Source organism: Notothenia rossii (assembly GCF_949606895.1).
Source record: "Notothenia rossii genome assembly, chromosome: 2".
NCBI lineage: Eukaryota > Metazoa > Chordata > Actinopteri > Perciformes > Nototheniidae > Notothenia > Notothenia rossii.
In genome coordinates, this window is record NC_136904.1 from 69,331,897 (window position 1) to 69,476,075 (window position 144,179).

Here is a 144,179-nt window from a genome sequence, read left to right on the forward strand (position 1 = left end):
TCGTACCAGAGTGCAGGAATACTTTGTTACAAGTCAAAGTGCTGGATTCAAAATGTTACTCAAGTAAAAGTACAAAAGTATTGGCATTCAAATTTACTTTAAGCACCAAAAGGTAAAGTTCTCATTATGTAGATTGGCCCATTTCAGAATAATATATATAAATATATTCCATTATAATTATAATTTCGTATGAAATGTACTTTAGGGTGGGCCTGTAAAAAATAGGATGGGCCAGATTTTTCTTCTGCGCATCAGAAGCTAACAACAATCCCGGCCGGTACCGGTGGCAGATTACCTTTAGAATACTTTTGGAATACTTTCGTTTTCCATAACAGATGGGTATGTTTTGGTGAACAGGAGACACGTATTTTACTGTTTTAATGGCTTATCAAGAGCACACACACAACATCTTGGTGTCATTCTGGACAGCTCTCTCATCTGCACCCCACATAAAAACATCACCCGGACTGCATTCTTTGTCACTGTCTTAAAACCTTTCCTTATAATATGTTATGAATTGTAAGGTGTCCTTGGGTGCTTTGAAAGGTGCCCCTAAATAGAATGAATTATCATTATTATTTATTATTATTATCTGAAACGATGTAATCACTTTAAAAACTTTTTTCAGTCACTTGTCCCATGCATTCAGCAACAGCAGGCCATTCACTTTGATTCAATATATTTAAAAAGAGATCTCTCTCTCTCATCTGCGTACGGGGGCGGGGCCTCACAGACACGCTGCATCTCTCTCTCGCTCAGACACTCTGCAGCGCCGTGCACACAGTTCTGCCGGTAATGAATATTACATTTTGTGAGGAAACTTTTCCACCAATAATTCCAATAAGTATTCCAAAATGTATTGTTAAATATGTTCTTTATTCTCGCGTCCAGGAGAGAAGCTTTAAAATGAGACTAAATGGAGTCTCTGAGAAGATTCAAATGGGATACTTTAATTAAAAAAGGCGCGGTAGTGTTACAGACAGAATATTGTTCCGGCAGAAAACAGCTGTGATCTGGCTCTCATGAGCAAGAGAAGAGAGCGAATCCCTCGTCCGGTGCTGCTATATATATCCTCTGCTGGCTCCTCCCCGCCAGCCGGCTCGCCTCGTCTCTATTGTCCGTTGTTGCATTTAAACAGAGGGTTGGTACTTTTCACATTCAATATATGCTTAACAAGCCTTTTCTCCTCATATTCTCTTTCATCACTTTTCATGTAACACATTCTAAACGCTGTAATCAATACTCCAAAATATACAGAAAATACTTCACGGCTGGCTTGGTTTCCGGATGTTGTCACATGCTACTTTCGTCTGTAAACAATATTGTATTCAAATAAACTGTACTTTCCTTTAATATTCAGCATGGTAGTATCTCGACATCTATAGTTGTAGTGTTAAATCAGTAGGTTTCGGTTTGCACCACTCCATGTCATTTCGCTACTCAATTCACCTCTTTAGGAAATCGTATATTAGCCACATGCTAAATGCTAACCGTAGATGAAGGATTTTCAGAATAAAAGCTTAACTGCTTGTGCACAAGAATTTCTGGTTTTTCAGCATAAAAGAGCATTTAACTTGACAGTATGTTTAAACTACATTATGCCATAAAACATTGATTTTAATTTCTAACAGTATTCACTTCAGGTTTACGAAAGTAACTGTAATCAGATTACTCGTTTTTCAAATGTAAAGTAACGCCAGCTGAATACACTTGATTTTTGTATTCTGATTACGTAACGCCGTTACATGTATTCCGTTACAACCCAACCCTGTGAATATCTCTCCGGACTGTCCATGTCATTTCGCTACTCAATTCACCTCTTTAGGAAATCGTATATTAGCCACATGCTAAATGCTAACCGTAGATGAAGGATTTTCAGAATAAAAGCTTAACTGCTTGTGCACAAGAATTTCTGTTTTTTCAGCATAAAAGAGCATTTCACTTGACAGTATGTTTAAACTACATTATGCCATAAAACATTGATTTTAATTTCTAACAGTATTCACTTCAGGTTTACGAAAGTAACTGTAATCAGATTACTCGTTTTTCAAATGTAAAGTAACGCCAGCTGAATACACTTGATTTTTGTATTCTGATTACGTAACGCCGTTACATGTATAACGTTACAACCCAACCCTGTGAATATCTCTCCGGACTGTCCATCAGCAGATGAAAAACACCCACCTCTCCGCCTCTTCCAAGGGACGAGGGAACCGTGCGGCAGAGTTTCCGTTAAATTTTTTTTTCTTCTGACAGCCCAGCAGCAGGAAAGGTGGGGAGAGGGAGGCGGGGTTATTTCATCGTTATCAGAAAATGATCGTATCCCTGCTGGATGAGGGCAGTGGGAGTCTGGATTTTAAAAAAAACCAAAGTTCATTAGTGAACTTTGAGCCATCATTTATTTTGCAGGCAGCTCTCTGCCTCTCTCACGTTAATATGGCGCGCGCCGGAACCAACAATCAGTTTTTTTTTTTTACCGTAAATGAGTTTGGTTCAGAAGATAGAACACATACAACATTAATTAAACTTGACATTTGTTCACTTGAATTTCACTTTGAATGCTTGGATATTCTCAATGGGTGAATACATATTTTTATAATAATAATTAAAAAAAAAAAAAATGACACCGAAGCTTTCTCAGGGTGGGCCAATGAGTAAACTGGGTGGGCCCTATGGTGGATACGCCACTGATTTAAAGGCCCGGTCACACCAATCCGATCTTGGCCGTCGATGGGCGTCTGGCCGACGATGAGCGTCGTCACGCCCTACTCAGATTGGTTTGTCCCGCACCATCGTGTCTTTTCAGCCGTGCCGACACCTTTTCGGCCGCAGTCGGCCAAAGGCTGTCGGCAAAATAAAACACTCTGATTGACTATTCAGCTAGCGAATCAGTGCATGAGAAGCGAAACAAAAGTGAGGGACCCAAACAAACTATTAAGAAGGCAAATCTGAGATTTCATTTAACTCCAGCTCTCGACACAGGTTCGGGAAAGCCCCATGAGCTTCTCGTTGTAGAGTGAAAATGGAACGCACACGCCATTTGTTGTTTGTTTATATCACGCAGTCTGTTCTTCTTCTCTCGGTTATCACGCAGTCTGTCTTCCGGTTGATGCCTCTTTTTAATGACGAATACACACTACCGCCGCCTGCTGGTAAGGAGAGTTATTGCCACTCACGCATGCGCAGTTCGTACGTGCTTCTTGGCCGTCGGCTGAAGTCTTTGCGGGGTGTTCCAGTGCGACACATGGCCAAGACGCAGAGACGCGAGGCGACACATCAGTCGGGGGTCCGTCTGGATGTTTCTCAATCTCGAGTAAAGCTGCTCCAGAGCCACTATTTCAAGCATACTACGTCATTGAGTGCCGCCGAAGTACTGTTCCAATGTCCAGCATACTTGGAATTCTACCGAGCCCGGCGTAATGCGTTTGGAGAAATTTGCGTTCCGGTGACAAGGGGTGCATTTCATGATGGGGGTGCATAATTTGACACAACACCGGCCGTCAGCTAACTGAGCCCAGTGGTCAACAGCCTGCTGGCGATCGGCTCGGTTCGTTGACGACCGGACGTACTGTGATTCTCCAGAACACATAGTTGGCCAGTCTGCCCCTGTGTAGCATATTATTTTCGATGACAGATGATCAGATCGCCACTGGGCTTTTAACTAAATCAATCAATCAATCAATGTTTATTTATATAGCCCAATATTACAAATGTTACATTTGTCTCAGTGGTCTTCACAGTTTGTACAGAATATCAGTATGACAATACGACACCCTCTGTCCTTTGACCCTCACATCGTACAAGGAAAAACTTCCAGAGAAAACCCCACAGTTTAAAGGGGAAATGGGAGAAACCTCAGGGAGAGCAACAGAGGAGGGATCCCTCTCCCAGGACGGACAGACGTGCAATAGATGCCGTGTGTAAATCGAAAAGATAATACATTACAACATAGGTAGACCAAATATTTGGAAATGCATGTGTCTATAATAAGAAGATGAATCCACGAGGATGTCAGCAATCTTGTGGGAGCCATCAGGGAAGTAGTATGGTGAGAGTCTGGCAGGACCGCAGAGACAGGTTCAGCCACGACTCGAAGTCCAGGACTCAGATCCAGTACTCAGGACACAGCCACGCAAAAACTGCGGCATGTACAGCTCCTTATACTGCAATGTGTGAAGTGCGCTACACCCCTGATCGTTTCACCATCATGGAGGAAAGTAGCAGAAAGTCGACTGGAGTTAAAGAGAGCGGGCCTAAAAGTTATCCTTCTGCGCTAGATTGCGTTCATGGCTTCCTTCTGCCGGGGGAGATGCGCTCTACCGGCAGTCTCGTTCAGGATCCGAAAATACAATTTAAATATTTTTGCACACTTATTCCTGGTGTGCCACTGGTTGCCGATCCCAGGTTTAATGCAATCTGCCTTTTTTTGTCCAAGAGACTCCCTTTTAAGTTACTACCGATAAATTGTTCTTGAAAGTCAGGCCATGCTAAAAACGCTGCAGTAGGCTACTTAAATGAGAGGGAACTAATTAAGAGCAAAGTTACAGACTGTGACAGTAATTACAGAAGCAATGACTTGACATCCTTCCTGCGCCTTGCCACATTTCACGACTACCGGCTCCTTTGGAAAATAGTCAAATTGAGCGTCATTAACCCCCTCTGAGGTTTTTAATTATCACACTTTTATAGGTTAAGATTATTCCAATGCTTCCAACCATATACTCATTAATTATATCAATAAAGCTGCAGGAATTCCTTGTGTGCGTTGCGCTAAAGACGGCCTTAAAAGAGGTAAAGGGCTTCTTCACGTGCAGTTGTGATCCACATGTGCTGTGAGAACTTCATCCACACCCAAGCTTTCCTGTTTAATTGATCTGACATGAGCTCAAATGGAATAGGCTGCTTTTCTTGGACGACAAACCCAACTGTCATCTCTGTGAGTCATGTTAAACTGCTTAATGTTTGGACAAATTCCCCTGTCCTTCCTGTGTGTTGAAGACAAAATTAAAAAGGAAATTGAAAAAACGGAGCTAGATAAATCCCAAAATTGCCTTGGTTTAGAGTACCTGTTTGCGTGCGTGTGGTGGCGGTAAACACGCAGTGATGTGGTCATTGGAGAAAACTAAGAGTTCCGGAACGCCTGAGGAATGAGATCATTCAAATTAAAGCATGTGGCAATACCAAATGTGGTAACAAGCTACTCTGCAGTGCAAGTTCAGGAGCACAGGCCGCCTGAGAATGAAGCAGACACAAAGTAATTGTGGTGGAACTACTTAACAACCTACAGGTGATTTTTGATGTAAACAAACATTACTTTCACTCTCTTCAACTCAAACAGGATCTATATATTTTTAAGCAAACACCACTTAAATATTGATATGCACGCACGCACACACACAAACCAGCTACATTTGAAAGCGATTTACCAGTGAAAACACCAGATGCATTGAAAGAACCTATAATCCACGTCTAAAGTTTCAATTTCGGCCGTCCGTAGATGTCTGGCCGTCGATGTCTGGCCGTCGATGAGCTTCCTGTCGCCCTTCTCAGATTGGTGTGTCCAGCACTGTTGTGTCTTTTCGGCCGTGCTAACACCTTCCGCTCATGTTGAATCGGGAGGGCTGTCGGCAAAAGGCTGTCGGCAAAATAAATCACTCTAACTGGTTGTTCAGCTTGGCGAATCAGTGCATGTGAAGCGAAACGGAAGTGAAGAAGTCACACACAGACAGCTATTATTTTTAATTTTCCACTAAACATGTTTTTGATTATAAGTCGTTATGTGAAACAGTCAAACAGTTACCTCTTTTGAATTAAGAATACACACTACCGCCGCTTGCTGGTAAGGAGAGTTATTGCCACTCACACATGCGCAGTGCGTACGTGCTACTTGGCGGTCGGCTGAAGTCTTTGCGGTGTGTTCAGGGCCGTCCCTGGCCAACATGAGGCCCCACGCAAAGTCATAGAGAGAAAAAGTCCCTCCCTTTCCGGTGGACTTCCATGGGACCTTATTTCGGAAAAATTATGTATTGAGGTCAATGGCGAGAGAAACGTTATCTTTCAATCCGGTTTCAATTGTGTCACGAGCTACACATATGATGTTTGTCAATTTAAAGTAAAAAAAAAAAATGGTTGCCGTAAAACTGTGACGCAAGACCTTTTTTGTGTGAAACGCTCAATGAACTACATTTCTGGTCTCGCAAAATGACAAGGCTAAGCCGGCTGTAATGCTAACTAACGTGCTTGCTACTAGCTAGGTAGCTAACTTGATCCAGCCAGCCACTCCATGTCCTTTCATCAGACGGGAAGCGAAAGAACGAGTAAGACATTGCTGGTATGATTACAGCCTGGTACAAAGCACACAGGCATATTGTTAAAGTTATCTTAGCTATCTCTTATATTTAGTGGAGGAAAACAATTATGACATCACTTACTCTAAAGCGACTCTGGGGTTTGTAGTCTTTCTAGTTGCGTATTTTCATAGTCTTATATTTCAACAGTTTAAGACAAATTCTGACTTTTTTGACATGGAAATAATTTTTTAAGATTGACAAACATCATATGTGTTTTCATGGCACAATTCAAATGGGATCGAAAGATACGTTTTCTCTCCCCATTGACTTCAATACATAATTGTTCCGAAATAAGGTCCCATGGGGCGGAAGTAGAAGGGCGGGACTTCGCCTCTCTATATGATGAGGCCCTCTGTTTCGCGAGCGCCGACGGGGACGGTTGCTATGGAGTCTCGCAGTGGCGAAACCTTGCCGCGCCACACTAATTGCGCCGCATAGGTGCACCGCATTTTCGGCTCACTTGAGGCCCCCTCCGCAAGGTGAGGCCCCACGCAGTCTGCATGATCGGCCTGTAGGGAGGGACGGCCCTGGGTGTGTTCCAGTGCGACTTTTTGGCAAAGACGCAGGAAATGTGAGGCGACCATAGACTGTGGGTGTTTCTCAATCTTGAGTAAAGCTGCTCCAGAGCCACTATTTTAAGCATACTACGTCATCGAGTGCCGCCGAAGTACTGTTCCAATGTCCATTATACTTGGAATTCTACAGAGCCCGGCGTACTTCATTTGAAGAAAATTCAAGGCTGCACATGTGTAGACTCCGCGGTCTTAAAATCCCCACAATGCTTTGCGCACGGACCAATTTCCCCAAATCTGTGGCGGAAAATGTAAGGTGGGGCCTCTCATATGACGCAAACCTGCACACTTGCTAGCCTGTTCTACTCTTTGTTTTCCGAATGCCAGGAAGTATTTTTTCCTCGCATCTGAAGCAAGTGACTCGAAAGACATGTGCTACCAAGAAAGCGTACTCGAGATTGAGAAACACCCAGTATATATAAAGCCGACACAACAATCGGGTCCGTCGGGATGTGTTCTTTGGTGTGTCAGGGCCTCCATGAAGCGCTCTCACTGAGTTTAACATCCCTTTGCATGCTGGTCCCCAGTTGAAGCGGAACACTGTGGTGATATTAGCAGAGGCTGTTGAAATTTTGATTGCAGTTTGCGGTGCATATAAAGTTTGGAATGAACAACACAAATCAGCTATTTCCGGACTCATAAAGTACTCTGAAGTAAAACACCTTTTACCAGATTAGTTTTTCTTTGATTGCAAATGTATAGCAAATAACTTAAGTTGTTCGATTATTTTCAAGGAAATTTGAAATATTTTCCATTTGTTCTTGAGGTATACAGACATGACCGAAAACAGATTATTCAGACTTGAAAATGTATCACTATTATTGTTTTTCTCACTTGCCTCTCAGGTCTTCTGCAGTTTTCTTACTATGGAATAAAACTCTCTTATTCTCTAATGAATATATCCATGGTGAACGTAGCAGGAGGCCTTCCTAAGTATATTAAAATAAGCTTTGACTTGAAAGAGGTATCTGGTAATGAAAGCTCCCCACAGGAAGACTGTGGTTTACCAAACTGTCCAATCTCTGCTTCACTCTGCACTGATGCAAAGGGGCTCATTCTCTCTGTGTTCCGTTAATGAAAGACTCGCTTCAATGAGTTCTGAAAGGATGAGGCTCTTGAGGACACATGCTGAGGTCCTTGGCTGTATCCTCTGAAGCAAACTCAAGATAGCTGACTGAGAACAGAAATAAAGAAACAAAGACGTAAACAAAATATAGAGAGGAAAAAGCAGAGATGGTTAAGAATTACAAATAAAAGGGATGAGAGGGTAATGAAAGGAGATACTGGGAGACAAATGTATGCCATACTTGATAGGAAGACAGTGCCATCTAGAGACCTCATGTGATAGCATGTTAGTGCTCAGGGAACAAACCCAAACTTTATTTACAAGCATTTGTAGTCATTCAATAGACATATATTTCTCTCGTTCATCTGGTTAAAAGAGAGCTCAGCTGTCCAAGGAGAGTCAAAATGTTGTTTAAAAATGTTCTATGCTGAAAAGAGAATCATACTTTGAACCCTGTTTGCAGGATATATTTAATCCCGCCCAAGACGTTCTCAGAAAGTAACCCTGTCCATCTTTTCTAGAACTTCTCTGGATTGATATCCCTCTTGTCCCTTGGCCCTTGTGCTCCCCGCCTCTTCCACTCGGGGGTTCCCAGGCTCAGCATTTTCCACGGGGCCAGTTGGGTTTACACCAAATGTGGTTTTCTCAAACTTTGCTAATTTATCAGCTTCACAACAATAACAAATGTCCTTATACAGAACTCCATCCCTCTGTATTACTGTCCCTGGAGGATGTTGCAAGTTACTACGAGAATTAGGCAATAAGTCTGCAGGCATACGAGAAGAGAGAGATGAAGATCAATGTAGTGCGAGCACATTAAAGCTGTTCAACAATTCCAATATCAGATGGGTCAAAAAAGTTGCCTTATTAGCACATGAGGCCATTGTTTACTGTAAGGTTTAGTCTTTCTAGAGAAAGTAACCATCTATTAGAAATGTTCTTGGAGTTTCTTGATCTTAACCTGTTAAACCCCATCCCTGTTTGTCAGGTCTCAGGCTCGAAAATGACATTTCCAGAACGAATGACCATAATTACACTTCTAAAAGGGGAACATTCATATCTTTTTTGTTCTCAAAGTAATGATAAACCTGTGAGTTGGATGTAGAAAAGTCAGAATCAATATAGACGTTTTTTATTTTAAAGAAAATTTAGATTTTGATGATTGACATCTCTTTTTAACCGTTAGAGCCAATATAATCGAAGGGGGATTTCCACATACACACCAACGTTACCAAAAAAAAGTGGGGGCTTCGCGCAGGCAGTTTGACGAAAGTGAAACCAATCTCAAGCTCTGAAATCTGAAAAGTAGGTTTATTTCTTATGGATTATCAGAAATCATTTCAAAGTGACACAGACACGTTGGATTAATCTATGGATTAACCTTCAGCAGCGTTTTTATCGTTTTAATGCCATTGAAGAAAACTTTTGATCAGACAACGAAGGTAAGACATTATGCCGTTTCTGCTACTTAGCGCCACGTGCTATGATGTCTGTTTTTGTTTATTATGTCGCGAGTTCTTATCATAGAGTGATGATATAGACACCTATCGATTCTGTGTGCTCTCACGATGCTAATCGGTGGGTTTGATTTGCATTTACGATAAGTAATAAGGGTGTTATACTGTTTTTTCTGTGCAACCGCCGTTAGCATTTTTTCGCTCGTGGCTAATTCAGAGGCTCAGCGTTAGCTTTGTGTTTTTTTTGCAAAAACAAAAATAATGATCAGTTAGCTGAGTTTCTTCCCGTTACATGGATACCAAACATTCATAGTTTATTAAACATTAAGAAGCCCTCAGACGCTGTTTCCTGCAGATGATGCGTTTTTCCGCCCGGGGGCGGGTCAATGGGGTTCAACAGGTTAAAGAGGACATATAAATAAACACTCATATATTAGGGAATATCTGAGTATCTCCAAACACTGCTTTCAGAGCAGCCAGGACTTTTCAGGAAGGGTCCTTTAAGAGACAGGAGCGAACACCTTTTGGAAACTGAATCCAATACTTTTAACGTTTAACTATTCTTGGGCATGAACATGTTGTTGTAACTTCTTTTATTTAAAGGTGACCTATCATGCAAAATGCACTTTTGTACGTCTTTTATACATGAATATCTGTCCCCGGTGTTCCAGGGAACTCACCAAGTGTCAGAAAACACAACCCTCTCTATTTTCCTCCATACCAAATCTCTTAAAAAGGGGCTGCAACGGATCTGATACAGACTGATCCAGATTTGAACACTTCTATGACGTCACAGAAGTGGCGCTAAGGCTATTGGGCCAACTCCACCAATCATGAGGAGACAGCCACGGACATTGCCGTTCGAAAGCGCTGGAGACGCTGTAGTACATATGCCAGGCCTGTAGATGGTGCTGTTCTCAAAGAATCAGCCCATGAAAAGACAGTGTTAAATTGAGCGAAATGAGGAATGGCTAAAATGCATGATCTGCTTGGTATTTTGAAAAATAAAAAGTATAAATATGCCTTACGTATGGTCCTACACTATATTATTCAAATATAGCATGATAGGTCCACTTTAAGGCAGTAAAAACATTTGTTTATTTGCTTCTTGACCGAAGTTAAGGGTAAAATGTTGAAGGTAAAACAGGAAATGCTTTTATTTTGAAGCGCAAGTATGCGTCCTGCTTTTGCTCCTTTCTGTTTTGATATAGAAATGAATATGAGTATGTCGAGTGCATTTTCTCCGTCTTCCACCGTTCTTGTTGGAACCCGCTCAGTTTGGACAAGATTTCGCTTGGTTCTTCATTCAAAGCTTCTATTACACAACACCTGTAAAAAAAGCTGATTTACTAATAGTGTGACGAAGCCTTGCTAGATCAAACAACCAACACCATCTGCGAGTTATGTTGCCCTCATGAATATGAGGGGGATTGTTTTTCCACTATATTTAAACAATCCTTTACTCAGGAGATTCGGTCCTGACACTTTCTCAGATATTTTGGACTACAACAGGTCTTGAATTGGGCTAAGAGGAAAGGAGAAGGAGTCATGGATAATACAACAGGAAGCAGGGAAAGTGAGCCGTCACACGTTTTAGATGATGAAAAACATAAAGTAGAGGATATGGTATTATTGCACGTGTATTGGATGCAAACAAAGTCAAGATATACAAAGTAAAATGCACAAAGAGACATTTGTGTGAGTAACACGCTGTGCAACAGAGGTGCACAGAAGGCATGAGGTGCAAAACTCATGGGGAAGGCAGCTTTCTGGGAAATACATACAAAGTTATTCTATCCATCATGAATACATTTAATCCACAGTGACTGTTTACGTGATGGTAACATGTACATGAGTGACTTAAAGCAAAGTGTAAACTTTTCACCTGCTAGCAGTGTTTTCAGTTAAGATGCCAGAACCTTATACTGCTCATTCTAAGTCCATGCTTTACATCAAATGACATTCTCACTATGGCTATTAGCTGAAAAGTGCTACTTGAAGCAGGAACGGAACACATACCGGAGATTTGGGGAGTTAAAACACAAACAGATGAGGACATAATAAGGCTTCTCTGATAAGTTAGGAAGTATGTCAATAACTTACAACAAAAATAGCAAGATAAGATATTATATAACTTCAAAATGCTTGAAAAATATTATAAAATGTTTGCTATTAGAAAATAAAATGCAATTAGCAAATTTGGTTCACAAAGTGCTCTATTTGGGGGTTGGATTCAAATAGGCTTTTTAAAGGTTGGGGTTGGTGGAGCTCTGTGAAAGAGGATGTCAGGTTTGGTGAAGCAGGAAGTTCTTGATGGGTTGTGGCAGCGGTAACAAGGGTATGTGTTTTAGGCGACTTTTACCCATCGTTCTGCGGATCCTGATGCGACACACGTGTGTCAGCCTGCGAGGGCATCCTGAGGAGAGACAAAGCAAAAGGTCCGTCTCCTTAGCAACTGCAGCAGAACCACAAGACAGGTTCATGTTAACCTAAGTGAAAGATTGAACACAAATGTATTAACACACCAAAGAGATCTTGTGTGCACTTGAATGCAGCGTTGGCCTTGGCGGAGGTCTGCTCTCCAAAATGCCATTCAAGTTTGATTTATTATCAATGGATTATCTGAATCTGAAACTTTATACATTTTTTGTTTCCAATTAGGGTTAGGGTCAATAACTGGTAAGACGCATGTCTTTTTTCCCAGCAGGCATTACAGGTGTTAATAAGAACATTAACAATGGCACCGCTCGTTTAAAGTGCTGCGACAGTATGCACAATAGCAGGACCTTGAAACTGAAGCAGTTTAATAGAATTTAGCGATTTATCATTTTTACACCTGTTTCTACTATAGCATATCAAACTAGAGAATGCAATTCCTGAAGAAATTGCTAGTGGGAATGCTTTATGCTGAAAATGTGACGCTAAACTGCTATGCTGAAATGTCATGTGTAAGAAGAAAGTGAAGAATATAGATTGAAATGATAAATGAACACTTGGGGCTTGAATGTGTGATGAGAGAAGAAAAGAAAGTAAAAAGGCTTGGAAAAGCAGCAGAATATTTGAACTGCAAACTTCTGAACTAACTTGATGGTGAATGATCTGTCGCCATGGCAACGGCATTTGACGACACCCCATAATACGCTTAGATGCGTTGATGGCTGCATTGATACCAAACCTGTGAAGTTTTGGGGCGTTTGGAGTGTTTTCACTGAAGTTTTTTGAAAACCGTGTTTCAAGGCGAGTATTGTGTTGCCATGGCAACGGCATTTGAAGAAATCTCAAAACTGTCCCGTAGATGTCTTCACGGCTGGACTTTTAGCACACATGTGAAGTTTGAGCACTTTTTGAACATTTTCATAGAAGTTATAGCAACATCATGTTTTATGGCGAGGGATGCGTTTCCATGGAAACGGCTTATGGTGAGATCTCAGATGTGGCATAGAGCTGTTGAGGCATGGACCAGTGATATACAAGTGAAGATTGGGGGACGATTGGACCGTGTCCATTGGACTTATAGCGACATCATGTTTTATGGCGGGGGATGCGTTTCCATGGAAACGGCATATGGTGAGATCTCAGATTTGGCGTAGAGCTGTTGAGGCATGGACCGGTGATATACAAGTGAAGATTGGGGGAAGATTGGACCGTGTCGATGGGACTTACAGCTACATCGTGTTTCATGGCGAGTGGTCCGTCGCCATGGCAACGGCATTTGATGACACCCCATACTACGCTTAGAGCAACAGTTGAAGTCGCATGAAGATTTGTTGAAGTCTGAAGATTTCCTCCATTGACTTCAATGTTAAAAATGTGATGTATTATGGGATGTATCTCTGGAATTATGAAATTTATGAATGGGAAAAGTAATAGCCATCGATTCCCGACAGAGCTGAACGTTTTGATGTTTGAACGGAGTTTCTGCGATGTTCAATGCGGGAGGAGAAGAGGGCCAAAATACCGGCGGAATAATAATAACAATTTCGTCCGTAGAATAACAGTTAGTTGGAATGCTGTTAACAGCATTCCCACTAAATAAAGTAACTTTAGTGCAAGCCAATTAACATACGAGCATCACAAGTCATTTAATGATAGGAGGGTTCGAGAAGGGAATTTTCCAGTCAAAAAGTCACATACCAATTAAAGTAAACTCCCTGCAGGATGCAATATGCTCAAATTTCTATTAAAATTGAAAAAGATTATCGGTATTGATATTATGCGATTATTGGGTGGTGTAGAGGCAACAGCTCATGACAAAAAAAGTATTTAACACCACTCAAAACCCATTAATTTCAAAAAATATCAAGTAAAAAACTAGTTTCATCTAAAATGATTCTTGTGATTAGCACCAATCATCCTGAAACAGCACTCGCCTCGATTTTCCCTTAAGAACCTACTGTATCATTTTGTATCAAACCCTTGCTTTTAAATATATTTGTTTGCAGTATTGGACCTCACTGATGCCTGCACAATAATGTACTCACTCTTGGCCTCCAGGAAGACCTTGAGCGCCTCCGGATCCACCTCCCTCCGATTGGGAGCCTCCAGTGCTGATCCATCCCAGGGCACGAGGTGCGGGTTGGCCCCGTGGTTCAGCAGCAGGTGGATGAAGTCCTCCCCACAGCCGTGTCGCAGCGCGGCGTCCAGCAGGCAGGAGGCCAGGCCACGGGTCAGAGCCTCTTGGCAGACGGGCCCTGTGTAGTTAAAATCAGGCTGAGCGCCGGCCTTCAGCAGCAGCCGGAAACAAGGGAGGTGATGGTAGGCTGAGCTGATGTAGAGAGGACACACCACCAGAGTGTTGAGGGTTCGAGCGCTTAAGAGGAGCCGGGGGCCCAGCTGGTGGTCCATGTCCACATCAGCATTGAACCTGGACAGAGGGAAATTATGATATTTCAGATGGCATACTTTACAACAAATGCTAAATTCAGCCATTATAATGTGCAGACAAGGTAAGTGTCTAGATAAAAAAATATCTGGGTACAATTGACAAATTATGTCTCTTCAGTCTGTTCAGAACCCAAGGTTTTGTGCATTCTGGGAAAAATGAAAGAAGTTAAGAACTAACTGCAAAATAAGTCAGTGAATCAAATTCAATGACAAACAACATAGTATATGAAAAGGTTCCCCCTGTAACAATCCACTGAATAAACAGTATATTCCTTGGTCAGGAAACACATATGATTAAGCTGATGTGTTGAGTAGTACGCTGGATTAGCTGTAAACAGACAGACAGATACACACAATACAAAAACTCCCCCAAATAAAAGATAAGAAAAGATTCAAAGATGGGGATTTTGGAATGAAGAAAATACCACAAGTCATCAGTTCTCAGCAATAGGAGAGAAAATCAAACAAATCCCATTCTCAGCATACTGGGTAAAAAAGTTAAATACAAATAGTTGTGCTTGCTTTCCCCAGCCCCAAATCACACTCATCACAGCCAGGTTTTAGACTTCTCCTCCTGTAGCCTCACCTGATGAGCTCCTGCAGCAGGTCCAGCCGGCCCACCCGGGCAGTGTGGTACAACGGCGTGCTGCGGTGATGCCGACTCCCGTTGGGATCGGCCTTGGCTTCCAGGAGGATCCGGACACAGTCAAGGTGACCATTCACCACGGCAACGTAGAGGGCTGTTTGACCTTTAACATCCACCAGGTCCACCTTGGCTCCCTGAGAGATCAGAAAGGCCACGCAAGCGGCGTGTCCCGCTGTAGCTGCGATCCGCAGGGGGGTGCAGGGCAGACAGCCACAACACCACACAGACTTCTCATTGATACGCCTGGCACCAAGGGAGGGAAGGGACAGGTTTTTTTATCGGTTTTTGTGCATGTAAATGGTCTGCAAAGGCTAAAATCCAAAAGTACCCTCAAGAGGGAGTTTCTATCCTACAACCGCGCCGCACCCCCCTGCCTGAAAAACATCCATTGGACTCCTTTGTTTACTTCTGTAACATAATGACGACATCACACTCACACTTCGCTTGGCTTGCACTGCAAGACATTGTACGTGATAAGGGTGAGGACATCTCTAAGATAGCCGGCCAGCTAACCAAATATGAAGACCTTGAGAAAATGAAAGCATGTAAATGTTTTACAGCAGAGGCACAAAATACAAATATGAACCTGAACATTTGAAAGAGGGCCCCTTTAAATTATGCTTTACGGTGACAATGGAGGTTAGAACAACACTTTGGCTGTACAGGGTAATTTGGATTAGATCCAGAAATTGAAAATCTGAAATGATAAGACTGTAGAATTGTTCTCAAAAGGTTAAAAGAATATCTTGTTAAAAGTAAAATTTACAAACATATATTCAAATCAAGCACAATAATGACAATGAAATGTTAAGTTTTGCAGATCTTTAAACAAAGAAAAGGAGGTTTTTCAAATTAGGCAAATTAAGAAATTGTGAAGGAATCACATTTTCATGTCCTTTCTGATGAGTTTTAAGAGGAAAATAAAAATACTTTTACATTAATTCTCTATATTTATTAAAATGTCTGCTCAAAATCAAGACATGTCCTCGTGAAATAACAATGACAGATAGGACATTTTTTTAAATATAAATGCCTGAACGTCATTTAGGTTTCTAGCCCTGTTTCCGGTCTCTTTTTCAAATTAATTTGGACTTGAAAGCCTGTTTTGACAGGGTATAATAATCATGCATCACACATAATAATAAAAAACATTGTGCTTGCACTGAAAATGTTTGATAAACGTTTGTAGAATAAAATCAGGCCAATGACTACACACACATTGAAAACACTCAACTTGCCAAAGTCTTTAAAATATCATTTCTGTGTGGTAATCTCAAATAAAACATTTACAGATACCTGCAAAAATATTGGGCTTTTAACACTACTTGCTGCCCCAGGCAAGTTGGAATAGGCTGGGCAGGGAGAACCTAATGAAATATAAAGAGTTTTATTGAAAAAACAGCATGTTGTAAACCATGTGGAGTGGAGATGAACTGCCCTAAGCCCATAATAATGGGTTGGCTTGGTGTGGAGTGCTGCACACAACCACTGTGGGATTGGGGTTGAGTGACCACTCCAAAATGGACTCTGGCTCTATGAACATTACAACGTTTCCCAACCTGTGTCCAAAGTATCCATAAACCAGTGATGTGTTAGGGTCATGGATGTGTAGGAGGCTGTGGCGCAGTGCGTTGGTGTTGGGATCAGGGGAGCACAGGTTCAAACCCCACTGCAGTCAGCATGTCGTTGTGTCCCTGAGACACTTCACCCCAAATTGCTCCTGTGGGGATTGCCCACAGTATTGAGTATGTAAGTCGCTTTGGATAAAAGCGTCTAACAAGTAACATTTGTTACGGCAATCAAAATCCCCTCACAGTGATGTTGCGCTGGAAACGGTGAATTTATTGTTATTTCTTATGTTGAATGTGTTATTTAAGTTCATGAAAGCGATGTATAATGTTCAGTGACACTTTAGTGCAAGTCATTGAAACTAATTTTCTATTTGTAGCATAGAAAATAGCACTTTTAGATTTATTACTGATAGAGTTTTGACGAAATGTAGACGCGGTGTCAACAACACCGGTGTCCTCCAGTTATTCTGGCAACACTTCAGTGGATTTTTCTGTCTTTTCTTTTAGTTTTTTTAGTAAAGTCGTGACAACGTGAACAACATGAAGTTAAAAAGGACATTGCGTTGTTTTTGACCTCAGGTATGTTTGTTTTCAAAATTACCCAAATCTTTCAGGGATCTTCTGGCAATCTTTTGCATCCTTTGTGCCAATGGAGCATGCACAATTATGTATTCCTGAAACCTCACCTCCATTTTCAGCATCACAGCCGGTCTCAGCTCAGTCAAATTAACGGATGAGGGAAAATAACTCTAGATATGGGTTTAGAACTTTAAGGACCTATTGGTTTAAACAAGGGCAATTCAAGTTTTCGTTCTGGATATTTGATTAACCTGCCAAAAATTATATATACGCTCATTTATAGAGGTGTCTTTCTCAATGTAAGTCAATGGTAAATGTATTTTTGAGCCCAATTGCATCCCGTGACTGACACAGAAGTTGTAGAACCACTGTTTGGCCACTACGCCTAGTGCCACTGTGGACATGATGCACGTACATTTAAAATAGGACACCCTTGGTTAAAGGCTGGGATAAAAGTATCCAGCATATGGTGTGTGTTATGCTGTACCGTTTGTGGTAGAGATGTGTAGGGCCAAATTATATGCAGCATTTGTTTCTCTAAGGCTATCACTCAGGAAGCCTACTGAAAAAAGACAACACACAGAAACCACAAACAACTTAATGGCAAATATTGACTTTGTGGACAAAAGCTGCCAGATTTGCAGTAAAAATATGCAGAGAGAAGAGCAATGTCAAATGCAGAATTTCCAAATTGGTATATTTTTGGTGTATTTTCATTATAAAGTCTGAAATATAAAAGCAATTGGAGATATGTGGGAAAAAAACGAAACAATAATGCAGACAGATGTAATCAAGTCTACACTGTGTTACTGTGTATACTAGATTTGACTTGTTTTGCACTTAGTTCATCATTCTAATATTATAGGGATTATTATCATACTTTTAAAGCTTATATTTTGGATCATAACGTATCATACTATCATATGTGTGCACTGCATACTGTAATCATATGTTATGTGTTCCACTCATCCTTGCCTTTTTGACGTTTCTCCTAAATCCACAAGATATTCTAAAAGTGTATGCATATGTTTCTTCGCTCATGACTATCCTTGTGTGATCTCTTATTTGTGTAAAGCCCTTTTTTTCCGAGTAATCATTTTGTTTTGTTTAACAAAACGATTACTCAAAAAAAGGGCTTTACAATGAAATCGTAATAAACTCATATCACAACTATTAGCCCCTCCCACCGTCTGAAGCTGTCCTCCTGCAGCAGGTTCCTCAGGGTGTCCAGGTCTCCCACGTAGGCTGCGTTGTGCAGCCGCAGGTCCTCCTGCTCCAGAGGTTTGTCGCTGAACTGCTCCTGGAGCCATTCCTTCAGGTTACGGCCTGGTGAGGACACACACATAACATTTGCAGAAAGTGTTCAATGGCTGGAAAAATACTGAAATTAGTATTCTACAATGTATTATCTTTTAAAAAAACCTAATAAGTTAAGGTGGTTTCGTTTTCATTGAAATCAAATTTAATACAGCACATAAGACAGTTTCTCCTTCTTCTTACTACTTCATAATTTTGAAATATCATGTCGTTATTTTTTAAAAACAAACCATTTTTAAACAGTAATTAGTTGTAAGACATTTTAATTACTTTACTTGTCTAAGTCATTTTTTTGTAAAATGTATTATTATAAAGACTTTCATCACAAGGCTAAGTGTCAAAACAATTTTTTTCTTTTACTGGTCTTCCATACATTGTTCAAATCCATCTATTACCTCTATCATTTGCAGCGCTATGACAACATCAAAGAGCTGGCAGACACACAGTTGGTGTTTACTGTCTCCATGGACCACACCTACCATGAGTCACCCCCAGCCACAGCCCATCTCTGTTATTGCTGCCATGCTCATGAGGCCCCTGCCCCCTGAGAGGACTGATGAATCATGAGCCATGTTACCTGCAGCAGTGGCACTGGGCAGGTCGGACACAGTGATGAGGGGGGGGGTGTTGTTGCTGGGCGGCTCTTCGGGCTCCGGAGCGTCGGCCATGCTGCTGAAGAGCCTCACCGTCGCCCTGGAACCAGTGCTTCAGGAGAAGAACGACCCCAGTTCCCACCAAACACGAGAAACCCAGCTGAGTCAGGCAGCAGACATCAACATACACAAGCGTGACCGTGTTGGTGACGTCAATGCTCAACTTCCTGACTGCGCTCAGCTGCGCGGATTTAAAGGGGAAGTGTCACTTTTATTAACAGGGAGGTTCTTATCTATAAATAAACTATTCTTAACTCCTTATAAAACGTATACAAATTATTTAGAAATGTTAAATTGAATAATTGTACATAAATAATTCAAAGTGCTCTAAACAATGATCGTTTTATTAAAGCAATATTTCCCATGATACATGTACAATTATCTTTCCAATTTTATTTTCCAAACATAAATATAAAATAAGCCGTAATTAAAGCCCAATGCCAAATATTAGGGAAAGAACATGTTATTCATGTATTTAGTTTACATTTATTATTTGTATTATAATGTTATGTGTTCATTTTACATTCTAAAAAAATAGACATATTGTGGTTGTTTTGTAGAAGGCTTATAACTTACTGAAGAGGATAAGCTGTTAATGCAACTTCAAAACTGACTGTGATGATACAATTGGAGTTTACAATAATTTAGGGGAGGGTTTTAGAGGACAATCCAAAATATGTATATTAAATCTGAGGCAGATTGCAATGAGTTTTTATATGTGGTAGATTCATGATTCAAGCCCATGTGCCAGAAGGACACTTTAAAAGGTCAAAGGGCAGTACCAAAAAGCGAAAGGACTTGCAATGAATTAACCTCTACAGCTTGTGTATAATGTAAATCCTGTTCACACAAAGTATTATTCTCTAATAAATCTGGCTACCTGCACAATGTAGGCCTAACATGTTGTTCAATCCATCTTTTTCGCTGTTCAATTGTGGGGAGTCAATTTTTTTAGGGTGGGTAACGCACACCAGGGAGGCATGCAGCCATGGATTTATGTTGCTTGGTGACAGATGAACCTTCAAATGGTGCTCTAAAAATACATAGAGGTCAGAAGTGCCACGTGTCTGCAAAAGTGGACAAGCTGCACAGACTTCCAGTGAAGTAAATAAATGGCTGTTTCATTGATGAACATTAAAGCATGGAACCATGTCAGAGTAGAGGCAAGACATGCAAATATGAAATCTGAAAATGAGCATAATAGAGCCCCAAATGTATCCCAATGTTTGCAACACCGAGAAAAATAAACATTTCATAGTAATTTAATTTTTGTAGAATTTCGAGAAGATCTTCTGACCCTGGCCATGTGTTGCAGAAGTGATTGAAACTAACATCAGAAAAACAACAAAAGTGGAAGGTGTTGTCAATCATTTGCAGCGTGATCAATTGTGAAATTCAAAAGGCAAGAATCAACTGAGCCTTTTTTTAATAAAGTCAGTCACTTCTTCTTTGTATTAGCCCACAGTTTAAGGGAAACGCAGATGGACATTGGATGGACGGTTCGGTGCGTCGTCTTATCTTAATCCACCTGTTGAGACTGAGGCCAACATCTTTTGTCCATGCCTTCTGCTAGAGGCCTTCAGCTAAATCTCCAACTGGCGTCACAAATGATCTGTCCAAATCTAGCTTAATAGTTGTTATAGGGGTTTGCTAATACGCTTTGTGTGTGTTGCAGCTGTTTCTCGGCTTTCCAGAGAAAAAGTTACTGCTAATGTTTCTGAAGGGTCTTAAAAAGAAAGGGAAATGTTTCAGATGTCATGTTGGACTGGGCTTCAAAAGAAATCAGTCCCTTTGAGTGTGACTCGGCCGTGCCAGACGCCACAAGGACTTCACATGAACTCGTCATAATCACAAACCAGTCATTTATCATTTATAATGTAGCTCCAGCAAAAAAGACCCCTCATTAAATTTGCATTATAAGAACAACTTGATTTTGAGCCTTTCTTTAAAACTCTTGTGCAGTCACTGTAGCCTACAATGACTCATATAAGCAAGAAGAGCAGACAAATATTTATTGCAATGTAACCATTTATTTCACTCCACTACAAAATTATATAATATTTTGAACTATGATACAATCTCCACATATACATAATGTACAGTTATTAAGAGAAACAGAGGATATGATACAAGTACTTACAGTCTACATTGCCTTTTAATACAAGACATATAGACACGCAGGTTTTGACTTTTCAACAACTTTGTGATATCTTTATATTTGACTTTTGATGTATGGAGGCCCTGAAAGGCAAGTGACAAACGAAAAATTCTGGTTGACAATATTTTGAGTACGATTTAAATAGCTCTATTCTCTAAGTCCCTAAAAAATAACCTCAGGTGGCTTTCTTCTTCTGTGGAAGAGGTGGGTGGAAAAATAGGTAGCTGATTACTTTTTTGTCAGGATTATTTTTCTAAAAGTTCAGATTTCTGTCGGCACTCTAGAAACAATTGTGTGTAAGCAAATGATCATATATTAGTCATGTTGTTTTCTTAGGTAGCAATTCTGTAAGGTAAATGTACCTTGTTATTACAAAAACAAACACTTGTTGATTCCAACTGTTTGCACAGATAAAAAAGTAAAGTTGACAGCTTTTTAAAACTACTTTTCAGTCCTAAAAAAGATTGAAAAATAGATTGGACTATTTTGTTCTCACTTGCCTCAAAGGGCATTCTGTTGGTACAGTATATTATTGACTAAATAAATACTGATATGAAAACAGAATACAATCAGACTAAATGAAGGTAGATTTTAACTTTGGAATTCTCCTAGTGAATAACTAATATAAGATTAGTTAAATTAATAGCAACACACAGAAACAATGTAGTTTAATTTTTTTCAGATTTGCCATCTATCCTATTGGTAATCCATTGTTATGCTGGAAGTCGAAACCAGAGTTTGGGAAGATGTTTGAGCTTTGTGCAGAAAAGAGAGTGCATTATAAAAAACATTATTAAAAATAAAAGATTACATTCATAATGTTTTTTTTGTGTGTAAACACTATATATGCAGTAAATCTTACAGAGCTGCACTTGTGCAAGTAATAACAGCAATGTACAATCATATTGGTGCTATTACTTTAATAAGGTTACTGCATTTGTATTGGAAGTGAGGTATGCCACTTTGGAAGAAATCATGACTAATCTGCTATCGATGTTGGAATTTTAATTAAAAAATAACTGGGACAGTGGTTTCTTACCATCTGACCTACTGCAATATTTAGCCTAGTATTGCTTGTTTTTTATTTAGCTACATATGTAAAGCATGTTTCTTAAAGTCACAAAAGCAGCTAGTAAAATATTATTATTATTGTTATAAAGAGTTGTACGTTCACACAAAAGGTTGTGATCTGACCAAACACTGTCTCCATCAAAAAAAAGAAACAGTTTGGCAAATCCTACAGTACAAATACGACTGAGGGACCTCCATGATGGCGGCTTTCCTATTTGAGAATGTATGTATTCTTACTGTCTCCTGGAAGTACATTAAATGAGTGTGTTGGTGTGTAATAATATAAGTAAAAGTGAAAGAAATAAGAACTCTAACACTAAGCGACTTGAAGGTGCACTTGAAGATACAATCTTTGTTTTAGCAAGGGTAGCTTCAGGGAGGACGCTTGAAGCAAAACGTTTAGAAGTAAAAGAAGGGTGACACGAGAATACTAGGGATCGTGGAAAATAATAAATGAAAGAGCTCATAACACGGAATTAATCTTTAAATTACACTGTCTCTCTTTTGTATAGCAGTGGCTAAGTCCCAATTGTATGCTTGGTTAATAAATAAAAACAAGAATATAGGGTTTATTTTTATTAGGTCCAGAGACTGCTAAGTGCCAAGCAAACTTTCATGTTATTTGTTCATTCATTTTTGGGGGGTATATAGGGCATTTGATGAACTCACCCAGCATTATTACATTTATTTGGTCTAATTTCCTTGTCATTCCAAGTCATCTGCAGTATTTTCTTGCCCTATTTCTTGTTTCTTTCTTCATATGTCTTAAGTATAATGTACCGTATGTTGCCCTGTTGGAGGAGCCTGGGAACTACACTGTAGCTGTTGTGAAGTAAAACCTTTGAATAACAACTGTGCACTAGTTCATTCCACAAAGGCACCATAACAAAAAAGGCGTAACTGATGTGGTTGTGTGAGTGCAAAGCAGGAAAATATTTTATTATTTGCTCTGTCACCGCACGTGTGAGGATAGTCAGATCACCATGCCATCAAATTTAGCTTTTATTATCTGACATATGGTGTCTGATTTTCTCTGGTCCATCTCTGACAAAACTTTAAAAGTGCAGTGTTTGGTCCCATCCCACATCGTCTCTGAGAAAAATGGTCTTACCATTATTCTGAATGAGACACTGCTGGTCCCTAATCTTCAGTGCGTTTTTAGGAGAGCTTATACTCAGTGGACCTTGTTTCTCACTTCAGGCTCTGGAGGAGAAGTTGATTCCAGTCACCATCTTCTGAATCTTATCTTCATTCTTCAGTATGTTGGATCTCACAGCACAGATCTTGTCCTGCTGCTCTCTGATCAGCTGATCCAGCTCTACTAGTTCTGACTTAAGGGGCTCCACAGCTCTGTCTGTCGCTCTGTAGCAGATATAAACACACACAAACATAGTAGGGATGATTCATTACATCAATGTTATAAGAAAAGGAAAAATTGGACGTGAAATATTCAAAAATTAAAACCTTGAATATTCTCTGAGGTTTTAAAATCAAGAAATTAACAATATCAGGAATGCTTTGAATTAAAGTTTCAAAATTTGAAGTGAAGCGATGAGGTTTACTGACAAAAACTTTATTAACTCCTAAATTTGTGAATTCAATCACAGAGGATTTCAGAATTTTCTCACAAATGTATGACTTTATAATCTTAGAGGATATGCAAGTTTAAACTTGACTGATTACTTAAATCACTTATATGAATATGAAGATAGCATGATAAAGTGAGTATAAAGCTTTGTTTGAGATCATATTCCCAGTGTTTTGTGCCCCCCCCCCCACCTCTGCTCCTGCAGCAGGGCCTGTGCGTGCTCTTTGTTCTCCCGCCTCCAGGTGTGCAGCTCGGCCTGCATGGCGTCCATGTCCTCCTGTATGTAGTCCATGATCTTCCCCAGAGGCAGAGTGCTGCGGCACACCGTCTGGATGGAGGTGCGCAGCCGCTCGATCTCACGCGACACGATGTCCCGCTCTTTCTTCCGCGCTGCTTCAGACACCACGTTCTAGAAGAGGAGATGATAGAAAAACAATAGGTGAGGATTAGTGGAAGAGATTTCTGGGGCGGTCAGCTAAGGAAATATATGGGCATTAAATAAATCCCAGGGAGCATTATAACTTTTTTGTTATAACTTTTATTAATAATTGCAATATCTTTTTTTTGTTGTCCTTTCATATTATTTCTAAACCATGTGGATACAGCTTGTGGAAAAGTGAAAAAAAAATTAAGGTAAAGTAAATATTTAATCAACAAGTTGATACAACTGAAATAAAAATTCAGTTTAGAAACTAAATAGTTGAGGCTTCAGGAAAACCAAATTGAGGAAGCTTTGAAAAAGTGAAAGCAATATATTTTCTGTCTCCGAAAACACCCAGTTTTTTTTTATTTATTCTATTATTACAATTTATTGTCTGTTTTGTGTTTTGGATCCCTGTATATATATTGAACTGTTAATTGTGCAAACTGCTATATAGATATTATGTGAATCCAAATAAGTAACGAAAAAAACTAAATAAATAAAAAGGAAAAATAAGCAAACATGGAACAGTTCATTCAATTTTACCAGCAGGCATAGAAACAAATGTTTTCATTAAATGGGCATGGTTTAAACTAGACGCTGAATCAAACAGCTGTATGAACATACACAAAAATCACTTGTGTGTCCCTAGACCAAAACATAATAAACCCTCTTTAGGAATTCTACCTTTGCCAGCAAAAGGTCTCAAATGCCCAGAACCAGAGCAAGGCGGCATTTAGTGGTTTAGGATTTCAATGCTAAAAATGCAGGAATTCTACCAACCTAGCTGTATATATAAAGATCAAACGTACGGCTGAATTGTCTTGGCCAAAGTTTGGGGTGAGGGGGGAGCTGGTTGATGAAGGCCTCCTGTGTATGGTGTGTGGTTGGAGGGGGTTCACCATATCCAAATTACACTCGATGGCGTAAAGGAGGGGAAGGTATCAGGGAAGGACCTCCCTTGGCTAGGGAGCAAATCCAAGGATGTTTGCTCAGCTGGGCTTCGCAAGGCCTCTGAGTGTGTGTGTGTGTGTGTGTGTGTGTGTGTGTGTGTGTGTGTGTGTGTGTGTGTATTTGCAAAAACACTCAGTATTGCAACCCCAAAGCCACACACACACACACGCTCACACACACACGCGAGGTATACAGTGGACACACACACAGCCTCTCCGCTCTTGTTTATTTTAGTAACAGGCTTTGGCAGCGGGGTTATTTTACGACAGTATTGAGTAACAACTACTACACTTATGGCCCCTTTCAAGTTCAACTCTCGGTCCAATTTATGCTACACAGATGGGAGCACCTGCCTTCATGGGGTAGCACGGAATCAAAATTGTGACAGTGTGCAAGCTATATGACAGCTTCCTCGTCAACACACACACATCTGTCACATGTGCCTAGCATAGCTAGCACGTTAGCAGTGGCCTTATCAAGCCATCTCATAAAACAAGTCAAGGTGAGTAATTCGAATTTTAGAAAACTTGACTAGAAAGGACCACACTGTAGGGATGACATCAAATGCCACTGCTTGCCATGATGTCTTTACACAAAACAACATTTCTGACAGCCGCGCGCTTTGTTACGTGTTTGCGGTGGTTTCGAGAGTGTGAGGGTTGAAACGCCTCGGCCCGGCGGTTCCCTAACAAGGTGGGTGGCTTTCCACTGGGGTGAACCCTGCAGCTAGACAAACACTCCACGGCTCATTCGGCCTGCCTAGCTGCGGTTTGGTCCAGACAGGACCCATGGCTTCTTTCTGTTTGTCGTCCCTTTGCTTCTCCGCCCCTCACCCCCTTCCTTTCTTCTGTTGGAAAATAAAAAATGTCGGCGTGAAAACATGACCCCTGCTCGTTGTGCACTCTGTCCAGGTGGATATAAATCACAGCTTTAAGGAGGTCCCTGTCGGGGGCTACGAGACCTGTGTGCTCCTAGTTTTGTTTCTTCTCACTCGGATCACAGAACAATATTTAGACGGGGTGACCGCAGAGGAGTCGGAGGGGAGAGAGGAGGAAGGTTTTCCCATTATCTCAGACAGTGATGAAGCCCCAGGCAACGGCCAAGACAGCCTCTGGTTGCACGTAGAAGGAGCAGGTGGAATAAGAAGGAGAGGTAGATTGTTTTTTATGTCTACATGATAGTGGTGCAGTAATCCAGTCCAGAAATCAGCATCGAAATGAGCTCCTCGACATAAGCTGATGGGATTTTTCCATTGGATTTTGGATTATCGCAGGAAAATAAACTCTGTGGCAAAGACGTTTATGATACTTTCACATTTTGTTCATCAGGTTAATCTCAAAATATGACAGTCTCATAACTTCACATGTGTGACACCTAACGGTCACCTCGTTTGGCGTTATGATTAGGAATGCTCCGATCGATCGGCCGCCGATCGATATCGGCCGATACTCACTGTCTGCCGATCGATCGGTGCTCTCTAAAAATACAGATCAAGAGAGCCGATCGCATGACGTAAAATACACTACACTTTTCTCTGTGCGCGGCCAAACAAGCTCGCCAAAATGGCTTCACCGGTCTGGCAGTATTTGAAGGTGTCCGAAAATGACAATAAAATAGCGGTATGCAACATGTGTGAAGCAGAAATCCTTCAGCAAAACACACACTAAGAGTTGGACCTAACACACTTAGCTATTTTATTTACCTCTGGAATTAGCTTAACTAGTTATAAATATATTTATTCTTCACTTTTGGGTCACTCATTACTGGATCAGTGAGCTACATGAGACGATACTGACAGGCTGTTAGGAGAGAGGGGGAGAGAGGAAAAGAGAGCGCTTCTGCTCATTTCTCCCGTGTTATTATCCAAAGTTAACGTAAACTTGAATAATGTACTTCATTTGAATGTAATAATTATGTTGGTTGTTGTTTGTGGAAGCAAAGATCCCCATAGGCCCCGCCCACTCGATCGGATCGGAATCGGCCGATACTGATTCCGGCGATCGGCCCCAAAATAGACGATCGGAGCATCCCTAGTTATGATGTTAAGCGGTTTTATTTAGTCACTTGTTAGCATCCGCCTTCTGAAGACACATAAAAGCTTTAAACATTCACGAGTCAGGTATTTACGGAAATATTTTATGACGTAGAACAAAGTGTAACAATCTTGTAAGTTCATGTTAACCATAGACCTTATTTTAGGCATCTTACCAAAAATAACCTTTGACTTTGAGACAAAGGAGTCCGGAAGTGCTTAAATGCGTACTCATTCCCAGGTTTAGGACTCAATACACATGATTAATTTAATCCTGTTTGCATTTATGTTGTTTGACGGCAAAGTGCTCGAGGTGTAATCTTTATTTAGCAACAAACTGTGCTTGACAGAACAAAATTCTCATAGACATATCACAATATTGCATGGTACAGTGCAGTGTGGAATTCACCCATTCATCACATGCCTAATCAACTTAATTAGGAAATGCGTGCGAATATTTGATTTATGGACTGCTTAGAGATTTTCTGAGTCAAGAGGAAGACATTCTTCAGTCTCCTTTGACAAGAAAAATGGGGTGCATGCGTAAAGCCTGTCAGCAGTGGGGAAACCTCTAGGGTATCATTAGCTGAGATAACAATCATTTAGACGCTAGTTGAGATTAGCTTCCATCATAAAGGAGAGAAGCTTCATTTCATGCGTTAATCAACTTCACCCTGGACAAAAGAGGGTGACGATAGACCAATGTGCAAACCTCTTGATCGAGCTGCTCTGCCCACGATCAGGTTGAGTCAATGTAAGTTCAACTTTTAGTTGTTACCAAATAAAGAAGAATTTCATCTCACTTAATTGGCATCCCCAGCTTCTTATAATCAAGACGGTCACAAAGATAACGGAAACAGGATTTATTCCCGTTCAAAATGAGATCTCACTTTTCTTTGGATGTTCAGTTTCTGAGCCATGACAAACACCAAGATGTGGCTTTTAACAGACAGGTACAGTTTTTTGCTTCACTGATCTACTTAAAGGAGACCTATCATGCTATATTTAAATGATGTAGTGTATGACCATACCTATATAAAGGTATATTTATACATTTTATTTTTCAAAATACCAAACAGATCATTTTTTAGCCATGCCTCGTTTCGCCGTGGCTCATTCCCCTGATAGGTGGAGAGTTAACCAATAAGCGGAGCACCTCTTTGTGATGTAGAAAAGTGTTGAAATCTGGATCTATTTTTTTCAGATCCGTTGCAGCCCCTTTTTTAGAGATTTGGCTAAGGAGGAAAATAGAGAGGGTTGTGTTTTCTGACACTTGGTGAGTTCCCTGGAACACCGGGGACACATATTCATGTATAAAAGACGTACAAAGGTGCATTTTGCATGAAAGGTCACCTTTAACGGGAGAGAAGAGTTGGTAGTGAATGACGATATAAAATAGGGAAGTCATGATACTAGAAATCCTGATGTCAGTAACAATTACAAATCTCAGATGTACTTAAGCATGCACCCTGTCGTTTGCATACTGTTATTTTGTATTATAAGGTTTAAATACCCTATAATAATATTGTAGTTTACCTTTGCCCAATCCATTTTCACTGAATAGAGCATGATTGCACCTTAAAGCAACTCTATGGATATACCAGCTGCAAACAGTTAATGCTAACAAGCTTTCCTTCTGCCGAATAAATAGGGTGCTTCCCCATGATGTGCTGATAAAATGTGAGTTAACTGTGTCCTAAATGCATCTTTTATGGACCCCGGAAGGACAGTATGCAATGTTTTGTGACCTGACAATTTTTTGGCATCAACTTGGTCTAAGTTCCTTTTACATCGCAAAGTCCTTGAGCATCATGTTATACACAAGCACAATTACTAAAGAGTCCAGTTGCATGCAAACTAGCAGCGGACTGATTGGACAGATACACCCAATCCAGAAGACCCGAAACATCACCACCTTTAACAATTATATTTTCAAGACCCATGGATAATAGAATACTACATGCAACAACTTTAAAGCTTCTGGGAACAATCCTTTTGGTTACTGCTGACAGTTTGAACAAACATCCCAATGGTTTTAACTTTGCGTTTCTGTAGAAGATCCGAGAGGTGAGCCAGGGAGCGAATCCTAGAGCGAGAAATGCCTCTGGGCATTGCTTATGGGCTTCCTCGCTATTTTTCATAGAAGCCCATTGAAAGGTCTGGCTAGATCATAAAAATAGCTAGGAGTCAGTGAGGTGAGGAGAAAAGCTCACGGCCACCGAGGTTACAGGATGTTGTTGCAAGGTCAACGTAGCCCCTTGGGGAGACAACTGAGATCACCACCATGGGCTACGGGGTGAAGTAAAGAAAACGTCCGTGGAAAAACTGAAATTAAAAATGGACATTGTGATTTAAAAACAAGGTGGCTCATCATTTAAACATTCTCATGGAGAGCCATTTTGAAGAGTTGGAAGATATGACTTCTGATCAGAAAGTCAAAGTCTGATAACACATGCGAGTGCTTCAGGTCCTCATACATTCCTCTAACAAATCAATATGACCTCTACAAAAGTAATATGACTAATGTAATGCCACAGGGCCATTTCCTTGTGTTTCCACAAAAAACGCTGGATGTTTATAAAGACACAGAGGTCTGCAGAGAGGAGTATTTATTTTCTTGACAATCCTGCAGAGAGTATTCTGGCCCTTCTCCTTCGTGATTCTCACTCAACAGCCACCCATTTGTATGCCACAGGGTTTATTTATACATTACAAACCTTCATCAAGGCTAATTTGACGGGGTAAAGAAAAGGAGGGGGAACAGAGTACACAAAAATTCTTATGAAAACGCAGCTGCTGCAAGGGGCAGATTCTGTCTAAATAAAAAAGAGAACTATCTTGGAATAATATACAATAGCTCTAGGGGTCATGAGGAAGGGCATCCCCATAAATATACAGCAGATTCTTCAGTCACACACACTGTGGTGGGACATGGCAAAATACAATCACTTGACTGTTTAAGAGTTCCTCTTTATTTACATGAGGACAGCAATGGGGCAGCTAGGCAGTGGCTGTAACAATAGCTAAATTAATCTAGATATGACAAAGAACATAAATTAAAATAGGGTTATAACATGGGCTTTTTAAAGTATAGACAAAGCGGTCTTAAGGCCATGATGTCGGATCTTAAATCAGGGGTGGTATGTGACTCAGTGTTTTGAACATTTGAGAAACCGAATAGCGGCGGCTGAAATTTCAAACCTGTCATACCACATAGAATGAGGAAGCTTAATATTTACATTTTTTAACCCTGCATGTTTTTACCGTGATTACAAGAAAAGAAAAAAACACGACTCCATTAGGCTGACCTTCTCCACCCTTTCATGTCAGGAAGGAAGTCATTATAGTTCTTTATACAGCTGACGAGGCAAGGCCAATAATGATAGAGGGGCGGCCTGAGCAGTTCTTATGTGCAGACATACCTGTTAGAAGAAGCAGACCATACAGGATACTGAGGACCCTCCATTAGGGAAATTAGGAAACAAGCTTGTGTTACACAAAGAGCTCAGTTTTCAGACAGATAAAAGTGTCGAAGAGGGTAGAGAAATGCTGGGCGTTCAAATTTCTGCCAAGCTTTTGCAGTTTTTCAGGTGTGAGTTCAGAAGGATGAGATGGATCTGGGCTTTTTTTTTTTTTTTTGCAAGAGTGGCAGGCAAAAACATCCATCAGAGTCAGGGTGGTCAGCGAGGAAAGGGATTGCTGGGAGAGTATGCTTCAGTGAAGAGGACCACCCAAAGCAGACAGCGTGGACTACAGACCAAACTGTAAGCTTCACACCGATTCACACTCCAAATAACGAAGAAAGACGCCCGTTTCTCTACGGGTGATTAACAAGCTGACGGAGGGGAATGCGAGAGAGACAGCATGAATTCGTTACCTCGGAGAAGATGGTGAATAGTGTCTAATATGGACACAAAATCAAAGAGATGGAGGGAAGAAAGACGGAACTTTACATGGAACTTAAACTTAATATTGGAGATTTGATAGAGGACTTTAAGGGACAAAATACAGAAGAAAAATGTTATGGATTAACCGCAGTTCACACACAAGGGAAGGAGTGTAATTAGTCAGAACACGATAGCTCTAAAAGCTTTTCCTCTCAATCTGTACGCACAACAGAGAAGTCTGTAATAAAAACACAACAACGATAAGATATTGTGCAACCCATAGAAAGCAAGCTAATTTAGCTCCAGACATCTTGATGTGTGTACAAATGGTGTGTGTGGTCTGTTGGAGGCCAGGCTCGCTTGTCTGGTTATTAGCCCTTCAGCCTCACTGACGGGGGACATTTTTGTGGTTGCAAGGGGGTGCAATTACACCTCTCCGCTCCATTTGTTTATATCTTTCCTTTGATAATAACCAGTGTTGCGCTGGGTCCTTCACTGCGGCGAAAACATTTGCCCGGGAGAGAAAAGCTTGAATAAAGAATGGCTGATAGAAGAGTTGAGGAGTTTGACATTTGAATCATGGATAAGGGGAAGTTTAAGAAAACTAAGCTGATACCGCCCTCTAGTGGGGAAGCAAAAAACAACTTCACCATTTGCACATACCTGTTCTTTAGCTTTGGGGGAGGATGGGGACACTTCATAGTCTTTTTTGGTCTCAAGGATCTTTTTCACAAGGCCACCTACAGTGAGAGAAGCAACATGAGGAACAAGGAAAGATGTGTTTCCTTAAAATCAGGAGAAAATGTGGCATTATTTAATCTTTTAACATAAGCTGAACAAAAAGGGAAAAAACAAACAAAGCCTCGTACCATGTTTGTCTTCACTGTCGAGTTCTTGTGCAGACCTCTAAAATAGAAAAGAAGAATTCAGTAAGTAACCATCCTTTATAAGTTCAGAAAATACAGACAAACATCTTTGACTACACGTGTGTCATTTCATAAAAGGGGCCCTATTATGCTCATTTTCAGGTTTCATATTTAAAGAAGTCCCGCCCCTTAACATATCAAGTACAATGTGTTGAAGAACTAGCCAATAGAAGTGTGAGTGTTACTTAGACTTTCTGTCCCTCTGGAGGGAACTTTGGGCCTTTGAGACCATGTTCATGCATACAGTAATAACTTATATAAAACAAACGACAGGTAAGAGAAAACACCAAAAAGCATAATTGGGCTCAGTTAACAACCAAAGAGACAACAGCTAGAAAACCTCAAAATTCGATGTTACCATAGAAACACACTGACACAAACCAACTGTGACTGTCTTTGTGCAAAGGTAACACATTGAAGAAAAATAAACATGAGAAAAAAGCTTGTGTTTAACGAGGGTCTACTGCAATCCAATGTGTTTTTATCCAATGTACTGTTTAAGTCACTAACCACGTCCATATCAGAAGCATCTGGAGGCGGGGGGATCGCCTCCTCCACAAGAAATTGCTCATCTTCATCCTCCTCATCCTCAGACTCCCTCTTCCCATCCAGGATGACGGGCGCTGAGGGCTTGGCACTGGACAGCCTGGAAGATAGACAAAGACATGTTGTTCTACCTGCTCCATCCATTACAGTTACACACATCATCTTCATTAAGTGTGTGATATGTATCTCCTGCTATTCTGGACAAGACTGTTTTTACCAGTTTACATTTCATTAAGGGAAACTTTGAATAAATATGTTCACTAAGATGAGACAATGACAAGTCCTTAAACCATAACTGTGAGATTATCAAATGTTTTTATTAGGGCTGTCAAACGATTACAATTTTTAAATCAGATTAATCACAGCTTAAAAATGTATTAATCATGATTAATCACCATTCGAACTATGTCCAAAATATGCCATTTCTTTATGTGTATTGTTTTGGGAATGGAAAGATAAATGAAAGAAGGCAGATATATCCATACAGTAGGCCTATGTATGTATGTTTAATATAACATTGTTCTGTGTGTTAAAATGAAAGAGAGCCCACACACCTATCAATCATCAAACTGTGGGGTCTTATTTCATTACGTATTGATTTCTATCAACACATAATGTTGTATCGATGTATATCGAGATGTACTACAGCAAAAGTATTCTCCGTCGGGACTTCCTGCAACAACACCACGCCCTTACCTTGATTCTGATTGGCCAGAAGACATTATCAAAGATGTTCTATTGAGAAGACGATCACTACGTGACAAAAGTTTTCAAAACCGTTTCTAGTCTTCGATATTTCCAGACAAGTGGCTACTGAAATCACTCTTACTAACTGCTGTCTGTGCAATTTACTCCGCGCGAGTTAGCGGACTTTATTTTGTTTACTTTAACATCATTTTTCATGGTGGGGCTAAGGTGGGGCTAAGCCATTTCTTGGTATGGCTGTAGCCTACCCCATACCCTGGTGCTGCCACTGGTGGGATGTATGGGGCGGGCCATTCTGCGCATGCTTTAAATGCGTTAAATATTTTAACGCAATTAATTCAAAAAATTAATTACTGCCGTTAACGCGATAATTTTGACAGCATTAGTTTTTATTGACTAAAACAATTTGTCTGACTAAGACAAGACTACATTTGCATTTGACACAGGACTAAAACTAAATGTATTAATAGCTGACACACAGCTGCTCACAGTAACTGTTGGGAAAATACTGAATGTACTCTTCTAATATCAGAGTAGCACATGATAACAAAGGCCCTACGTGGCTGTGTGCGTAACCGGATGCATGATTACCTAGTAGAGCATCAGGACACACTGTTTTAGGCATATGATAGCTGTGTGACAACGATTACCATGATGATTCAGCTTCTATGGAGATAGACACATGACTGTCATGTTTATTGCTTACGCAGGCCTTAGCTAATCTGAACTAAACATTGAATACTGCTTTGAACCGGTATTCTCCATCTCGTCACTGAAACTCCCTCTCTTGTCTATAAGCATGTGAAGGACACTGTTCGGGGAACTATTTGTCCCACGCAGCTCTGTGTGTGATGACTACTTCCATTCTTGCAAGGATAATAAATACATGTATCCTGATATTGAAGATCAAGACGGTGACGAATGATATTTTTCTAACAGTAAGCATACTGCCTTTATTGTGTGGCATTTTTTTTCAGAAAAAGCGGCAGCGACTGCACAGTTTTAAATTTGTGGAAAAGCTTGTTTTTGACTGTGTTTTGTAAGAGAGAGAGCACTAAAAGACAGACCAGAAAGTTCATTTGTTGGAGCAAGTAGACCGGTTGGACCCTTTATGTTGCTACCGGAGAGTGTTGTTACTTTTATCTTTGTATGTGGAATCCTCCTCGCTCTACAGCTGTCAGACTGAGTGCTGAGGCTTATTCAGACAAGTGTGAGAGCAAGACAGGGTTCATACACTTTTTCACCAATGATTTTCAATGACTTCTCTATGATCTTTACCTAATTTTCCATGACCGAAAAAGATTACTCTTTCTCAGCGGTACCAATGAAAAGGGTTTATTTTAACATGGAACAGGAAAATAAGGTCAGCAAGCATATGAAACATGTAGTGCCTATCTAAAACAAATCAAATAGCAGGCTTACTAGCTTCTACACGCTAAAGCAACTGTAGTCAGGGATGCAAACTCATCAGGTATGAAAAAGGTGACAAGGATCCGAGCCCCCGACCCGACCCCCCCACCCCACGGAATATCGGTTTTAAAATTAGGAATAATAGAGGATTTTAGCAATCGGAACAACTAAAGCAGCAGTGTTAATAATAACAGAAACGCTAAAGCGTCACATCTAATAGAAATACAGTGGGGCAAAAAAGTATTTAGTCAGCCACCAATTGTGCAAGTTTTCCCACTTAAAAAGATGAAAAGAGGCCTGTAATTTTCATTCTAGGTATACCTCAACTATGAGAGACAGAATGAGAAAAGAAAAAAAATCCAGAAACTCACATTGTCTAATTTTTAAAGAATTTATTTGCAAATTATGGTGGAAAATAACTATTTGGTCACCTACGAAAAAACAAGATTTCTGGCTCTCACAGACCTGTAACTTCTTCTTTAAGAGCCTCCTCTGTCCTCCACCTGTTAACTGTATTAATGGCACCTGTTTGAACTCGTTATCAGTATAAAAGACACCTGTCCACAACCTCAAACAGTCACACTCCAAACTCCACTATGGCCAAGACCAAAGAGCTGTCAAAGGAAACCAGAAACAAAATTGTAGACCTGCACCAGGCTGGGAAGACTGAATCTGCAATAGGTAAGCAGCTTGGTGTGAAGAAATCAACTGTGGGAGCAATTATTAGAAAATGGAAGACATACAAGACCACTGATAATCTCCCTCGATCTGGGGCTCCACGCAAGATCTCACCCCGTGGGGTCAAAATGATCACAAGAACGGTGAGCAAAAATCCCAGAACCACACGGGGGGACCTAGTCAATGACCTGCAGAGAGCTGGGACCAAAGTAACAAATGCTGCCATCAGTAACACACTACGCCGCCAGGGACTCAAATCCTGCAGTGCCAGACGTGTCCCCCTGCTTAAGCCAGTACATGTCCAGGCCCATCTGAAGTTTGCTAGAGAGCATTTAGATGATCCAGAAGAGGATTGGGAGAATATCATATGGTCAGATGAAACCAAAATAGAACATTTTGGTAAAAACTCAACTAGACGTGTTTGGAGCAGAAAGAATGCTGAGTTGCATCCAAAGAACACCATACCTACTGTGAGCCATGGGGGTGGAAACATCATGCTTTGGGGCTGTTTTTCTGCAAAGGGACCAGGACGACTGATCCGTGTAAAGGAAAGAATGAATGGGGCCATGTATCGTGAGATTTTGAGTGACAACCTCCTTCCATCAGCAAGGGCATTGAAGATGAAACGTGGCTGGGTCTTTCAGCATGACAATGATCCCAAACACACCGCCTGGGCAACGAAGGAGTGGCTTCGTAAGAAGCATTTCAAGGTCCTGGAGTGGCCTAGCCAGTCTCCAGATCTCAACCCCATAGAAAATCTTTGGAGGGAGTTGAAAGTCCTTGTTGCCCAGCGACAGCCCCAAAACATCACTGCTCTAGAGGAGATCTGCATGGAGGAATGGGCCAAAATACCAGCAACAGTGTGTGAAAACCTTGTGAAGACTTACAGAAAAACGTTTGACCTCTGTCATTGCCAACAAAGGGTATAAAACAAAGTATTGAGATGAACTTTTGTTTTTGACCAAACACTTATTTTCCACCATAATTTGAAAATAAATTATTTAAAAATCAGACAATGTGATTTTCTGGATTTTTTTTCTTCTCATTCTGTCTCTCATAGTTGAGGTATACCTAGGATGAAAATTACAGGCCTCTCATCTTTTTAAGTGGGAGAACTTGCACAATTGGTGGCTGACTAAATACTTTTTTGCCCCACTGTATATAAAAGCATTTATTTTAATTGTGTAGCAGTCAGTTTATAATTTTGGCAGCACTGTTGAGCATTTTGAAAAGGTATTTTCATGCCTCTGTGCAAGGCTTAGTCTTTCTATCTTTATAGCCAGCGGTGTAAAGTAACCAAGTTCATAAACTCAAGTACTATACTTAGGTAAAATGTTGACATACTTTTGACTTAACTTAAGTATTTCAATGTTTTGCTACTTTTTTATTTTACTCCTTTACAGTTCAGAGGTAAATGGTATTTAATACCTTTAGTTACTTTACAGATGTGGATGAATGATGTGAAATATAATCAAGTGTTAAATCAGACTTTAGTTTCACCTGGAGTAAATTCACAAGCTACCCTGCAGTATACAAAGTCATTCAGACTAGCTGCTCCTTTACCAGCTTTGAGAACACTTTCATGATCAATCATTATAAAACATATCATATATATCATTCTGAAATGGACCAATCTGCACAATCACTACTTTTACTGCCGCTACTCTAACTATATTTTGATAATAATACTTTTCTACTTTTACTTGAGGAACATTTTGAATGCAGGACTTTTACTGTAACAGAGTATTCCTACACTCTGAGTACTTCTACTTTTACTCAATTACAAGATCTGAGTACTTCTACTTTTACTCAAGTACAAGACCTGAGTACTTCTACTTGTACTCAAGTACAAGATCTGAATACTTCTATTTTTACTCAAGTACAATATATGTGTACTTCTACTTTTACTCCAGTACAAGATCTGAGTACTTCTACTTTTACTCAAGTACAATATCTGAGTACTTCTACTTTTACTAAAGTACAAGACCTGTGTACTTCTACTTTTACTCCAGTACAAGATCTGAGTACTTCTACTTTTAATCAAGTACAAGATCTGAGTACTTCTACTTTTACTCAAGTACAAGATCTGAGTACTTCTACTTTTTCTCTAGTACAATATACTTATACAACCTCTTTTTATAGCCTATGAAAAAAACTAGGGATGTCCCGATCACCTTTTTTTGCTCCCGATCCAATTCCAATCATTTGATTTTGACAATTTGCCGATACCGATTTTTCCCGATCCGATCTTTATGCAATGCATTAAGAGAAAAAAAAGCATTCAAGTTGTCCCTTAAGGTTATATTTTTATTTAAATTGGATATTCTATCCAACATGGATATAGCTTATTTTTTTCACAGCAGCATTGGATCAGTTCAGTTGTGCAGTATTGGATCAAAACAAAATAAAGCTTGTCAGTACTCGTTAGCTTACTGCTACAATTAGACACTGCGCCCTGCCCACTCTGTTGCCAGATTTGAGAGAAATAAGCAACCAGGTCTATGAAAACAAGCCCCAAAGAAGCAACACATACATGATGTTGTGTAATTTGAAACCAAAGTTAAGGCCTCAGGATGACTTTAAGACTTGAACATGGTCATTTTTGTTTTGTAACATTGAATAAAAAAAAATAAAAAGAGAAGAGAAAAAAGAAGAAGAAAAAATCAGATCCCCGATTTTTTTGTCCCGATTCGGATCTTTTGAAAATCACGTGATCGGCTCCGATCCCCGATCACGTGATCAGATTGGGACATCTCTAAAAAAAACTATTAGAAAACGAAGGCTAAAGCTAACATTAGCAGATAGGGACAATGTATGCTAGTTAGCTAGCTCAACGATTCCTTAAATTTTGCGACAGAAAAACCTTTCAGTTCACATCACGCTCTGTAGGGAGCTCTGCTCTGAACACCTGAACGGCCCGTTCCTGTCTGTGCCACAGTGACTCCGGACCGCACAGTTACTGTTAACGAACGCACCGTAGGTAATGTAGCTGCTGGAGTTAGACCCTCATTGCGGAGCAACAGAGTTCAGCCGACAGGCAGGAAGACTCAAGCATACAGCTCATGCTTCATATATTAAAAAATAACATCATGCGTGTCATGATGGCACATAAAGGCTCACGACCGCAGATTATTTAGGCGATTAGGTTAAATGTAAGTTATATTTGACGCAACTTTAGTTACATTTCCATGACTTTTCCAAAACTTTGGGAAAAAAATTGTTTTCCATAACTTTTCCAGGGCCTGGAATTTTCATTTTGAATTTCCATGACTTTTCGAGGTTTTCAATGACCGTACGAACCCTGGCAAGAATTTTAACAGATATATAGTAGCAAAACAGATGATAAAATCCAAGGGTGCAATGGTAGTCAGTCAGACGACAGCGGTGATACGGCTTTTCTACCAGAAAAGGCAACATGTGAACCCACATCGAACAGGAGGATTTTGAAATGAGACTTGTGACATAAGCGAGTATTTGTGATGCAGTCACCTCTCAGCTGGGTTCACTTCAGAGTAACTCTCCTGTTTCTTGACTCGGGGCGGGGCGGGGCGGGCGCTGCTGGGCCGAGGTATTCTCCTGTTGCCGTTGATGGAAAGGATTACACACATTACTGGAATGACAGGTTCAACTAACTGTTTTGGAGTTAAATATGTTTGCACTTAAACAAGTCAGTTTCATTTTGTTTAAACAATGTTTTTTTTTCTTGTTTTCTATTCCAGCCAAATCCTCTGTTAACATCTCCCTGTTATTTGCCAAACATAAATTCTGTGACGGCTAATCTGACCGATTCAGATTCCAGAATGATAATTGTTGCTTGGAACAATAAACGTTCACAGCATTACTAACTGTAAAACTACTGCCAGGCAATCATTCGTCACTGATTAGTCAGTTAGACAACAGAACATTTACAATCATCCAAAATATTCAAATGTGTGATCTACTGGAACTGATCCTGGATCGGGGCCAGCAACAAAAGTTTCAAAACTACCCTTGAACTTAAATCAACAAAGCAATAAAATGCAATGCAAAAACAACCTGAAGACACAACATCAGAAATGATCCAATAACTGAATTAACATGTCAGAATTCTCAAAAAAACACCATGTGCTTTATAAATGTATTATTTAAAAAAGGCTTCCTCATATTTGATCTAGCCTGGTTTATGTACATCTTTGACATAAATGAAAGAGCCTTTTAACGAGTGAGATATGAGACAAACAGTTAACGGGAGCTGTGTTTTTAGTAAGTGATGAGTTATGTCTGTGTAAGTAAGTAAGTTCAGCGTTGTCTGTACAGACCTGGAGGCCACGTCTGATGGAACTGTAGTGTCTCCATTTTCAAGGGGGGCAGTTCTCTGGACTAACAGAGCCTCTCCATCTGTGAAAAAGAAGACCAATAACTTGTGGTGAGATTTGCTTAATGTAGCAAAGAATTAGACTCGACTTGAGGTGCTCAGAGTTATAAAAACATGCAATTAAGAAACTCAACAGCAATGCGTCTTTCCAGAAATCAAGATTTCTCCAGATAATCAACAGACTTAGTGTGAGCACTTTCATGCAGGAACTATTTTCTTTCTACCAAAGTACAACTGTCAGCCGAAGCGTGCATCTACTCTGACCAGAGGCTAATGCTCTTGAGATGTAAAGATGAATTGTGTCCTTCTTGGCTGAGATTTCACATTAGCTAGCTAAGAAGATGCACATGTCCTTCTTTGCTGGGATACCTTTGGCAGGGGGAGTTCAGTAAAAAGAAAATTGCTGTTGAGTTTCTCATGTGTTTAAAAAAGCTGAGTGCCATCTGGTTCTATTATATTGTAGAGAAGTCTGTCATATCTACGTACAATATCTCCAACACTTGTGGCAACTCACAGCAAAACTACAGGTACTACAAGGAAGAGAAACGTGTGTATTTTGGAGTGACTGTCCCCTTTAACTTGAATGAAACAGGTGCTTTACCCGCCTACGACAACTATTCATTTGGGCAGCTGACTGTGAGGAGGGGAATTGTATCCAAAGATGTAGGGCTGCTCGATTATGGCAAAAATTATAATCTCGTTTATTTGGGTCAATAATTGTAATTGTGATTATTAAATGCAATTATTCATTGACTTTGAACAAAAACATCCATTCATTGGAGAAAAAAAATGTGAACAGTATGTTTTTAACAGTTCATTACCCTGAACTTTGAGTATAATTCAACTGAAAAAAAAATATATATATATATAATAATAAAAAAATAATCGGTTTATTGCGATTACATTGTTTTCATAATCGTTGCAAGCCATAATCGTAATCGCGATTAACATACGATTAATTGAGCAGACCTACAAAGATGTCTTCCCTTTTCCTTTCTGTGCTAAAGGTTTCTATGACAAGTTATACTTGTCTTTCTGGAGTGTTCGGGCTGGGTCTGGAACCGCAAGCCTGTAAACGCCCTGAGGAGTTGTTACGATATTGGGTTTACACATAAACTTGACTGACTTGCTCAAACAGTTGAACAAAAGAATGTTGCTAAATCACTGAGTGAGTCACTCAGTACTGAGTTAATAGATTGCTTAGTTCATAATCAAACAAATATGGATTATTTAGTTCATTTACGCCAGAGATCACTTTTAATATTCTCCTTCATTATTAAAACCTACCCCGCAGCAGTCATCAAAATGCATTTCAGATCAAGTGCACAAGCCCTCCGATCATAATAACAGCATTTCCACATACAAAATGATGTTTGAATTGTATAAACCTTTATATTCTTTTAGTGTATGCAACTGCACAAGGGAGATGATTAAAGAACAATTACCTCCTTCACTGTCAGATTCATCTGTCAGAGAGCAGGGAAACACAAGGCACGTTGTTAGTTTTCTTTCTAATACAACTATCATTATAGAGTAATGTGACATGCAGGTGTGATAAACACATCACAAACTGATAGTGTTTCTCTTGAAAAGTTGTTCTTAAAGTCCTTATCTTGCGTAATTTACTGTAGCTGAAAGATCATAGAACTGTTTCAAAATGCATTAACTTGTTGGGTCTTATTCCAGTAACACGTGATATAGATCGAATATCGTTTCCTATTTGCTGTAAATCACTTGTTAATATCGGGAAAATGGGTCAAATTCAGAGGTATCCAGAAAAGTCTGGATTCAAACTTGCCGCTGCTTGGTGCTGTGTCGTGACGTCACGTGTGGTTCCGCGAATCCTGGTGAGTTCAGCCCGTCCCAGCATCACACAGTGTAGCATTGCTGGTATAGCCGCATGTCAACTTTGTGTATCAGTGTTTATCTCCGAGTTTGTCTTGTTTTTTCCGGATCATGGTGAAGAGGTGTGTCGTTGGCGGGTGTAGCAACACCAATCGGGATGGTTTTACCGTTCATTTGTTCCCGAAAGAGAAGGTTTTACGGGAGAAATGGGAGCGATTTGTGCGATCCGGACGGCAGCAGGGAGCCAGACAGCGGCAGCCGGGAACCACACGTGACGTCACGAAATGGCCTGCTTCCAGAAGCAAAGTTTTTTTATTGGACCTAATATTTTTCCTTTTTTTACATATTATTCAGTATGAAATAAAGAAACATACATTGACTATCTGTTGCATACACCCCCCAGAAATCAACTGCCAAAAAAAGTTTTTAATGTAAGATAAGGACTTTAATGTCTGTTCTATGAAGCTTTTATTGCTTCTGCCAACAGTAATCTGGATTAGTCACTCCTACCTCCCACTAAGGAAACTAGTCAGTGATTGTATTAGACAGGTGGAGAGCCAATAGGAAGCGGTCAACTGTGAAATCTATTTGAACATTCTAAAGAGCCCTTCTGTCAATGATTAGTGATGTTATTATATCTGTGTAACTATGTGAGATATGCCTCATTGGTGATTCAAATAGGGTGCTGGGGGAGTAAAGAGTTGGAAGGGGGTTACCTTGACCTCCAATTTTGGGTCTCCTCCTCTGCCCTTTGGCAGATGAAGGCCGAGGTATTCTAGCTGGACTGCCAGACTGTAAGAGGAGGAAAAGACAAGCAGGAGAAAGATAAAACTTTAGGACCATAAAAGATATAACTTAGGACCATAACCACAGAAAAGAAACACATCACTCATTATCTATTTGGAGGATTTGGTGATGCCAAAATCATGTTCTCCTCTCAGTATAGACCAATTAAACTATGAATACAGACAGACCTCTTCATGAAAAATAAATACATAATAATACGAATCCAATCCAAGCCAAACATGCTGCATAAACACAGTACAATAACAACATATTGAAATGAAATGGAAAAACAGTAAGAACCTACTTAAAATAGCCAAACATGCTGGATACATTGAAATATTACAAATAAACATGTCCTTAAGTGTCATAGTAAAAATACACAACTATTGAAATGTAATAACAAAAACAATAACAATAGACTTAAAATAGCAACAAAGCAGAGCCGGCAATATAGCAAATTGTGATTTTTAGAGTAAGTTCTTACCTGGTTCTCAACTGCTTCTGCAGGCTGCACAGGGAAACACACAGTATTATAATGTGCACAGTTGCATTGATCAATTACGGTACACAGATAAGGAAAGGAAAAACCTTTCACATGTCTCCTACACATTATTGCCAAAATGTGCGCTAAGCTAAGAAGCCACCCAAAAACCATTGCAATTATCACTACATTTTAGCAACACAATGCAATAAACTGCATAGCTCTATTTTTCTACTGCTTGTACAGTATATTGAATACCTCGTCAACTGGTTCGGGGTCCTTGCAAAAATCAGAGGCACAACATGAAAAAGGACATTTAAACTTTTTACAAACTGCATATGATGTTTATTTGAACATGTGACCAACTCTTAATTTGTTTTCATTGGTTGAGTTAATAATATACACAAAACGAGACTGCCACACTATGATTGAAGATGACAACATGAAATGATAGACTTGATATCATGTGTGAAATGTATACCAAACAGAAAACTCACCAGTGGCACAGGTTTGGCTGCTTTGCTGGGCTCAGGGACGGGTTTCTGCTGTGGCTCCTCTGATACTCTGGACTAGGTCAAAATGAATACACAGGATGTAAATAATGCAATTGCTAACATTTAAGATCCAAGTGAAGAGATTTTATTATCAGCTGTGATATATTTCAATAACCAAAGCTCTATGTATTGATCTTTGATGATGCTGTAACAAATCAGCACATTTTTCTTAAATGTATATATTCTAAATTAGAATTAGAATAGATTTAACCAAAGGATTTTTGAGTGCAAAACATTTTTCAAAAGGACATCATTTATGGAATGACTTTTAATAATAATAATAATTCCTTAGATTTATCATAGCGCATTTCCAGAGCTCAAAGCGCTCAACAGATGCACATTACACACATATCAGACATTTTGTTAACAATATTGTTATTCTTTGTAAATGTTGTGTATTTCGTAATGAGTTTGAACTTTATGTAAAAGCTGATAAAAATCTGAAGGCAAAATAAATCTGTAAAATATAAGAATATGATTTACACAAAAAGCACTCGCCGTTTTATGAATTTACTCTATTACTATTTATTTTATATATGAATGTGTTGTTTGTTTTTCCATTTGTTTATTTCTGTCTTGTTGTATGCACCTGATCCAGTTAGTTAGTTGTGAAATGTATGAAAGCTATGTCGTTTTGTAAATAAATACGGTAAATACAAAATAAAGAAGATGTGCAGTTCAAAGCCCACCTTGCTGTTGCCGCTCTCTCCGCTTCTGTTTCTCTCTTCCCGCTCTTTGTCTCTGTCTCTTCGCTTCTCCTTGTCTCGTTCCCGGTCCCCGCGTGAATCCCTGTCTCTCGCCTTTTCTCGGCCTTTGTCTCTCTCCTTGTCTTTCCCTCTTTCTCTGTCCCTCTCCCTGTCCTTATCCCTTTCCTTCTCCTTGTCCCTGTCCCTTTCTTTGACTCGTCCTTTATCTTTCTCCTTGTCTCTCTCCCGGTCCCGGCTCTTGTCCTTGGCGTGTTGGTCCTGCTCAGTGCGTTGGTGTTTGTCGGAGCGCTCCCTGTCCCCGTCCCTGCGTCTCTCCTGCTCTTTGGGCTGGTCCGGGTCCTTCTGCTCTCGGCTCCCGCTGCGCTCTGTGATCGTTTTCTTCTCCTGCAATTGCAAAAGTCAACAAGTAGTTGATTAGAGGATTTAATGAAAAGTGCAATCCACAGCTGCATAGTGATACAAAAACAAATCTTAATTGAATTATCTAATTGAAACTACGACAGGATAGATGCTAACAAAGACAGAACATTTCACATCAAATATAGGATTTAGCGATGTTGAATTCCTAATATAGAAACAAACAGTTTGTCTGTTAACAAAACAATTAATTTGTTTCCTGTGTATTTGTTTTGTTTGGATCTGTATTTCTGGACAGTTTATGCTAAGCTAATATTATTAGCATTATACAATTTTTTGTTGGATTCAAGTGGTGGCTGCAAAGTGTTGTTTCTGACTTGTGTGATATATGCAAAATATAAATATTGCCAATAACAACAACATGTCTTCATCTTACAAATGATTCTGCTTCATTAAATATTTGTTCAAAACAAATGTATTAACCTTGCTGTAATCTAATGAAACTGGAAAGACATTTAATTAATTAATGTGTTTTTTCCAATTAATCACTTTGTTCAAATTGAGGATTTTGTTCAGGATTTGTTTAGGGTGATTAATGCTTCATCTGAAAACATCACCACAAGCATCAAATGCCAAACAAAATGGCATTCTCTGACTGAAGAGGACCCTCGCCTCTCTGTCTGGATGGCGTTCCCGTCCCTCCCTGTTCTCCTTGTCCTGGGACCTGGAGGTGCCGGCTTTGGTCTTTATGTCCACCTTTTCTCCTGCAAGCACTCGCTTCACTGCATCGTCACTGGACAACTGTCAATCAAGTAGGGAAAACCATTCATTTTAACACAGAACATATCAATACTTACAGTTGGTTGAATATTTAAAAACAAAAAAAATGTAGCTACTTTAAGAGCTAAATGTGCAATCTTGTGTATTTCTCAGGTTGTAATAACTGTTGTTCAAAAACATTTGAAAAACCTGTAACCCTTTCTTTACTACAATTGTGACCACAGAAATACAAATAAAATATTTAAAATGTAGCTTTAGATCTAAGAGGAGTACATACATTTGACATGTGAAATTAAAATATTGTTTAAAGAACAAACAAATATCCCTCAGGCACCGGCTCATCTGTTAATACTCTTTTATCTCCAGGGTTCAATTAGGATATGTCCAAGTTCTCCCTGAAGAGGATAGACAATATTCCCAGGAGTCAAATACTTTTAATGTAGCACACCCTGAACCTTCTCTTACAGGATAGCCATTACGATGTTAGTTTCTCCAGAATGACCATGGGATATTTTAGCCCTTTTAATTCACCGTTTCTATCTTCATTAGTGTGTATATGTGTGTTTGTGTGTGTATTCTACCGAGTGCACAGACCTTGTTGGTGCAGCACTTGGCTAAGGCCTGCAGGAACTCATTGGTTTTCTCGGGCTCGTGGCCGGCCACGATGCGCGCTGGCTTTGCCGCCAGGGGCTCTCCGCTCACCAGCATCACGACATCTATCGCTTTCTGGAGGAAATCTATCTTAGAGTCCTTATCCTGGAAAGAGAAAAGGATGTGGATATGAACAGGTACAGTATGTCAAAGTAAAGGAAAGATTAAACCCTTGATATGTGCATATCCTTAAAGAGTTCAAATATGTGCTTCACTCTGATTTCTCCCTTTCTTCCCCAGTGCTTTACTTTTTTTTTTTAAAGATATAATTTACCTAGAGATGTGTTAATCTTAAATATACTAAAAAGATCATGGTGGGGTCTTTTTTATGAGGATCTGTACCAGTTTATAGCATATGAGTTGTAGGCCCGGATTGCTCTGCAGCTCCACAACCCATATTGCAATTTTGATTAAATTACTAATTTGTTTTGCCTTACCAAACTGTTTCTCTGCACTCAATATAAGCTCTCTGAACATAAACTCTAGCAATTTTGAATTTTGTAAGGCAAAATGCTTCAATTATTTATTTATTGCTTCAATTATGTATTTATTGTATGCACGTTAATAAAGCTGACCCTATTTGAGATAAATGACCCTGACCATTTGAGTTTAAGTCACAAGGGAGGTATGTCACCAAATCTGCTCTTTTTCTTTTGGAAGTTCGCATTCACATCAGCGGTCCGCTTTATGCACAGTTTGTCAATTTGAGCCCCGGTCAACTTAAGTACCGTAGGTGGTTCAGAATATGTGTACATGTACGATTAGCAACAGGTTGGAAAAACCTTCTTGTAGCAAGACAAGAAAGTGTTTATATTTAATCCGAATCAGTAAGCAAGAATAGTTGCAAAAGCATTTCTTGCATCGCCTGTCCCCTTGGAATTCTGCAAAAATCTTTCTCTCTCGACTCCATATAAAAGTTACTTACACTTAGGGATGGGTAACGTTAAGGTTTTAACGGTACTACTACTTTTATTGATACCGCTTATCGATCCGGTCTTTTAACGGTACTTTTATCGGTTCTTTTGGAGAAAAAAAAAGGTTAAACTGACTAAACAAATTGTGAACAAAACTAACATTGCTTTTTATTTAAATTAAATACATAATATTTCACATCAAAAGAAACAACGTTTTAACAAATCGTATTAAATAATGTGATAACTGAATTGTAAACAGAATAGCTGAAACTTTAACAAAATAAATAACTCACTTACCTCTAATCATTAACCCATTTTTGTATAATTGAGTTAACTCTGTGTGTTGCTGCTAGCATACATAACACCTGACGTGGAAACGTTACTCGTGGATGGGGATACAGAGCTACTAGAAAGACAGTCGAACCCGGTGCATTTCTCCGTCTGAATGTGGTGCACTTTTGCTAAATGTTTAGACAAATTGCTCGTGTTACCGCCCTTACATGCTAAACTCTTATTGCACTTTAGGTAACGAGCATCGAGACGGGTAAAGTTTAACCACACCTCGGAGCGTGTTCTCTCCGCCATCTCCTCTGTGTGTTTGTGTGTGTTGCTGCATAGAGCAGCTGAGTATGTGTAAAGTCCCCCGGCCCCTCGCAAGCAGGCGGGGGAGAGAGATCGAAAATACTAAAAATAATCATAAAGCGTTTTGCAGTCTTTTTGCATGTTAGAAACGGAGTTGGCGACACTAAAACTGCAATATAATGTTTGTGTAGCAATAATACATGATATGACATATTTTTTACATGTCTCCAGTACCGATAAAAAGACCGCTAACATCAGAGCTTAACGGTACCACGGTCTTTAATAATTCAGCCCCGGGGCCCGTTTAATACCGGGGCTCGGTACCCATCCCTACTTACTCTTGTAAAAAACTAGTTGCAACTTCTAGAAGAGATTGCAGAGGGACATTATGATTGGTGTTAGATTTAAAATGCAACAACTACAAATGTATAATAACTTAATACAGTCACCTAGTTTCAAACAATGACAGAGCCTAGCATCTGAGGCCACGTTTACACGGAGACGGAACGGGTTGTATCCGCTAGGGTTCTCTATCGTATGGACGGTTTGTTCACACGACAGAAACACGGAAACGGCCCCCTCAAACGATAACGGCTCCCAAGGTGGGTAGATCTGCGGACGGCACGCTCTGGGGGTCAAACGGCTCCGTGTGTGCGCCATATACGCCATAGCCCCGCCTCTCCTGGTCACCCCCACGTCATTCCTGATGTGTTTCGCCAACAACAACAACAACAACAGTGTTCCGAGTGTTTCGAGCCAGGTCCCGGCATAGCCGCGGGAAGTCATTTTGCTCAGGGGGTGCTGCCAAAACGGCTGTCAACGATACGAGCCGCATAAATTGTTTGTTAAAGGCGAGACACGGCAGGCAAAAAACATCGTTTTTCATGCACTGGTAAATGTTGAGATGTTGTGCTATTTTGATTCCATAATATGTTTTCTTTCAGGCTTTTGGAAGGAAAATGTACAAAATACACATTTAAGTGTTTATTTTACTATAGTTTGTCTATTTTCGTCTGTATATTTCTCGTAAATTCACCAAAAGTTAGCATTCTAATTTAACATAAAGTACCGCGACCGCTGTTTGCACCATGTCATCAGAAGTATCGTTGGAAAGCTCCGTCTCTCCTGCACAATCTCATCAGATCCAAATATGGTCATTTCCTTTGTATCAGCAAAGTACAAAAGGGTCTTAAACCAAGAAACAAAATCTCATTGGCTGGTGTCAACTTCTGACAACGTGATTCGTTCAGATGCGTCACGTGGTGTGCTAAAACACTTCCTGGTTAGCTTTCCGCTAGAAATGTAAATCTCAAAATGGCAAAAAGAACGGCGAAAAAAACGTTCACTGAGAAGACAACAACAATTGTCACTTGCACGAAGCAAGATTATACAAAAAACAAATGACCCCGAACATGAAATACCTTCACGGAGTGCGTCGAGGCGCAAACTGTCATTCAAAGAACAGGAGGGTTTAGCTAGAGCCACACTGCAATCTTTAAAGGTCGTTTTCTCAAAATGAGTTTTTTCTGCTACTCTGAGTCCGAAATGTCCACTTCAGTTGCACTTACATACACCAAAACTTCCAGTTATATTCCTATCAATATTATGAAGGCTTTTACAGAAGGGTTTGTTCATATGTCATTCATAGCCTGAATTAAGATTTTATACCTAGAAACATGGCTAAAATTGATATTTCAGGGCTGTTGACAGTATTTTCTGATTTATGGAGTGATAAAAAGAGATATCCAGAATCCCTTCTGTAAAAACCTTAGATGCTAATATGACTACAAAATGAAAGGAGAATTTTGAACCTGGCTTTATCCAAAGTTCAGATTTTGGTTCCTGAAATGTGTTAAAATATGCGCAAATTTAATGAGATAATGGCTCATTTCATTTGCGTATTCAGAAAACTTGTAATACAATAAACAATTGCCTTATTGTAGGTAATTAACTGTAGAAATGTCTAGCTGATATCTTTAAGTTAAAAAAAATTACCCTATTCACCTGTCTCGCCTTAACTGTTAGGCTTAATAAACCATTAGACCTACATCACTTAGCAACAGCTGCACATGCCCACATGCTAACTATGGGTCTTACAAACCTACATAACATTACAAATAGTCAGAACATATTATTTACAATATTAATAAAACTATGAATTAAATTTTAACTGATTGACAAGGCAAAACACTGCACAGTGGCAGCAGCATTAAAGGAAAATATCGTCTTACCTTGTGTTGGGGCTTCACAAAACTCTAAATGTAGCCTTCCTCTCTGGGGTGGCACTAATGAATACCCTCATTAGAGCAGATACATCCACATTGTCCAAAATGTTACTATGGACATGCATCAAAGTCAGATGTGTCAGTCTCTTCTGTGTGATATTACTCTAGTTGTAGAGGTGGTGGGCTGAGGAGTAGCTGGTGGTCCACTCTTTTTATTGGGTTGTTTGTTGGAGGAAAAAAATCCCAAATCCTTTTTTGCGCCATTCTAGAAAGTTGTCACTCTGCAGTGTGTGTGTCGCGTCAATTACGTCACTATCCCACGACCTAGATGACTCTGATTTTATTTAGAAAATAAATTCAAGCCACCTGACTGATACAAATATATACTATGACTATTATATGCTAATGTATACAGCACATTTTATTTTAAGTAAAATCATAACTATTTTATGTAGTTTATTCATTTTTATGTAGGTGGTCACTCAGTTTTTCAAATGTACACCACTTGCCAACAGGGGGTTCCCGCGGCTATGGGTCCCGGTATCCCTCCAGTAGCCCCCCCCCCCCCCCCCCCCCGCACTGTTCCCTCGTCCCTTGGAAGAGGCAGAGAGGTGGTTGTTTTTCATCTGCTGGTGGACTACTGGGGAGAACGTCCTGCTCGGGAGGCTTAGAGTTAGTGGCAGTGGGTGCGGTGCACCTGCCTTTTACAGAAGGAGCTGTAATCAGCAGTGAACCGCTTCAACACGTGTATTTTGGTGTATTCACGGCATTCATTTTGTTACAGTATTACTGTACTGTCTACAGTATTGTTGTGTTATAGTTATTAACCCAATTTGTGTTCTTTGAAATTGAAAAGGATATCGCATTGTGTTTGTTACTTTCGTTGCAGTTGTATATGTCTTAAGTGTAATTTGGCTTGGCTTCCTATTTATGGACATGCTTTTATTTTGAAGGAAATGTAGCGCTGTTGACAGGAAGATTAACGGAGAAAAGTAATATCCACATAAAAAGACGGAGAAAGTAAACGATAATGTTTATGGTTAAGTGTTAGCACCCCCCGAACAAGCTCTTACGTTGATATTGGAGATTTCAATAAATTCTATTTTTTTTTAAAAACGAAAAAACAAACAAAATGAATATCCGAATAACGAAATTGAAACCCGAATATTACTCCAACGAACCAATATTCGGGTACAGCCCTAGTGGACGGACACGTTTCTTGAGCCAATTCCGTGTGGACGGAATACTTTTTTGATATCGAATTCAGTTCGTTTTCGTGTAAACGGAGCCTCAGTATGTAGCATTAGTTTTGGGTCAGCAGCTCTCTAAAAGCAGACTTGATTTCTGACCATTCTGCATTCATGTCCTGCCAGATCCTCTCACTCAGTGAGAAAAAGGAGCGGGTAGAATTACTCCCACACAGACACACTCAGACTGTCCATGTAACACACAGGTGATCGCATAAACAATAAGGCTGTGGCTCAAGACAAAAATGCAAAGTCTGTGCCAAGAAAGCACATTTACAGAGAGAAAAGAATGATGGGAACAATAAAACAGGTCGACAAAGTGTGGTCAACTTACCTTAACATTATCTGACTTCATTTCATTTTCTCCATACAGACCTTTCATAAAACCAGTGGACTTGATGACCTGAAAGTGGTGAGATATAAAAGTGTCATTCAGTTTGAAGATAATTTGCAATATTAAAAGGTGGGGTAGGTAATTTTGAAGAAACCAGCTCGAGTGCGCTAGAATTTGAAAATACACAGCAGGAACAAATCTGCCACTTCCTTACAGAGCCCCTCCTCCAACACACACGAACACTGGGCACGAGATAAGTTTGTGCACAGATGGAAGGCTGACAGGCAGGTAGGCCATCCAGTTATTTTAGCCGGGCCGGCTAAAATGATTGGTCGTGCTTTTTACAGTACTACGGCTTCCACAGATGACAAAAGGCTTGTTTGAGACAAGCGAAACCTGCGCAGTTGCGATCAACGTCTTGCTAGTGCGTTGCCTGATGGTTAGTCATTTTGTCCGACTTGCTCTGGATGCTCGCCTACATGAGACGTTGAAATCTCGCGGGACAAAGACGCCTGCAGCCTTGAGAGCGAGGCGCGGCGATGCGGCGCAGTTTCTCTCCACGGGTTGCGGAAGCAAAATGCTTGATGGGGAAACGACTCGCTGGTATCTCGAGCTGAGCGCTCATTGGTGGTTTTTACAACGTGTTGGTGATGAAACTCTCCAATTGGCTCGACAAAAGTTTGTTGTTGTTGTTTTGTGTCAGCTTTACCTCACCACTTCCATTCACATTTTTCATCATTGTTCCATAATGTTTATCATCATGAAATTAATATCTATATATTTTTATACTATACTTGCACTGCTTACCGTTTTCATACTTTATATATCTTAGCATATTCACACAAACTGTTAATACTGCTCACAGGCTGCTGTGTATATATGCTGTGAAGAAGAAGAAGAAGAAGAAGAAGAAGAAGAAGAAGAAGAAGAAGAAGAAGAAGAAGAAGAAGCCGACTCCGAGCTGTCGGACTTCAGGCGAGCTTTTTGAGACCTCCCCCGGCTGCGATCGGCTACCCTCGTCTACTTTCGAGGCGAGCCGCAGCTCGTCTCAAACAAGCCTATTTTTAAATGGATTTTTTGTCAAAGCACTTAAGATATTCATTGCTATCGGGATAAGAGCATTCCATGGAATATAACAAAAAGTTCTCTCGAGCCGGTTTCTCAAACTTACCTACCCCACCTTTAACTGTAACTGCAATATTGCTAATCAGAGGCTGAATAATCCTTATTATCAGATGACCATACAATCTTCTTCTGAAAATGTTAGCTAGGGATTTCGATGTTTGTTTATTCTCAATGATCTAAACTAGTGGTTCCCAACATAGGGTGTAGCTAAGAGGGGTTTTCTTAAAAGCAAATACAGCAAAATACACTTGGCCTTTACCTATAATCATTTTATAATTTTGTTGTGAAGAAAATCAAATTAAATAAGGATTTGTGATAAATATTGTTGACCAAATACCCTTTGAACACAAGATGTATTCTCATAGCCTTGCCTCTCTGTTAAACAGCCTCATCACGCATTATAAAAGTACGCAGTTATCACCTCTTATCTGTACACTACGTAGATGAAAACAAATGCTTAGGATTAGTAGAAGCTGACCTGTGCTTGTGCCTGAGAGCGACAGCTGCTTGGTAAAGAGATCACTTCACTCAACAAACGCAATTAGGTTAGATGTAGCTTGCTCAGATACTGTATGTGTACATACACTTTTTACAAGCAGATAGGAACAATCCAAGAACAGCAGTAAATGTATCTAATGACATACAATGACACGGTGATTAATTATAGCTCTGTGTGACCCTTAGTGTTATCAAACAGCGCAGCTGCAATAAGCTGCTCAGCATCCATGATCTCAACCTCACGGATTCAAAGAACCAGACACATTTAGCCAACACAGTCGTATCTGGTTAGATAACTAATCGTGAAAGTGCCTAGCAACAAGATGATGCCGTAGACATGGCTAGTTAGCAAACTAGCTAACCCACTAATAACTTTGTAAGCAACCTTACATTTGATTGCTAGTGAACGTTAGCAGCTATTTCCTTAGTTCATTGTGGTCCTTAATGTTTAAGCTGCTTGGTAAAGCGTTCATGTATAACGACAGAGAGATTGGTAGCTTCACAAAAGGTGTAAAGCTACTGCGAAGTTAATGTTAGCTAACTTTCTTGCTTAGCACAGTTCATGCAAACGCTGTATTAGCCTGCTAACCGGCTAGCTTGCATGTGTTTTGAAATGGCATACATTCAGTAGACAATAGCCTTTTCATAACTTTAACTTTAACTGCAAAAGTGGCTCATGGTGCAGGTTAAACACATGTTACCTCGCTAACCTTATCGTAACAATAGCATGTTGGTCTCACCTCACTGAAGATGTCGTGCAGGTATCGAAACGGCGGCTTGCTTAGCAGTTTCTCCGTGAGAGGCGGCTTCTTTATCACTTTGCCCAGCGTGTCCTGGGTCTTTTTAACCACCGCCGCATTCATGGCAGCGGTCGAAAGTACTTATGAGAAGCTTGAATGCAGGGGAAACAGCAAAAATAAGTACGGAGTGTAGAAACCTGGTGGCTCTGTCGCCTGGTTGCTATGTCAATATTCTGCAATCCCGCAGTGCATCATTAATGAAGACTGCGCATGCTCGGAGGGTTACAGGTTGCTAAGCACTGCTTGTGTCCATAGCAACAGCTAACAATCTGACTGCAACAAAGCTGCAGTCTGCAGTGCAGCACAGACAGACAGACAGACTGACTGACTGACTGACTGACTGACTGACTGACTGACTGGCAGACAGATAGGTAGATAATTAGAGAAATAATATTTAATAAACAAAGGGAGCTTCCTTAGGAAGGAAAAGCAAGGGTAAAAAAGCAACAATTGCGGTATTAACTCACTTTCATACTGACCATGATGGCAGAAACAAAAATAAAATAGGATGAGGATGAGAAAACATCTCTGTTTTTTGAAAGCTGAGAATGCCTTTTTAAGATGGATGTCCTTTGAAACCCCATGAATAAATGACAATGTATATGTTCAGGGTCAGCAATCAGAGGAGATCAGTAGTTTAGGGAAGGGATGAGAAATATTGGAAGAATCAGAATCAGTTGTAAAGGCCAAGAAATTGTGTAGGCCACATACGGGTAATTTCCACTTGTTGCATTTCATATACTGTAGCCTACATACATAATGTAGGCTTAAAACAAGAACAATGAAGTTGAACACAATTGAATATATAAAAATCTAATTAACTCACAATGACAGAATCTTGTTAATGAAATTTGTCGAATGGGAAAAATAACTGTGGGAGAATTAGAAACCAAGTTCATATCTTTCTTGAAAGATGAGAACAAATCGGTATAAGTATAGAACACAAAACATCAATAATAGCCTTTTTCTATCAAATGAAACTCAAGAGACATTGTCCCAGATTAAAGTTATTAAATGTAACATAAATTCACTGCTAGTTTAATTAAATGTAGCTTCCTTATTTACAGTATTACTTACTTATTTCTGACCGCATGTAAAAAGGTGGTGTTTCACAATAACCACATCAGAATTAATTAATTAATCTAAGTTTTAGCCACAGTTCAAATAATGTGTCTGATTGAGTGAGTTGTTAGTCTTCTTTATTTATAGTACACAGATTTGAAATACCAGTTTGGCGAGTTCAGTTAAAGGAGAAAAGGCACAACAAAAGAGAAGGCATATTGAAGTGGTGTTCACAGGTGCTTGTTGCTTCACGCTGTCAAGGTAAGAATCCGAATATATATGACTTAGGTGACAGAGAGACTGGAATGACCATTTCCCTTTAGACTACCAAAGTATTTTCTTAAAAAACAATGGTTCTCAGGCATGATACTGACTAAAAAAAGGTTGTATATTTTTAAGTGACTGGTTAAATACTACTACTTGTGTTTTTTAAGTTGAATTTATTGAGATAGGGTTAGGGTTAGGGTTAGGGTGATACAATGTATCAGTTTTAGCTCAAACAAATACAAAGGCTTGGTCAGTCAGTAAATCAACAGTGTAAAAATACTGTGAAGAAGTTGTACAAATATATGATTTTAAGTTTTAATTCTGAACTGTTCGCAACTTCTTCTACAGCTCTTTGAGTACCAGCCTTGTCAAGCTGGTTTAGTGAGTTGATATTGCAAAGCTGAACAGCCAATATTTAAAGGAACATATTATTAAATGTAATCTATTTTTTTTCTTTCTTTCATTGCAGTTCTCTTAAGGACAGGAAGTGATGCTTCGTTTGGTCTTATTCGCTTTGTTCATTGGTCTCTGTGCCAGTGCTGGAGAACAGAAGCACAGGAAAACGAAGAATGAGTCTTTAGCAAGAGGTGGGTTAACCTGCTTGGTTTTTCAGTGGTTGCTTCCTTTCCAATAGTGGTTGAATCAATACAACAAATTAGTTAAGTATTAAGGCACTTTTAATATTGCAAATTGTAGTTGTCATTAAAGGGGCCCTATATTATGCTCATTCTCAGCTTCATATTTGTATTCTAAGCCTCTACATGTTTACATGCTTTAATGTTCAAAAAGGTCATACCGCCTGTGCTGCAGCACCTCTTTTCACCCTCTTTCTGAAACCAGAGCCCAGTCTGCTCTGATTGGTAGGGGATAGGGAAAACCCCAAAAGGCGTAACAGGGCCCCTTTAAAGAGATTCAATATCATATTGTAATAATGTAATGAATGATAGTCGTATGCAGAATGCATTCATCACTGTTTTTAACCTGCAGGATGGGGATTAAATATTCGCTGGGTGAAAAATTATGAAGAAGGTCTTTTCAATGCAGGTCTAAGGTAAGACTCTGCACCTTGATAACATCCTTACATATCTGTTGACTCTGTTTGGATATGAGTTTTGGCAGTTAGAACAGAATGTAAACATATATGAGAAATGTGTTAACTTTAATTTCTTAATGTGCATTGTCTTAATGACGCATACGCAACGTATTCCTACAGCTCCTAAAAATACTGATATATATATATTTATATATATTGAAGATTCTTTGATATATTGAATATTATTTGATATATTTAAAGTTTTTGATGTTCTTAAATGTACTGTATGTTTCAATTGTTTAATACTTTTGTAAATACTGTACCACATGTTATATGCAATCCATGACAGAACTTTATTTTCATCCTGATGCTCACACAAGCATTAAGAGGTGACCTTAAGTTGGGGATAACATATTGTATAATGCAAAACTACATCTGATTATTGTATCATATCATCATCATTTTATTTATTCACATGTTTAAAAAATAGTACAATCATAAGACATAATGGAGATATGTGAAATGGGACACCTCGATAAACTGAAGCTTGATAATAGGTATTATTAACACATGCTATTTTTCTTATTAAATCTGGCATTAGGACTTTGATTTCAGAGGGATTATGTTGTGTCACACTGCATCACACCCATCATTGTGCTCATTGTGTTGAGGAATTTGTTTATCTGTGATTTACCCCCCCCCCCCCCCCACACAGTGTGAAGCCTCTGATGGTCATCCATCATCATCTGAACTGCCCGCACAGTCAAGGTACTTCACTCACTCTGCTTTATAACATCTGAAAATATGGACGTAAAACTACAAAGCATATCTGAACTGTCTTTTTGATGCCAGGTTTGGGCTTGGTTTCACAGGGAACACAATGGGTGCATTCCTATGTACCTGCCAAGTAGGCAATGCACACAGATTTGAGTCCTATCCATTAATCACGGAGCTGGTGTCCTGGGTGTAGCCTCAATGGAAGTCTCCACTGGTGTTTTATTAACACATAAACCACAAAGACTACCTACAGTACAGGGCAAAACCTGGCTTTTATTGTCCTCAGGTCTGAGGTACAAATATCTTACAGCCTGCCTTTGAACGCCTGAACATACCAGTGATCATCATATCTTACATTTGTAAATAATTGTTGTGTAACCTCTGGTAAGAAAACTATTTATTTATTTTATTTAACCTTTATTTAACCAGATAAAAAGCATTGAGATAAAATCTCATTTACAATGCTGACCTGGCCAAGAAGGCAGCAACGTTACACATAACACATAACACAAACATATAAAATACAGAGAACATAACTAAGAAAACAAAAGACGAAAAAAAGCAGTTACTACATTGTGCACATTAGGACAGTAAGAAAGGCACTACTTATTACTGCAAGAGCAGCTGGTGGTAAGGACTTCTGATAACTTCCATTTAAAACAGGCTATAGAAACAAGTGCCGTCAGTTTGAGGCGTGATTGAAGGTCATTCCAAGACCAAGGACCATAATAAAAGAGACTCCTTTTTCCAGCCTCAGTCCGCACAGCAGGAACCTGGAACCGTATCAAGGCACTGGATCTGAGGTTGTAAAAGTCACAAACTGGAGCAAATCTGGCACATATGTAGAGTGGAAGATTTCCTAAAATGGCTTTATACATTAATAAAAACCAATGCTGCATCCTACGCATAGTGAGTGAGGACCATCCAGTTAGGCTATACAGTGTGCAATGATGAGTCCTATAGGGTGCATTTGATATATAACGCAGTGCAGCATGGTAGAGTGGGTCAAGTTTGGCCAAGACAGTGGGACAGGCAAATCTATAAATGGTGTCACCGTAGTCCAGCTGGGACAGGAATAAGCCAGAGACCAACCTTTTACGGGATGAAGTTGAAAAACAACATTTAAGTCTGTAAAGGAAGCCAAGACTGAATTTCAATTTCTTTGTTAGAACTTCGATATGGCGTTTGAAGTTCAGATTACTGTCCAACCAAAAGCCAAGATATTTGTAGATATCAACAAACTCAACAGAGACGCCATCAAGGGTGTCAATGGAGAGGCAAGAGGACGCTGACTTGGGAGCAAAAATCATTGCTTTGGTTTTCTTACTGTTCAAAAGCAGTTTGGAATCAAGAAGTGCATGCTGCAGCGTGATAAAATCAGATTTTAAATTGGAAACGGCCATGTCCAGAGAAGGAGCACATGAATATACAATAGTGTCATCAGCATACATATGATAGGTAGAAAATTGCATCTGATTACAAATATTGTTTACATATAATAAAAAGAGCAAAGGCCCCAAAATAGAGCCCTGTGGAACGCCCTTCTCCAAGGTGACAGGGTCAGAGACAGTGCTATCCAACCTGACGCATTGAGTACGGTCAGTTAGATAACTCTGAAACCAACAAATGGCATTATGACCGAAACGAGACACCAACATAACATTAGACATAATGTGGTGATCTACAGTATCAAATGCTTTGGCTAGGTCAATAAACAATGCAACACAAACAGATTTGTTATCCAAAGCAGACTTGATATCATCTAAGACTTTCAGACTGGCAGTCACAGTACTGTGCTTTGATCTGAATCCAGATTGCATAGGGTTAAGGATGTTGTGTGAATTTAAAAAAAGTTTTAGCTGAGTAGAAACTAGGGACTCAAGAATCTTTGATAACACAGAAAGATTTGAGATAGGACGATAATTATTTAACTCAGTGGGATCACCAGCTTTCAAGAGGGGCGATACCAGAGCTTGCTTCCACAGAGCTGGCAGTGTGTGAGTGGACAGGGAGAGATTAAAAATATCAGTTACTGGTTGTGCTATAATCTGAGCTGCAATTTTTAAAAAGAATGGGTCGAGGCCGTCAGGCCCGGCAGACTTTTTAGGATCAATTGAGTGCAAACCCTGTAAGACTTCAGAGACCGAGAAAGAAGAAAAATCAAAAACAGGGGAGCTCATCTCTTGACTAGGGCTGTGAGTACGACCATTTAGAGAGTCATGACTTTGCTCATCAAAAATGTGACCAGCCTTTTTGAAGTGAGCATTAAAAGCATTAGACATACCATCTGAATCTGAAATAAAATAATCACTGACCTTCAATTTTTGTGGGAAACTAGAAACTTTCTTGTTCTGAAGTGATTTAATTGTTTTCCAGAACTTAGAATGGTCATTAAAACAATCAGTGGTTAAGCTCAGATAGTAATCAGTTTTAGCTTTTTTAATAAGGGCTGAACATTTATTTCTGAGGACACGAAAAAGAAGCCAGTCATCACTAATGTTAGACTTTCTAGCTAAAGACCATCGCTTATTTCGATCATGAATTAGATCAGATAGTTCTCTAGTAAACCATGGAGTGTTCCTATTCTTGACTCTGAATTTTCTAAGGGGGGCATGTCTATTAATAATCGATAAAAAGTGATCAATAAAAAATTGGACGGCAACATCAACAGATGGAATTAACGCTATGAAGTGCCATTTAACCTCCGCCAGATCGTGTAGGAAAGCCTGCTCAGAGAAGTGTTTGAAGCAGCGCCTGAGGACAATAAGGCCCTTGGCTTTGAGCAACTTAGTGCTCCTAACGCAAGCAATAGTGCAATGGTCACTGATATCATTAGGAAAAACACCAACAGACACATACTTATGAGCTGCATTTGTTAGAATGACATCTATAAGGGTATCGTTATTGGGTTTGGCAGGGTTTATTCTAGTGGGACTATCAATAAGCTGAGTTAAGTTCAAAGAATCACAAACCTGCTTAAACTGTGAAGATTTATCACTCAACCAGTCCCAATTTAAATCACCCATTAATATGATTTCAGAAGAAAACATAGACAACAATTCAGTAAGGCTAGTAGTTGCATCCATGATGGCCGATGGAGGCCTATAACAGCCAATAACAGTGAGAGGAGCATTTGCTATAGTTATTTGGACTGCTAGCAACTCAAATTGCCTTGGAATTGAAATTGAGTGAAGGACTGAGCACTGTAGTTTCTCAGCAGTGTATATTGCAACACCACCAGCTCTGCCCTTACGATCCGTTCTGAATACATTATATCCATCAATGTGAATAACAGTGTCAGTGACAGACGGTTTTAACCAGGTTTCAGAAACTACAACAATATCAGGTTTAGCAACTAAAAACCAGGTCTTGAAAACATCTAATTTGGGCACTAGGCTTCTAGCATTAACATGCAGAAAACCCAATCCTTGCCTACAGCTAAACTCATTCGGAGTTGGCAAATTATGCAAGGAAGCAGAGAAACACTCAGGACCAGGGTTAATGTTAACGTTACCAGAGAGTAGTAGCAGTAACAATATTAACAGTCTGGAAGATGATTTTTTCACATGGGCTCTGGACGCGTCGCTCCTCGGGGGGGCGGGGCTGCTCCAATCCTTCGATATTAGCGAGTCCAGAGTAAATAGGGCAAACGGGAGAGCGCATTTCGTGCCATGAAACATCAGCTTTTGGTAAAAACTATCCGATGGAGTCAGCGCTCCAGAGGACATGGAGGCTCTGTAAATCCAACCTGCAAAACTTGTTCCTGACTTGACTAACTGTCAAAAAGTACAAAAGGCCAGAAGTTTATTAACACAAACTGTGATAACTGACATTTGAATAACTGACATTACCACATGTACAATATGTACTCCTTTTTTGACTTTTTATAGCAATGGCATGCAAATTAATTATTTTTATAAAGATTTATTGAATACTCATTCTAACTGAGGTCTAAAACTATATATTTTTAAATAGTTTTCCGAATGAATCCTTATCAGTGTTCCTTCCTTGATTATGGCTTGATTAAAAAATTATTAGAAATACCAATGTTCTCTAAGTGGGCCTATGCAGTTTGAAAAGATACAATAAATTAAATAGATAAAAGGTTTGCCATCCAAATGTTTTTTACAGCACTGAAGAAGGCTTTTGCTGCTGATAAGACTATCCAGAAAATGGCCAAAGAGGATTTCATCATGCTCAATCTGCTGGTAAGTACATAATACTTCAAATGACTGAAGAATAGCATCTAGAATTAAGTGTCAGCAGATTACTTTATGCACACTTTCTTTGCAAGAAAAAACATAGTATTTAAATCTTATTTGAACATTGGTTTCTTCTGCTTTACATCTTAATACTTTTAATGTTTTTTAGTAAAGCACTTTAAGTTGACTTAGATTGCATATATATGTATTTTACAGGTAGAGACTGAGGACAAGAATTTGGCCCCTGATGGCCAGTATGTTCCCAGGATCCTCTTTATTGGTAAAAACTGACATCATAATATACAATGTATTCATACATGTTAAGTCTAATTGGACCGTTATCTTAAATAACGAATGTTCTCTATGGTTTTTAATTAAATCTGTCTTCAAATAGCAACACTTACTTACAATGCTCTCCCTTTCTTAACTCTCTGGCATCATTCTAATGAGCTCAACACAACTCAACCCCAAAGAGAGTCCCAGTGTATCAGATATTTTCATATTTTTTAGACACAAAAAATCACATAGCAGATTTTATGTCTAGCAGAAAAAGGATTTGGGTATAACAGATACTAATGAAAGGAAAAGGGATATGGGCTTACAGACTCAGTAGTTATGTATCCTAATGATCGTGTGGGAAGTGTCGGGGAAACTAGGAGTTTTAGATTCAGTTTTCCTCCAGAGATTTCACCACATGGTTTCTCACTGAAACGGACACGTGTCACCTGTATCACATTATTTTCACTCTCACTGCAGATCCATCTCTGACAGTGCGCACCAACATTGTAGGAAGGTACAGAAACCTCGCCTACGCCTACGAGCCTGGAGACATGAAAGTCTGTGAGTTACTGTCCGCTGTTTCTGGGGGGTGGGGGGGAAGGCTGCACTCCTCACCCGTCACTGTGAAGACAGGCTTAGCCCCTATTATGTATTAACATCATCCGTCCAAGTTTTCTGCTTTTACATGTTCTAAACATCTTTATTGTATTGAGCTGGATTAGGGCCACATGTGATTTTTTTTAGATGAGATCAAAAGTGAATTTATTTTTAAAATTTGAGAAAAAAAGTCTATCTGTTAATTAATATTAAACTTTCTGTTAAACTGTTTAAATAAGGGGTCATATGGTTTCTCATGCAGGTATATAGTTAATACATATAAGCATAATTTTGAGACCTATAACCCTCCTCTGGTAATGGAAATATTTCACCCAGAGTTGCTCTGATACTTGAGGGCTGTATATTTTAGTTTAAGGCTAATGTTAGCGAGCGCACAAATATTGACTAGGACAGCAAATAGGTCAGGGACGGCCGTGCATGTGGCCAACAACTAAGTTAAACATTTGAAATACAGATGGTGCTGGAAATAAATGCATTGGTACATTCAAGTTATTCAGATTCATCCTCTGTGGAATGTGAATATCTAAACCAAATTCTTTCCCAAGCCAAATAGTAGAAGCTGGGATATTTTACTCAGGGAAACTTCAACCTGTTGCTAAGACTAGTGGGAAGCTCAGGAAATCACTCAAGTTATAGGATTCATCCTCTGGGGTTCATGAGTACATGTACTATCTTACATTCCAATGCAGTAATGTGTTGATGAGACATTTATAATAAAAGTGATAGTCCTTATTGTTTTAGTTAAAAAAATTATTTGGCTGTGAGGTTTTTGTCAGAAAAAAGGAGTAAAGTTCTTTGTTCTCATTTGTTCTCTTTTTTTTCAACAGTGGCTGAAAACATGAGGAAAGCCAAAAAGTTGGTGCCGCACACTGAACTCTAACAGCTTCTCCATCCTCCAGTCATACTGGCAAACTGCTCAGGGGTCAGCACTGACACGTTTACATGCTCCGCAGAGCACAATAAAACTAAAGTAACAACAATTATTGTCTCTCTTTTTTTTTAACCCATAGTAATTGTGTCAATAGAACATTGGGATTTTCATTTTCATATTTTTTAAATGCCATCATTCCTACTTTTTTACTTATATTTCAACATAAATAACATGTCAAAAGGACACATTGGAAACCACATTTTGAAATTATTTTTATTTTCAGTGGATATTAACTAGTAATGTATTGAACCTAAAAGTAATTAAAAGTACTGGCATGTTTTAAACACTAGAGGTCAGTGTAATAAAGATGTCTAATATCCTATGACTTCATTTCAATTTAACTCACATCAGTGCTTATGAATGTATTCAAGCATATTATGCTGAATATAATTAATTAATGAATGCTGAATATATAAGTGAAATTGTGTTTATATTTAGAGCATAAGCTAAACTAATACAATGTGTATCATACCATTTACAATCAACTGTGTAATCATGCATTGACTGCAGTTTATTCTCCTTTTAGAGGAGTGTATTCTACTGCATGTTCCCCAAACATCTGATACAAGAAGAGCATCATGGTGTTGTTGCATATGTGTATTCGTTTTACTCTTGTTTAATGGTCCTTAATGACAAGTGCAGAATAGACATTGCCACAGAATGTGAGCGTGCTGCAGTGCCACAAATAGCCCAGATGCAGCTTTTTCCTGTCAAAGATAGGATTAATGTGCTGTTTTAATTGTTATTTCTTCACTACGTTAAGCATTCTTGCCCTCACCTTTTGATAGAATGTATGTTACAGACATATATCAGCAACAGGAAATGTTCTGCAAACTCAAAACCTTATTATAACTAATAAGATGCGTCTGAAAGCCACTTATTTTGCATTTCTTTGAATTCAGAGAAAAGCAGAAAACAGAAACATTTCAAAAGGGTCAGTAAGTTTCATTCCTCAATATATTGTCTTTCTCAACATCTACTGAAGGAACTGATCACTGAGGGATCATTAAATTATTCACACGTTGGGTTGCATTTTCCCAACTTTCCTTGTGTTCTTGCTTTTCTGTCATGTTGTTCTGCTTCTGTCTATCAGAAGGACCCAAGACGATTCGGCAGAGACTTCCACACTGTTTCCTCGCCAATACTTTTCTAAAGAAATAGGTCTCAGAGGCTTACACTACTGGGCTCATAACTATTGAGTTTTACACTAAAACTCTTATATATCCTGTGCCTGACAATTCCCTCCGTGTTTTTTACTGTAGAGTTAACAAACAGTACATTTGTGAAGCAATATTTGTGTATTTGTAAGGTGGCCAAAAGGTGCAAAGAAGTTACAACGTTTGTGTTTGTTGGTAAAGACGTTCTGTTTTTTGAAAGCAATAATATTAAGTTTAACCTAATCATTTGTATTTAAACGTAAAGGTATTGCTTTAAACTAACCTAATACAGTTATGTGAAATGTTTTGAAATAATACATTTAATTAAGTAATCAAGTCAACTTTTCGGTTTTTATCAGGGTAGGCCCATGGATAAGAGATTTTGAGTCAGGAAATAAAAAAATAATACTGTAGGTTAGGGTTTTTTGCTATATTCCTGATATTGTTACTTAAAAATTAAATATTAATACAATGTTATAGACACAATAATTTTTTATATACTTGGTTACAGCCTCTCCCTAACTCCTAAACGACCAAAAAAGTGACAAACCACCTCATTAACAAAGTGAAAGTTAATTTTGACTTTGCTGTAGTTAAAAACTGATGGGCTCCTGTCCTGGTGTTACGGGGTGAATAAGGACAGTATTAGTATTACCAGTTTGTCTTACATCAATGCATTGCACCATATACAGGAGGTGAATTGTGCACAAACAAAGACGATGGGGTCGGGTTTGGGCGCTCATCATCCCCAGGGTGGTGAAGAGGGATGTAATGCCCCACTAAAAGCTCCAACATTAGAGGATGCCAAGCTCCTTCAACTCTCATAGATGTCAGGGATAACCGGATGTCAGCAGTATGCCACGCCCACACATCGTTTTAACTGTATGTTTGTTTGTTTTTTATGCTTGTATGTTTTTTTGTATTCAAAAGTGTGTTTTATAACTTGGAAATGAGCTTAATAAACAAAAGGTATTGCTATTGTATTTTACGCAAGGTATCATGATGCTATGATTAGCACTGATAGCACCAAGTGGAGTTCTGCCCTCAAATAAGTCATTCAAAACTAATCAGGAACCCTTAAACTTCCTATAGAAAAATAAAGTCTTCTGTTTAGTCCAAAACATCATCATAAACTTCTCATAAGTATGACAATTGCATGTCTATTATAATGAAATGAATTACAGTGTACATGTGACTGTGTTGTTGTGTCTATCCCCTGTATTTGTATTTTGCATTTTCTTTCAACTTATGATATCTTCAACTGTACAAAGTCCATGAAAACTTTGATTATTATAAAAGGTGCCAGCATGATGCAATGTCCTTTACTACTCGCATACTGCACAGCTTGTCCAAGTAACCTGGATTATTTAAGGTTATAGTACATTAAAGACTAATGTATGTATTTTTATTTGACTTCAAGTAAACATATACCCACACTGTTTCTTTAGTATTAGTATTTAGCCAAAGTGCAGCACACTCCCAATGTTCAGTTTGCATGACTCATGTCCAGAGATGGGGTTTTTACTAAAAAAATGTAATATATTACATATTACTTAAAAAAAAAGTAATATATTACACTACTTCGTTACTCTCTACATAACTCGTTACTTTATTCGTTACTTTACTCGCCGAGCACGTATGAACTGCGCATGCGTGAGTGGCAATAACTCTCCTTACCAGCAGGCGGCGGTAGTTTGTATTCGTCATTCAAAACAGGCAACAACCGGAAGACAGAGAAGAAGAACAGACTACGTGATATAAACCAAGCCCCCAGGAAGTGCGCCGGACTCAGATGAAAATATTCGTGCTGGCCAAACGGGTTATGGCTAGAAAGGATCCGTCTTTTGTAAAACTCTCGCGAGAGTTTAGCTGAATGTCACATGGCTGAATGTTTACGTTTGGCCGGCAGCCTTTCAGTTCGTTAACATCAGTGGGCCACAGCAACTGATGATGAGAAGCTAAACTATCAATTAATTATGTCAATTACAGGGAGTGTGGTTGTTGAAATAGGCTGTTAGCGATCTTGCTGGTGTTCAAAGAAGAATGACAACACTGTAGATCACCAACACTATGGTTCAATCAATCAATCAATGTTTATTTATATAGCCCAATATCACAAATGTTACATTTGTCTCAGTGGACTTCACAGTTTGTACAGAATATCAGTATGACAATACGACACCCTCTGTCCTTAGACCCTCACATCGTACAAGGAAAAACTTCCAGAGAAAACCCACAGTTTAAAGGGAAAAATGGGAGAAACCTCAGGGAGAGCAACAGAGGAGGGATCCCTCTCCCAGGACGGACAGACGTGCAATAGATGCCGTGTGTAAATTGAAAAGATAATACATTTGCAACATAGGTAGTCCAAATGTTTGGAAATGCATGTGTGTATAATAGGAAGATGAATCCATGAGTATATCCATCCAGGACTTATGATCCAGGACCACAGCCACGACTCAAGATCCAGGACTCGCAATCCATGACATAGGACCGCAGGATCATCCATGACTCCGGATCCCGGCGTATATAGACACCAAAAAGAAAGAAATTTGGGGAAGCTGGGTTAATCGGAACATGAGAGTACACAGGTATAGACAGAGAGAAGGAAGAAGTAAGATGTCCCCCGACAAACTAAGCCTATATCAGCAAAACTAGGGGCTGAATCTAATCAGCCCTAATTATAAGCTTTATCAAAAAGGAAGGTCTTAAGCGCACTCTTAAAAACGGATAGGGTGTCTGCCGTCCGAACACAAACTGGAAGCTGATTCCACAAAAGTGGAGCTTGATAAGAAAAGGCTCTGGCTCCCATTGTACTTTTAGAGACTCTAGGAACAACCAACAACCCTGCATTCTTGGAACGCAATGCCCTAGTAGGACAGTAGGGTATAATGAGTTCTTTAAGGTAAGATGGCGCCTGCCCATTAAGGGCTTTGTAGGCGAGAAGAAGAATGTTAAATTCTATCCTGTGTTCTATAGGGAGCCAGTGTAAGGCAGCCAGAACAGGAGTAATGTGGTCCCTTTTCCTAACTCTGGTTAGTACACGAGCTGCAGCATTTTGAATCAGCTGAAGCGACTTGACTGACTTCTTGGTAAACCCTGATAATAAGGAGTTACAATAATCCAGCCTTGAAGTAACAAATGCATGGACTAGTTTCTCTGCATCGTTTTGAGGCAAGATATGCCTGATTTTTGCAATGTTACGTAGATGGAAGTAGGCGGTCCTTGAAATTGATTTTATGTGGGCGTTAAAGGATAAATCCTGATCAAATATAACACCAAGATTCCTTACAGTCTCACTGGAGGCCAAATTAATGCCATCCATAGTTAATATATCTTTAGATAATTTGTTTCGTAGATTCTTCGGGCCAAGTACAATAACTTCAGTTTTGGTCGTGTTTAACATCAAAAAATGTAAGGTCATCCACGTTTTTAAGTCCTTGAGGCAGTCTTGAATTTTATTTAGATGATTAATTTCATCAGGCTTGATTGATAAATATAGTTGAGTATCATCCGCATAACAGTGAAAGTTTACAGAATGATTCCTTATAATATTGCCTAACGGAAGCATATATAGGGTGAACAAAATAGGTCCAAGCACTGAGCCCTGTGGCACTCCATGGCTAACTTTGGTTTGCATGGAAGATTCATCGTTGACACGTACAAACTGAGAGCGTTCAGATAGATAGGACCTAAACCAGCCTAATGCAGTTCCCTGTATGCCAACTAAGTGCTCTGGTCTTTGCAATAGGATATCATGGTCGATAGTATCAAATGCAGCACTAAGATCGAGCAAGACAAGAATAGAGACAAGTCCCTTGTCAGAGGCTATTAGAATGTCATTTGTGACTTTAACCAGAGCTGTCTCTGTGCTATGTTGTGTTCTAAAGCCAGACTGAAAATCTTCAAATAAATCATAGTTTTTTAAGTAATCACACAGCTGTTTTGCGACTGCTTTCTCAAGAATCTTTGAGAGGAACGGAAGATTAGAAATAGGTCTATAGTTGGCTAAAACCTCTGGATCGAGGTTGTGCTTTTTAAGAAGCGGTTTTATCACTGCTACTTTGAATGATTGTGGAACATAGCCTGATAATAAAGACATATTCATAATATTTAATAAAGAAGTGCTAATTAATGGAAAAACTTCTTTTAACAGCTTAGTTGGAATCGGGTCTAAGATACACGTTGATGGTTTAGAAGAGAGAATCATTGAATTTAATTGTTCAAGGTTTATGGCTGAAAAGCATTCTAGTTTACTATCTAGTGTAATATTAGAACTTACGTTTCCGGGAGCTGTTGATAACACTATACTGGTTAAAGGCAAGAGGTCATTGATTTTGTTTCTAAGAGTAACAATTTTATCGTTAAAAAAGCACATAAAATCATTACTACTGAGTGCTATGGGAATAGAAGGCTCAGTCGAGCTGTGGCTCTCTGTCAGCCTGGCTACAGTGCTGAAAAGAAATCTTGCATTATTCTTATTCTCATCTATTAATGAAGAGTAGTAGGCTGCTCTCGCTTTACGCAGTGCTTTCTTATATTCATTGAGTGTAATATGCCAAATTAAACGAGATTCTTCAAGTTTAGTGGAACGCCATATCCTTTCAAGTTGTCTCGACTTTTGCTTTATTTTGCGGGTTTCGGCATTATGCCATGGAGCTAATCTATGTTGGTTTATTTTTCATTCACAGGCAAGTCAACGTTGTCGCAGTAAAAGTCCCAAGATAGCTCCTGGTGCAATAAAATGTTCCCTTGCAGTGTTTTACTATTATGTCTGATGTTTCTCTGTTAATATTGCTGCTGCATTAATGTGTATGTTGCATCATGTTACTGCTGTAGATGTGTTTCCGAGCCGCTCCGATTACAACGAGAGTTACAACGAGAACGTGACGTCATATTTACACTAGACGGATCCTTTCTAGCCATAACCGGCCAAACGGCCAATATGGTCTAGCTGCGGCCGCGGACACATGACACTACACGACACGCCCACCTGACACGACACCACGGTGGCTGAGAGGCACTACCGTTAAAAGCGAATTGACGACACAACACGACAGGAGGAGAGGTTTTGGGGTTTAGGTTTGGGAGGGAGGAAGGAAGATTAGGATTAGGTAAAAAGGTAGGGAGTGGTTAGCGTTAGGATGGGGGGAAGGGTAGGGTTAGATTGAAGGGAGGGAAGAGAACTGCTACCCGGGAAACAGGATGCAACGCGTCATCTGTGAAGCTCCGCCCACGTTGAGCTCCCGCCCACATGCGCACTGCAGTGAGGGGCTTCTCGTCCGCGGCCGCAGCTAGACCCTTCTCAGCCACCGTAGTGTCGTTTCAGGTGGGCGTGTCGTGTAGTGTACTGTACTGTCCGCGGCAGCAGCTAGACCATGGATGTATAATAAGAACTGGATACAGCGTGGGAGGCGGGGCCTCATTCATTTTTATGGGAGTTGCTCATTAGCGCATGATGATAAAATCATAGATATATATATAAACACGAGATGACTCATCCGCGCTGCTGGCCAGTGGAGACTGACGTTGCCACATGGCCGCCATCTTGCTACAGGCAGTGCTCTCATTGTTGAACTGTTGTGAACAATTCATCTCTTGAATGCTCTTATGCTGACGTCATATCTGTCAATCTGTCAATCACACAGCTGGTTCTAATAAAGGGATCATTGCTGGCTCACTCGTCGGAGGGGATTCAGTCAATGTCATGTGAACTACAATGCAAGTGTGTGGCGTCTTTTATTCCTCCGTAGTATTAGTCCAAGGCTATCTAGACCTTTGCTGGTAATGGCTGCTGCGCCAACAGGTTATGGGCCCAGAAAGGATTTTGGAAACCGATGGAATCGTTTTTGCTTTGACAGAGATGAGAAAAACTATGAGTTGTGGGAAACAAAGTTTCTTGGCCACCTGCGTCTACAAGGGCTTAAAAGCACCATATTGAAAGAGCCTGACAATGGTGCGGTAAGAGCCGCAGAAGACGCTGATAAAAATGAAGAAGTCTGCGCTGAACTTATTCAATTGTTGGACGATACAAGTTTGTCTCTGGTCATGAGAGATGCAGCGGACGATGGGAGAAAAGCGTTGAAGATTCTGAGGGATCACTACGCAGGTACAGGAAAACCGCGTGTGATCAGCTTGTATACAGAGCTTACGTCTCTCCAGAAATATACTAATGAAAGCATTACAGACTATATTATACGAGCAGAGACTGCTATCACAGCACTGAGGAATGCAGAAGAGATTTTGAGTGACGGTTTATTGATAGCTATGATTCTGAAGGGGCTGCCAGCGTCATTCACGCCGTTTTCTATCCACACTACACAAAGTGATGAGAAGATCACCAGCTACGAGAGCACTGAGAAGTTCAGTGGGAGCTCAGTTGATGACAGCGTGATGAAAGTAAGAGGCAAAGACTTTGATGTGAAGCTGCTGACCTGTTATACTTGCGGCCAGAAGGGTCACATGGCCCGCGAGTGCAAGGCTGCTGGTCACGGGGAACAACAGAGACAGTGGTGCCGTTTTTGCAGGAGTTCCACGCACAGAGATGCAAACTGCAGGCGGAGAGGACGTCGAGACAACGTAAAACAGGTCATGGATGAAGAGGACCACGACCACCACCACACATTCGCTTTCAAGGCCCGCGAACAACAGGTGGACAGCGACCCGGGCGATGGACTGAAGCAAAGAGGGCTTATGGTTGACACCGGTGCTACATCGCACATAGTGACAGACATGAACAAATTCAAAGACTTTGACGAGAGTTTCGAGCCACGAAAACATATCCTGGAGTTGGCTGATGGAGTGAGGGCATCTGGCATAGCGCTGAAAAGAGGTGCAGCCAAAGTTTGGCTGAAAGACAATACGGGTCGAGAGGTGGAGACGATGCTGACGGGGGCGCTGTACGTCCCATCCTTTCCCCAAGACATTTTCTCGGTCAAAGCAGCGACGACCAATGGAGCCACGGTCGTATTCAAAGAAGGACAGAACAAGCTCATTCACGAGAACGGTACGACATTTGATATTAAGGTGTATCATAGATTGTTTTATTTAAACACAGTTAATGATGAAAATGTTGATGAATGTCATGGGTTTTATGATATCAAAACATGGCACGAAATTCTACGTCACTGTAACTACGAAGATGTGTTGAAATTGCAAAAAGTCACAGAGAGTATGACAATTAAAGGCCAAAGTGATACATCTAATTTGACATGTGAAGTGTGCACAAAAGGTACATTTGCTCAGAGCAGGAGCAGGGAGCCAGATGAAAGGGCAAAGGCTGCACTGCAGCTTGTACACACAGATTTGTCTGGACCTATAGATCCTACAGCTAAAGATGGGTTCAGATACACATTAGCATTTACTGATGACTATTCAGGAGCAGTTTTTTTTTTTTTTTTTTAAATCTAAGATTGATACAGTCAAGGCTACTGAGAAGTACATTGCTGACTTTTCACCTTATGGAAAAATCAAATGCATTAGATCTGATAATGGTACTGAGTATACTTCTGGTCAATTTCAGTCATTGCTAAGTAGAAATGCCATCAGACATGAGACCTCAGCTCCTTATTCACCCCATCAAAATGGGACAGCTGAGAGAAATTGGAGAACATTGTTTGAAATGGCAAGATGCATGCTAATTGAGAGTAACCTACCAAAAGAGTTGTGGACATATGCCGTTATGACTGCTGCTGCCATTCGAAATAGGTGTTACAACAAATGTGTAGGACAGACTCCATACTACATGTTGACAGGAAAGGAGCCTAACCTTTCAAAAATGAGAACATTTGGGTCACCATGCTATGCTTACAAGCAAAACAAGAAAAAGTTGGATTCAAGATCTGAAAAGGGTATTTTTGTAGGCTATGATAAGAACAGCCCTGCTTATTTGGTGTTTTATCCTGACACAGGAAAAGTACTCAAAAATAGGTTGCTCAAATTCATCACCAAGAGTGTCATTGAGAGTCAGACTCAAACAGAGCAGGAAACGGATGATGAAGATTCCAGTATGAGGAGAGCTGTAAACCACGTACCAAAAATTGAAAAGGCAAATGTAATCCCAAAAGAGTCACAGGAAAATGAGACTGAGATTTGTGATAACATTCAGACAGGTGAAGGCCAAAGTAGCCAGAGGACATCTTATCCACAAAGGGAAAGAAAACCTCCTCAATATTTCCAGAGTACATCTTATCCACAAAGGGAAAGAAAACCTCCTCAATATTTGAAGGATTATGAGTGTAAAGTCTAATCTGATGACCAAGGAGAACTAACCCTTGATTACTGTTATATACTGTGATTATTTGTGATGTGCCCCAAACATTGAAGGAGGCTATGACATCACCAAATTCTCAATTATGGGCTAAAGCTATGGAGGAGGAAATGGATTCACTAAGGGAAAATGACACATTTACCCTGACCACACTGCCAGAAGGTAAACATGCAGTGGGGGGCAGATGGGTTTACACAGTGAAAGAGAACCCAGTTAAAACATGCAAAGCCAGGTATGTAGCAAAAGGCTATAGTCAAGTGTCTGGTATTGATTATAAGGAAACCTTTTCTCCAACTGCAAATATGACATCTGTACGTAGTCTAATGCAAATCGCAGTACAACATGATTTAGAGTTGCATCAAATGGATGTTAAAACGGCATATTTACATGCTCCTATAGACTGTGAGTTGTTTATGGAACAACCTGAAGGATTTGAGATTACCGGTAAGTCAGAGAAGGGGGAGAAACTGGTCTGTAAACTTAACAAATCACTGTATGGTCTGAAACAATCAGGACGGAATTGGAATAAAATGCTCCATGATTATCTAAGTGAAAATGATTTTATTCAAAATCCGGCTGACCATTGTGTTTACAGTAAACTAACATCTAAAGGTGAAAGGATTATTTTGATAATCTGGGTTGATGATTTTATCATTGCAGGAAGCAACAGTCAAACAATCCAAAATGTAAAAGACATTTTGGGAGCCAAATTTAAGATGAAAGATCTTGGCAAACTTAAGAACTTTCTAGGCATTGATTTCACACAGACAGATGGTGAAATAAAGATGAACCAGAAAAGGTACATCATGAAAATATTGCAAAGGTTTGACATGTCTGACTGCAAGGCAAGATCGACTCCATGTGAGTATAAACAACAATTTGACAATGAAGGTGAATCTGTTGATCAAAAGAGGTATCGTGAAGTGGTAGGCAGCTTGATTTATGTAATGACATGTACTAGACCTGATCTAAGTTTTATTGTCAGTAAGTTGTCTCAACACTTATCCGAACCAAAAGAACAGCATATGGTAACAGCAAAACATGTGTTAAGATACTTGAAGGGAACTGTAGACCAGGAGTTGTGTTACAAGAGAAGTGATTCAAAACTAAAACTTGTTGCATATTGTGATGCTGATTGGGCACTAGGGGTTTCACGACTACCAATATTTACTAGTCGACTTATTTTTCAAAATAATAGTCGACTAGTCGACTAGTCGTTACGTCATAATAAAGACACACAAAGAGAGGTGTAAAACTGTATTTTATATTGGAACTCATAGTTACATTAAACACTGCATTTTAATTTGTGTTACATGACAAACAGTAACTGGACTCACCAAAATCTACAGCAAAAGACTGTTTCCATAAATGCCACGTAAATCCAGTGCGCAACAGCGCATTGCGCAACATTTTACTCGCTGTCCTCCAGGATAACGTCCACCTTTCCAGATTGTTGGTTTGCGTTGAGGAACACCAACGCATCAACATGTGAGGGAAGGAGGCTTGACCGCTGTCGGGTGACAGTGTTGCCTGCCAGGGAAAAAACCCTCTCACTCGGGGTGCTTGTGGCTGGAATAGCCAGGTAGCTCCTCGAAAGCTTGGCTAAACGGGGGAATAGGTGCGCGTTTTCTGCCCACCACTCCAGTGGGTTATCCATTGTGGGGATATGCGGTGTCCGCTGGCAGTAATCCCGTAGCTCATCCTCAGCATCACTGTTGTTGACCCGTTTTTTCTTGCTGCTGCTCTGGAAATGAGCTCCAAACAGCTGTTCAAAGTCACTCTCCAGTCTCGCCTTTTTGCAACTTGCTTCCGCCAGCTCCACTCCAACGTTGTTTGCGATCTCCTCTTCACCTACAGCAAAAATGAACCACATTAATGATAAACACATTGTTTTACAATTTGGCCGGTTTAAGTAGGACTTTTTTGTGAAACAATTATCGCTAGTTCAACTCTATTTACCTGTAGCTCCCGGCTGTTCCACCTCTCCGTCTTCACGCACTAATTGAGTCAGGTGCGCCTGGGCTTCCTCTCTGACATCGTCTGGAAGGAACTTCAGATGCTTAAATCGTGGATCTAGCATGCATGCCGTGATCGGGATGGATTCTGCCAGCAGGCGAGACAACAGTTTGAAGCGGGTGATGAGCTCTTTCCTCACGGTATTCTTGAAGGAACAAATAGCCGCCAGATCGGACTCATTTGCACTTAGCGTGTTGTTAGCCATGTTCAGTAGGACGGGGTAGATGAAGGACAACCCGACGTGATTTTCTCCTTACATGATAGTTGTCGCCTTTGCTAGAGGCCTGAGCACCGGGATCAGCTGTTCCACCAGTTCCCACTGGCACTCTCATGGCGAGGGATCTTCGGATGCCAACTTTTGTCACTGTCTCATCTGCAAGGACGGCCTGCACCGGGAGTCTCTGCTCATACAGTCGCTCGAGCATGGTGAACGTTGAATTCCAGCGGGTCGCACAGTCGTTTTGGAGTTTGTGTAGTTTTACTCCAAGCTGTTCTTGACGTTTCTTCAAAGCACAAACTGCTACTGAGGAGTGACGAAAATGACTGACAACACGCCTGGCAGCATCTGTGGTCTTGGCGATTTCGGGTAAGTGCAACCCTGCTTTTATTGCTAGTTGAATGGTGTGTCCGGCGCATCCAAGGTGGTGGGGAAACTGCTCGCAGAGCTCCATTGCCAGGTTCATGCTGCTTGCATTGTCATGAATAGTGCAAAACACAACTAAGTCCCACTCCTCAATTGTTTCTTTGAGCCTCTAGGCTATATTCACAGCGGTGTGTCTCTCTGGCATGATAGTGGTTCGCAGCACTCTGGATTTTAACTCCCAGGTGTCTGTGATGTAGTGGGCAGTTATGGTGATGTATGGATCCATGGTGCAAGATGTCCACAGATCAGTGGTTAGTGAGACACTTTTATCTTTCATCTCATTGGCAATCCTCGCTTTCACAGTGTTGTACTGATGCATGATGTTGCTCCAAAGTGTAGCATGTGACGGGATCTTATAGCCTGGCTCGAAAAACTTCATAATGTCCCTGAAGCCTTCTCCGGAAAGGGCAGAAAGTGGTCGAACATCCTTGACGACAAAGTTGATAAGCAAGTCTGTTATCTGCTGTCTTCTTTTGTCCGTAACGGGGCGCTTGGAAAAATCAATAATGCTCGTCTGTCTCTGTCCAATGCTGACGGCGGTCCGTTGCTCACTGGTGCTAGCATTACTGCTAGTGCTAGCTGTCGCCAGTGGGTGTTTCATTTTAAGATGGTTGCGCATAGCAGATGTATTTTTGTTGTACTTCAGTACAGCTGTACACAACTGACACTTCACTGTGGAGTTGGTTATATCTTCGTTGAAGTACTGCCATACATATGAATGTCGGACGTTTTTTGGAGCATTTTGCAGCACATCGTTTACCTCCATTTTGTTCACGACTAGTCGACTAGGGCCTACAGCGCCGACTAGTGGTAAAGGTAGTCGACTAGTCGATTAGTTGGTGAAACCCCTACTCCTGATTGAAGTAAATGTAGCAAAGTTCGTGACTCCACCACGCAATGCGGTGTTAAGGAGTCGTGGTGGAGTCACGCATTCTGGTGAGATCAGGTTGGTTTCTGCCTCCCATTCCCAGCTGTGTATTGTCCTGTGATTACCCTTCTGTGTATTTAGTCTTGTCTTCCCCTGTGCTCCATGTCGGTTCGTTGTATTTTCTCACTCCATGTTTGTCACTTATCTCATGCTACCTGTTAATGATTCACGCTTTTTTGTTCTTGTTTTTTCATGCCAACAGCTTTATTTAAATATAGCTCGCTTTTGTTTTGAAACCCGCTTCCCTTTTTAACTGCATTTGGGTCCTATCTTTTCCCGAATCCTGACAGAAGTAATACCAGTGCCACGTTCATTGATAAAATGACATAAGGGATGGAAAGGGGGGATGGCAGTTTTAGAAGAGGGATGATTTGGACCGTTTTTATTTCAGGGGGATGCCATCCCCCCTCATCCCCCCTCAACTTGAGTACTGGTTGCCCCTATGTTTGGGTTTTTGTGTAGCTTGTTGAATGGGGGAAGTTTTTTTGGAGACTAAAAATAGAATAATTTCCCCTCCTTTTCCCCAGGCTTACACACGCTCTCAGCCCCGGGCCTCTGGCTCGGCTGCTAAGATGGACCAGCTTCAGAATCAGGTGAACGAGGTTAAAGTTATTCTGACAGATAACATCAGCAAAGTGCTTGAGAGAGGGGACAGATTAGATGATCTGATCGGCAAGACTGATGACCTGCAGGCGTCGGTAAGTATCTGATCCAGATGGTTCAGTGTTGGCTTTGAACCTGTGCCCCCCTGATCCCAACACCAACGCACAACCCACTGCACCACCACCTCCGTAATTACTTTTCATATTAAGATTTAACCTGCAAAAAACATATTTATTAAACACAGTGGTTACCAACCTTATTACTGTGTGAGATTTTTTTTTTTTTACATTTATTTTAAATAAGTGCTATTACATTCTAGTTTTGGTACTTTTACTTTAAAATAGTACTCCAACATTTCCTCACTGCAGTCCATATTCATGCTGAACAAAGCAGGAATTCATGTATTTTTCTTATTAGGCCATACACTAATTGTTCTCATCTGGCCCCTTTATTACCCACAATGCAACTTGATCTTCAAAAGTTAGGTTTGGGTTTCATTTGCTAGTTTGTTGTTTTCAATATATATCTGACTTCCCGCAGCTCCATCTGGGGACACAAAGACGCTATACAGTTGTTTTTAAATATGCATTATTACTCTCCGCCACCATTATTTAGAGCTAGCTTTGGGAAATCGGTGGAGTTCCCCTTTAAGTAGGATGTGTAGTTCTTCCTTCACTGGTGTTTTAAAAAGGTTTTCTCTTGGTTCCTTTCAGGCTGGCTTGTTCCAAAGAAAATCCAGACGGGTTGCCCGGAAATACTGGTGGAAAAACATTACAATTATGGTTATAATCGGGGTGATTGTGCTGATCATCGTTGTCCTCATCATCCTCTTCAGCACTTTTATCTTATCTTGCACTTTATATACCACACTGTAGCTGCCACATTGTACTGCCATGTGGTAAATGCTTTTATGCTGCTCATGCTCTTTCTTTTTGCTATGTATATAAATGTCATGTTCTTGTATGTTGCTTGTGAGGGGACTCCGGCTAATTTACGCTTGTAAGCATTGTTTTGTTTTTAAAGTGTTCATCGATGTGCACTGTCCCGGTTCAAATAAACGATTAAATGAAAAATGAAATGAAATCTTTACCACAAATGTTATATGAATCACCAAATATTCTCCTTCTCCTGCTCAGGACTGAAAGCAGCGAAAATTGAGGATAAAGCTCACCTCTTTTATTGAACATTTCAGCATTTAAATGCACTCTTGAAAGTCTATTTTCATTTCAGCAGATATTTTAAGAAATATTTATGTACATTTTAAGGGTACATGTTTTTGTAGCATCTGCAGGCTTTTTAATTAAGACTCTCCGTAAAATAAGAAGTTTAAATTCAGAATGCACAGCTTAAATTGCTAGAAACTTGACTGAAATACTTCCTTGAATACTCCAACATTCATTAAAATGTGAGGTAATGTTAATATTTCACAAAGGATCACAAATCCAAATTTCAGTCAGACAACTCACATGTTTCTTTAACATGTTTATTAGAAGCAGCATATAGTATCATCACTCCATAGATATACATAGCACGATGAGTGATGATCGAATAACTAACCCCCAAGCCTACAGGTGGAAGCTTGGGTGGTGGTGGGGCAGGCAAGCAGCAGCGACGTAGAGGTAGCTGCGGCAATAGCTGCAGCAAGCAATGCATGGAGAGAGATCTGGCAGGTTAAATAGAGCGGCATATTAAGGAGACTCTGTTTGGTTGGTTGCAGAGTGGCAAGGGGCGTTATGTATGAATGCAGCATAAGTGCTCGAGTTGACTGCCTGAACTAGCTCGCAGGCTTCGGCCCCATTTAAGTCAGACAACTCACGTGTTTCTTTAACATGTTTATTAGAAGCAGAATATATTTAAGTTTGGCGACTAGGCTCGGGCATCATCACTCCATAGATATACATAGCACGATGAGTGATGATCGAATAACTAACCCCCAAAACTGCGTGGAGATTAGATACTATCCCCCAAAACTGCGTAGCCCGAGCCTGACGCTGGTGATGTAAATCTGATAAGTAGAGGGCCTGGCGAGCTGCCATGTGGCCATTCCCCCTAGGCACAGCGGCTTTAAGGGGAATATACTACTAGTGAGACTGCTATGTGTAGGCATGAGGAATAGCCCAGAGCCGATTCTTCCCCGAGCACAGAGGCTTTGAGAGGAATATACTACCTATATACACACTACCTAGTGAAACTGCTATGTGAAGGCCCGGAAACAGCCCGAAAAGCCATCACCCTTAAGCACCGCGGCTTTGAGGGGAATATACTACTTATATATGCTACCTAATGAAACTGCTATGTGAAGGCCCGGGAACAGCCCGAAAAGCCATCCCCCTTAAGGACCGAGGCTCTAAATACTACCTAGTGACTGCTATGAGAACGCCCGGGAACAGCCCGAAAAGCCATCCCCCTTAAGCACCGCGGCTTTAACACTAGAACCGCCAGAGGTCGCTGTATACCTAAAACCACCAACGGGTAAAGTTTACCCGCTATTGATTTCCAAGGTACAATGTACCATACAGAACAGTGAGTTTTGATCGCACAGGGATGAAATGTATACCAATATAATCTGTGGACTTTCAGCTTTTCATATTATATAGTTTGTACAGATAGCATGAAGTATAAAATATCGCTACAGTGCTGATTTAAATGCTTGGTGTTAGACTAGGGTGACCAGACGTCCCCGTTTTCCGGGGACAGTCCCCGTTTGTATTGGCCTGTCCCCGGTTGAAACTGTCCCCGGAAATGTCCCCGTTTTTTAATATACGTTAAAAACACATAGCAAGGTGAAATAAAACGTTTCATGTCAGGAAACACTGGGTAAACACTACAGACTGTGATCAAGCCAGCCCCCACTTCGGAAAACACAGTCAAGCCAGCCCCCACGTTGTATTGCGGTGCGCGAATATCCTATGCTTTACGGTAGAGGCCTGTAAAAACTGCCTTCAAAATAAAAGCGTTTACTCGGTCAATAACAAATATACCTAAAAAACACACCAAACATATTCATATATACTGGAGCTTAAATTAAGAAATATGTCCTATATAATGTGATCAATAATAATTTAAAACACACTACGTATAACTACCACATTATAACCGAGCAGTGTTGGGAACTTTGTAACGCCGTTATTTTTGGCAGTAACTACTACTCTAATGCGTTATATTTTAAATTCAGTAACTCAGTTACCGTTACTACATGGTGCGTTACTCCGTTATTTTTTTATATAGTCTCGGCTCCCAGACGTTGGTGAGCGGCGCCAACAGCGAGGCGAACAGAGATGAGAACTGTACTTAAGTACAGTACTTGAGTAAATTTACTTAGATACTTCCTGTGTCACATGCGGAGACGCTTTGTGGGCGTGTTTGTGTTTAGTTAGCCTACTAACAATACTATCATGGCGACGGCGGAGCACAAGTTGAGTTTCTCCGCATGGAGATATGCTCACTATTTTACTTTTCTCGAGCATAAAGAAAATAATGTGTTAGTTAAGTGTAAGTTGTGTCTTGGCGGGTCAAAGATCCTATCTACTGCTCAAAACAGCAATTCCAATCTGTTAAAACATCTGCAAAAACAACATGCTGGGACGAAGCTATTGACCACAGACCCAGAGCCATCCGACGCCACCCCACCTCCACCCAAGCAACAGCGGCTGGATTTCAACCGAGGGACTGCTAGTCAGGTGAAAGTGGATAAAGCCATTGCACGGTATGTTGTTGAACACGTGCAGGCTATTTCTACAGTGGAGTCACCCGCTTTCAGGGAGCTAGTAAGCATGATACCATGTCCGGGCGGCACACGGCATATGGGACGCAAAACGTTTTCCAACTACCTGGAGAAAGAATATATCAAAATGGATAGTGTTAAAATGTGTTCTTTATTCTCGCGTCCAGGAGAGAAGCTTTAAAATGAGACTAAATGGAGTCTCTGAAAAGATTCAAATGGGATACTTTAATTAAAAAAGGCGCGGTAGTGTTACAGACAGAATATTGTTCCGTCAGACAAACAGCTGTGGTCCGGTTCTCCTGAGCAAGAAAGACAGCGGATCTCTCCCCCGGCGCTGCTATATATATCCTCTGCTGGCTCCTCCCCGCCAGCCGGCTCACCTCGTCTCCAATGTCCGTTATTGCATTTAAACAGAGGATAGGTTCTTTTCACATTCAATATATGCTTAACACGCCGTTTCTCCTCATATTCTCTTTCATCACTTTTCATTTAACACATTCTAAACGCTGTAATCAATACTCTAAACAATACTTCTCGGCTCGTTTGGTTTCCGGTCATTCCGGATGTTGTCACATGCTACTCTCGTCTGTAAACAATGTATTCAAATAAACTGTACCTTCATTTAATATTCAGCATGATAGTATCTCGACATCTATAGTTGTAGTGTTAAATCAGTAGGCTTCGGTTTGCACCACTCCATATCATTTCGCTACTAAATTCACCTCTTCAGGAAATCGTATATTAGCCACATGCTAAATGCTAACCGGAGATGAAGGATTTTCAGAATAAAAGCTTAACTGCTTGTGCACAAGAATTTCTGGTTTTTCAGTATAAAAGAGCATTAAAACTGACAGCATGTTTAAACTACATTTCCCCATTAAAACATTGATTTTAATTTCTAACAGTCCCTCCTTACACACCTAAAAGGTGTGTATAATACTGAAATCAATGAGTTCTTCATCTGAACTTTGCATATTACATATCTCATATTAACAAACATACAATCAAATGGAATGGTTTTACAGCCGGCTTTACAAAAATACAAAATAAATTCTTGTCTGTGTTCAAACATAAAAGTTTTCCCTTGTGTATAACTTCTAGTCTTTACATTCAATATCATTCTTCAAAATAGCAGCAATGGCTTGGTATCAGAACATTTCTTCCTCCCTCCTTTCACAGAAACCGTTCTCATACCACGCTCAGTGTTAAGGCACTTGTTTTTACAAAGTGAAAAGAAACAAACCATTTTAGAATAGCAATGATTTATACAACATGAAATCTACCATATTAGAATAGTATAAAATAATAATGTCAAATACAATGGACTATCTTAGAATAGTGTAAAATTAATTGGAATAATAAAAATATACTATCTTGGAATAGTATGAAGTAAATTGAAATGGATTCACTCCATTTTAATTTTGCTCACTTCTTCACATGATTTCATCATTTAAAGAATCACATCGGCTGGACATTCATTGATCAATCTCATCTCCGAACATCCATATCATTTAAACTAACTCATCATTGTCATCAACATCTGTATACGGGGTGGGTCGTCTTGTTCTGCTAGCATTTGTAACTGTCTCCTCCTGAGAAATTTACCCTCCCTCCTTTCATACCATTTAAGGTATGAAAGTAATATGTTCTCTAGAAGGGGCCGTTGTGCATTCTACTCTGGGGTACGGCAGTCTAGACAGTCATTTCTGGGAGAAGATTTTGGTCAGTTCCAACAGTTGTAGAGTTTCATCACTTAAAAGTTCCTACTCAGTACCTTTGGGTGGTCTGTTCTAATGCAGTGATAAAGTCCCTGAAATGGTGTGAAAACCGGTGGAATATCAATAACTCATTATACTAATTTATTTTCAATTATGGTCTACTTAAATACCTATGCTAACCCCTTTTACAGTGTGTGGAACCTTGGGTGCCCGAGCATGTGATAATTACTCCCTCCTTTAACAAGGATTTTAAAAACAGAAGTCATTTCATTAATGGTTTGCAGTTTAATTCAGGAATTTACACCTATGGCAGATATGTTTCTCCTTTAAATAACATCTCTAAAAGTCAGGTCATCTGGTGAATGGATGACCTTTAGGAGCTGGTGGCGCTTGTCTTTTAAAACTCATACTCTGGTGCCGTGCGCTCCCTCTGAAGCTGCAAGTAAGATTTAAAACATCTGCAGGGTGGGTTGAGCGACCCCTTCTCCCTAAACGATGTTTGTTGTAACAAATATGTACCATCACAATGAGTGATCCAAGGCCCCGCATGTATTACTCCCAACTACATTAGTTTTTTTTATTTTTTTAATTAAACTTTGCTTTCGCTCTTTGCCCAGTGTCATTTTAAAACTCTACATCTTGGACGAAAAACAAATGTTATTTCCACCTTAATCTTCCCTCCTGAGGTAATAACCATGCCACAATGGAGAAATCAATACTCTAGATTGGAACACCATCTTTGGCTTGGTACTAGCTCTACCTTTAACATTTTCCATACTAATAAAGATTTGTCTGCTTTTATAGAGTGGTTACTAAAACCATCCCTTTAAACTGTAGGTCTATACTGTAACAAATTAAATCTTCCCCAAATTCACACATGAATAAAAATCTCTTAAAGAATAATTTGTTCATATGATGAAAAGATTGAATAATATGTTCTACCCTCAGTGTGTTTTTAGGGTTATTTAATAGTTTCCTCTTTTTTCTTTATAAATTCACCAATTTATTAATTCATGGCTGATAAATCTTTTTCTTTACGTATTTCTCGTTGGTGAATAAGTGTGTTTATGTGTAAACTCACTCACTCCCGTTTTCCTTCTCTCCCCCTCTGGTTGTCAAGCCACGACCCCCTCACATTCTGCCGGACCATGCCAACTCCTCCGTTCTTTCCTCTCCTCCGTCCACCTTCTCCTCAGTCCATCTGCTCTTGGATCCTTCCGCTGTAACTCTCTTCAGTGTCCCATCTGCTTTGCTTTTCATCTCCTCCTTTACAGTCTCTACTTTGTTGCATGGAGGGCGTATTCCGCTCTCATGTCCCACACTCTGCTCTTGTGCCCAAATCTTGTGGCTCAGCTTGGAACTTCATGTCCTGTGGGGGACCGATGAGAGTGTGCCTTTTTATGTCACCTGGTTTTGGTTCTTGGTGCCTCAGGTGGAGATAGTTCTGGATGCAGCGTTGGAGTTGTTGGTTCAGCTCTGGTTCTCTGTCTGTTCTATGGAGGAGGAGGAGTCTTCCGTGGTGAGGTCTTTTGTCTGCTTGGACGATGGGGTCGTAGCGTTCTGACAGGCGGATAGATAGAGAGAGAGAGAGATCTCGGGAGGCATTACGTATAGTTACATTCTAACACACTGAGGTAAAATAAATCCAACCTTTTCCACTCTATTTTCCTAATCTTACTATCCATCTTAGTTGTTAAATGCCATCTAAACACAATTCATGTCTACTAATAATTTTACCATATCCCTAAACATTGCCTTCACCCACTGTAACATGTTTATTCCAATTAACTCTTTCAGGAAACCATTTTCTTCTATAAATTTAAATACCTACATGTTTCAAGCACCACATATTTCACACACTATAAAAGAACGTCTCCATATTTTCTCCATCACTTTAAATCTCACTGTTATTTAGAACCGTAGTAACTTTGGTGACTGGACATATCTGCAATGTCGCCACTATCTGCTGGGGAATCTTGTTCATAGAGTTTGTACGTACAAAGCTGTACTTGTGGGTTAGTAGCCTGTGTCTAACAATCATTTTCAATAATTGTGCTCAGGTCACCGATCGGTTGTTCATAGCTTAACAGGGGGTGTTTCTGGTACAGACTAAAACATGGATCCAGTGTATTTAGAGATTCCCCTAATCTGTAAATCCCCATCACTTACATATCCCAATCACTTAAACCCATCTCATCATTTGATACAAGAACTGCATATAAGGGGGTGAATCATCTTGATTATAACCGCCTCTTGTTTGGGACCGAGTATTTCTAACTCCTCCTCTTGTTGCTCAGCTGATCTTTTGGCTCTGGGGATAAGTGAAAGTCTCTGAAACACAGCTGGAGTCTTGTTAGTGATGTGGGCATTCTATGAGTGAACTAATGGATCCATGTCTTACATAATATTGTACTCCCCTTCCAACCAGAAAGGTGCCAAGTGTAATGAGCACAATCAACAATGCTATTCCGACTCTTATCCCTAGGGGACCCCACAATTGGTTTGGCTTTGTTCTCATCATCTCTATTTTAAACCTGGTTGTGTCTGTTACAGAATTTAAATAATGAGTACAAAAATAACATAACAAATTGGACTCTTTTTACAGATGTAAAACAAAAAATAGGTATTCACATTAATGTACAATCTATAAAAATCTATAGACAATTTGTCTTTTGAGCTGTTTCTATCTTTATCTTATTTCTATTTATTGTTTTGTTCCAGCTCTGCCAAATCAGTCCTAACTCCCAATAATGTTCTGGAAGTTGCCAGTGAAGGGTGACAATGTGTGAGGTGGTGTCAATTTGCTCCTTTTTCTTTACCTTTAAACCGGAGCGCGTGTGAAGTTTGTTACAACCTTTCACGCTTCCGTCCACCGGGGATCAGCCCACTGTCTTTTGTGAACTTTCACCCTCACCCAATCACCTGGCCGAACAGGAGTCTCTTCTGGTGTCTCGTCTGGTATCTCTGTAGTTTTCCTAGCCTGCTGTGTAGACAAAACTTGCATAATATTACTCAGAGTTCTGACATATTCATCCACTTCTATTTGTCTAATATCTAAAACTGGACCACTCCCTCCTTGGAGAAGGCCCGAGCTTCGGCATACCTCTTGTTGACTACATGTTATTATTTATTAACTACAACGTCACTGAAATCAACATCTCTGTATAATCATGACACTCCCTCCTTTGAGCATAAAATGCTCAATTAATATTGCAATGATTACCGTATTCTGAACAGGACATGTTCATTTCATTTCATTTCAAACCTTTATTTAGACAGATTAGTCCCTTGAGATCATCGATCTCATTTACAAGGGAGACCTGCATCATTTAGTTCCACATGAAACATAAAAACAACATACAAACAACAGAGGATATCATATTTACATATTCAACATTTACAAATACCCAGAGTGTCAGAAAGCATTTCATTTAGACATGCCTTAAATACATTCAAAGAAATAAAAATGCTCAAAATGTAAAACCCATAACGTTGCATTAAAGAAATATAACTTCTCCGTGTACCCACAAGGGGTACAAAAATATCGTATGATTTATGGTTTTCTGATGGTATAAATGCATATTCACTATAACAAAAAATCAGCAATTAGCACTTCTAAAAGTTTACTTGTTTCAATAATGGCTTTTGTCATGGTATTATGCATCATCGTTGCTGCGAAAAACAATACCCCTGGTGTCGCTAATGCGTCTCAATAATTCTAGGATTAGAGGATTGGTTGACACTGCTGAACTAACATATGATAAAATAATATTTCTCCAATGTGTGCTGGTTGATCATCAGCTGGATACAGTCCTCTTGTTTGCCATTGTTCCAACAGTTTCTCCATGTGGTTCCATGTTTTTTGTCTAAGATTTGGAGCTGTTATGGCATCTGATCTGATTTTTACCCTTTCCTTGATATCTGCAGTTGAGCCTGGCCCTGCGTCTAGTCTCAACTTAGTTTGTTTTGGTGACATGTTCTCTAATTATGTATTAACCTATCAAAGATGAAGCACTAATCTTCTGACTAGCACCTTCGTTGCTGTTCGTCCGAACTTTACATTTTTTTTTTTTTTTTTTTGCTCAAAGTTTTATTATTTTTATAGATTTTTTTTTTTTTTTTTTTTTTTTTTTTTTTTTTAAGTTTAAGGTAAAATATTAATAAATATATAAAAAATATGCAAAATTAAAATATGAAATGTTAAAATAAAGTTGTACCGTGTATGGTTTTGACTTTGAAATATGAATTTGGTTCAAAATCACAATGTTATGGTGTTTCCGCTATTTGGGTAATAATTCTGTACTACCACCAGAGTGCGCTATTTTAAATTCCAGCTTAATCCACTAGGGAATAGCTGTTTCAAAACTGACTCGTTTTTGACAAAGGAGAAACGTAGTTTCCTCAAAAATATCTTTAAAATAGGAATTTACACTATGGTTAAACAACACAACACATAACCGCCAAAACACATTTGCAAAGAAGAATATTCACAATGTTATGGTGTTTCCGCTATTTGGGTAATAATTCTGTACTACCACCAGAGTGCGCTATTTTAAATTCCAGCTTAATCCACTAGGGAATAGCTGTTTCAAAACTGACTCGTTTTTGACAAAGGAGAAACGTAGTTTCCTCAAAAATATATTTAAAATAGGAATTTACACTATGGTTAAACAACACAACACATAACCGCCAATACGCATTTGCAAAGAAGAATATTCACAAAACCGCCAATACACATTTGCCAGCAGAAGTACTTCCAATAGTTCTAACTCTAACAAGAAGTATGATGTTCTTTAGAAGATGGAATGCCCAGCCTCAGTGTGTTAAAGCAAACAGAGTACTTCAATTAGCATTTCATGAAATGGTGACTGCCGTGGCTCACCGTGAACATGAGGTCAAGACAAAATGGCAACTGGTTTTCCAACCTTTGACCTGAAGAACAAAGGGATTTGAGAAAACACCTGGAGTTGAAATTGGTGAGGTGATATTTTGTCTAGTAAATTCAACACACAACACTGTAGTTTAAAATAACATTTCCATTTAGTTTACAATGATAAATGGGCCTCATACCCTTACGTCATAGCCCTCTACCCATGTACGTAAATGTTTTGACTTTAAGAGCCAGTATGGTCATTTCTTCTGTTTAAACACGCTATTTATGGGACAAATAGGACGCTAAGCAAACACAATTAGAAGAATATCGTCTATCTAACGCACGAATGTCGCACTTCCTGCCGTAATCCACAACGCAATGTCTTGAAAAACAGAATGGTGTAACCACTGAGAGCTTCAAACTGCTCAGGCCTTTTCCTTGAAATAGGACTTTTTTAAAACAGCCTCACGCTGTTGTTACACAAAACACTCACTCCAATAACCTTAGCTTCAAACTTTGGCTGTGTCTTTCCCTCAAGCAGTCCCGACTGCTTAATGGCCTAAAACCATTCACGTAAAACGTAAAACGCCAAAAAAGACACATATAGTGATTGGCCTCTAGCCGACATGTACTAACAGACAAACGAATAGCATGCAGGGTTAAATAGAAAAAAAGAAATTGAACTCACCCTGCCTGTAACAAAGCAACGCCACGTGGTAGGCTACCAATATTTATCAATTTAGGCTTGTTTTAACTTAAATTGCACAGCTATTTTCAGGATCCGCTGGCCGCCGTCAAACACACAGAACTAACATTGTCCTACATTAACTATTGAAGAATTCGATATAACAGGTTTCTCCATACCTAGTTGATTTGAGCTCTCTGTGTGCTGAACGGATGCCAGCGAGTCCAGCAAGCAGCCTGCTGTAGTCTCTCCCGGTTTTGCGAGATCCTGGGCTAGCTCGCCAATTGTTAAAATGTGTTCTTTATTCTCGCGTCCAGGAGAGAAGCTTTAAAATGAGACTAAATGGAGTCTCTGAAAAGATTCAAATGGGATACTTTAATTAAAAAAGGCGCGGTAGTGTTACAGACAGAATATTGTTCCGTCAGACAAACAGCTGTGGTCCGGTTCTCCTGAGCAAGAAAGACAGCGGATCTCTCCCCCGGCGCTGCTATATATATCCTCTGCTGGCTCCTCCCCGCCAGCCGGCTCACCTCGTCTCCAATGTCCGTTATTGCATTTAAACAGAGGATAGGTTCTTTTCACATTCAATATATGCTTAACACGCCGTTTCTCCTCATATTCTCTTTCATCACTTTTCATTTAACACATTCTAAACGCTGTAATCAATACTCTAAACAATACTTCTCGGCTCGTTTGGTTTCCGGTCATTCCGGATGTTGTCACATGCTACTCTCGTCTGTAAACAATGTATTCAAATAAACTGTACCTTCATTTAATATTCAGCATGATAGTATCTCGACATCTATAGTTGTAGTGTTAAATCAGTAGGCTTCGGTTTGCACCACTCCATATCATTTCGCTACTAAATTCACCTCTTCAGGAAATCGTATATTAGCCACATGCTAAATGCTAACCGGAGATGAAGGATTTTCAGAATAAAAGCTTAACTGCTTGTGCACAAGAATTTCTGGTTTTTCAGTATAAAAGAGCATTAAAACTGACAGCATGTTTAAACTACATTTCCCCATTAAAACATTGATTTTAATTTCTAACAATAGCGAGCTAAAGAAAACATTTGAGGGGCTGGAATACATCTCGACCACCGCAGACATTTGGTCTGTCCACAACAGAAGCTTCCTCGGGATAACATCTCACTGGATAAACCCCACCACTTTACAACGCCAGAAAGCTGCGTTGGCCTGTAAAAGGATAAAGGGTAGGCACACGTACGATCTTATTGCTAGTGAGATTGACCACATTCACTCTTTGTATGGAGTGTCAACAAAAGTTACCTCCACGGTTACTGATAACGGCTCTAACTTTGTGAAAGCCTTTGCCATGTATCAACCGGAATTGCTCTCTGACGACGATAAATTGTCACTTTGAAACATATCTTTGTGTTTGTGTTTGTATAGAACACATTGCTTAGCAGAGTTCAGTGATGCAAATGCATGTCAAGTTGATCAACAGATTGTATTATTCTCCAATGCAATAACAGTACTTAAATGAAGGCTATAAGGGCATTAATGGGAGCTTTTTTTCTTTGGGAGCCCTTTTTTTAAGTAACTAGAACGTTACTTTTCACAGTAACGCATTACTTTTTGGTGTAAGTAATCAGTAAAGTAACTGAGTTACTTTTGAAATGAAGTAACTAGTAATGTAACTAGTTACTGGTGTTCAGTAACTAGCACAACACTGTAACTGAGTGAATGTAAAATGTAGGATACAGTTATGAAGACATATCTAACATTTCCACTGGGTGACTAATTTCAATTGATGTTGACACCATCTCACAACACTCCTAAAATAACATTACTTTCTGAAGCACAATTTAAAATGTATGATGTTTAAAATCTCAAATGTAGATCTATTGTCCATCTATATTTTGATTATTATTTAATGGAAACTGTCCATAATCAAAGAGTCATTCGAAGTCAATCAAAGACTTATTTCACTTCAGGGTGATAGCAGGACACCCCATCTAATTCTGATTTAGAGTTTCAAAATAAAATACTTTTGAAGTCTCATGTATGGTCGATCGTCCTTCTTTTTTTATACAAGGATAAATAAAAAACTGTCAAATTATCAAAGACTTATTTCACTCCAGGGTGATAGCAGAACACCCCATCTAGTCACTCAGAGAGAATCAGGACAATCTGATGTAGAGAATCAATATAAAAGACCTTTGTAGTCTCATATACGAGCTATCATCCCTCTATTTTTAGATAAGAATAAAACAAAAACTATCCAGTATCAAAGACTTATTTCACTTCAGGTTGATAGCAGGACACCCCATCTAGTCACTCAGAGAGAATCTGGACAATCTGATGTACAGTTTCAAAATAAAAGACCTTTGAAGTCTCATATATGAGCTATCGTCCTGTTTGTATCCAACAGTTAAAATGTTTAAATTACATTGAACCAGAATTGTCCCCCTTTTTTCTTTAACAGTGAAGAAAATTGGATATGTTAATGAGATTTTGACCGCAAAACTCAAAATGTCCCCGGTTTTAATTTGGAAAATCTGGTCACCTTATGTTAGACTTGTGTTTTGTTTAGGTATATATCTCTATCTCTCTCTCCATCTATCTATAACTATCTATCTCTCTATCTATATATCTAGCCATCTCTCTCTCTCTATCTATAGGAACAGCAGTAGACAAAAGGCGTTGCTATAGCAAAATGTCATGTTTATGTTTACGCGCGAAATCAACAGCGCGAGGATCGCTGCATAATCTATGGTAGAAATATTACCCACTCTCGCTAATAAACGCTTGATGTTAGGCTTGTGTTTCGTAAAGGTAAAAGTGCTTCATATCGTCTGATAGCCTTCTACTCATAAAAAAACAACAACATGACAATAATATAAATTAATATAATAATGTATTTGTTATATAATTGAACAGCAGATAACACAGAACGTATACAAATAACATCAGAGAAGAAGAACAATAAGAACGAAAACATCGATCAAAACGCTTCACAAACACTCAACACAATTGTTGCAAACACTGAGCACCTTGGCTGTGCATTTGCCACACACAGCATCCTCACACTTGACACATTTGCAGAACGTTTTATTCTGCATGCTGTGCGCCTTCACCATGCAGGTCATTCTCCTGCGCTCTTCAGCACCAGTACCGCTGAAGGGCAGGTCCGCAAGTGGTGGCGCTTTTGATGCCATCCACTCAACGCGCAGCTCGTGTGCCAGCTGGAGCATGAAGTCCCTTCTCGGTATGTTCTCCTGGCTCATGCAGCTCCTGTACAGCACCCAGGCATTGATGGCAGCGAGATCCAGCACATTATAAAAGACAGCAACGGGCCATCTACGCGTGCCACCTGAGAGAAACATAGGATTTAGTAAAAACGATTGCCCAATGCAGTGTTTTCTATAGGCCTAAAATAATAACAATAATAGCCTACCTTTCACCGAATATTGGCGAGCCATTTGATCGAGCACGTCAACCCCCACTTTTGAGTGGTTGTAGTATTCCACAGTCTCTGGCTTTTTCTTTCTTTCTGTGGAGATGGCCACATGCTGGTGTTGTGTGCTGAGTATTGTCACGTTTCTCCTCGGCTTGCACTGGTAGACTGAGAGCACCATTTTGTCGCTCTTCAGCACCTTGGGGCTGAACAGCTCAGATCTCCCTTGCACAGAGGGTGGGAGCTCCCGCTTGTTGCGCTTGATGGTTCCCACTAGGCTGGTATTTTTGGCGAGAAGCGCTTTGGCGAGAGGGAGGGAGGTAAAGAAATTGTCTGTGGTTATATTTCTCCCCTTACCAACAAAGGGCTCCACCAGCCTCAGCACCACGTTCTCTCCTAGCCGTTGTGTTGCTGGCCTGCTGGCATCTTTTCCCAGGTAAGGGAAGCCATTCAGCATGTATTTGCTGTCAACGTCAGCTGCCAGCCAAAACTTGATGCCAAATTTGTCCGGCTTGTTGGGCATGTAGGCTACTGTGTGAATGGACATCTTGATTTGGTCGGGAATAGCTGTTCATCCACAGTGATGTCGGACCCTGGCCTGTAGGACGCGATTGAATTTTCGACAAAACGATCCCACACCTTCCTCACGTGTGTAAACTTGTCGGTGGTCAACTGGCACCGGCGGGTCTCCTTTTTAGCAAAGCGCAGGTAGCGCATGATTTCCCGAAACCTGTTCCTCGACAGTGTTGCGTTGAAGAACGCGTTGCCCCAATGCTCGGACCAGAAACTCTCCATCTCAATGTTCTTCCCACAATATGCACCTCTCACATGGAGAAGCGCAATAAAGGCCTTCAGCTCCATAATAGAGACATCCCAGGTGGCTCTGTCTCTCCGCGCTTCAGAAATTATGCAATCACGGATTTCCTCCAACATTACATTATCACACAGACACATAAATGCTGTGAGTTTGTCAGTAATGTTGTGACGTGCGTGTGGTGTGGGGCCAGCAGACTCCGTGAGGATGTTATGTATCTGCCGTCTCCCTGCGCCTCCGCAAGGCTCCATGACCGTCCACACTGTGCCATCTTTTCCGATCTCTTGGGCTGGTGACGGCTCAGTGGCACACACTAAATAGGAGAGAGGAAGACACTACTTTAGACTAAAGTATATTTCATAAATGTTTATTTGATAATATTACATCCTCGAAAGGCAATGAAAAGATCATTTGTAAAAAGAAAAAGGCATTATCTATATGCCTTGATATCTTATAGCCTACGATTTGTAGAAAAGTAGGAAATAAAAAACAAGAATCATCATACCTTCTGCATGGGCAGGTACAGTAGGCCCATCTGCAAGCGGGGGATCAGGATGGGACGGCCTCACGTTCCGCGGAGGCTCAGGATTGCTGTCAGATGACCCATCAGAGGCAGAACAAACCCAGGACACATCACTCAGTCCTGATACTTCCCCACCATCAGACTCTGCTTCGCTCAGACGGTTTAGCAACGCTAGTGCCTCCTACACGTTCATGAGTCTCTTTCTTTTGTCCATTTTGGAAATCTAACCGGCTCTCTCTATCTATCTCTCTCTCTCTCTCTCTATCTCTCTATCAATATATCTATCTATCTATCTCTCAATCTACAGCAGTAGACAAAAGGCGTTGCTATAGCAACACGTCATGTTTATGTTTACGCGCGAAATCAATAGCGCGAGGAGCGCTGCATTTCTATGAGGTAAATATTACCCGCTGGCGGAAATAGGTATAAATAGCCTTTTTTCTGGCGATTTTTTCAACCTGACTTCATATTGACAATTTTTAACAACACAGGGTATTACATAACACACTTTCAGGAAAAGTCACGGACTGGGAGACTTTAATATTTTATTGAAAAAAAGTGACATACAATAAGAAAACAGCTGCGGGTAAAATTTACCCGTTGGCGGTTCTAGTGTTAAGGAGAATATACTACCTAGTGACTGCTATGTGAAGGCCCAGGAACAGCCCGAAAAGCCATCCCCCTTAAGCACCGTGGCTTTAAGGAGAATATACTACCTAGAAACTGCTATGTGAAGGCCCGGGAACAGCCCGAAAGCCATCCCCCTTAAGCACCGCGGCTTTGAGGGGAATATACTACCTAGAGCGACTGCTATGTGTAGGCCTGGAAGTGACCAGTGCCAACCCCCCCCCCCCCCCCCCCCCCCCAGCACCACGGCTTTGAGGGGAATATACTACCTATCAGACTGCTGTGTCTAGGTCTTTGAGGCAGCGACAATGAGCTTTCCCCCCCCCCCCCCCCAAGCATGCAGCTATGAGGAGAGTATACTATAATGAAAAAAAATATAATCTAACCCAGCAACCACCTGGTATGCAATAACAGAATTCTACAGATATACATCTTTGAACGTTTACTCATCGAGTAGTGCAAGAGTTCATGGTTGTTGTGCTGAAAGGATCTCATTCCTGTGAGGCATGATATAGCGCTGGTGGGCAGAAGATGACCGACGGCCTAGGGATACTCAGGGTTGAGGTAGGTGGATATAAAGCTGCGGTTGTGGCTGTGCAGATTCTTAAACAGTGGGAATAGCTATCTGGGGGCAGATCGCAGCTTAGGCAGAGATCACGCAGCTTGGAGGGGAACCCTCGTCGTTGGGTTTGCCGCCATCGAATAAACATGGGTGCCGACCCATGTGTCGGAGGGCAAAGGTGCGAGAAGTTCAGCATGGAAGATAAAAGACAAAGAAAACACCGTTTTGTTTTAGCAATGATTATTCGGGGTTCCTTGACTCACCAAACAGAACTGTCAGACATTGAATGTTTCAAAACAGTGTGTATATTTAATCTCCAAAGTTAATTCAGTAAGGGTGAGATTATGCTGAGGATTAAAAAGGTGAGAGGTCTGTGTATATTCACCACCTGAGAAACCAATAGAAAGCTGTAACAACTGCATCTGACGTTTATCGATGTATAGTGAAACCCCTTTGTCTGAATTTATATATTAACCTTTGCACGTGTGCAAAGTTAAGAGGCAGTCTTTATCATTGCGTGGAGGACGTGCCTTCTTAAGGCCCTTGAGGAGCAAATGAATTAACTCTAGCGTGGCTTAATACTTAGCACTTGAAGATTGCAGGATTTGAATGAAAATACAATTAATGCATGAACTACTATTATATCTATTGCATAAGTACACAGAGGAGGTTGGGACAGAAGAAGATAAAGTACCAAGCTGAATTGTATGCTTTGAATCATGCTCTTGGTTGGAGGCAGAATATGGGAAATCCTTGAGGGGCTTGACATGTAGAGTCATTTGGTTGAACGAAGGGCATGGCAAGCTGGTGGGGCAAACCACACATTGTGAATTCCCCCGAACCAGCAGAAGGCGCAGCATCTGTAAGTAACTAGAGAGGATCTGAAGACACCGCAAGGACATTATAAAAGAATGAACATGACATTCCACTCGTCGCAGAGGGGCTAAGGACCAAAGATCTGAGCAATACCATAAGGTTGCATTCATGCCGAATAGTCCTCGTCTTTACACCAGACGCAAGTGTATTACATCGTTCATTTGCAGAAGGTTGGGTTTGCGTTACCCAGGCAACCTCAAACAGACTATGAACTGCAAACTAAAGTCATTGTACGGAGATGCTTTTTCAAAATTGGTGGGACATTAAGCGGATAAAATGCAGATCCCAGCAATTTCTACAGTAGCCTGCATCATGGAGCATTTGCAGGTTATTTTCATGCTGCTGTTAATCTGGGGAGTGCATCAACAGTTTCTGCGGCCGGCGCATAGGATTATAAATCAGACAACGTGCATTAAAAACATTATAACACATAATGAGACGTTATGCAATGAGGAGGTTTCACCGATGACAGGTGGCTCTGATGAGATTGTACCACTGCCTTTCTCTGTACACAGGGGATCAATGAGGTAAGCAGTCACCAGAATGAATGCATGACCCTATAGGTTACTGGATGTTGCACACAGCATAGATAGCAAAACAAGCGATGACGTGCAAATAGTTGTTTCCCATGTTTGATGCGGACTACGTCACACCAGCAATGAACCTCTCCAGAGTTTACTAGCGAGCGACCCAAGACCATATTTGAAGGCAGTAATCTGTATTGAATGTATTACAAGTCTAATATGTAGTATAACGTAGAGCACTTTGAACATTTAGAAAGGTGCTAAATAAATAACATGAATTGTAATTATAGCTGTTCTGATGCGGGACAGCTTGTCTGGTGGCACTGAAGCTTGCATCAGCACACTATCGAGAATGATACCGATAATTCTAGACGTGTGGAAGGGCTTCAAGTTCCTTTTCTGAAAGAGGTAGGCCTAGCTGTTGAGAAACTTATCTGGGAAAGTTAACAACTAGGAAATAGTTAAAAGATGGACACCAAGGGGTGCTTGCAGGTATTGTAGAGAATCCAGCATAATGCTTCTGATGAGGTGTCAAGAAACGTGGGCTACTATGGCAACCAAATGCACATTTCAGTGTTTCCCACACAATGTTAATACTTGGGCGGGCCGCCCAGGTATATTAAGGCCCGCCCAAGTATATTTCGGACCTTTTTTTATTTTTTGTATCCGTCCGCGAGCGACGCCATCTGCGAGTGATTAACTAATGGACAATGAGCCCTCGCTCTACGTCTCCTGTGCCTGTTCGCTCTGCGGTTGATTAACTAGGGGACAATAATCCCCCCCTGTTCGCTCTGCGATCGATTAACTAGTGTATGATCCCTCGCTCGACACCTCCTGTTCGTGCTGCCGTCGCGTGGAGGGAAACGAGAAACGGAGAAAAGACGACGTTAATTTAGAAGACGCGGACACTAAGGTAAAGTTACTATTTTCTCGTTATTGTGTTGTTGTTTTCTGACTTTGGTAGGAGATTCGAATTATTTGAAGTTAGTGGCAACTAAGAGTGTATTTAACGTAATCAGGCCAACTTTGCTGCGTGCAAGTTACGTGTGCTAAATTAAATATAAAAAAGATTATAATTCGTTTTCTCTTCGGGCTATGCCAGTTAGAAGGACACAGATTAACTGTAGCTAAGGTTAGACTGTTAATTTCCCCTGCATTACTCCTCAGATATGAGTATTCAAAAATATTTTAAGAGAATACGGCGTGAGGATGAGGAGGAGAGACGAGGAGAGGAGGAGAGACCACAGGTAACTTAGCCAATGTTAGCATTTTGCTTGCAATGGCAATAATAAATGCATAAGTCTCAATAATGATATATGTCGGTTCATTTGACCTGAAATTATACAATTGCAGTCAACAGTGAGTTGCAATGCAGAGACCAAACTAGATTCAAGCTTGTTTTCAATTCTAGCCGGTGGTCAGTGAAGATGCTGGCACAACTAGTCAGAGTACTGAGGGAGAGGCAGCAGGTCCCAGTGTGGTAGAAGCAGCAGCAGGTCTCAGTGTAGAAGCAGGTGCAGGTCCCAGTGTGATACAAGCAGCAGCAGGTCCCAGTGTGGTACAAGCAGGTGCAGGTGAACAAGCAGCACAGTTCCAAGCATCACATTCACAGACACAGACATAGTATAATAGCAAGGAGAACTCTACCATTTAAATGCAGTAATAACAATACATTATTTTCAGATTCCAAGCATCGCCACTCAGGATGGAACCCTGATTGGCTTAAAATGCCACAGTTCAAGAATTGGCTCTACCTCACCCAGCATGGTATGAATGGCATTTGCAAGTTCATATTTGTAATAAAACTTATTTTTGTAAGAATTAACACGTTTTTCTTTTTAAAAAGGAATGTTTTGCCGAATCTGCAGGCAACACAAGCCTCCAATAAAGAAAGGCCCCTTAAAACGGGCTTTCATAGAAGTTGGGATTCTTGTTTTCCGCAAGGATTATATCGAGTGCCACATCTCCTCAGAGCCTCATCAATATAGTGTTAAGCATCAGGTCTCACTTGCATCAGGTATATCATTTTTTTATGTAAAGCTAATTTCTGCAACCTATCAACCATGTTTGGCTCATATAATGAATTATGTCTTTGCCCTTGGTCTAGGCTACTCAGTGATGCAGGCTTTTGAGCCCACAGTTATTATGGAGCATGAGGCCGTCATAGGTGGATTCAAATGCCTTTACTGGCTAGTAAAGAACGAGATTGCTCACCACACCAACTACCCTAAGCTCTTAAGTTTAGCTCAGCTTTTGGGTTGTGATTACTTTGAAAAGCTGAAGGTAAACCTAGTACAACATGATGCTTGTGAAACTAAGAACTTTAACCAGCTAAATGTTAAATGATCTCTTTTTCTCAGGTGGATCAAAGAAACAATTATCAATCACACAGAATAGTGGATGAAATGCTGGAGATCCTTGCAGAGATAGTAGAGTCGCCTATTTTGGAAGAGATAAGGTAATCTCAAGCAATCAGCCTAGAGGTTGATGAAACCACAGATGTATCTGTAAACCGCCAGCTGGATTTACATGTTAGGTGGGGTATTTTTTAAAGGAATGATGTGCATTTAAATAAAGATGTAGGCCTAGTTAAACTTAATATTTATTAATATGTGTGAAAACCTATACATTTTTATTTTAGACACCTGGATAAAGAGGGTTATGTTTTCAACCACTTCCTTGACCTGGTAACTCTGGAAGATGGGAAAGCTGACAGCGTTGTTGCTGCCATCAAGAGTGTACTACAGAAGAAGGATCTCCCGGTAGACAGGCTCTACGGACTCGGGACAGACGGTGCAGCAGTGATGACGGGTATGGAGTTTATTGTTAAATCTAATGGATTGTGTGAAATGTGTATTGTCAGCTGTTATTAAAGGAAACAAAATGACGCCCTCAACACTGCATTTAATTCTTAAACTTAGGCCGTCTGAATGGAGTGGCAAAGCAGCTCACAGACAGTTTTCCAAAGCTGGTTTCTGTAGCGTGTGCTGCTCACAGACTAGCACTGGCATGCAAAGATGCCTCAAATGCTGTCAGGTATATGGCAAACTTCAGGAACCACCTGCAGGAACTGCACCTATTCTTCCGAAATAGTGCAAATAGGTCAGCCACACTGAGTGCTGCCGCTACCACTCTTGGTCTGAACGACTTGAAAGTCAAGGTGTGTTTTCACCTATTTTCATAATACTATTGTGGTGTCATATTATTTACATATATTTTACTTACCAGTGTTTCTACTTGTTGTTAGGAGGTGAAAGATACAAGGTGGCTATCGCAGCACCTAGCCGTTCAAAACCTCCAGAGGAACCTTCCAGCTGTGCTGGCTGCTCTGGCGGAAGAAGCGAGCACAAGGAAGTGCCCAGTGGCCAAAGGTCTATACACCTTCTGTGCCACATACCGCTTTGTGGCTGCCCTCTACCTTCAGGCAGATGTGCTGCCCCACATTGCAATGCTGTCCAAGGTGTTTCAGAGAGCTGATGTGAACTTTCTCCACATAAAGGAGCAGGTAGATTACAAAGAAATGCATTTGATGCTCCCAGTTATTTGCATTATCCATCCTATTATATTGTTGTCTTTTTCCACATTTAGGTGCCAGTCACACTTGTTACTCTGAGGAGAATTCTGGAGGCAGGCGAGACCCCACTCCCCGGAACGTTCCTTGCTCGCCTACACCAAGACTTGGACAACCCAGGCGGACTTGGGGCGTTTAGCATTGCCGGAGAGGAGGAGAGGATAAGGAGGGGACACGGAATTCTGGAGCGCCCCCGGGAAGATATGTGGGCCAGATTTGTCAGAGATGTAAATACATCCCTTCTTACTTTTACATTCCAATATTTATTTTCCTTGAACTGAAAAATGTATAACATCATTCCAGGTCCTCAAACCTTACATCTGCAGCCTGGAGAGCAACATTGAGAGCAGGTTCCAGCATATTGAAGTGCTGGGGGCCTTCAGTGTCCTGGGTCCAAAGGCAGTTACCTCAAATGATGTAACCAACATTTCAATGTTGCAGACCCTTGCCAACAAATTCATCCCAGGGCAGGATGCCACAGTTATCCAAGAGTGGACCTCCTATAAGCAGCATGTTCTTGAAGGAACATTTAAGGTTGGTAAATACCTAAATTAATATGAACTTGACGGTTAGAATTGCTTGTTTTGACATCTGTAAATGTTTCAATTATACTGTATACTCATTTGCCCTGCCTTGGCTAATCTCTGAAGGACAAGACGCAAGCTGAGATCATGCAGCTCCTGGCCAGTGAGAAGGACGAATGGGCAGAAATATATCCAAACCTCAGCCTTCTCTCTTCAGCGGGGTTGGTCATCCCTGTCTCCAGTGTAAACTGCGAGAGGGATTTTTCTACGATGAACAGGGTGAGTGTCATTCCCTGTTGCATGTCATTCTGTATAGTTCATTTAAAACAAACTGTCTGTTTTACAGGTGAAAACTGACATGAGAAACCGACTGAAAGGGGAGCACCTGGCTGCATGTATGCGGATAGCAGTCAGTGGACCAGCACCAGAGGCATTCCCATACACACAGGCATTGGAGCTGTTCTTCAACAAACCCAGACGGATTAAGTGCTCTGACAAACAGTGCCATCTTTGTACAAAAGGAATATTGCCATACAGTAATGTAAAGTTAATGAATAAACATGTTGTTAAAACTTGTTGTTTGTCACATGTGTTGCACGTCACAAAGCCCCCCCCGCGGTCCGCTCGCACCGTGCTCCGCTCGCAGCGGCTTCTTGCGTATGATGATTCGGTTCCAGAGTCGGAGATTGCAGTAGACATTTGCAAGGACAGCACCGGCAGGCAAGCAGGAGCAACATGAAACACAGCAGCAGGAACATGAACGTAGCAATAGCAAGTGAACGCAGCAGGCAAGCAGCAGCGACGTGGAAGTAGCTGCGGCAATAGCAGCAGCAGCAAGCAATGCATGGAGAGAGATCTGGCAGGTTAAATAGAGAGCCGCAGTGACGCGTCGTAAAACCCGGAAGTAAGTTAGCATTTTTAGCACTTCCGGTTCCTTCCTCAAAAAGCAATGCATTTTTTCCATAGGGTTTTGGAAAATAGCTCGAAATAAGGTCTGTGGTTGACACAAATTTAAGAGGTAATTGACGTTTTGTTCTACGACATTAAATACATCAGCAGTGACCCCACTGGGGATTTTTGAAGAGTTTACGTGTCTGAAAAACGATGGTTGTTACCGAATGGCTGAATAGGACTACAGAAATTGTCAAGGCCGTTGTACGTCATTACGCCGAACACGTAAACACTCCCGCTAAGTTTGTTTTCCCCTGTGTTCTGCTTAAAAGCAAGTACCTGCCTATCTTTAGTATCTGTATATCTATATCTGACCATTATAATCTGTATTTTTGAAATTGTCGTTTTTAACACCGTAGTTTTACAAATTATAGAATAATGAATTACCAGTGTTTTCCAATTTTACTCGGCAGTTCGTTTCGTTGGCACTAGTTAGCTACGCAATGGTTTGTTGCTTTGCTCCGGGTTGCAGCCACAGGTCTTCGCATGAAACGTGCTTGTTCTATCGTTTCCCGGCCAATGTTTTCCAAAGGAGAGTCTGGATTCGTGCCATGAGGTAAGCTGATGTTACATTTTTGTCCATGTCACGGTGAAATGTAAATAATGGGTAGTGACTGTATCGCCGTTATAGAGATGGCGCTGCTGAAAAGACCGCAACACAAGTAAAGATAATGAATACATCCTATTAAAACCTGTGTGGCTTATATGATAAGTCTTATTAGTACAAGCAGCATAACGTTTCACCATGTAACTAAAGATTGTAGTCAGGGAAATCAGTTTGACATATTGAACTAATAACAAATCACCTCTGGCTGGCAGAGAACTCTCTGCTCCATAGCTTCTCTTGGACGTAAAATCACATGTACATTTTACATTTATATTCAATTTAATATTCCATCCCTCACATACTTTTGTATATATTATAACTTATATTTAGTTTTTCTTGTTATGCTGCTGCAACACAAACATTTCCCAAATTGGGATCAATACAGTAATATCTTATCTTAATTAATTAAGAAATATAACTATTATAATTAGTGTAGCAGCTGACACCTATTTTCAATATGGATTAATCTACCATTTATTTCTTTAGTTCAATTTTCATCTATAAAAATGTCAAAATAGTGAAAATGTTCACGAGACTTATCAAAGTGCAAGGTTATATCTTTAGATGTTTTGTTTTAGCCTATGTACTGTATGTCTTAATGCTCTTATAGTATGTGACGGTGTGACTTCCATGAAACTATATTTTATATCTTCCCAACAGACGAGCTGACAGAAAACCTAACACTCTAACAACCACAACATTGCAAAGGCGAGTAAATGTAAATTAAAAACAATTCACAATTTTATTATTTCTTCTTCTTTCTTGCAGTGAGGTGAAGCTGACCTTGCATTTGGTGCCAGTAAGGATGTTCCTCACGCAGGCTGAATGTTTCTCCTTCCTTACTGACAAAGAAGCCCTTGATTTGCAATGCTTCACTAATTGTCATTTCCCTTGCTCCGTAGGGACACTTTACCTCAAGCACAGCGGAAGACCCTACCAGACCATCTGGAGATGCCCCCAACATTCCTGATTGGGAGAGCCACAAATCTGACTCATGGACCTGCATCTGAGTTGCAGTGGTGAATGCCCTGACGCCCTCACATTCATTCATAGTTCCCCACTGTACAGACAAAACACCATCAAGGGCCTGTTGTTGCCTTAGCACCCTGGCAATAAAGGAAGCAGTCACACGCTTTGACCTCAGGACAGCTCCAAAGTTGCTGGCAGTCAACCTTCCTTTCCTGAACAAATGCCAGTTTGGGCTGGTTCGCTGACCAGTGGTAGCCACCTGAATTGCCCTCTGTTGCTCTTCAGACAATGCCATGCTTGCCACAATTGCCTCAGGTCCCTGATGCCCAACAGATTTGATAATTTCAGGAACAGTAAGTGTTTCCAAGCTGTAGTGTTCCTCTTCTGGCTCGGGGGAGAGAAGCCAAGAAATTCCTGAGAACCTGCCCCCGAGTCTGTCCCTCAGCCAGTCACGATCTTCGGAGGTAGGCTCTCTTGTCAGCGGGTTAAATTAGTTATTGGTTTCAACAGTCACATTAAAACAGTTACTAAATCGGCTTACTATCACCTAAAGAACATATCTAGGATTAAAAGACTAAAGTCACAGCAGGATTTGGAAAAACGTGTCCATGCTTTTATCTTCAGTAGACTGGACTACTGCAATGGTGTCTTCACAGGTCTCACTAAAAAATCTATTAGAAAGCTGCAGCTGATTCAGAACACCGCTGCTCGAGTCCTCACTAACACTAAGAAAGTGGATCACATCACTCCTGTTCTGAAGTCTTTACACTGGCTTCCTGTGTGTCAAAGAATAGATTTCAAAAATACTGCTGCTGTTTATAAAGCACTGAATGGTTTAGGACCAAAATGCATTTCTGACCTCCTGCTAAATGATGAACCATCCAGATCTCTCAGGTCTTCAGGGACTGGTCAGCTTTCTGTCCCCAGAGTCAGAACTAAACATGGTAAAGCAGCGTACAGTTATTATGCTCCAAATATCTGGAACAAACTCCCAGAAACCTGCAGGTCCGCTGCAACTTACTACTTTTAAATCCAGGCTGAAGACTTTTCTTTTTGTCGCTGCTCTTAATTGAACTATTAATATCTTAGACTGCACTGTAACTTTTATCCATGTATTTTTTCTTTTAATGTTTATTTTATTAGCTTTTCTTTTTAATGACTGATTTTAAATGCCATTTTCTTAATGTCTTTCATTTTTTGTAAAGCACTTTGAATTGCCTTGTGTTGAAAAGTGCTATATAAATAAACTTGCCTTGCCTAATAAAGATTTCATGTGACACATAAAATTGATTTGTTGATGGGAATTAATGTGAATAAATTAACTCGGTCTTAAAAGGTTAACGGTACTCTTGCTATCACTACTCACTGACACTATAAACCTTGTCCCTCATGCTAGCCCTGACAACACCGGTAAGCACACCTTCATCTAGGCTGCACTGTAACGTGTCCTGACTTGTAGTGGTTCTCTCCTCTATCTACACTCTTCTTGTCATCTTTGTAAAACGATATCAGACTGGTAATTGACACAGCCATGACTTCTAGTTAAATTCAGTGTGGCTAAAATGAAAAGCTTTGTTAAAATATGCAAGCACGCGAAAGTCAAATTCAGCTTTATTGTCAAAAATTCTACATGTGTTATACATCCAGAAATATCGAAATATCGTTTCCCACAGTGTGACATGTATACATAAAACAAAAAGGGCCTAGATAAACGTGGTATACATTAAACAAAACGGGCCTAGATAACCGGGGTATACAGTTTAAAATGTTAATATATTTAAAGTTTTCAAAGTGCAGTTTCAGTGCAAGTCAGTTGAAACGATCTTAAGTTGGCGTGACGTTGAAGTCGTGCGACCCTGCTGCTGTACTGGCTTGTAGTTCGTTTATAGCATAACGTTAGCATTTTGCTTCTGCCGGCTAGATTTATTATTCAAAAATTATAAAAGTAGGGTTGACATGTGGATATTATCCGGCTGAACAAAATGTGATCCATCTCTTAAATATGTGTCAACCACAGACCTTATTTCGAGCTATTTTCCAAAATCCTATGGAGAAATTGCATTGCGTTTTAGACGAAGGAACCGGAAGAAGTTTACTTCCGGGTTTAAGGACGCGTCACTGCGGCTCTCTATAGAGCGGCATATTAAGGAGACTCTGTTTGGTTGGTTGCAGAGTGGCAAGGGGCGTTATGTATGAATGCAGCATAAGCGCTCGAGTTGACTGCCTGAACTAGCTCGCAGGCTTCGCCCCATGAGTGTTATTATTTTTATTGTTATCGCATATCTTTATGTCCAATTACCATATATAATGTGTGTTTATGACTGTCAAACTCTATAATAACCTATGTATTATATGACTGGTGATTATGATGAAGAGGATACATTTTAACATTTGCTACCACAATACTGTATATAAATAATGTGTTCTGCTCCAAACAATCAAGCATTTTGATTATGTAATTTGAGAACATTAAATACAAAAACAAGAAGGGATGGGGAATGCAAACTATTAAAGGTCCCATGTCATGCTTTTCGGGTTATTACCTATCCCCTTGTGTGTTATGAAGGTTGTTATGCATGTAAAAGGTCTGCAAAGCCACAAACCCTCAAAGTACACACCAGGGCTGGCTCCAGACAATTTGCAGCCCTAGGAGAGATTTGAGCTGGCGCCCCAGCAAGAGAATCTTACAATTGATAATATAAAGATCAATAGAGTATCCAAGGAACATACAATGGAATGGGGGATGGATGCTCTTGGGGGGGTCTGGGGGTATGCCCCCCGGGAAGAATTGTTTGAACATTTTAAAGTAAAATGCTTCAATCTGGTGCACTTTGAGCAGAATTACTACTAGATCTAGGGGGTACAACTCTAAACACCCGTATGAAAAAGATCGGTTTACATTTTAATAATCAAATAAGTATGTGAACATAACCAATAACCTTCCATAGCCAATAACAAATAAATGTAACTTATTTTATTTTTGTTGTTCTTTCATATCTTATTTGACCTATTAACATTTATATTTGTGTATATTTTTTAATTCCTCCAGTTTAAAAACATATTTTTGGTTTACTGTCCTATAGTACAAATTGAAATTATTTCAAACCTGTTTTTATTTATCCTAATAATTATAAAGGAGTGCCTTGGAAATATTTGTTTACATAAATTGTGATCAAACAAACCGTTTGAGACCCACTGAGATAACTAGACTAAAGTGAACTATCTAAACACTGAGAGTCCTTTACCTCACTGAGCCTCTCAGTCTGACAGGAGAGGACTCTCCCTCCACATTATTGAAGAAACATCTACTTCTTATATCCGTTAGAGTAGCTAGCACCAGATTCTAATAACAACAGCGCCGGTACTGGTGCGCCCTTCTCTCTCTCCCTCGCTGCGGGCGCCTGATAAGCCAACATCCCCCATTTTCATCACTTACAGCGCCCATCGTACAGGGCAAATGAAAAGTGTAACCGGGGTGAAAAGGGTGTTACATTTAATTAATTATGAATATTGTTACATCAAGGCCGAAAATTAGGATGAGTGCCAAGGGTAAAAAAAAATGTTCTACCAGCGCAGCGCCTCCACAGATCTGGCGCCCTAGGCGAACATCTATAACGCCAGTGCTACGGGCCGGCCCTGGAACACCCTGTAGAGAGTAAAACTCTAACACAGAAAATACCTGTCTATGCTGCCCCAGAACACCTCGTTGGAGATTTCTCTTTTTCTTCCTGGGTACAGTGACGTGACCATACTCAAATGGACCAATCCGTGGAGCCGTTACGTTACGTCAGCGGAGCCGTTACGTCAGTGGAGCCGTTACGTCAGCGGAGCCGTTACGTCAGCGGAGCCATTACGTTAAGGCTGGAGCCACGAGGATGATAACGCAAACGGACCAAAATCGATATCAAAAAAGTCTTCCGTCCACACGCAATAGGCACCAGAAACGTGTCCGTTTACACAAGGCCGCTCGAAAGCGCTGGAGACGCTGTAGTACAAGACTGAAGAAGACTTCCTGTGCATGGTTGCCATGGTTGCCCTTCTGTTTATTCTCCGCTGTGGACGTTCTGGCTCTTTTTCTCCCTCCCCAAGGCAAGCGTTTGCTCCTGCTGTAAATCTCTCCGGTAGTCCACCAGCAGATGAAAAACACCCACCTCTCCGCCTCTTCCAAGGGACGAGGGAACAGTGCGGCAGAGTTTCAGTTAGATTTTTTTCCGCTGGTCAACATGTCCGTTAAAGTTGAAATCTTCTGGACAAAATTAGAAAAGTGCCGGTCAAAGATCTTCTTTCTTATTTATTGAGCTTTAAAACAAACTGATTACAACTCTATATAATAATAATATAATAATAAAAAACGGAGCCTCTCTTTTCCTCCCCCTCTTCTGACCATGGATGTATAATAAGAACGAAATTAAAGCATGGGAGGCGGGGCCTCAATCATTCCTATGAGAGTTGCTCATTGGCGCATGATGATAAAATGCCCCAACTTTTGAGAGATCAAAACGTCACAGATTACCCGGCATGCCTGAGAAGTACCCGTATATGCGCTCATAGCGCATGCGCAACTTTAACCAAAATGCTCGTTCACATCAAGCACGTTAATTTGCGTACACGTAACAGCACCGCGCGTTCATGACAGCATGGTCATGATTTTGTTATTATGATGGATTTGATATTAACGAGGCGGCAGTTAGCAGCTAGCTAGTAATTATGCTAATGTACACATCAATCGTTATGTACTTATATTACGCTGTAACAGGATCTAGTGATATCCAAGCAACAGAGCTTCATTTAGCAATAAATAATTATTGCACTGTATATATATATATAGTGCAATAAGCTTCTTAGTGAGAAGCTACAGGGGCTCTAATCTAACGTCGGTAATAGTAACTTTATTTAATACAACATTTACGGTACAATATTTAATCATACAGCCATGTAGTATGATAATGAATACACAGCAAACATGTGCAATATATCCATTATTACAGCTCCGTGGGATGGCAGTAAGACGATATGGGTCCGTTCTTATTGTGCATCCATGGGTAAAGATAAACGCAACTCACATTGGTATCTCATACAGCATCTCTGTAAACTACGTGTATTGTATTCACTGAATTTCACTCTCTGCCTTTAACGGCTCATTGGAGCTCCAGCCCCCACCCTCCCTGTGAGCACAGTGTGCTCTGATTGGTCGGGACCATGCTGAACACCCCCCCATTGTGGGAGTTTGATTTATTTTAAATGAACACAAACTTAAAACCTATAATTGCACACTAAAACCATTATTCCAAAAAAAGAACAATTTCACATAAACCTCTGGTTTTTGCTGGGGCAGTTCAATTTGATTTTCTTTTGCTGGGGGTGTGCCATAGTTTATGGGCGCTGTATGCAATATATGCGCAGTTCTGTTAGTATAAGATAATAAGATGTACTTTGTTGATCCAAAATCGGGAAATTGTGTTATGAAATAAAAAAATAATAGTTTTTTTTTTTTTTCCTCCACAATCTTTGGCGCACCCTATGGGTTGATGCACCCTCAGCATTCGCCTATACTGCCTATGCCGAGGGCCGGCCCTGCTCAGAATAACGTTATTAGCACATTTTTACAACTTGAGGAACAAATGTTTTTAAATAAGGGCTATACAAGTGTTCATACTGGGTAGTTTATTTAGTTTAAAAAAAATTATCCAACGATTTACAGACCACTCTTTCCCCATGTAAGTCAATGGGAAAAAGTGTTTCCTGGCAACCAAACGGAAGTGTAGTACCACCGTTTGGCCAACACAAATATTTTCATCTGAGTCCGGCGCACTTCCTGGGGGCTTGCTTCTGACAGCCCAGCAGCTGATCTCTGAGCAGGAGAGGTGGGGGAGGCGGGGCTATTGCTTCAACGTTATTAGGAAATGATCGTATAGGCGTAAACACCGCGTATCGGCGTAGAGCCGTTTGCCCCCCCAGGGCGTCTCGTTTGCAGATCGGCCCACCTTGGGACCCGTTATCGTTTTCTGCGTTTCCATGTCGGCCTCGTGTGGCCGAGCCGTCTATCTGATAGTGAACTGTAGCAGATACGACTGTTATCGTCCTCGTGTGGCCGGGGCCTAAGATTCTTCAGTTTGACTTTGGTGACAGCGCGGTGTGTGACAAGGGCACAGAGCTATTAGTCCTCATTTGCACACTGCTTGGACAATCTAGCTATTCAAATAGAGTCCGCTTACAGGAAAACAGCTCCTTAATGAAGAGATGGCCCGGGTAATTTGCCATAAATCTATTCTTTTATTCCTTCCCACACACTCATATTTCCCCTCGCCTGTATGCATACACAACCTATGCACTTTTAAACACACACGTAAAGGCTTCACGCACACATACACCAGGGCACATTGATATTATAATGCATTCTGGAGGAAACTGCGGAGCAATTTTCGCCACGTAAATAAAAAAGGTCAAAATGCAAATGTCATCTTTTTCCTCCTGTGCGTTTTAATTATTCTGTCAGGTTCAAAGAGTCTTCACCAGAAAGGAGGCGCCTGACAAAGGAAGGCCTGAGCTCACAGATAAGCGTCTCCTCTTGACACCTCCCTCTCTATACTTAGCCCATCTTCCTCTCCTCTCACACACTTAGCATCACCTCAAAGTAAATGACAATGTATCCGTTAGACGCTTTTAGCAATTACCAGCTGGCTGAGCAGTCAATTCGTCTACGCTGCGGGGGGTTTTGAAACTCAGGAATACCAGATTAAAGTGCTGTTGGTTCAGATTATACAGAAAAGAGACACATTTATTCTGCAAAGGTAGGTTTCTGTGCTTTTCTACAAACAAAGACACTGGTCTGTGAATAATTAACCTACAGGAAAGACCTTTGGTGGCATTTTAAATCTTTTCTCATTAGTTTTTCAGCTATTAAGACGTTTTAATTTCATGCGCCAACATGAAGGCCACAGCATGAATAGAATAAGTGAATATTTTCATATTTCCTTTGGGACTGAAAATCTTAAATGTCAAAATTAATGTGAGCATGATGATCCGTGGCATGATAAAATGTACGATAATTATATATTTTTTTCTTTTTTATGAAGAAACAATTGAAGACGTTTTCAAATAAGTCCAAAAAGAAAAAAAAAATGTAAACACTGAAATCCTCAATTAAATCATCCACAGAGACAACATTTAATTAAAATAACGACAAAATAAATAATTGCACTCAGTTTATTATACTTTTTAATATTAAGAAGTACATTTATTTTGTATTATTATTCTTTAAAAAAAAATTCAACTGTGTCTGAACATTCTTTATAAAATATTAAAGGAAAATTCCTTCATGCCATAAATGATCTTAACATTTCAACTTTAATTTTTGTCGTGATTATGAAATATATAAAAATCACAATTTATTAAAGTGTGCCTGTCTGTGAACTAAAGGTGAAAACATGTTTCAGCTGTTTCCTCAGCACCTCAGGCCTCAATCTGTCCACTACAGCTCATTACTGAACATTCCTCTCTCATACATCTGTTATGAAAATATGATTTGGTATTCATTTCCCTATTTAATTAACTGATTTAGAATTTGACAGTGGTGGACTACAACTTCCAAGTTTACCCATCATGTAGCACTTCAAGTAGGGTCCAAAACAGTGTTAATTTTGGCAGCTATTTTTGATTTAGTCTTAGTCTTTAGACGAAAATGTTTATTAGTTTTAGTCACATTTTAGTCATTTCTATCCTTCATAGTTTTAGTCTAGTTTTAGTTGACGAAAACTCAAAACGTTTTAGTCTACTTTTAGTCGATGAAAAATTACATTTTAGTCAACTTTAAGTCAAAATGTTTTCTCTCTTTAAACCAATTCAGTTAGGCAAATACAGGTTTCTGACATTGGAATCAAGGTGACAGCATCAAGTGTTGAAATTCGTAAAGCAACATTTCACTCTCTTAACACTTTACTTGTGTAATATCTAGGGATGGGTATCGTTAAGGTTTTCTACGATACTACTAGTCTTATCGATACTGCTTATCAATCCGGTACTTTAACGGTATTCTTGTATTTACTTTTTGTTATTTTTTAAAGGGAAAAACTAACAAATTATTAAACAAATTAATTTGGTTAACAACTTTATTTAAATGTGAAATAAATTAAATATATATAATTATGTTAAAATATTGTACTGTACTTGAGTAAAATGTTGAGGTACTTGTACTTTACTGGAGTATTTCAATGTTTTGCTAGTGTATTTCTACTCCACTAGAGTTCATGGTGTACTTCTACTCCACTAAATGTATTTAATACCTTTAGTTACTTTACAGATGTGGATGAATGATGTGAAATATAAGTGTTAAATCAGACTTTAGTTCCACCTGGAGTAAATTCACAAGCTGCTCTGCAGTATACAAAGTCATTCAAACTAGCTACACCTTTACCAGCTTTGAGAACACTTTAAAGAGCATCTTGCAGGTTTTTTTCTTCTTCTACATTTATGCTTAAACTTGCTTGAAAATTACAATTAAAAAAGTGAATGTAGGATTTGATATGTTTTACGAAACATAAGGGCAGGAATTCCGAGGGAAATGAGCAATTTTGAGCTCTGCTCTTAAAAACGGCTTTTTTTTAAGGTCATACGTCAAACGCGTCATATTACATCACAAAGGGTAAACATCTCTGCTCTCTGACCGCGGGTATAGTTAGTAGTTGCATTGAGTTGAGCGGTTGTGTTTTAGTGAGCTGGTATTTTTCGGTATTTTTACATTGTATTTCACCATTTGTAATCATGGTGCAGAATTGTGTTTGTGCAGGTTGCTCAAATACCAGCCTGTCAGAACATCGAGTCCACAGTTTCCCTCACGGGAAAAGGAGCGGAGCTACTGTAGCGTTCGTTCCTGGGTGCGTTGTGCATCCACCTCCCTGCAGCACATCCTCTCCAAAGCTTTATCAGGAAACCGTATTACATCTCTCTCCCCCCCCCCTTCGCTGGTCTCTCTCTCTCTCTCTCTTTCCCCTCCGGTACACGGCACCGTAAGACGTAGTGTGGAGTTGCATTAGGTAACGCTGTGGTGGCTGTACTGCTCCAGCCGTCTCCTTTGTGCTTGTTTGTTTCCCCCTGTCTGTGTTGTTTGTGTGTGCGTGGTGGCTGTGACTCCTGGCTCCAGGCTCAACCTCCACTCACCTGCTGCAATCAGCTGTGCACCCTCCCCGACTACACACCTGCTTTCCATCAAGCCATTTACAACGGCATATCAACGGAGGCTCCACAACCTTTCTCCGCCAGATCGTCAAGTATCAGCCGTATCTCGCGTCTCCCCTCCGGTACATAGCACCGTAGTGTGGAGTTGCGCATTAGTTTCTGTTATGGATCAGTATCAACAGTCCTGCCAGTAACATTACTATATTATCAATGCTGCTTTAGTTATAGCCTGATATATGATAGCTAACTTCACAATGTTGTGATGTGACGTTAGCTAACATTCTGTAGCTAACGCCGGTCACTCACCAAGATAGCCGCCCAGTTCTCCACTGGTTCTCCTCACACCAAAGCTCAATTTCTCTCCAATAGCCGTTATTTCTTCTAATCCTTGGCTGCTCCTGGTCTCTTGGACGCCTAGCAGGCTCATAATTATAAGGTTGTGGTCCGTCATATGCATTCGAATGTTCATGTTCAACTTCTTCTGTGTCGAAACTAGCATTGGGTCCATGTTTATTAATATGATCATACTTTTACTTAAGGAACTCTTCCTACACTATGGTATTTTTGTACTTAACTACAAGATCTGAGTACTTCTCCCACCTCTACACACCTGATGTGATAGCGTTACTCGTAATTGGGGCAACAGAGCTACGAGTTAAGGAAGTTGAAAATTATGCATTTCTCCGACTGAATATGACGCCCTTTGGCCGGCTGTTTGGACAGACTACTCTACTCGTGTCAACGCGCTAATGCAAAAATACCAATGGCCAGTGGCGGCGCCACATTATTTTTGTTGGGTAATCTATGGTTGGGCTAACCCATACAGTGGTGGGGCTCAAGTCAGTATTTGCAATGTAATTACATTGACACTGTATCGCCCCCCTTGACAGTGAAACGCCACGCGTGAGGTTTAGATTATTTCCCTGTCTCAATCCAAATTGAACTGTATGAAATGAAAAAGGCACATTTGTCTTTAAAAAGGGCGACCTGGAGTCAATCCTGCAATATCTCCAAAGGTGAAAGAGTTGACATGCTGAAAACCCAACCCCTGCAGGGGGTTCTGGGGGGATTCTCCCCCAGGAGATTTTTTGAAATACTAACATAAAATACCCATTATGGTGCTCTCTCTTGAAAAAAAAAAATTAATGCCATTTTTGTTTTTTGTTACTTTGTTCTGAAAGCTGAACCTGCTGCTCCTCACAGAAAGAAGAGGCTGTGTGAAGTACTTTACATTGTGGATAAGGATGGATAGCCCCCATTGTTCTGTGAGTCAAAATGAAAGACAGCCCACACACACCTATCAATCATCAAACCGTGGGGTCTTATTTCATTACGTGTTGATTTCTATCAACACGTAATGTTGTATCGATGTATATAGAGATGTACTACCGCAAAAGTATTCTCCGTCGGGACTTCCTGCAACAACACCATGCCGTTATCGTGATTCTGATTGGCCAGAAGACATGGTCAAAGATGTTTTATTGAGAAGACGATCACTACGTGATAAAAGTTTTCAAAACCGTTTCTGGTCTTCGGTATTTCCAGACAAGCGGCTACTGAAATCAATCTTACTAACTGCCGTCTGTGCAATTTACTCCGCGCGAATTGGCGGATGTTAAGTACAGTAGCGTGGCGTGGGGAAAAAATTAGGGGAAGCCAATAATACGTCCTTTCTTTTGGGGTGGGGGCGGGGGGGGGTGGGGTGTGGTGGTCAATGTAATAACGTAACCAGATGAGTGATTACAGCGCCCGGTATCATTTTACACACATTTGTATCATACAGATGCAGGACTTACACACGCCTGTTATCTGACCGACAGGTCCGCATGCACTCTCCAGCCGAAACTCTAATAAGCATTCATTCACAAACTAAATCAGGAGACCTTCAACGTTTTACGTCCGGTTCGCTCCTTTGTTCCTCGCTGTACACAGCTCCAGTTTGGGCCTTGGCCTGTCATCAGATTGTATTTGTTGTTGCTGCTGCAGCGGAAGTTTAGTACAATTATTTTTGATTAAATCCTCCAAATCTCCACCCTCCATAATTGCACTTGCTTCAGTTGCTTGCTACTTTCTAACAGCGGTGAGAGTGGTGCAGTGACGCTATCTATCTTCTATCGATTAGATTTATGATTCGAAAATTATAAAAGTAGGGTAGACATGTGGATATTATCCGACTGAACAAAACCTGCATTTACCTAACAGGTTCGTTTTCCACTGACCTTCGAGCTATTTTCCAAAATCCTATGGAGAAATCCCATTGCTTTTTGTCGAGGGAAACCGAGCGCAGCTTACTTCCGCTTTTTGGGACGCGTCACTGCACCACTAAGTTGATGCGATTTGATTGGATTGTGAGGCAAGGGAAGCCAGCCGCCTCTGGCTTCCCTTGGCATGGCCCTGACCAATCACAGGTTGGCAGGGGCATGACGTGAGCCTCATCTGATTGGTCAATCCCTCAATTTTTTTTCACCAAGGGAAGCACATTTCGGCTGGCCTCCTCTCGCAACAGAGAGTGCAATCTACTGTTTCACCAAAACATCTAGAGGGGCGCTGTTTCACTCTTTGTAAAATACTCAATGAGAATGGGGGAGAGACGGGCCGGCAGCAACACAGAACAAAGAATTTCCTAAACTAAACGAAGTGTTTTTATTTGTTTATTAAAATTAGAACTACAATCCGAAAAAACAGGGGAAGCCTGGCTTCCCTTGGCCTCCAGGAGAAAACGCCACTGGTTAAGTATTACTTTGTAATAGCACCCTTACTCCATGTTAAATGGTATGTCCCATTGTGACGTCATAACCAAGCGCGAAGTGCTACATGTCTTATTGTTGTTTTGATTACGCAGCACTGCCATGCTGGTTCATGTCTCTGAATAAATGGATGAGAGAAGAACAATGACTGCACATACTTTATTAGTTTAATAGCAGACTTTATTTTGCTTACTTTAACATCATTTTTCATGGTGGGGCTAAGGTGGGGCTAAGCAATTTCTTGGTATGGCTGTAGCCTACCCCAGCCATACCCTGGCGCCGACACTGCTAATGGCAAACAAGCTTTGTCCACATCGAGCCTTGTAGAGTGTCTCTACACTTCTGAACCAGCGTTTCCGCCAGGGGGCCGGCTTGCCGTCCTTATTCAGCTCGGGACGCCCTGAACGCGAGCCGAGGGCGTCCAAAAATATTAATAATTCGAGAGAAGATCGGGAGTTTTATCACTTGAAATTACGAAAAGGAAAAAGGACAAGGACATCCTGCTGTTGGAGGGGCAAAGGAGTCTGGTGGGATTATTTTCGGAGTATTGAAGATTGTTTCCCCGACATCGAAGGTGCCTGCTAAAGGACAACACAGAACGTGCGCGATTTGGACGCGATGAGCGGGGGGTTTTTAGTGGAGCACGCGCGTGAGCTGCGAGCACCGGAGCCTCGCAGCGGCGAAACTGAGGCTCCGTGGTATACTGTGGTAACATGAAGAGCCGTTTGGGAGCCGTTTGGGAGCCGTTTGGGAGCCGAAAGAGCCGGCGATTTTAAGAGAGCCGAGCCAAATGATCCGGCTCACTAATGTAAAAATACAGTATCTATAAGGGACGGCTCAAGTCAAAATTCAAAACAACCCCCCCCCCCCGCTCTCGGGGTGGGCGCCCTCTCAGCCCTGGTCGGGCGGAAACACTGTTCTGAACGCTCCGTCCCTGGCAGATCTCTGTGTGCCGCTGCAGTGTGTCTGTTAGGCCCCGCCCCCCCGCACACAGAGAGACACAGGGAGATCGCTCTTCTGGAGTGAAGAGAGTGGAAATAATTATATTGCAAATTAGAAACGTAAGATACATTTTGACAGACAAGACGGACAATTGGGGGGAAATACCCTGCATTTTGAATGTCCGATAGTCCACCATTAACACCTTTATCCCGTCTCGTCTCGTCAACGAAAACTAAATATACCTTTCATCAAAGTTTTCGTTATCAAGAATCGATTTTTAGCTCATCATCGTCTCGTCTTAGTCATGTAAAAAAGGTTGTTGACGAAAATTTTTCGTCATAGTTTTCGTTGATGAAATCAACACTGGTCCAAAACGGGGGGTTACGTATTGTAACCCTAGTTATATAAGCACAGGCGGAGCCCCTTACTGGACTCTATGGGTACTACTTTCAACCATGCTATGCGAGCATTCACACACTGAGTTTGTATAAACGTAGCAAGCCAATCAGGGCGAGCCTACCTGAACGCGCGCGCAGGCACACAGTATATAAGGCGGCCACGCCTCCTGATCCATCCTACACCCTCTTCAGCGAGCGGCATAGGAAAGACAGGGCCCCTAGGTAGGGGGGGTCAGATACCTACTGACCCACAGCCCCCCCCAATCACCAGTCCTGTGTTGCCCCAGCAAGCACAGACGATGAAAAGGAGCCAGACATGTCCAAGAGATAAAAACCTTATGAAGGGGCCTGGCGTAGACCAAGACGCCGCCGTGCATATACCCTCCACACTGGCAAGGCCAATTCAAGGGCAATTCATTTGGCCGATGCTGCGGCCAAATAATCTCTCTGATCCGGTGAGGTGGGGGCATCTTGCGGAAGAGCAATCAGCGAGACGCCCAACACACCCGTGTTTATTTGCAGCCGCTCTGTCACCCGGCAGGGGGGCAGAGGTTCTCTTCCCAGCCTGCTGCCTGCTGGGAGCAGATGGGCTGCCACGCTCCTCCACCATGGTCATCACCAGGGGGAAGTCCTGGCGGACAGACCTGGGCGGTGGACTTCCATGGACGCCGGACCCGGAAGTGCCCGACAACGCAAAGTTCTCGTCGTCCTCCTCCCCGGCAAACGGAGCCATCTGCCCCGCTGGAATGGCGAACGTGAATGGCACCGCCTCGGCCATATCCTGGTCCCCCAAACACTCGAAGCAGAGGTGGTGGGGATCGGCGCACGCTATTAAGCCAGGGCACGAAGGACAGGCCCGGGTCTCTAGATGTGGCGACTCCATGAAGGTATGATAACTTCTTTCTTCTTCTTTCAAACGTTTTACTTTCTCTGAGGTGTTGTCCTGCTCGCTGAAAAGAAAAGGATGACAGGATCAGGAGGCGTGGCCGCCTTATATACTGTGTGCCTGCTCGCGTATTCAGGTAGGTTCGCCCTGATTGGCCGGCTACGTTTATACAAACTCAGTGTGTGAATGCTCGCATAGCATGGTTGAGAGTAATACTCATAGAGACCAGTAGAGGGCGGAGCCTGTGTGAGATATAACTTGCCTTTCCCTGGCCACATCAACAAGTTCTGACTGGGGTATTCCGAGGCGCTCCCAGGCCAGCGTATAGATATAAACCCTGCGGCTGGTCCTGGGTCTGCCCCTCGGTCTCCTCCCAGTTGGACGTGCCTGGAACACCTCCCTGGGGAGGCTCCCAGGTGGCATCCTTACCAGATGCCCGAACCACTTCAACTGGCTCCTTTCAATGCTCAGGCCAGCGGTTCAACTCTGAGTCCCTCCCGGATGACGGAACTATACTCACCTTATCGGTGCCAACCACCCTCCGGAGAAAACGCTTTCAGCCGCTTGTATCCGTGATCTGGTACTTTTGGTCATGAACCATCGTTTGTGACCATCGGTGAGGGTAGGAACGAAGATGGCCCGGTAGACAGAGAGCTTTGCCTTCTGGCTCAGCTCTGTTTTCGTGACAACGGTGCGGTAAAGCAACAGCAATACCGCTCCAGTTGCTCTGATTCTCCGGCTCATCTCACTCTCCATTGTTCCCTCAGTGGAGAACAAGACCCCGGGATACTTGAACTCCTTCACTTGGGTTAAGGACTCAATCTCTACTTGGAGTGGACAGTCCATTTGCTGAGAACCATGGCCTCAGATTTGGAGATGCCCATCATGATATTTTGGTAACTGTTTTGCCAGGTATTATTTCGTTTTTTCCATCTTTATACACATGTTTTTACTTCTAGTTTGCTTTTTTTGTCTTTACATCTTGCTTACTTTTTTGTTTTCAACAATAATTATGAAAAGTGGGTTTAGGCGACTTTATATGTTGCCTTTGTCTATAATGCACAATTAACAAAATGATAAAGCATTATAATCATCTTATATTTTAGGTAATATATATAGTTGTACCCCTCACTGGAAACCAGTGGCGAACCGTCAGGGCCTTCAATGTATTCAGAGAATACCCTGGAACACTAAGATAAAACAAACAAAAAGTCGATTTAATTATATAACTAACATGTAATAAAATGTATATAAAATGAACAAATGAGAATCGTATCTGTGTTGTTGATCTGTAATATTACAGTGTTACGTTGATTTGTTTGTCCTTCTCGGACCATGCACTACACATTTCAGTGGTTTTGTGTTAGAAAAGAAAGCAAGCAATCAGATCTTGTTCTGGGTCTCTGGGTAGAATATCCTTCAACCAAGGTATTGTACATCCTTGATCGAATGCCCTGGCTGTTGCACTGAATGAGAGCGTACGTTTGGACTGACAGTTTGATCAACCAATCATATATTGATTTGTAGCCAATGGGCGTATTCTTTCAGAGTTTACCTCGGTTCCAGGGTACTCTAGAAGGCCCGCTAGTTAACTGGCTCGAGACAGAGGATCTAGATGTCTGTGACGAAGCAATTCATGCCGTTTTATTGTTTTTAACGTTGAAATGACAAGTGTAACAGGTGAAGATGAAGTTGTTGCGGAATTATTGTGAGTACCCTTTTCAAGACGACAATTCAGTGAAAAGACGGACATTATAATGCCGCGGAGAGGGGGGGGGGTTGTGTGTCTACAGAAGGTCCATTTGTGATAGACACGGTTCGCCACTGCTGGAAACATATTTTATGTTTCTGTATATCACACTCACCCAGATACCCCCTCCTGTGTCTCTGTGGGTTTGATGCTATGAGTGTTTAGGACTCTCAGAGACACAAGGTCAGAGAGACACTTCAGCGGGGGCCAACAGGGGGTCCGATACATACATCAACTCTGCTGAGCACAAAATTGAAATGGAAATGTTGGCCTTGAAAGAGTGTGGCCCCCATTTCCCCTCTGGACCAGAGCTAATGATTTGTCATTTCTCTCAGGGGCACCGGCTGCTGCCCTCACGCTCACAGCCCACCCCCCCCCCCCCCCATCCTCTACTGTACTCTGTATTTACATTTGTTTTGAATGCAGTAATCTTGTATGGAGTTTCTGTTTCACTTAAACTGCAGCATGGCAATATTGTGAACTTAAGCTGGAGTCTGGTTGTTCAATTATTAAAACCAGTTCAGAATATTTTTATAGTATATCCTGGCAAAAAATTGGGTTCCATGACAATTGCTCCATTTTAAAATTAAATTAAACCAAAAATATTTATATAAACCTAAGAAGTGAAAGTAAAATGTCTGATAATGATCAAATTAAATATAGTCAAATAAAAAATATTAATATAAAAATCTGTCTGTGGTTGCCAGTCAAATGTTTGAAGTATTTATTGGAATGTGGTCATTAAAATATGTTTCACAGTTAACATCATACAGTAGCAGATAATCCACAGAAGTTGACTGAATTCATCAAGATCTTCTGACCAGGCCCCATCCCTGTTTTTCAGGTCTCAGGCTCGAAAATGACATTTCCAGAACAAATGACCATAACTACACTTCTAAAAGGGGAAAATTAATAATCTTTTTTCTCAAAGTAATGATAAACCTGTGAGTTGGATGTAGAAAAGTCAGAATCAATATAGCTGTTTTTTATTTTAAAGAAAATTCAGATTGAACATAGTAAAAAACTGTAAATTACAGTGTCCGTCCAAACATTATTTTTTACTTATAGTGAAAACTACCCTTGGATGATGGTAAGGTAGACTAAAAGCTTTAGGAATCCAAAGTACAGTTGCAAGAAAAAGTATGTGAACCCTTTGGAACTACCTGGATTTCTGCATAAATTGGTCATAAAATGTGTTCTGATCTTCATCTAAGTCACAACAATAGACAAACACAGTCTGCTTAAGCTAAAACCACACAAACAATTATATGTTTTTATGTTTTTATTGAACACACCATGTAAACATTCACAGTGCAGGGTGGAAAAAGTATGTGAACCCTTGGATTTAATAACTGGTTGACCCTCCTTTGGCAGCAATAACCTCAACCAAACGTTTCCTATAGTTGCATATCATACCTGCACAACGGTCAGGAGGAATTTTGGACCATCCCTCTTTACAAAACTGTTTCAGTTCAGCAATATTCTTGGGATGTCTGATGTGAATCGCTCTCTTGAGGTCATGCCACAGCATCTCATTTGGGTTGAGGTCAGGACTCTGACTGGGCCACTCCAGAAGGCGTATTTTCTTCTGTTGAAGCCATTCTGTTGTTGATTTACTTCTGTGCTTTGGGTCGTTGTCCTGTTGCATCACCCATCTTCTGTTGAGCTTCAATTGGTGGACAGATGGCCTTAAGTTCTCCAGCAAAATGTCTTGATAAACTTGAGAATTCATTTTTCCGTCGATGATGGCAATCTGTCCAGGCCCTGAGGCAGCAAAGCAGCCCCAAACCATGATGCTCCCTCCACCATACTTCACAGTTGGGATGAGGTTTTGATGTTGGTGTGCTGTGCCTTTTTTTCTCTACACATAGCGTTGTGTGTTCCTTCCAAACAACTCAACTTTGGTTTCATCTGTCCACAGAATATTTTGCACATCCAGGTGCTCTTTTGCAAACTTCAAACGTGCAGAAATGTTTTTTCTGGACAGCAGTGGTTTCCTCCATTTTATGACCAACTTATGCAGAAATCCAGGTAATTCCAAAGGGTTCACATACTTTTTCTTGCAACTGTACAACATATAATAAGTACCCTGTATCAAGATTGATGCAAAACAAGTGACATTTGACCTTTTTAGAGAGGTTTAGCAAAAACAACTCCCCCTCTGGGGTCATTTGGGTGGAAATGGGCGTTTTTGCCGTTTCTCTGCATGTTGGATGTGCAGTTACGATAAGTAATAAGGGTGTTATACCGTGTTTTCAAACGGCGTTAGCATTTTTTCGCTCTGGGCTAATTCAGAGGCTCAGCGTTAGCTTTGTGTTTTTTTTTGCAAAAAATAAATGAAAATGATCAGTGAGCTGAGTTTCTTCCCGTTATAAACATTCATAGTTTATTAAGCCCCAAGCCTGTTTTTCAGGTTTCAGGCTCGAAAATGACATTCCCAGAGCAAATGACCATATCTTCCCTTTTAAAGGGGTTAAATTAATAATATTTTTTCTCAAAGTAATGATGAACCTGTGAGTTGGATGTAGAAAAGTCAGAATCAATATAGATGTTTTTTATTTTAAAGAAAATTCAGATTGAACATGGTAAAAAACTGTAAATTATAGTGTCCGTCCAAAACATATTTTGTACTTATAGTGAAAACTAACCGTGGATGATGGGTTAGTAGACTAAAAGCTTTAGGAAATCCAAAGTACAACATATAATAAGTACCCTGTATCAAGATTGATGCAAAACAAGTGATATTTGAACTTTTTAGACAGATTTAGCAACAAAAAAAACTCTTCTGGGGCCATTTGGGTGGGTTTTCCTTATCTCTGGCCCCCCTTGCTCGATATTGACATGTGACATCTGACCCTTAAAAATAAAAGAATCAAAGGGAAATCTTCCCGCACACACTCATGTTAAAAAGAAAAAGGTGGTGTCTTTGTATATTCAATCTTGCTACAGAGCGTAGGAATGGCCTGCTCTGATATTTGAAAACGGAATTGCAGTTTTATTGCTTATAGATTATCAGAATATTTCAAAGGGGACACAGTCACATTGGATATTAACCTATGGATTAACTACAGCATCGTTTTTATCGTTTTAATGCCATTGAAGACCAGTTTTGACCAGACAAAACCAAGGTAAGCCATGTTACCGTTTTAGGCTACTTAGTGCCACATATTTTGATGTACGTTTTTGTTGATAACGTTGCGAGTTTGTATCTTTCAGTGTTGAGGTGGGCACCGTTAGATTCTGTGTCTTTACGATCATAAACGATGTGTTGGATGTGCAGCTAGGATAAGTAATAGGGGAGCTAGGAGTGATTTTTGGTGCAGTAATAGGTTAGCATTTTTCGCTCGGGGCTAATTCAGAGGGTCAGTGTTAGCATTGTGTGTTTGTTTGTTTTTTTTAAATGAAAAAGATCAGTTAAATTTGTTTTTTAAAATATTGTTGATATAAAATATTCATAGTTTATTAAATATTAAGCTTCCTTAGACATTGTTTCCTGCAAATGACGCAATGTCGGCCCAGGAACCCGATCCGTGGGGCTTAAGAGGTTTTAAATATTAGGAAGCCCTCAGACGATGTTTCCTGCAGATTATGCGTTTTTCCCCCCGGTGGCGGGTGGATGGGGTTTAACAGGCTAATCATAGTTAGAGCAGAACTCAATATTTTTTTGGTGGCTTTATTGCCTCATAAGAAAATAAATCTGATAAAGAAAGAGGAGAAATGACTTCAATATTGTTCTTCTGCCACTTTCATAAGTTTGCTAAACCTGCTGTAAAACCCACTCACCTGATATTAAACAATTGTCGTTGTGAAGGAGTGTGGGGTCATGGGAGTTGTAGTCTTCACCAATATTCCTGTCATTGAAGTCAACTTCTCCTGGTTTAAGTTACTTCATTTTCATTGTCAGGAAGTTTTTACCGTGAGCCGAATTTCCTGCAGAGGTCTTTTCCTTTCTCATAACAAATTAAACCTGTTGATAAAAGTCAGTATAAACGCAGAATAAAGCAGTTTGACGTTAACAATCGGTGTTTTGAGACATAGTCGATAGATAACGAATTGCGATGGTCTGTGAGCTGTGTTGGGATTAATGTTTGCTCGAGTTGTCTCTCCTAGATCCAAAAGTTCTGGATATTTTTACCTGGAGCCCAATCATCCAGGGAGATCTCTTTTTCTGTGAAATGAATTTACCCAGTCATTAAAATCAGAAAAACAATCAATAACAAGTTAAATTCAGTGTTTCGCTGATGCTGCTCATCTGTTGGTTTTGTTTTTCTATTATCCTACGATCCAGACATATGAAGACTAAAATATTCCAACCAGTAATATACAGAACAAAACGACCAAGATCTGAAAAGTGTTTAATGAGAATGTGGCCAAACTGAATTCTTCATTAAACACTGCCCAAGGAATATTATGACAAACAAACAAATGAAATGTGGTGTAACTTTAAAATGTTGCACTTCTGATAGATGTGTCAATATGAATGTTTATGCAGCAAGAGTAAGACTCGGCAGATGCGTGTTGAATTATTGACGAGAGTTTCCGACATTTTCTGTTATGACTGTTTGAATCTTCTTTTCATGAGTTTTCATCATGTCAATGGAGTAATGAGCAAGGGGGCTTGGTGTTAGAAGCAAAACCTGATTTATTATTGATATTTTGGGCATCTGCTGAAAACACACACTCGCTCTGCATTTTGGAAAATGTTCTTTATTGACTGGATACACGTCATAATTTCTATCTTTTTAATATTCAAGACCTTTTCCAGTTTAATTGATTGAATTTGAGAATCGTTTGAAGGTTGGTGTTCAGTATGCTAAACGCGGATAGCATGCTAAGTAGCATTATAGTGAGTCAGCATTATTAAAGTGTGAGGTCATGTTCATGCATTTTCTCTCAGTTGTCTCTCAGATCACATTTAGTTTTCCTTCTTTTACTCGTTAACTTTACATTATAAAAGTACTGTAACCACACCCAAACTCTCGATGACCCGACTTCACTTCCTGTGTGAGTTGGAATAAAGGAAGCAGCAGGAAAATGCATGAGACGCTTCTGTCTCATTGCAGCCTCACCTTGAGTCTGATTGACACCAAACACTTTTGTAATTTGTGTCTGCTAAAATATTCCTCTCAGCAAGCATACCAAGCTTCACTACCGAACGTGAACGGAAATAAACCTGGAAATGAGTTAGCATTTGAGCTCTTTTGGTTTGTTTTTGGCTAGATCTCCGAATGAGCTCACAAGTTTTTACGCTTTGTTTGACATAAAATAGGTCAGTAAACACTTTACATGTGAACGTCTGAAGCTTTTACGCTTCTTAAAAACAGCTGTCGCTAAAAAGTGACTAAATTAGACTAACGTCAACCAGTGGCGGCACCAGGGTATGGCTGGGGTAGGCTATAGCCATACTAAGAAATGGCTTAGCCCTACCTTAGCCCGACCATAAAAAATGATGCTAAAGTAAGCATGTTGAGAACACGGATTACGAAAATGTACCGGTCGTGTCCACAACACACAAACTGATCCTGAAGTGCACGTTACTGACGCAATATGGTTGAAACCATTCGGGCTTATGCTAGAGGGGTGTAAGGAATAGTCTAAGTAGTGGGGGAGTTTTATACACTAAAGGTGTGGAAATTCTCTCGCGTTCTAATATCAGCGCGACCACGGTCAGATCAAAATGCCTCCGAATGTAATTTGAATAGACCTACAGCCAATCAGAGCAACGAAACGTTGGGTCTGCTGCGTCATGCATTACTGATACGTCACGTTCACAGTGAAAAGTCCCCAAACTCGCGCCGAGTAAATTGCAGACAGACTGCAGAACTTCTAGGATTAATTGTATATTTCGGATGGATAGATTTGTTCTTAAATGCCCTCGCATTGAGGTACAACAAGTCGAACAAGCGCTTTAATGCGACCCTAAAAGGATGCCTTTACGGATTTACACAGACTAATACAGGGACGTGCACAGACATTTTGGGGGGCAGGAGCTCACGTGAGAAAAAGGGCACTTTCCATCATAATTTATAAAATAAGAATTTAAAACAAAAAGTTAACTATAGTTGCATATCTCTGACTTACTGACCAATTTATTTTAATACCCTCACACTCACGCAATTGTTTAATACTCAACATAATTCTACAAAATAATCAGTTAACACAGAGACAATGGTCTTATTTAGTAATTTTGGTCTATTTTGCTTCCATGTTTTCTTTCACTCTAATGGAAAGAAAACTTCCAAAAAACACATGTAAATGGTGATCGTTTGACTACCCTGTCTGAATTCATCTATAGATATAAAGCTAATCTGCATATTTAAACAACATTTCAGTTGGAAATACTGACTTGACATAAGTAACTATCGGGGAAAGTTGTGAGGTGCTATGTTTTTTCACCTGCAATGCCTTAACTGCATGCACATTTGCGCATTTTAATTAGGTCTTAACGCATAATTTGCACATCAATGTGGCGATTGTGATGTGACGTTATTAGATATACACATTTTACTGCATTCAACTGGAGTGTCTCCCCTTAGTATATGCCCATGATACGTTGCCTTAGCTAAACCTTGAGCTAACTTATCCATTAGCTGCCTACCTTAGTTAGCCTAACAATATTTGTTTTTGTCTTCTGGTTAATTAGCTGTAAACTCGAGGCACTGGCGGCTTAGTCATTTGTTCATCACCACTCACCTTCAAACAAGCCAAGAAAAGCTGTCATAACATGGGACTGAAAGGTGGGAGGTGCTGCTACCTGTCTGTCTGAAGTGACTGCCGATGACTGTCCGCACCGCTGTGCGCAAGACGTGGAGGGAAGGAGGGAGGGAGGGAGGGGTAAAGAGCATCGGAACTTCGCATCATCTAATCTCCCGACCTGATATTTTTATTTTGTATTCAATCAATATATTTTTGGAAAGTGAAACTGTGCGCAAACAGCAGTAGATATTCATTTATTGAAAAAAAAAAAGCACCCCATAAAAAGGGCACTTTCTCTGGAGGAAGAAAAAGGGCAGGGGCTCAAGACCACTTTGATGTCTATGTGTGCACGTGCCTGGACTCATATGCATTTCCCTGACTCTGCCTCTGACCTCTGCTGGCTGCGAACGCAGCTTCTCCTGTCTCCGTTGCATCAAGAATTATCTAAGAAACAGCAGTGGTGATGCACGGAACAGCAACATGGGCCTGCTGGCTATCAATAAGCAGAGGAGTAAGGCACTGGATGTCCAGCGTGTCATTTACATTTTCGCTTCCAACGACAACAACCGGCGGATCGCGCTGCTTTGAGAACGTCAATAGTGAGTTTTGAATATATTTTGTAATAATGGGTCATTTGAAAAAGTGTTTTGTATTACAATAGAGACACAGGCCACCTGTTGTGTGCTGTTGTCTGTCTCTCTCTGTTTACCTGTGTGTGTCTCTGTGTGTGTCTCTCTCTCTCTCTCTCCCTCACTCTCCCTCTCCGTGTCAATTCTATATGCAAACTTTTCTTGTTTCTGCCGCTGCGTAGCATGTTGTAACAACGTGGAATTAGCAGAATTTGCTATTGTATTGTTTAACTCACACATGTTGCTCTCGATGTAATTTAGCTGATAAAAGGAGGCTAAAAAAAGCCTCACGCGTGGCGTTTCACTGTCAAGGGGTGCGATATAGCGTGTATGTAATTACATTACAAATACTGACTCAAGCCCCAGGTTAGCCCTACCATAGACTACCCAAAAAAGATACTCTGGCACCGCCAATGACGTCAACACACTGAACTGTTGGGGAAATAAATTCCAAGGCCCATAACTTTGACCAGTTTATCAGTTCATACTGTCCTGACTGAGCACACGCACCTGTAACCTTGGCTGCTGTGCTCTCAGTGTTTTGTCTCCCTGCTCCTGCCTGTTGGCGTCAGCTGATAGAGGTGTTACGATTCTATCTTGTTATGCACAATGTTGATTATTCTCTCTGAACTAGCTAAATACATGGGTCTGGGGTAGAGTTCTTCAGAATTGATTGTGGCATCTCAACTGTGTGGTCAAACCGTGGCCCGTGACATGTCTTGTGAATTCTCCGGTCGAAGCTCCAAATAAACCATCAGTGTTTGCCATCAATGCTCCAGCTCTCCTCGTGTCTCTGAGTCCTGACTCCAATTGTTTCAGAAGTTTCCCCCACAAATGAACATTTGCCTCCTTTAGCTTAGCGGTGGTGACATGAAGCAATGCGACTGTGATGTTTGTTTTTAGCCTAACGCTAGCTATTTATTTCTGGCACTTGTGGTGGTGTTAATATGTGGAGATTATCCTGCTGAACACAACATGTAAGTATCATAAACGTATGTTTGCCACAGATCTTCTTTTCTTTTCCATATTCCAAAATCCAATGGAAAAATCCCATTGCTTTTTGTTGAGGAAGCCTATGCAATGCTAACTTCCGGGTCGACCTACAAAACAACGTGACTACTTAACATCTCTATTTCACGATAACCACTTGTGTTATTGATTAATTCAAAAATGTTATATATTTAAAAGATGCTTTAGTAAAAATGTATTATACACATTTAGAAAATTCTTAATAAGCTATGGTTTCATTGAAATACTCAGGTATGCACAGAGGGGGCCTTTTGACAACATACATGCATGAATACTATTGCATTGGAATCTTACCTTTACCACCATGTGTCATCGTCGACCATCACAGACAGGGCAAGTGTGAACTTTGAGTATCTGGGTCTGGGTGTTTATGATGACCAAAAGATACAATATACTCTAGAGCAGTGGTCCCCAACCTGGGGTGCGCGCCCCCCTTGGGGGGGCGCCAAAGATCGCAGGGGGGGCGCCAGGCCTCAGATGATTTAAGGCCAAATATCATATTTAGACTTTTTTTTTTTCTGTATATAATTGTAATGCAAAACATGATTGTCACTAAAAGCCTTGTCTCTAAATTACAATAAAATATACAAAATAATTGATTAATTAATTTGAATAAAAATTCAAGTTAGTAGCTATTAAATGCATAAAAAGACAGCAATGTATAATTATTTCTTTAATAGAAATGTTTCTTCTGCCCGTAAAGTGTCCAAACCAGGCTTGTCTGGATAAGCGCATTTCTAAAACATAGTCATTGTCCATGCCGGTTTCAGTTGGATTATTTGTCACAGTTACTCCGATCAGATCGGTCTCCTCCATTTTGTAGATTATTTACAACTTTTGAATCCACATAAACACATCGGCAAAATCCGGCTTACTTTGAGCATTTGTTTTAAACAGTGTAATGCCTTTGTGAATTGTTTCCACTTGCGTCGTTCTTTAATTTCTTCATACAGCGGGAATCCAAATGAATGAATCCTGAGTCCAATAAACATCAAAGTCACTCCAATAGTGCTCCTTAATTACGCTTTCATCCTCCTTTAACAAAATACTTCACATTCATCCAGTTTATTAGTGATGGCAGTTTGACACTGAAGCTTCGAACGGAGCTTCAACCCTGGACTTCCTATTCCATAGAAGCAGTGCTTCGAAGCTTGCTTCAAATCACGTGACATGTGACGTCCGAAGCAGCAAATCACGTGACATGTGACGTCCCAACCAGCAACTGCTTCATTTCCTGAATGAATCAACTCACTGGTTCGCCGTCCAATCAGGTGATTCAATGCACTGCCTCGTCTCGATTCTGACAGGTGACAGGTTGAAACAGTTTCAAATTTGAGCGCTTCAACACTTTCTAACCGCTCTAAACAATGCGCAATGTGTGGGTTGTTGTCGTAGTTTGCATTGTTGCTGTTGAGTTGTTGTTGGCATTGCATTTGAATTGGATCATTATGAGCAAGCCAGGAAGAAAAATAGGTCGTTCTGGCTCGTGAAACACTTCGAAATGTGGAGAAGATGTGAACAAATAGACAATGAGTAATATAAAAACACTTCGATGGTCTAAGGAATTGATAGCCCAGTGGATAGAGCAGGCGGCCAGGATGCGGCGATATCCTCCGCGCAGCTGGTTCAAAGCTCGGAATAGTTAACATTTTAATCATTGCTTTTCAACTTTAATACTTTAATAACTGATAAAAGGCCCTCTCCGCCCAAAAAATGTCAAGCACTCTCTAGTCTCTTCTCAATAACCCAATACACACTATTATCAATCTTTAATTGCAAATAGAACATGATATTCAGTCTTAGTGTGTGTGTATCGAATATTTTTCAAGGCAAAGATACGTTAAACCCACTGCAGCCTTGCGCTTCGCCAGGAGAGGTCGCTGTAACTGAAGCTTCGAGAAATGAACCTATTTCCGACAATGTCCAAGTGGTTCGACGCTTCATTCAAAGCTTCATTTTGCCATCACTACAGTTGGTGACAGTAGTTGTAGCATTGTGTGTGTGTGTGTGTGTGTGGGAGGGGGGGGGAGGGGGCACAACTTCCAACAGGAGTCATTTAGGGGGGCTCTTGGGAAAAAAGGTTGGGAACCACTGCTCTAGAGTTAGTGGCACTTTTCATTTTATACTATAAGTACTTCTACCCCTGTAACGACGAGACGCCGTTACTGCTATTTATTAAATGGCATTAATTATACAAGTGTTCACCCCTCATCTTGTCTGTTGTTTCCGGTCGTCTCTGTGTTCCCTCCTGCTGATTACCCGATTGTGTTCACCTGGGGCCCTGTGTTTGCTTCCCCTCACCTGTGTTTAATTGTTCCCCCTCACCTGTGTTTATTTGCTCCCCCTCACCTGTGTCTAATTAGGCTGTGTATTTAAGTGCTGTTTCTTGTTGAGTGGTGGGGAAGCAGGATAAAATTGGGACACTCTGGACTAAACTCATCCCTGCATCTGATTGGAAAACATCCAAATGGCAATTGTGATGGTTGCCAACAACCAGAGACAATACATCATGTATTTTTTAGCTGCCCGGACTATAACAGACAAAGATTCATTCTGAAAACTGCACTGGAACAACTCAACATCAAGGACATGGATTTCAAGGCAATATTTGAAAGTAAATCAAGAAATGAAGCAAACAAGCTGATCTTCAAATTCCTCAAAAGCACTGGTCTGAGGACAAGGATTTAGTATGAACATTTAATAACTAAACAGTAGGTGGCGATATATGCTCCAAGTGGAAGCGATTCGCCATTAAAGAAAAGAAGAAGAGTGGTGGGGTGTATGAGAACCTGGTGGCTGCAGGCTGGGCTCGCGTGAACAGCGGCAGGATTGAGGCTGTGTGAACTTTGTGCACAGTGTTTTAATAAATGCCCACGTCGGGTTATATTTTTGGACGTTCTGCCTCTGCCTCCTTGCTTGGTCGGGCCGCTCAACGGTCAGTCTCACAAATGGTGTCAGAAGTGGGATTCGACCAAGTGAGGAGGTGACAATGACGAGAAGAAAGAAGAGGGACCAAGGAGAGGAATCGCGGCTGGGGGTGGCTAGGCCTGGAACTGACCAGGGGGCCACGGCTGCTGAAGCAGCAGGAGAAGAGAGACAAGCAGGAGGAGACGAGAGACAAGGAGGACGAGCTAACGGAGACAAGGAGGAGAAGCTAACGGACGAGCTAATAGAGACAAGGAGGAGAAGCTAACGGACGAGCTAACGGACCCCCGAGGAGTCGACAGAACCAAGGGAGGGATATATTAGGTCCATAGCCTCAAGGGAGGGATCTAGTGTGTCCATGGCCTCAAGGGAGGGATATATTAGGTCCATAGCCTCAAGGGAGGGATCTGGTGTGTCCATGGCCTCAAGGGAGGGATATATTAGGTCCATAGCCTCAAGGGAGGGATCTGGTGTGTCCATGGCCTCAGGGGAGGGATCTATATTGTCCGTTCTAGACACTCAAGGACTTGAAGGAATTCAAGACTGTCTATCCTGGGTACTGTGCACTTTAGGAGAAAAGGGGGGGAATGTAACGACGAGACACCGTTACTGCTATTTATTAAATGGCATTAATTATATAAGTGTTCACCCCTCATCTTGTCTGTTGTTTCCGGTCGTCTCTGTGTTCCCTCCTTCTGATTACCCGATTGTGTTCACCTGGTGCCCTGTGTTTGCTTCCCCCTCACCTGTGTTTAATTGTTCCCCCTCACCTGTGTCTAATTAGTCTGTGTATTTAAGTGCTGTTTCTTGTTGAGTGGTGGGGTGTGTGAGATCCTGGTGGCTGCAGGCTGGGCTCGCGTGAACAGCAGCAGGATTGAGGCTGTGTGAACTTTGTTTTAATAAATGCCCACGTTGGGTTATATTTTTGGACATTCTGCCTCTGCCTCCTTTCTTGGTCGGGCCGCTCAACGGTCAGTCTCACAACCCCATTACATTTTAAAGGGAAATCAACAAAACTACATACAATTCAAGATTGAACCATCGGATCCCAATGTCTTTACCAACCGTAGTGTAGTTGGGCCTCTTGTCACATTTTAGATATCTTGAGATGTTAGCAGGAACACCAGAGAGACAATTTGCCCTCTAAACTTCTTGAGGTCCAAATAAAAGGAATCGCTGTTTATGCTATTTTTCTACTTGCATTACCTTTTAATGAAACACTTTTTTCAATGTTTGTTAAAGAAAGGAATAAAGAGTATATCCTGTTCTCTGCAACATTAATTATCCCCTTCCTTTAAAATTAATCTTGTGGATGGAGCCTGACCCTAATGTTAGAAAGCACTTGGTTAAAATCAATTCAAACTAGCTCTACTTCAGCCATATCCAACAGAATTTCCAAGTACATTTAGCTAATTCTTGTACAGGTGCTTGTACTTGAGTTAAGTATCAGAATACACACATCGACGTCTTCATATCAAAGCAAAAGGACGCATTTACTCTATCCTGATGACGCTCATACAAATATGTATCTACATTAAAGGTTTGTGTAAGCACCCCTAAGGCATTAAGTTGAGGCTGCAAAAAAAGAAGCGAATTAATCAGAAAGCATTCAGTAAATGTTTTTTCTCCATTCTTAACAATGTTGAGACACACACTCGATAAGAAAAAATCCAAACCACGTGCAAAAGTAAACTAAGAACTCTTTTATTGTTTTTTGTTCATTTTATATATCTATTTTTACGTTTTTTTTTCCTACTGGAGTCCTTTAAAAGTTTGTCATCATGCTAGGTGCAGCTTCAGTGTCGGTAACATGCAAGGTCGTGGGTTTTTCTTGTTGGTGGACTTTTTCACACAGCGGACAACTGGAGAGCGGCGACTTCAGGAAACACTGAGCGGACAAACACCGATCACTCCGGAGTCACCACCAAATAAGAAAAAAAAAAAACTACAGACGCAGCTGCAGGGCCAAAGAGGGGGGGGGCACAGACTATCATCGGGGATTCACAAAGGGGTTATTAAGCAGAAGCAGTTTTCGTTGTGTGATAGTTGCCATCCATAATCCGGAAACGGGGATGGGTTTTTATCATGACATCATCATTTGACATCTTTTAGTGCAGTAAAAAAAAAGAAGAAGAATCTAAAAGCAGGCAGTCTTTGGGGGAGTGGAGGGAGAAAGAAAAAGTGAATGGGAAAAGGGGAAACTCCTGTTTGTAATACGGTGACATTAAAGGAGACATCAGGAGTATTGCTTGTGACTTTGGTTTGGGACTATATGTCCTAAAAGGGGAGGGATCTACAATCCAGTTTTTTCTACTTCCTGCTTTCCTAATACTGACTGAAATCCAAGTAAAAAACACTTATGACATCACACGTGCCAGCTTGTGGATGCCACTTGTAGCTGAGACACCTTACAGTGCATATATTTTTTTTTCCGGTGGCTACAATGGGGATGAAGCCTGTTAACCCCGGCAGTGTTAGTGCCATGCTGTTACGGTGCCCGGTGACACACACAAACACGAATACTTTTAACAACTTCACAACCCCCCCGCAGCAACAGGGTCATTTTTTTTCAGGATGAGCTGATTGTACAGGGAACCATTTGTGTTGCTCCTTATATACAGAGATTACTACACTGCAGCAATAATGATCGCAGGTCACACTATACACGCGACAGATGCACTAAAGAAGCCGGGCAATTTCTTTTCCCCCCAAAATATAGAATGTTATACACAGTTTTTCTCGCAAAAGGTACATTTTTCAGCAGATATACAAAAACAGTGATTTAAAAAAAAGAAAGGAGGGGCAGGAAACACAAATAGACATCATCTTTGGTGAAGATTCATTCCACAGAGTATGCTTGAAGACGTCACACATACTGTAGATTGCACAAACGTACATACATACATTTCCTACAGCTGGGAATAGGAATTGACCGCAGTTACTTGGTAAGTATGTCCACATAGTTTAAAATACATTTATGCACTCAGGGCGAAGGTCTTCTTTGAACTACTAACGTGCTCCCGTCCCGTAGATGTAGAAGAGAAGAATGACATCACCCTGTGACACATTTGGTTGTAAATCGAGCAAATAGAAGCATAATCTCTCCAATCCTGACACATGTTTGCATTTCAGCCTTTCACTACAGACTGGTATAATGTGGCGTCCCGTATGTGGCACTACAGCACAAAGATAATCTTTTAAGAGTTTACCTACCCTGCCACAAGGTCTGCTTTTCACTGCAGTATCATCCCCAATCCTCAAATGCCCAATTTTAAGAAACAAAAACCAAAAAGGTCCCCGCCCTTCCGAAAACAGACAAACAATCACAGAAAATCTAGAAAATAGAGACGATAGAGATTCAAAGCTGCCTGTGGAGGAAGATGCTGGCATTCATTCAGAAATCATTCACAGCTGGGGCGCAAGGGCTCTCCGCAGCGGGGGTTTCTGCTCCGTAGGCCTCCCAGTTCAGTTCCCATGCAAAGCCATGGCTTAGATCATGGAAAAAATACAACGTGCAGCGCCTCCCAAAGCTCGTCCCAAAGACCCAGGCAAGGGGAGGAGTGGAGACCCCCACCACTGTTCAAGTATGAGATGAGTGTGACAGAAAATAACTTATGCACAAATTCTGCAAGACAAAAAAGGCATAAAAAAAAAAGAGTGCTAAACTGCTAGCCTGTGTGTTCCAGTCAGTGAATCAATCAGGGGTCACAATATTTTGGAAAATGTTTAATACAGGGTCTAAGAACACCATCTAAAGGAACGGAAGCAAATAACACACATTAAACGTTATATAACTATGCTCTCTTTCTTTTCAGCACTACATTTACATCCTGAAGATTTTATGCATCCTTAAATTAAAGTTTGTCATTCATTTTAGCGCGTTTTTTCCCGTGGTCCATACACGTTGGTCTTTTAGTTAAGAAAAGATCCCGTTTTCCTAGGCTACCCTGAACTGGCTACACTGCAAAAAGTAGACAAAACTGCATAATTTCAACTTCCACATTAACTACATAAAAACATAATTTCCAGTTTTAAAAACAAGGAGCTGGAACCATCCGTTAGAAATCAAATTAAGAAAAAGGACAACAAACAATATTATGAGAAAAGACATGGTGAGGCCGAGATCCTCTGAGGAATGAGAATAATGAGCGATGGATGGTTTGTGAAACTACGCACGTTTATTTCCACGATTACAAAGTGCACGTTTGTGCCGACACATGGGACGGAGGTAAGTGTCTCTGGTTGGTATCAGGGGGGCTCTCTTGCTTTCAGGCCGGGGGGGTGGGGGGGAGTGGAGGGTTTAGGAATCCGTTGGTCCCTTGACTCCCTCAGGAGCTCAGGCCGAACTGGTCTTGCTCGATGGGCTTTTTAACCCAGGCCCCCAGGCCCGACTTGTGGAAGGCCTTGATGAGCGCCAACTTTGCAGAGTGGTACTCTGTTGCTGCCTGCTTGGCATCATGGTATGAGATGGGCCTCAGCATCTTCGCCCACAAGACGGAGGAGAGCTGGAAGAAAGAGAGGAACAGAGGTGAAGATCTTGATGAGTTTTAAAAAGTACATCAAGGTCAGGTTTGCAACTGGCCCTAAACCGCAACAAAGTCTAATGTATAGAAGTCTATGGAAAAATTATCCTACTTTTTACTCGATTTATCACCTCAGTGAACATTTTCCTAATGATTTTATTGTCTCGATTGCTAGTTTTATGTATTCTTCAATATAGCAGGATTTTCATAGTAAGTAATTTGATGATAAAGCAACATGCTTACTTTTGAATAACAGGAAGCTATCACATGGTGTTGTCTTTGTGTTTGTCTTAGAACTTCAACCCTTTTCAGTTCATTAAAGTTAATAGTTATTTCAGTTGCCTAAAAATGTATTCAGTTGTACTTAGAACTCTCTCTTGTCACTCCTGGTACCAAAAAAACAAGATGGCGACTCAACTCTAGGCTTCAGAACTGTAGACAATAAACCAATGGGTGAAGTAGTTGCAGTGTTGTAGTCACGTCACCAATTCACGAGTCCAAGTCACTCTTGAGTCACCACTCTTCGAGTCCGAGTCCAAGTCCAAGTCGCCTAAGAAGAGTCCAAGTCAAGTCCGAGTCAAGTCTGAGTCACAAGTCTTCATGTATTAATCTTCGTGGATATATGTTTTGAAATGTTAAATTGTAAAGTTTTCGTTTTGCACTTTTATTTTGATAGTAATAAGATCGGGACTCATATTTTGAAGGAACTTTTAACAGTTAAATCGGTTTACTGATAAAGATTTAGCCCCAGAAAGCACATGGCTACTTGGCATGCAAAATGACCATTCTGCATGTTAAGTAGCCATGTGCTTTCGTGTTATTGGCTGAATCTTTATTTATTGATTAGATCACGTTACTCTGATGATAGTGTTCAAGACAGCCTATATGTAAGAACTCGATCCTTAGAGTAATGTGCTACCGAGCCTTCTCTTCAATATTGTTTCCACATAACGAGCATTTTGCGCAGCTCTTTTCCAATGTGGAAGCAGAATGTGTGAAAGCATACAGCACGATGCGGGGTGTGTCTCTAGACATCTTTAGACTGGGATAGCCCAGTATGTGAACTCGCCTCGCAGGTGCACACGCCAGGATGGAGGACATCAGACTCCAGAAAAAATGTGCTCGAGTCCGAGTCCAAGTCGGAGCGTCAATGTACGAGTCGAGTCCGAGTCATTGTGGGGGGAAAAATTCACGAGTCCGGGTCCAAGTTAGCGTACGCGATAATTCACGAGTCCGAGTCCAAGTCATCGTGCGCGAGAATTCACGAGTCCAAGTCAGAGTCGCGTCAATCAGTGTGCGAGTCCGAGTCGAGTCACGAGTCCCGAAAATCAGCACTCGAGTCCGACTCGAGTCAGAGTCCAGGACTCGAGTACTCCATCTCTGAGTAGTTGTGATATCATTTACTTCTTATAGGTTTACAACCCAATCACACAGTAACACTTGCACATATGCTTGTTAAACAAACATATGATTGATTCAATAAAACCTGACCAGGTGATGAATCAGAGAAATGTGACCAAAGCAAAACCAGCCAGAACTACAGATGAATATGGCAAGGTATAAAACAGTTTCATGATATGGAATGAAATGCTTAAAAACTGTATATTTTAGAGAACAGTACTTTTACCTTGGAGTGCAGGCGCATCCACCGGCTGTATAGCGCATGCTTGCAGAGACGTGAAGCGCGGCCCATGTCGTCCTTGCCTGTGGTCGCGTTGATCACCTCCATCGTCTGGTCACCCACCGTCCAGTTCACGCTGAAGTTGGGTGCCTTGCCTGGTTGCCTGGCCTCTGCATTACTTATACCTGGAATCAAAAACAAAGAGGGTCAAAGACTGAGCAGCTCACCGGGCTTGCTATCCAAAGAAAACCATGTTTAAGCAGGGGTTTTCAAACTGTTAGACTGCGAGCATCCCTTTAGGCAAGCGTCTGGATGCAAAAAAGGTCTATGAGAAAATTTCCCTTGATCTCACTTGATTATTCCCCTCAGTTTTCAATCATTATCGTCTCAATTGCTCGTTTCAAGTCTTCTCCAACACAGCATGATGTTTATTTTGTAAATGAAGGTCCCTTTTAGACTGAATTAGATGAAGAATCAGCAAACTCTGAGACTGCGAGCAGCAAATGCTTACTCTCATCTTACTATACTTGCTTAGTTTCCCTCAATTTAGGTTTTACTATAGGATCATGATAATGTTATTTTATCCCATAGACAAAGCTAATGCACATACATTCAGACTATACCAGAAACATAACTTTTAATATATAACTTATAGGGACGTAACGATACCAAAAACTCACGGTACGATATTGAATAATAAAGGGAAGAAAAAAAAAATTCAGACATTTTGTTTTTCATTAAAACATTTTTTTACTCGGAAAATGTTTTTTTATTACATAATTAATCGAATTTTTTACAGCATTTTTGTAGGATAGCAGTATTTTAAAGTGTCAAAAACAAAGTGACAGTAACAGACTGGAACAAGAAAACCAGTGTTTTTGTACCTACTAGTACTACCAAACAAAGTAAGCATTTTCTTTATGCCACTGCATCTCACAAATAAACAAGGACATTTAATAATCAGACCCTGCAATAAAATAAATCAAGTTTCACTTTAGTTTTTCAAGTAACTCAACTCAAACTCACTAGTCACTCACTCAGCATCATCAGACAGGTTTTTAGGAATATGAGAATGTCCACATTTCCAGGTATTTATAAGCTGGGATGTTTGGGCATTTACAATATCCCCTGCTCCGGAAAAAACTCTCTCGCTTGGTACTGATGTTGCTGGGACCCCAGTGGTCGCGTTAACCGAATATTTTATTTAACAATGACGGAAAAATCTGAAAGCAGTCTGTCATTTTGACAGATTAGAACAAACTTGGAACAGCGCCAACGTTTCCCCGCAGCCAGGCTCTGGTGTTATGCCGTGTTATGCATGCCCTCCAAAAGGAAATGATATAGTTTCCAAACCGTACTTTGCCGTACAGATCAATACATGTCTGGGAGGTCTTGCTTTACGCTGTGCGCGTCCCGCGAGGTGCATGCACACAGGGCATAACACCGCCCCCCCCCCCCCCCCCCCGTTGACAGTTCACGAGCATGCTCTATCGTGAACTTTTCAGACCCGACGGGTAATAAGGGATTATGACGGATATTTTACGATCCTGTCTGTCGAAATGACGGACGGCGAAAAAGTCTAACGCCAGGCTTATTGACAGGGCGAGATATAAATATATGGTTGATACTTGTCAATGTCTCTACAGTAGGTGTGTAAATGTAGCCCTGTAAATACGATGTCCTTTTGTGTTATCTGTTGTTTTATTTTCATGTTGTAACCTACTTGCTGCCATGTTAGACAGGTCTCTCTTGAAAAAGAGATCGATGATCTCAATGGGAACACCTGGTTAAATAAAGGTTAAAAAAAAAAAAAGTGCTTAAAATTATTTATTTTTTTAATCGCGGTAGATTTTGTCAGTCTCACGACGGTATTGGGAAGTTTATTTATCGCGATACCGCGATATTCGGTATATCGTTACATCCCTAATAACTTATAATTTATTGGTTTCGGCTGATAGAAAAGTGGGGGAAATAGTCATATTCCCCAAATACAACTGTATCTCAGAACTATCTCTAAAAATGCACACACATTGAAGCTATTCTATCTGATCTATTCTGATAACACATTCCCTTGGCCTGCATCCCACTTCGAAAAAACCCATGATCTATTATATATCCTCGAATAATTTTAATAATAAATCCAGAACAATGCTTTGCCAGACAGGAAGAAAATAAGGTTTCTTCACTCATGAAAAATTGACACTTTGGAGGATTTCATAGGACAGCAGCGATATGATATACCAGACTGGAATACCAAATTGAATATTTTCCTGTTGCAGCAGCACATTCTAAGAACCATTCCCCAACACTGTATTAAGCTCCTCAAAACATAAAATGTCTTCAAGCCCTCAAGCGGAAAGGCACTGCGATAATATAATTATTTTCTCTCTCCATCCTCCAAAGCTTCTGTGAGAGACCCTCAGCAACTTAACCTCCTGCTGCCCCCCTGCATGGATGTATTAAACAATGGATGAGGTACCATACCTGGCAACCCGTTCCTTCAAATGACTCCCACAGCTATAACAGCAACTCTTTTTTCCTTGCGTTTCTTTTTGTTGTGCTACTGAGTGGAAACAAAAAATACCATCCACCCTGGGGACTATGAGGTCAGAGCCTGCTTTCCTCCAGCACACTACTGGGGATCAGCCTCCACTGTATCTGAAGCGTAAATGGGAGATATATGGATGCCATAAATTCCGGTGTGCTGCTTTGTGTGTGTGTATGTGTATGTGTGTGTGTATGTGTGTGTGTGTGTTTGTATTAAGCTCTTTGGTTCCATTTGGCAGCCCTTGTGGCAGAAGATGATTTAAAGGGGATGAAATCCTCAGCGCACTAACGCCATAGCCCTTCACTGCTAAAAACTCTCTAAAGCGGAAAAGGTTAATAACCACCCCCCCACCGATTATCTCCTTTACCCGACATTTAGAGAGCGACCAGGGAGGGGGAGGGGGCTGTATATAGCTTGAGGCCCTGTGATTGGATGGCTCACGGTCATGTTCTAAGATATTCAACAAATAAGACCCAGGCCTCACTCCACTTGGTATGATTTTGAAAATTGATATTGCATTTTTTTAAACGTTTTGATCTGTTGTTGTCATGGATTAGGTTTTGTTTATTCCTATTTGTTATTTCCGTAACTCTTGCTCATGTGCGCGGGGAGGGGGGTGATGAGGGCACTGCAGCACCCCCTAGCGGCAGGCAGGTGGTGCGGAGCGCCCCTGTCTGAATTATTATTTGACGGTTATTGCTGCTCCCGCTGTGCATAATCTGTGTAATATGTAGCCAATAAATTCCACATTTTTGGTAAAATAATATTTTACATCTTTGTAGTGTGTGTGCTCGCCAGTGGCGTCGCCTGGCCTGCCCCGAATGTTTTTTCTGTAGCCCCGGACAATTCTACCTCAATAATATAATACATTAACCGTGCTTTACGTGACCCTCATCATGACACTAGAGAGGACGGCAGGACTGTAATTTTCCGTGTTCAGTGAATGCAACAGAGGCAAGACACCAGACCAATCAGAGAGTTGCATGGAAATAAAAGTGTGCTTGTGTCATTCAAGCTCGGCTCTGTGTGTGTGTGTGGAAATAGCGCATTTAGTGTGAGAGAGAGAGAGAGAGAGAGACCAGTGCCAACAGGGACCATGTTGTTAGAATCTTGTTAGCTAGCTGCACTAACAGACATAAGGAGCTGTTTGTTCCACAACAAGCTGGAGGAAAGTCCTCTCCTGTCAGACTGATAGACTCAGGTGAGCTAAAGGACTCTCTGAGTGTTTAGATAGTTAACTTTAGTCTAAGTTATCTCAGTGGGTCTCAAACGGTTTGGTCACAAATTATTCAAAAGATTATTTCCGTGGCACACCTTCATTTCATAGGATCATTATCATTATAAAAAAAACAAGAGAATAAAGGAAACACAGTTATGAAATACTATGGCAGTAAAACAAGAATACAGTTTGAAAGGGGAGTGATTTGTAAAATATCCATAAAGAAAAAGAAAATCTGATTACAGTTTCATATGGATGTTGAGAGATGTATCCATAGATCTCTTAATGTTGCTCTCAAAGTGGGGAGCATCCCCCCGGACCCCCCTACAGGAGGTGAGGTCTGCTCCCCACTCGTAAGAAATAGCACTTTACCCCTGCCTATATGCCGTGAACTGATTATTGAGCCTTCATTGTAACAGTCGCGGGTGTACTGTGTGTTTGCGTGTGGGGAGTAATGCAGTAGAACATTCCACTGTAGCGCCCCTGGTGCTCGCGCTTTTGTGCGTTCTCTATAGTGCCCGTAATAGTGTTCACTGGAGTCCAGCACCTCAGCACCCCCACTCAAAATACCTTCCCGCGCCTCTGGTCTTGCTCCCCCAATGGTGTATTGTCCAATGAGTAACTGACTTTAAAAATCCCTCATGAATACGGTACAGTTGCGAAAATATGCTTTTACTCAATCAACCTTTTCAAGGAAGTAAAAAGGATAACTTCTTGTTTGCTATGGGCTGCTTAGTGTATGATTTGTAACAGGATCAAGCATCGGAAAAAAACGGCTTTATTTCTAATGGTCTGATTGTATAGAAGTCTGAGAAAATTACCCTCTGTTTTATTTGATTTATTAACTCAGTAAATGTTTTCCTGTATGTTCAAAATCTCTAGTTTTAGGTCACCCCTAATTGTGGTCCCATTTAGAATTAAATAGACGATAAAGCATCATACATATTTTCAGCCATAACATTGCATATTTAGATGCTTTGCAGAGATTTTCAATTTAAATTAAGTCAGTTAAAATTGTGGAATTTTCTTGGTTGATGTCAATGTTTGCAACAAGTGTTAAGTTTTTTTAAATGGTAATATTTTATATGAAAATGAGGGGAAAAAAGTCGGAGAGAGTTTAAGAGGATTTCTCTTCAAATTAGACAAAAGAAAGAGGACAACATGACTTAACTAGAGAATGCAATTCCCGAAGAAATTGCTAGTGGGAATGCTTTATGCTGAAAAGCTGACGCTGAACAGCTATGCTGAAATGTAATGTGTAAGAAGAAATTGAAGAATTTAGATTGAAATTATACATGAACACTGGGGGCTTGAATGTGTGATAAGAGAATTAAAGAAAGTAAAAAGGCTTGGAAAGGCAGCAGAATATTTGAACTGCAAATGTTTTAAATAACTTGATGGCGAAGGATCTGTCGCCATGGCAACGGTATTTGATGAAACCCCATAATACGCTTAGATGTGTTGATGGCTGCATTGTTACCAAACCTCTGAAGTTTTGGGCTGTTTGGAGCCTGTTCAATGAAGTTATGAGAAAACCGTATGGGACGAATCCCGATGGGCCGGTACCGAAGTGGGCCGGTCGGATAAGTCACTAGCACATCCCCCACTCCCCCCGTTGACAATTTACTAGCGGTACCGAAGTGGGCCGGTCGAGAGTCCCGGGATGATTTTTAGTCCCAGTCCACCACTGGCTACATGACCGTATGATCGCCCATATTGACGCACCTAATTCCTAAACTTCTATCAGATACAACATAAACCGATCCTTCAGCCTCATATGAGCTCTCAGACACGTTCAAAATTAAACTGTCATCGCTGTCTGAGCTTACTGCTGTGTGTGCCATCGTGCGTTTACATGCAGATGCTGGGATCCTGAACGGTGCAGCTGGAGCGCTGTGCCCGCAATGACGTCACACATCATTTGGCGGGACTTGAAGAATCCCAGAGAAGATCCAGAAAATGGTTGACATTGAAGGGCAGATTAATGGTTATCAAAGTACAAATATCCAAAATCAGTTCAGTAACGGTTTTCAAGGGGACAATATTTACTCAAATTGATGGGTTTGGATCCTGGGGGAAACTCGTGTCACAGGCTCTTTAATGGAGACATGTTGAAAGTTTTTGTCACTTCATGCCCTCAAGAGACATTTTGTTTAATTTGAAAAATGATGTCCAAGTAGTGTAGGGTTTGGGACTTTCCAGCTCTCCTCCACTCTAGCTGTGACATCACGCACTCTAGCCTTAACGAGCTGCGCAATACACACTAATGTTAAAATCTGAAGAAGGCCTCTTTACCAAGGTCTGAACAATGTTTAATATTTCTAAAAGTATGAATCAGATTTAAAAGTTGTGTAACACGAATAATGTCAGAAAGATGTGTAACATGTTTAAGTTAGAATGAGGTTTCTGAGTGAAAGTATGAAGGAGCAGTTAGCCGTTGAAGTCGCATGAAGATCTTTCAAGTCTGAAAAGTTTCTCCATTGACTTCCATGTAAAAAATTTGATGAATTATGGGATATATCTCTGGAAATATGAAAGTTATGAATGAGAATAGTAATAGCCATTGATTCCCGATCAAGCTGAACGTTTTGATGTTTGAATGGAGTTTCTGCGATGTGGAATGTGGGAGAAGAAGAGGAGCAAAATAACCCGGCGGAATAAGAACAAAGAATTTGCGCGTAGAAGAACAAGTAGTTGGAATGCTGTATCAGCATTCCCACTAAATGAGATGTGATAAACAAATGTGATGTACGGAAAAAGAGCCTTCATGAAAATGTTAAATACTATTGTTTTACAAAATCAGTAGGCAAAGACTGATTGCTTTTTCTAAAAATGGAAACAAAAAAAACAACAAAATAAACTGAGGGAGCTTTTCTCTATTTGGCCTTATTAAAAGATTAAGCCAATACAGAAAAATTCACACCAAATGATGAATCTATTTAAATTCCACAGGAACTAGGTAAATGTCAGCTCAGATCAAACAGTGGAGGAAAGCAAAACTTGTCTTCCTGCAGAGAAATGACCGGTGAGGAGGATAAATGTGTTTACGGCCTAACATTAACGTCTCACTCTTTGATATTTAAACAGCGGGTCTTTGATCAGCAAACACTAACAAGGAGATCTCCTCAAAACATCACAATATGTTTGTGCTTTGCCTCAGCCTGAGGTCTTGTTTCGCTTAATCACTTTAGCAGAAATCAGATTTTTCTTGTTCTGCCAAATGAAAGCAGGCCCTCACCACTGAGCAGAGGCCTGTTGAGGTTGAACTGCTGCGGCAGGTCCTCGATATCTGCGATGCGCTGGTACATGGCTCTGGAGAGGTGGTCAGCGTGGTAAAGGCTGCCAAGGATGATGCTAGAGAAGTAGATCGGCTCTGTGAAGTAGCTCATCAAAGAGCCCTGGATGCCCACCACGTTCCACCTGCAGAGGGAAAACAAACATGTAAGATAATTGGCTGGAAATATGCTGCCCTTCTGGTGATTATGAAGACATTTTATTTAAAAACTCAACACGAGGAAGCGTTGCGAGGAAAACAGAAAGTTAGTTTTGTTCCCCTCTGGTAGCTTGCACTGCTTCATACAGTTGTTATCTGATTGGTCACACTTCAAATGGTCATTCGCAATGGAGGTAAAAGTTGTAAAACATTTGAACTTGAGCGCAGAACTCATCGGCCATTTTGAGTCGTATGCAAAGCCGAGGATAGGGTTTTTGGCCTAATCGGGCGGCAACGCTTTCTCTTTAGAGACACAGCGTCAGTGGGAGCCGTTTCACCATTGATCATGTGATGGCAGGTTCACTTCTAACATTTGGAAAAAGTCAACAAAATACCTTGGTTCCATTCAAACAAATTGAACATCTCACAACATAGCAATCATTTTAAACGATTTGGAAAAAATGCGACTGACGAAATCACGATATGATTCACAATATCAGGGATTCATCATTTCTTGCATCATAATTCTCCGTATCATTGAAATATACAGTATATTTAATTTATTATGGTGTGATTTTTTAAGAGGATCTGTACCAAATAAAATGTTTTGTTAAGCCTGTAAAATATAATTTGTCTACTTTCTTTAAATGTTATTATATATAACTTTATGGTCATACTCAGTTATAACTTGCATCTGTTTTTCATTGCATTTTTTTTATTTCATACAAATCATTAGGGACACTTTTTAATTGATTTGTGCTTCCTCCAATACGATATAGGCTAGTCCATATTGCAATTTAGATCGTATCCTCACATAGCAGACCAATACGCTTCCAATATCAGCAAAAAGAGTTTGATAACATAAACACAATGCATGTGTGAGCTCAAACATCATATTTTCTACCAACGTTTTCTCCATTTTCCTTCTATCAGTTATTAGAAACTCCTTATTGTCGAACCATAAAAATATGCGTCATCATGACTTGTAGAAATGTGTGTAATCAACCAATGAAGTGCCTGGAGACTGGTGACAACATGAAAAGGAGAGAAAGTTTCTTCAGCATTTAAAAAGTTTGGATGTTGAATATAGAAAGAAACACTGTACAGTATAATAGTGTGGTACGTGCACAAATGCACAGCCACACAAGAAAATATATATTAGTACATAACCAGCCAATGCAATCCAGCACACACAATCACCCATAATCCTACAGCTGTGTACACTCCGAGGTATCCAATTTCATTTTCTACAGACTTCTGTGTATTTCTACGCTGTGTCATTAGCCATCTCTCCACAGTCATTTCCCCCTTGACATGCTCCATGAAGCATCACACAGAGAGAGGGAGCAAACAAGAAGTGAGCTACATAGAAATGAAAGACTTATAGGAATACTTCCCCCCCGAAATGATCATTCGTATGTCAATAACTCACCCTGTGTTACCTTGAACTCCTGAAGAACACTTCTCCCATGCCTTCATAGGCACAATGCCTACAGGTATTGATATAGTTTTGCTGTTGGTGAATGCTTCCCCAATTTAAATTCGTCAAGATTTTTCTCTGTTTTTTATTCTTCATTCAGAGAGGCGTGAGAGAAAAACTTAATGGCCTTCAAGCACTCAAGGTAACACTGGTTGAAGTCATAGTTTACAAATGATCATTTTGTAGGGCAAGTATTCCTTTAAGGGTAAAGTGAATGTACCTCTTCTTAGTCATACATAGATGGACTATTACAAAAAAAATAAAACAACAGTCAAAAGATTCACTTACAACACACAACTGCAGCTTGGAGAATGTTACTCATAAAGGAATAAATGCATTTATTAGGGACTATTTTAATTAATTTGGTGTATTAGTACACATTAATGGCAATTGGATCATGTATGGGGGATTTATTTTGGCCCAGCACAATAGCGTGACTTAATTATGTCTTTCTAATATTTTTTGGACAACAAAAAAACTCAAACGCATGGAAGAACAATCGATATGCAGCTACAGCTACATGGGTAACACTAGATGTTAGTTCATAAGAATGTAGTATTCATTTTGGGGTTATTGGGTTTTGGGTATTTGGCAGTTGGTCCATTTAAAGTGGCCCTATTATGCTTTTTGGCGTTTTCCCATTAAATGGTCAGCAAAGGCTAATCCCAAAGTTCCCTTAAGAGGGGGTGTTTCCCCCACACACTCCCCCCCT

General features: G+C 40.6%; 8 protein-coding genes across 18 annotated transcripts in view; 3 read left to right on the forward strand and 5 right to left on the reverse strand.

Annotated features, from left to right (window-relative positions):
* Positions 1-11,069: 11,069 nt before the first annotated feature.
* Positions 11,070-19,295, reverse strand: asb1 (ankyrin repeat and SOCS box containing 1). The gene is made up of 5 exons (XM_079666922.1): positions 19,020-19,295; positions 18,313-18,451; positions 14,916-15,218; positions 13,927-14,309; positions 11,070-11,861 (listed from the first exon to the last, which is right to left on the reverse strand). Exons 1-5 carry the CDS (start codon positions 19,108-19,110, stop codon positions 11,731-11,733), a joined length of 1,047 nt encoding a protein of 348 aa, XP_079523048.1. The 5' UTR covers positions 19,111-19,295; the 3' UTR covers positions 11,070-11,730.
* Positions 19,296-21,103: 1,808 nt separating this feature from the next.
* traf3ip1 (TNF receptor-associated factor 3 interacting protein 1) lies at positions 21,104-53,901 on the reverse strand. 5 transcript variants are annotated; one of them, XM_079667315.1, is made up of 16 exons: positions 53,652-53,901; positions 51,289-51,357; positions 45,930-46,091; positions 45,228-45,356; positions 44,181-44,582; positions 43,435-43,506; positions 42,941-42,964; positions 42,387-42,462; positions 41,271-41,291; positions 39,770-39,848; positions 38,961-39,047; positions 32,643-32,778; positions 32,076-32,112; positions 31,870-31,946; positions 24,104-24,321; positions 21,104-23,686 (listed from the first exon to the last, which is right to left on the reverse strand). In XM_079667315.1, the coding sequence occupies exons 1-16, from the start codon at positions 53,772-53,774 to the stop codon at positions 23,521-23,523; spliced, it is 1,878 nt and encodes a 625-aa protein (XP_079523441.1). In that variant the 5' UTR covers positions 53,775-53,901; the 3' UTR covers positions 21,104-23,520. The 5 variants fall into 5 exon arrangements, with proteins under 5 accessions (XP_079523441.1, XP_079523442.1, XP_079523443.1 ...); XM_079667316.1 differs by having other exon boundaries at positions 44,181-44,576; positions 45,222-45,356; XM_079667317.1 differs by lacking the exon at positions 51,289-51,357.
* Positions 53,902-54,945: 1,044 nt separating this feature from the next.
* Positions 54,946-62,929, forward strand: LOC307030713 (anterior gradient protein 3-like). Its single transcript, XM_079667320.1, has 8 exons — positions 54,946-55,034; positions 55,510-55,627; positions 56,028-56,091; positions 56,789-56,841; positions 60,982-61,058; positions 61,269-61,332; positions 61,809-61,892; positions 62,777-62,929. The coding sequence occupies exons 2-8, from the start codon at positions 55,531-55,533 to the stop codon at positions 62,827-62,829; spliced, it is 492 nt and encodes a 163-aa protein (XP_079523446.1). The 5' UTR covers positions 54,946-55,034; positions 55,510-55,530; the 3' UTR covers positions 62,830-62,929.
* A 2,899-nt stretch (positions 62,930-65,828) lies between these two features.
* On the forward strand, positions 65,829-77,343 carry LOC307029500 (uncharacterized protein). Its single transcript, XM_079665584.1, has 3 exons — positions 65,829-71,043; positions 76,421-76,486; positions 77,210-77,343. The coding sequence occupies exons 1-2, from the start codon at positions 69,825-69,827 to the stop codon at positions 76,462-76,464; spliced, it is 1,263 nt and encodes a 420-aa protein (XP_079521710.1). The 5' UTR covers positions 65,829-69,824; the 3' UTR covers positions 76,465-76,486; positions 77,210-77,343.
* On the reverse strand, positions 72,818-74,903 carry LOC307029501 (E3 SUMO-protein ligase ZBED1-like). Its single transcript, XM_079665585.1, has 2 exons — positions 74,266-74,903; positions 72,818-74,157 (listed from the first exon to the last, which is right to left on the reverse strand). Exons 1-2 carry the CDS (start codon positions 74,525-74,527, stop codon positions 73,718-73,720), a joined length of 702 nt encoding a protein of 233 aa, XP_079521711.1. The 5' UTR covers positions 74,528-74,903; the 3' UTR covers positions 72,818-73,717.
* Positions 77,344-90,443: 13,100 nt separating the features above from the next.
* On the reverse strand, positions 90,444-93,105 carry LOC307028901 (piggyBac transposable element-derived protein 4-like). 2 transcript variants are annotated; one of them, XM_079664307.1, is made up of 3 exons: positions 92,239-93,105; positions 90,920-92,046; positions 90,444-90,835 (listed from the first exon to the last, which is right to left on the reverse strand). In XM_079664307.1, the coding sequence occupies exons 2-3, from the start codon at positions 91,464-91,466 to the stop codon at positions 90,477-90,479; spliced, it is 906 nt and encodes a 301-aa protein (XP_079520433.1). In that variant the 5' UTR covers positions 91,467-92,046; positions 92,239-93,105; the 3' UTR covers positions 90,444-90,476. The 2 variants fall into 2 exon arrangements, with proteins under 2 accessions (XP_079520433.1, XP_079520432.1); XM_079664306.1 differs by having other exon boundaries at positions 90,920-93,105.
* Positions 93,106-93,298: 193 nt separating this feature from the next.
* Positions 93,299-103,399, forward strand: LOC307028899 (zinc finger protein 862-like). 6 transcript variants are annotated; one of them, XR_013805135.1, is made up of 13 exons: positions 93,299-96,612; positions 96,692-96,862; positions 96,953-97,128; positions 97,206-97,381; positions 97,487-97,656; positions 97,767-98,005; positions 98,093-98,350; positions 98,434-98,643; positions 98,720-98,950; positions 99,067-99,219; positions 99,287-100,447; positions 101,159-101,206; positions 101,401-102,895. XR_013805135.1 is itself a non-coding variant. In XM_079664302.1 (10 exons), the coding sequence occupies exons 4-10, from the start codon at positions 97,650-97,652 to the stop codon at positions 99,677-99,679; spliced, it is 1,491 nt and encodes a 496-aa protein (XP_079520428.1). In that variant the 5' UTR covers positions 93,299-96,612; positions 96,692-97,128; positions 97,206-97,381; positions 97,487-97,649; the 3' UTR covers positions 99,680-103,399. The 6 variants fall into 6 exon arrangements, 1 of the variants encoding a protein (XP_079520428.1); XR_013805136.1 differs by having other exon boundaries at positions 93,299-96,419; positions 96,529-96,612; positions 96,692-97,128; XR_013805137.1 differs by having other exon boundaries at positions 93,299-96,092; positions 96,257-96,612; positions 96,692-97,128.
* A 26,927-nt stretch (positions 103,400-130,326) lies between these two features.
* Positions 130,327-144,179, reverse strand: part of LOC307030136 (double-stranded RNA-specific editase 1-like) — a 392,337-nt gene continuing 378,484 nt past the window's right edge. The window contains exons 2-4 of the mRNA XM_079666385.1: positions 141,793-141,973; positions 134,794-134,972; positions 130,327-133,148 (exon numbers count right to left, since the gene is read on the reverse strand). Of these exons, the coding sequence (XP_079522511.1) occupies positions 132,972-133,148; positions 134,794-134,972; positions 141,793-141,943 (507 nt within the window). The 5' untranslated portion in view covers positions 141,944-141,973 and the 3' untranslated portion in view covers positions 130,327-132,971. The remainder of the gene's footprint in view (positions 133,149-134,793; positions 134,973-141,792; positions 141,974-144,179) is intronic.

What these genes read in the sequence shown, in the direction of transcription:
- LOC307028899 (XM_079664302.1), top strand. An exon ending in TGAACGACTTGAAAGTCAAG is followed by an intron (nt 98,006 to 98,092) that starts GTGTGTTTTCAC and finishes ACTTGTTGTTAG; the next exon opens with GAGGTGAAAGATACAAGGTG. An exon ending in ATTTTTCTACGATGAACAGG is followed by an intron (nt 99,220 to 99,286) that starts GTGAGTGTCATT and finishes TCTGTTTTACAG; the next exon opens with GTGAAAACTGACATGAGAAA.
- asb1 (XM_079666922.1), bottom strand. Translation starts at nt 19,110, where the DNA reads ATGGCCGACGCTCCGGAGCCCGAAGAGCCGCCCAGCAACAACACCCCC. An exon ending in CAGGAGGACAGCTTCAGACG is followed by an intron (nt 15,219 to 18,312) that starts GTGGGAGGGGCT and finishes CCTTGGTGCCAG; the next exon opens with GCGTATCAATGAGAAGTCTG. An exon ending in GGTCTTCCTGGAGGCCAAGA is followed by an intron (nt 11,862 to 13,926) that starts GTGAGTACATTA and finishes GTCTCTCCTCAG; the next exon opens with GATGCCCTCGCAGGCTGACA.
- LOC307029500 (XM_079665584.1), top strand. Translation starts at nt 69,825, where the DNA reads ATGGCTGCTGCGCCAACAGGTTATGGGCCCAGAAAGGATTTTGGAAAC. An exon ending in CAAGCTCATTCACGAGAACG is followed by an intron (nt 71,044 to 76,420) that starts GTACGACATTTG and finishes CCTTTTCCCCAG; the next exon opens with GCTTACACACGCTCTCAGCC.
- LOC307030713 (XM_079667320.1), top strand. Translation starts at nt 55,531, where the DNA reads ATGCTTCGTTTGGTCTTATTCGCTTTGTTCATTGGTCTCTGTGCCAGT. An exon ending in CTTTTCAATGCAGGTCTAAG is followed by an intron (nt 56,092 to 56,788) that starts GTAAGACTCTGC and finishes CCCCCCACACAG; the next exon opens with TGTGAAGCCTCTGATGGTCA. An exon ending in GCCTGGAGACATGAAAGTCT is followed by an intron (nt 61,893 to 62,776) that starts GTGAGTTACTGT and finishes TTTTTTCAACAG; the next exon opens with TGGCTGAAAACATGAGGAAA.
- LOC307028901 (XM_079664307.1), bottom strand. Translation starts at nt 91,466, where the DNA reads ATGTCCATTCACACAGTAGCCTACATGCCCAACAAGCCGGACAAATTT. An exon ending in TCGCCAATATTCGGTGAAAG is followed by an intron (nt 90,836 to 90,919) that starts GTAGGCTATTAT and finishes TGTTTCTCTCAG; the next exon opens with GTGGCACGCGTAGATGGCCC.
- LOC307029501 (XM_079665585.1), bottom strand. Translation starts at nt 74,527, where the DNA reads ATGGCTAACAACACGCTAAGTGCAAATGAGTCCGATCTGGCGGCTATT. An exon ending in GGAACAGCCGGGAGCTACAG is followed by an intron (nt 74,158 to 74,265) that starts GTAAATAGAGTT and finishes TTTTTGCTGTAG; the next exon opens with GTGAAGAGGAGATCGCAAAC.
- traf3ip1 (XM_079667315.1), bottom strand. Translation starts at nt 53,774, where the DNA reads ATGAATGCGGCGGTGGTTAAAAAGACCCAGGACACGCTGGGCAAAGTG. An exon ending in TGAATCTGACAGTGAAGGAG is followed by an intron (nt 39,849 to 41,270) that starts GTAATTGTTCTT and finishes TCTTTTTCACAG; the next exon opens with ATGGAGAGGCTCTGTTAGTC. An exon ending in CGACAGTGAAGACAAACATG is followed by an intron (nt 31,947 to 32,075) that starts GTACGAGGCTTT and finishes CTCTCACTGTAG; the next exon opens with GTGGCCTTGTGAAAAAGATC.